This window comes from Adiantum capillus-veneris, chromosome 27 (assembly GCF_014529385.1).
Source record: "Adiantum capillus-veneris isolate H3 chromosome 27, ASM1452938v2, whole genome shotgun sequence".
In the NCBI taxonomy this organism is placed as follows: domain Eukaryota; kingdom Viridiplantae; phylum Streptophyta; class Polypodiopsida; order Polypodiales; family Pteridaceae; genus Adiantum; species Adiantum capillus-veneris.
Genome location: NC_140957.1, coordinates 62,836,361 through 62,980,539, shown reverse-complemented (window position 1 = coordinate 62,980,539; position 144,179 = coordinate 62,836,361). Strand labels below are relative to the sequence as shown.

At 43.0% G+C, this 144,179-nt stretch overlaps 1 protein-coding gene and 2 pseudogenes across 2 annotated transcripts; 2 read left to right on the top strand and 1 right to left on the bottom strand.

Annotated features, from left to right (window-relative positions):
- Nucleotides 1-20,677: 20,677 nt before the first annotated feature.
- LOC147422086 (serine/threonine-protein kinase AtPK1/AtPK6-like) lies at nt 20,678-22,720 on the bottom strand (annotated as a pseudogene).
- A 3,087-nt stretch (nt 22,721-25,807) lies between these two features.
- Nucleotides 25,808-26,422, top strand: LOC147422085 (uncharacterized; annotated as a pseudogene).
- A 57,649-nt stretch (nt 26,423-84,071) lies between these two features.
- On the top strand, nt 84,072-136,653 carry LOC147422084 (uncharacterized). Of its 2 annotated transcripts, XM_086503585.1 has the most exons (6): nt 84,072-84,295; nt 84,701-84,733; nt 135,312-135,470; nt 135,591-135,810; nt 135,907-136,140; nt 136,219-136,653. In XM_086503585.1, the coding sequence occupies exons 1-5, from the start codon at nt 84,168-84,170 to the stop codon at nt 136,138-136,140; spliced, it is 774 nt and encodes a 257-aa protein (XP_086359711.1). In that variant the 5' UTR covers nt 84,072-84,167; the 3' UTR covers nt 136,219-136,653. The 2 variants fall into 2 exon arrangements, with proteins under 2 accessions (XP_086359711.1, XP_086359712.1); XM_086503586.1 differs by lacking the exon at nt 84,701-84,733 and having other exon boundaries at nt 84,088-84,295; nt 135,907-136,653.
- The last annotated feature ends 7,526 nt before the right edge of the window (nt 136,654-144,179 follow it).

Below are 144,179 nucleotides of genomic sequence, written 5' to 3'. Positions count from 1 at the left end.
TACAAAAGAAGACCTCCCTGATGACCAATGGATGACTATTTTCAAGCAACGCTACCTAAAGAATGCAAAGAATTACTTGAATCATGTGCAGCCAAGACTGGTTGAAGATTGAAGGTTCCTATTCTATAAGGTGTACCAAGCCCCTCCATCTTGTGGGGAGATCACTTCAAAGTTTGCACGCTGTTTTGCTTTTAAGAATTTCCATGCGGCAAAAGGGACCATGCAAGCCATAAGGTTGCATGGGCAAGGTTTGGAGAGACTGTATTCAGTATGTGTGTCAGCCGCCCGGGAGGGTTGAAATGGAAGGTTGAAACTTGGCGAAGGGCAAACGGTGCCTCCCACGGAGGCCACCCATCATCTATTAAGAAGCCTCATCTTATATAAAGTGGTAGTAATCTCTGTATAGAGGTAGACACCCCACAGCGTTCCATAGAGACACTTGACTATGTTATAGACCTAGAAAGTATTGTTGAGAGAGTGCCTCAGACATATGCAACTCTGATACGAAATCATCTCTACAACAGAACAAGGAAACTTTGTTGAGAGCAAAGGGTTCCAATGTTGTGGCAAAGAGGATAAAAGATGACATAGAGTACTATGAACTACAGCTTGCAAAACTAAAGGAGGAAAACCCTTGCAATGATGAGGACATCAAAGAGGTGGAGGCTGATTTGGGAGCCAATCGACACATGCTTCACCAAATTGAAAACAATGAGGACATGAAGAAGCTTGAGAAGGAATTTGATTTGCAACAAGTAATTCTTGACATCCAATAACTTATATTTGTTGCTCCCTTGGTAGTTCTAATACATCTCGTGGTTTATGGCAGTTTTTGGTACTTCAGCTAATTTTTTCAATAATGGTAGATTCTGGCAAGTCTAGCAGTTTTGAAATCCTTTGGTAGTTTGTTGTATTCGTGAAAGCTCTTGGTATTTTTTGGTATCTATAAATCCTGCTTTGGTAGTTTTGTCAGTGTTTGGTCCTTTTGCTTCTGTATGGTGGTTGCATATTTTAGGCACATTGGTAGCTTCAGGTAGATTTTTTGAATTTTTTCTGTGCTATTTTGATAGTTTCTGTTCATACTGGTATCTTTTGGGTCTTTTTGGCTTTACTTTCTTGTTTTGGTGTCTTCTATTATATCGTTATTAGACATTTGGTAGTCTGGTAATTTTGTTGTTTTGGTAGTTTTAAATGTGCTGCTAGTACCACTAGACCCTTACTGTCTGTTTTTTGTAGTTTTTGGTTACGCCTTGGTAGTTTATGGTGTGGATCTAACAAGGTTGTTTTGGTAGTTTTTGGTTACGCTTTGGTAGTTTATGGTGTGGATCTAACAAGGTTGTTTTGGTTATGTTTGTAAGGTGTGAGCTTTGTCCTAGAGTACTAGAGTATGAGTCAAGGAGAGGAAAGGTGAATTTATCCCACATGCAACGGTGCAAGGTTGTAGAGATACTTAAAGCTCATTTCATGAATGAATAAACACAAGTCTATTTTGCATTACATCTCTCTTGTTTATGGTGAGCTTGTGATGGCTTAGCAACAACTCAAGATCATGTTTATGAGTCCAAGTTAATTGATCTTGGAACCTAATTCGCTTCAGTGATAATCTAACCAGCACACACTCACTTGTGTTCATGATGTTTCTCTTTCATCCACCCTAGCTAGCATGGCCCCATTCCCATCAAGTGGTATCAGAGCTTTAGGCTATGCTAGCTAGGTTTATCGTCATGCATTAGTGTGTTAGTGATTAGCAATCTCTATTTGCATTAGCTTAATAATTTCAATCCCTAATCGTCATTTGAGCATGAGCATGCTCCGCTCCACTACCCTTCGGTGATTAGAAGAAGAGGATTTATCATTTAGCTTGTTTATTTCTTGCATCATTTCTCTTCAATTAACCTTTGTATTTAGTGTGGTTTTTGCCTAGTTCTCGTTTCCAATTAATCGCTTTGATTTCATAATTTCCTTTGCATTAGAGGAGTGTGTGCAAAGTCATTGCAGAGAGCTATCTATGGATTGTCTACTGGTTTTAAATGGGCATCATATGTGCAAGTAATTGATCAATTAATTTTGACGAATGGTGCTTCTTCACTCTGTGAAATTTGTGTGTGACATGTGTGCCGAACTAAAAGAATAGGTGTGTGTGTGTGTGTGTGTGTGTGTGTGTGTGTGTGTGTGTGTGTGTTGTTTGGATTTGCCTTTCGAGCACGTGGAAGGGTCCCATCTCAAGGGTTTTTGAACTTTTTTGGAGGGCCATGCTCGCATGTGGCAAGACTCCAAGAATCCAAAACAGCACTCTGCGACATCCTAATTCCCCTTGCTAATGGCTCTCAACAACACCTGCATTTTCCATCAGCTACCTAAGTTGCTCAACCAGTTCAGTGCGCACATGCATTAGCATGCACAAGCCTCGCAAGTTGCAAAAGATCTTGGCTCAATTCAACACTCCCTGAACCCACCTCATCATCACCTCGTTGCCACATCATCCCTGCTCAAGCCAGTACACTGATCTTCTACCACTATTGAAATGTTGGCTTTGCCACCCAGTGGTCACGTGGTTGTCCTCGTCACTTGCCGCTTGTAAATATTCCCTTTTTTGTTTTATTTCAAAGTGTAATATCCTTTCATTTGGAGCCCACTATTGAAGCCCTTGTACCCACAGCTTGCAAGGATGAACACCCGCTAACTTCCTTTGGCCCTACATAGAGGACTTTCCCACGATCCTGCAAAGGGAGTCTTCCCATCAAAGGTTTAACTTGGAGTTCAGTCCCATGCCACCAGAAGAGAATATATTTATCATGAAGCCCTTGAAAGGGGCAGTTCTCATGAGCTCCAACCCGTTGCTCCATTGTTTCAATATATCAACCGCATAAGGACTCTCAAGCTCTCCATAAGGGGAGTGTCCCACCGGCACTATTGTTGAGTTATCCAAACTTCAAAGCCTCGACATCAAAGCTACCAAGGCTTTCAAAAGGGCATAATCAAGCAAGGATTCCCCACCATCAAGTTCTTTATTCCTATTGTGAAGAGTGACTTCACCTCGAGTGAAGAGGTACTTCACATTGAAGAAACAATTTAAAGTGCATATTAAAATTGAAATTCTTGCAACCAAGCACAATAACTTGTATATAGATTTCCTTTAATTTCCTAAGGAGAATTTGTGATGGTGTAAAGAGATAGACACTAGCTAGGAGAGTCTCCTAAGCTAAGACCCCTCTATTAGTGCAATGGAAGAGAAGGGGATTGGGAAATTTAACAGGGAGGGCTTTCATACTTGGCAAACCAAGTTGAAAGGCTACTTAATGAAAAAGCAGTTGTAGGAAGTAGTTAAGCCAACACTCACTCATCAAACATCTATTGGTGGTGCACAAGTATTGACACAAGCTATGAATGCACAAAATCAAGCCAAGGACGAAGTAGTCATTAGGAATCATAATCACTTAGTCTACACTACATGACAATTATGTACACTTTATTGATGACTGTGATACCTCATTAGTTGCATGGGAAGCACCAGAAAAAAACTTTGGATCTAGGAAAAAGAAGAGCAAAGTGAGCTTAAAAAAAGATCTATACAAATTGCAAATGGAACATAACAAAAATATTGCAAGCTTGGTCAGTTGCCTCAAAAGCATGACCACACAACTAGCTTATGTAAACAGGGGTAGTACCAGAGGAGGACAAAATCGCAGTTCTTCTAGCAACCTTGCACCTAGCTTTGACCAGATACTGACCATCATTGAGGAGAAGGATCCAATGCCAGATTTCTAAGATATAATCAACTCTTTAATGTCCAAGGAGAAGAAGCAAGGGAGGAATGTTGATTCAGGAGTGGGAGCTTTTGTAGTTAGCTCAAGTAACAAAACCTATTTCAAGTGTGGCAAAGAAGGGTACATAGCAAAGGATTGTCTAACATCAAAGAATTGTAGCATTTGCGGAAATAAGCACCACCTTCCTTCCAACTGTTTCAAAAAGGAAAGAGGCAGCACCACCATAAATCCAAGGCCCAAAGTATATTTGGCAGAAGAAGACAAAGATGAAGATGAAGATGAAGAAGAAGGTGGAAATAGCCTTCTAGTCTACGACGACATTCTCTAGCTTCTTTGTTTTGCCTTTCCCCTTCAATTGTATTTTTTGGAGATAGCTTGGACTAGCTTGGTCTCAATTTTATACATCTGTTTGAGGGGAGGTGTTTGAGTGTCTCTTGGATTAGAGATATTTTTTCTCTTGGATTGGGGATGGTCTCCTAGATTGGAATGTACCAAAGATGTTAGTTTCGTTAGTTTATTCCTAGTCCAAACCTCAAGGGGAGGATTGTAAGGTGAGAGCTTTGCCCTAGAGTACTAGAGTATGACTCAAGGAGAGGAAAGGTGGCTTTATCCCACATGCAGTGGTGGAAGGTTGTAGAGCTACTTAAAGCATCCATGAATAAACACAATTCTATTTTGCATTACATCTCTCTTGTTTATGGTAAGCTTGTGATGGCTTAACATTCCCATCAATGTTTGAATAGTTTATTTTTGTCTTGGGTGTATTTATAATGCTTTTGGTACTAACTAGAATCTTTTTGGTACTAATTGGTAGCTCATGGTTGTGAATTGGCTCAATTTTTAGTAGTTCATGGTTGTCTTCTATCCCTGATGACGTGGTAGTTTTTGGTACTATTTGGTAGATACCTTGAGGACTGCCTGCTAGCTTTTGGTACTAACTGGCTAGTACCAAACTGGTTGGTACTAACTGGAAGCTTTTGGTAGTATTCTATTTCCCCCTTTGTTAGTTTATGGCTGCTTTCCATCAATGGTGTTTTGGTGGTATTGGTAGTTTTAAGTAGTTATGGTAGCTTTTGACAATGTTATTTAGGTAACTATTAGGGTTTTCTTTTCCTTGCTTATGTTTCAACTACTAATTGGTAGCTCATGGTTCTATTTTTGGTAGTTCATGGTTGTCTTCTGTCATTGATAACTTGGTAGTTTTGGACCTTTGGTAGTTTTTGGTACTACTTGATAGTATGATTCCTTGAGGACTGCCTGCTAGCTTTTGGTACTAAAACTGATAGCTTTTGGTACTAATCCGGTTCCCACTTTGGTGTTGTTTGGCAATAGGTTGAGTATGATATGCCGGAGGCAACATGGAAGGAAGCACAAGGCCACACCCTCTTTGTGAAGCAGAGGATTGTTGATGTTAAGCTTAGGAAGAGATTCATGTTATAACCTAGTCCCTAGGTTGTTCATTTGGTGGGTATGATCCACGTGTTTGGCATGTGTGTTGCATGTGGTGAGCTAGTCCGCAAGGGTTGTTGGAACCTTTATGCTTGAATGCCAACATCAGTATCACCCCCTTTGCTTTAGTGCTTTGCTACAAAAGCAGGGATCATTGTCCCAAACCTGATTGTACTTTGGTGATCCCCGAGGTGGAAAAGTCCTAGGTCACTGAGCATCATGTTGTGAAGAGTATATGCGTGTTCTGCAAATCATATGCTTACCTGCACTGAATGTGAGGTTGTTTATAAGTACATGCTATCTTTTTTTGTTTTTGCATAGGAGGAGGATGTTGCAGCGGCTGGACCCACTGGAAGAAATGGAGAGGCGGTCAAGGATGGACAAGGTGCCACAAAGTCTGCTGTTGCAAGTCGTATATGGGAGGAGGATGAGGTGACTAAAGATATAGGGGATGTTCTCCATGATTTAAATTATGGTAGTATGGAAGCAAAAGAGACTGAGAAGGGACAACATTGTGATACCATGGGGGACAATGAAGGAAACAGTGACTACAAGGACAAGGATGTTGAGAATAAAGACGATGTGGGAGGTAAAGTCCCTCAAGAAGTGGAGCTGGATGTTGTCGGACCAGATACTAATGACACAAAGTTTGAAGATCATATCACTAGCAAGGATGAGAATAGGCAAGGGGAAGGTCCAGCAGACAAGAAGGGAGTGAAAGAACCTAAAGGGGCAAGGGAAGAGACCAAGCAGGGGGTGGAAGAACCTAAAGGGGCAGTGGAAGAGACCAAGCATGGGGTGGAAGCCAAGGAGGATGAGGGGGAGGCGAAGAAGGGGTTGGAAGCCAAGAAGGCGAATTAGGGGGAGGACAAGATGGGGTGGATGCCAAGGAGGGGAAAGGGGTGGATGATGCCAAGAAAGGGAAAGGGGAACACGCCAAGAAAGGGAAAAGGTAGGCAAAGCAAAGAACAAGGATGGGGTCGAGAATGCCAAGGAGGAAGTGGCAGCACAGGATGTTGTAGAGAATTCAACAAGTGATTTTACTGATTTGGCGACCCTGTCAGAGCTTTTTTGTGTGCAAACAAAGAAGCACAATCGTGCCCATGACTAGTTGACTCGTGGATGCAAACTGTAGCCCTTCTAACATGCAAATGTATTTCGCACAATATGCTTTTCATTTCACCGAATCAATTCAAATTTTGGCCTCTATAATATTGTGGTGTGTTCATCTTGTAAGTGTGTTCCAATGTTACTATTCATTTCCAAACTAAGTATTGCACAATACAGTACCAAACTGGTACTATTCAGTACCATTTCCGAACTAAGTATTGCACAATAGAGTACCAAATTGGTAATATTGAGTACCAAATTTGGTAGTTTTTGGTGTCATACCAATTTTCTCTTTTTGATATGATAATTGCAATATCTGTTTGCACTATCTATTTGCCTCCACTCATATGGATTGTTGGTATTGTAGTAAATTCTTGGTGGCTAGATGAGCCACTAGCAAACACAACGCTTGCGTCTCATGTGGCTCCTAAATCCGGGTGGCTAATTGTGCTTGAGCTTAATGGGGTGTTATTGACAAGTTGCAGCGAACTTCAAGAAGGACTTTGGGTTTCGGACAAGAAGGTCCAACCACGGATCGTCAGACTCAATAGCTCGCTAATTTGTCTTGTAAGGCCAGATGTTGAGGAGTTCATACTAACTTTTAAAAAGAAAGCCAAGCTAATTTTGTGGTCCTGCTATAAAAGGAAAAAAGTGTTAGACATGTTGAACACTTGCTTCCCCCAACATGTGAGGCAGAAGCACTTTGCAGGTAACTCATGTAAGCCTTGAGTGTTTCAGAGGTTAAGTTACACACTTCTAACCTCCTCTTTGGCATGGCAGATACACTCTCTCACGAAGACTGTGAGTCTTGGCGGCAAAGTACAGGGGAGGTGTTGCACGTGCCCAAAGAGGTGGGCAACAAGCCTATTTTCCTAAAGAACCTATGGACAATGTGGGCAAGGCACCAAAATTTTGATGCTAGCAATACAATTATGGTGGATGACTATAGATACAAGTCACTCAAAAATCACTATGAGAACTGTCTTGCAATCAGATCATACTACCCTATTGTGGTAGAAAAAGAACACCCTTTTTACTTGGCAGACCTATTTTGCCGTGGTTGCTTGGATGGATACGCAATCGGTACCCAACAGCGTACACTCGCAAGAATCCTATCTTTGACATAGAAGATGATATTTTTGGGTATGCTGTTAATTAATTCATACAGATGGAGGGTTAATCTTACAGATTTGATCCCCCTTACCTAGGAGATTCTTGAATTGTTGTATTTGGTGAAATTTTGTATCATGTTGCATATTATATAATGGAAAACCACTTTTTTGGTACACTGCCTTGGGATCTTGATCTCTAGTGTCTTTTTTGTGTTGTCTAGTAAATTGTAGTCTAAAAGCATATTTTTTGAAATCCCTGACACTGCTGTTAATACAATGGTGAAAATGTACAAAATTTGGTGCTAGAACAGTACCAAATTTTGTGTTATCCACAGTACTAAACTTGGTGCTATCCAATACCAAATTTCCTTAAGAATTTGGCACTGTTCAATTCATCCTGGTAGTGAGCCATGTTGTCTATCAGGTTTTGGAGACCCTACTGTGTATCACTTGTATTTGAAACCCTAAAATTGCAAATATATAGTTGCAGCTTGGATCCATTGTCTTGCACCAAATGCTTACAATATTGTACATGAACTTATGCAAAAAATTCTACAGTATCAAATTTTGGTACTGGCTGTCATCACTTTGGTACTGATTAGCTCCCTTTTGGTACATGATCTTATGTAAGGGATTCTACAATAAAATTTTTGGTACTGCTTGTCATCACTTTGGTGCTTGTTATCTCCCTTTTGATGCTGGTTAGTATTATTTTTGGTATTGGTTAGGGGCAAGTTGGTACAGAGCTTGATAAAGTTAATGTACAACAATCTCAAATATTGAACAGAGGAAGCGAAGAATAGCAACAAAAACAATACATCATGAGGAGAAAAATATGTATTATGTCTAGGAGAAAAAGCATTCACTTTCCCACTTAGGGTTCTTGAATTGTGTTTCAAGTAACATGGATGCACCATCGCTCACATCATCATCATATGGCATGCTATTGTATATGTTCTCATATACTTCAGTAGATAACTTGAATTGACAAAGGACTCCTGCAATAGGCTCCATCAAGAAACGTATGGCCCTTACAAGATGTGAGTAGATCATGACTGAAGATGTTTGATCCAATAGGCTATATGTATCAACTTTTCCTTCATTTGGCCATAGTAGAAGCCTTCAACAACCTTCCCACCTCTAACAATCTTGTTCTGCCACTTATCCTTTTGTGCTCTTATTGTATGGTACAACACTTTCGTGCATTTGATAAGGTAGAAGTCCTTTATAGCCTTGGCTACTTTCATTGCAAAGTTATCCCCAATGGATAGCATTCCACATAACATTTCAGGGCATCCTTCATACAGTGGCAAGATAGAAACTTGGCTCATCGGCATAGAATTTGAATATCCATCATCCTCCTCACCAAGCTCTTTGTTGTCCCTTCGTGTATTTAGAGACTATGGTAGTGGTTTGATGGAATCATATTTCCATTCTTTTATATGCATTCTATTTTTGCATCTTCTCCATAGCCCACTCATACATGGATCACAAAAGCATAAAAGTGTTTGAAATTGTATGGTGCATTGGTTGTCCTTTGAATACCCATCATCACAATGAAATGAGTGGGAGCCCACGATGTGCTCATAGTCCCACTGGAGATCACGTTGCACATCATCCGTGCCAATAAGCTAGAAGACTCTCTGTGTATTAGACTTGTGAGATTGTTCTCTTGGCTGAAAAGTTGCATTCAAAAAGTTGACCACATCAGTCGCACACTTCATAGGCCAGCCATCTGGTTTCAATTCCTCATGCGCCAAGGTTCTCTTGATGACTACCCCTACCCCATCATGCTCTCCTTTTCCATGGCCGGATGCTAAGAAGTTATGCATCATGTGCAAGCCTGTCATCTAATAGTACCTAGCCACAAAATAGTAAGGTCTACGAGCTTTGAATTGTGGTCAAAATGTTGACCACATCAATCAGACACTTCATAGTCCAGCCATCTCGTTTCAATTCCTCATGCGCCAAGGTTCTCTTGATGACTGCCCCTACCCCATCATTCTCTTCTTTTCCATGGCCGGATGCTAAGAAGCTATGCATCATGTGCAAGCCTGTCATCTAATAGTACCTGGCCACAAAATAGTAAGGTCTACGGGCTTTGAATTGTGAAGCAGCACCATCTGACCACACTCAATGGTGCTTCAAACAATGTCCATGTTGTTTTAGCCACTTTTCATGAAGCATGAAACAATGTTGTACAAACAATGTATCATGATTCCCATCATCTGATAAGTAGAAGGGTAGCGTTTTTTGAACACCACCTTCTACATTTCTTACATAAGTGATTTACACAAGTATTGTGACTTGAGTAGATCACCAATGCATTGACTGAATCTCATTCTAACTTTTAAAATACTAATTCTCTACAAAGTCAATAACTGATACAATGACATTACTAGGAAACTTGAGCAAACAATCCTTGAATTGTTGGGCTTGTCAGTGGAAGACAAAGTTGTGCTTGATAAAGCTTGTGAGGTGGGCTGAACATAGGCTTAGAAAATCTGGACTTTTCATTCGTTGCATAATCAAGCCCTTTCTCTTCTTCTGACTCCCACCTGCATCAGCATGTCCCATTCCAACATCCATGAAAACCTTCATAGACACCTCCCTGCTAACCTCTGTTATCTCATTGGGACAAGAACTATCAATTCAGGTTTGTTATTTTCAACTAAAGAATCCCTTGATCATTAGGAAAAATATGAATCCTCTAGGGGCCCTTGGGATTAAGGTTAATTAGAGGCCAGCCAATAGGAAGAGAGTGGTGGACACACTCTATACTCTCAAAAAAGTAGGGGATCAATGTAGCCTTATACCTCTTAATGGCCTCTTACCTAGTGAGAAGGTAAGGGAGGTGGCCAAGGGAAAGAAATGGGGGGGGAGGGACCACTTTGACCTCTTTTCCTCCACTTTTTGGCTCGGATTTAAAAATACACTAAAAAATTCAAATTTTAAAAAAATTTCAAAATTCAAGTTTTCCCTCCTTAAAAGACCCCAAACCTATATCATGGTCAAAAAAGTATTTTTGACCTCCAAAATAAAAAATGTGCACTAAAAAATCCAAAATTTTGAATTTTTTCAAAAGAATTCAAAACATCATTTCCACCCTCCAAAGTCTTTCCAAACCTTTTCTATAGCTAAAAAGTGATTTTCTCTCTCTACAAACCCGTTTCCAAGCTCTACATTGCTGCAACAACCACATGCACCCCCTATAGTCCAGCATTATCTCTCTGCTAGCTTTCTCCCACCTCCATTGTAGCACCAAGCAAGCTCCTCCCCCATTTCTTCCCGTTGCCCACCACATAGTTTCACACCAAGCTAGCTCCTCTCCCTTGTCTAACCTCCATTATAGCATGAAACAAGATTCTACTCCTTCTCCTTTCATTCACTCACACTACATGGAAACCTCTACTCCTGAAGGTGGCAAAAGTATGAGCTCACATGACTTGCATACCACAACAATAGGAGGTGTGAATAGTGTGTGGGCATTGCAATGGTTCATCTCCAACATAAAGATAGAATGGTAAGAAAATTACCCTTGTAGCTTACATTTATAGCTTAACATCATCTCCATCTTTAAGTTTATCATGATGGAGAGAACAAACCTCTTAATGGATTTCAATGTTTAAGCTTCACATCTCATAACACTGGGTGGTGCTATTTTGTTGATGGCTTTGGTGGGCCATCTATAGTTGTGTTATCTATGGAGAGTCGTGAAAGATTTTTCTTATAATTTATTCTTTGTATAGTTGTCATTAGATTATTAGAATGATATCATTTTATACTTTATAACTTTGTGCTCACATAATCTATTGTTTACTTACAGAGTCAACTTTTTTTCAGATGACATGAGGAAGCAACCATGTGCAGAGATGGAAACCACTATATTTTTGTTCCGTGAGGAACCTTTCACTACCATGTTAAAGAATTTTGATAAGTATAGTAGAATATTTTGAACCAATAGGTACTCTCTAGTACTATTATCTTCCCTAGTGTCATAGACACACAAATACTCAAGTGTATATGAATCTCTAGATAAGGAAGACAAATACTTGTAGGAGAAGCCAAACAACAACAACATTGTCTCCGTTTGTGAGGCTGGATTCCTCTATAAATGCAATATAAATATGTTCTTTTGTTAAATGGTGTCGCATTGAGTGAGAGTATTTAATTTAGATTACTAGAGTTTCGTACAGATTTGAGAAATATTGTTGACCTTTATGGATATTTTGATTTGCATGTAAGATGTACCTTTGTCAAGATGTTCTCATTTGGAGATGTTGAATATATATCATTAGCAACGTTTCACAAGTTGAGAAAGCTAAATTCTTTCTTTACAGCATGTTATTGTTTCCATACTATGCCTATGCCAAGCTTGACTTAGAGAAATGAAAACTTGAGATGTAGGTGTCGATGGATAGGGGTGACTTATTATTGATTCGTGTTTCATCATACATATATTGTAAAGCCTTTGAGTTTCCACCTTTTTGAGTAGTGTTGACAAGTTTTTGGTATCAAATATTCTTAAATATCCTTGAGCTATTGGTAGTAATTCTTTGGTATTGCTAAAGATGATACCAATACCTATTACCTTGTGAACTTAACTATTAGCGGATTTGATTTTTACTATGTAGCTCATTTGGATAGAGAAAGTGTAAACATAAATTATAGATACATGCATTATTAACATAGAAGATGTGTACCACTCAAGCCTATGTAAACTACTAATCAAGAAACCTTTGGTTGATACTATAATAATAGGGGTCACATGTGGTTTCAAATTCCAAAGAAATGGCTTAACCAAAACATTCCCAAGAACATGAGGTGGACACAAGGAAGTAAAAATTGGCTCCTTGTTTGGTTGATTGAGAGGGAGGAACATGAAAGAAGAGAAGGGGGGAGAGGGAGAGAGAGGGGAGGAGGAGGAGAGAAGGGAGGGGGAGGGAGAGAGAGGGGAGGAGGAGGAGAGAAGGGAGGGAGGAGGAGAGGGGAGGGCGAGAGGAGAGAGGAGGAGGGAGAGAGAGAAGAGAGAGGAGGAGGAGAGAACATGGAAGGAGAGAAGGGGGGGGAGAGGGAGAGAGAGGGGAGGAGGGGGAGAGAAGGGAGCATGGAGGGGGAGGGAGAGAGAGGGGAGGGCGAGAGGAGAGAGGAGGAGGGAGGGAGAGAAGAGGGAGAGAGGAGAGAGGAGGAGGAGAGAACAAAGGTTTTTTTGGGGTTTTTTTTTTTAAAAGTGGACTTTCAGTGTTTGTAGTTTTTAAAAAAAGGTCAAAAAATGATTTTTTCATATGTATATATGTTGGGGGGGAAATAAAGTAAAAATAACTTTTTTGAAAAAAAGTCAAATTTTGGCTCTTAGTGACCCATGTTTTTATTGATGTGGCCACACTCCTTTATTCCCTTCACTTTCAAAAAGCTAGAAAGAGAAAGTGACCTCCTAGGTCCACATCTTACATGTGTCTAAAAAAAAGGCTAGAAAAGCCTACTCAAAACTAGCTTCTTGAATGCCCTTGTCCCCTTAACCCTACACAACATTAGCCTTAATCCCTAAACATTAGGATTCCTTACAAGGCCCATGCAAACTCCATATTTCTCTTGTCTCTAGTTTCCACAGATTTTGGTTTTGTTTTGGTTTTTGTTGGGTTTCCAATGATTTCCAACTTTGATTTTTGTGCTTCCATCATTGATTGCATAATTTTTACTAAGGTTTTGTAAGCTTCCATCTTCGCAGCTTCCAACTTTGTAGCTTCTATGTCAGGTGTTGGGTAGTTTTCCATTTTCTTTCCAATGTTTGAGACCCGCCTTCAATCCTGCTTAGAAGGATTCCAAGGCTGCATTGATGGGTTTGTATATTTTGTCTACCAACATTGATCCTCCCCATCTTGGCTTTGATTCTTTGAACTTTGATGACATTGACTAAGCTATTTTCTCAACCATTCTCTAGCCTTCTCTTCAACCTCGGGGGTTTCACCTCTTATACATTTAAGTACCACGTGAGTTCAAATGAATGGGTTTTTTAATTGCCAAAATTCTACTATGATTATATGAACAAAATGCAATGACTTGCACTACGTTCATGACCATTTTTCCTTTGTTTGCAAGATTATTAGGACAATATTCAAGAAAATTCCCACCTTCTCTACTACATTGCATGCAGTAAGCCTCAAGTGGTCTAGCATTCTTGTTTCAATCATTTTTCCAATGGTCATCTGAACCACAATTGTGGTAATTCTCCGCTCTTGGTTTTGGCATTTGTTTCACTATGGGTGGTCTAGCTCCCTAGTCTGCAATAAAGTAAATGGGTGCTACCTCTTGAGATGCCTCATAAACTGATTCTAGCATGGTAGGAGTTTGTTGAGTATACCACTTGTCTTTTACTACCGCGGTTGACGAACTAGCTTCATTGTATGGTGTAACTGGCACTAGTGTCTGCTCTTCCACTTGTCTTTTAGGAAGCATGTACTTGCCTAGCATTGGTTGTGGTCTCTCCTTGGCCATAGGGGGGCCATAGGTGGTCTATTTATTTGCAGCATGTTAGGTGGATACCTATACATAGGCTGCCCTTGTTGTCTCATTGGGACATATTGGACATTTCCATCGTATTTAGGTTTGTAATAGCACTCATTCATCTCATGGTTTGTCCATTTATCCTCGATAGCACACCATTTAAATGGTTTGACTTGCCCCATATGTTGCTCATGTGGTGACATTGTCTGGCCCTCGCATTGCATCCTTTGCATGTTTCTCATCATATCATTCATGTGCTTGATCATGTCTTTGATAGCATTCATAGGAGCTGCCACAGTAGGTCCTACCTGTCCTACCACAATAGATGTGGTATGCTCACTGTGTGTGTCCTTAACAGTGCTTTCTTCATTGAAGATCTCACAGTTATCCCCCAAGTCTATAGCGTCTAGGCTGCATGCTTCCCAGGTTGTATGATTCTTGCTATATAGAATGGCATGCAACTCTTTATTGAGTAAGCCTTCTAGAAATAATGAGACAATTCTCTCCTCGATTGGAATTTCCAACTCCAAGAAGTTGTCAATGTATGCCTCATTCAATTAACATAGTCTCTCCTTGTTTTTGTTTAAAGATGTAGATTTGTGCTACCATACTATGTTTGATTCCCCTTTTCAAACAAGATGCCACAAATCTCATAGCCCAAGTCGGTAGATCCGTAATGGATCCAGGAGGTATGGTTTGAAACTAAGTTAATCCCTTACCTTCCAGAGTCATTCCGAAGCCTGCGAATTGAGTATGGAAGTTCGTCATTCTCTCTGCTCTTAATATTGCTTGAAGCTTGCTAGATGGTCATATAGATCCCCGTATCCACTATATCTCTTGACCCATTTTTGGAAATTAGCTCGTTTGACTCTATGTTTATGTTTAGCGCCCGCCCTTTTGGTCGGTGTTTCTCCAACTAAGCCTTCAAACCAGCTGCTTGGTAAAAGTGACTTGTATGGACCTCTTCTTGTCCTAGTGTCAGCTATTCTTTCCTAGTTTGTGGTGGTTGCTATATCTCTCGCCTGATTCCCATCATGGAGGTGGCTGCCTCGGGCTGCACTACCCCGTTGGTTGGCCATACTACCAAATGATTTGTTGGTTGGTCCCATGTTTTGTTCTGTTCTAGGTCTTATACCCATGATCATAATTTCTTGTATTGAGTAACCCTTTTGTCTAACCTCCTTTGGAGTCATCATCACAAAGTTGTTGGCATAACAATCCCTAAAGAGGTGTAAAGGAATGTCAGCTAGGTCTTTCTCCCTAATCTTACAAATGTACATGACTTTTAAGGGTGTTAGCTATCCTTGCTTAGTGTGAACTATCCATATCAAATCTGTGACATTATTGTCCTCCCAATAGAAAACTCTGAGTTGTGGGCTAACGGTAGATATGCCTTTGAGAGGTTTTACATCTATTGGGTCATACCCTTCTAAATCTAACACTGGTGGTCCCTCCTTAGTGGTCATGTTTGGAATCAATGTATTGACTTCCAAACCACATCGATCCACAGTGTTGGAACTCCCAATTTTCAGATATTGCACTTTGTTTTGATCCATAGAGAAGGTATCTTGTTTGTTATCTTTAACCTACTCTTTGAATTCAATTATATGGTCATTGACCCTCACCACGTACTCTTCATTAGGATCTAGATAAATATGAGCTCCGTGCTTGTTAGTCTTGTAAAAGGTCAAAATGTGTTTGAACCTAAGAGAGGTTCCAGTCCCTGATTGATTAAAAAAGGAAGACATCTCAAAACATGAATCAGAGTAAGTGTTAGGCACTTCCTCAGTTGTCATCTCTAAGGGGGCCCCAGTTTATGCTCTTCTTAGTAGATACTCTACTCTTAGTTTCTCTATTATATTTTGATTTTCTATGACCTAGGGTACATAAAGATTTGTAATACTCAATGAACATGAATACTTGGCCTTTATCAACCAATTGTAGTTGTCATAAATCCAATCTTGCTATTGCTTAAGCTAGACCTTAATCACTCCTATACAATCAATGCTAATGAATTTAGTCTGTTTATCAACAAGTATATACAAGGAATCTTGGTCAAAATTTGCAACTTCTATCTACCAAAGTAGCCAAAGGATCAATCTACAACTTTCAATTCTAGAAAACTCAATTTCAAGTAGCAAATAGTGTCAAACTTTCTAGGCTATCTGTATGAGGTGTCTACCAATATTGTGAACGTCCAAAAAATATAAAAAATGATCTCTTTGGCTATCAGCAGATAATAAGCGTGCTTATGATCTATTGAGTTGATAAAATCATCATTTTCCACTTTTGTTAATCCCCACACTGGTTAAGTATGTGTTCAATAAGCCTTGAATGGGATTTTACAATTTTTTGGGCGAATTTGATTCAATCTCCTAGCATTTTTGTGTTTGGAAATTTCAGATGCAATTTAAGTGATCACGTAGGTCAAGTGTTGTCCAAATTGCTTGTCAAGCCAATGGTAGGACCGGGCAGCAGGCCAAGGGCCAGGGACTGAATGGCTCAGTACGGCTAGGAGCTGAGGGCTAGGCATGAGTTAAGGGGACCTACTTGCAAGGGCCAAGGGATATAAGTAGGGAGGTTGGGAGGAGAACCACATGCCAGTTTTACCCTTTGGTCTTTCACTGGTATCAGAGCAAGGTAGAGAGAAGGAAGCAGGGAGCTATGGAAGAGGGGAGAAGGAGGTCTCGCATGGTCATGCATGAAGGCCTCTCTCTCCCTCTCTCTCTCTCTCTCTCTCTCTCTCTCTCTCTCTCTCTCTCGTGCGTAAATATTCGTATGGTGAAGCATGACTCGGTTTTAGAGGAAGGCCATGAGGAGGCGAGTCAAAAGGTTGTGGGCATGGCATGCAAATTCAGGGTGCATGGTTGTGGTAAGTGGTCCCTACAGAGCCAAGGAAGTCAAAGTCGTCATGACTCGCAACATGGGCACGAGGTTTTGTGAAGGAAATTGAAGCCGACACGACCTGCTCCAAATTTCGCATGGCCAGACTCTATGGATTTGCGCTGGCCTGAGGTTTCTTTTTCATGAGGGACGCAAGGGCCATGGAGCCTTGTGGCGGTCTGCAAGTCAAGTATCCTCCCTCACGCTCTATTCTCGGCCGCCTTCGCTACACAGAGTTGCATTCACATTTTTTTATTGTTGAATCAATACTTCACATCATGGATCAAATTCCTATAAATGCTTTTGAGTCCTTTGTTCTCTAAAGCTTTTTTAGCATGCGAGAAAAATGAATGCAAGGCTTTGAGAAATAACATTTGAAAAGACATGATTTTTGTCCTGTAGAAGGCCATAGTGGGGTGGGTGGATTTTTGGTGCAAATTATGGACCATGGATGCAAGTAGATCAGATGGAGGACATGTGTACATTCTGCTTGTTTTTTAATATTTTTTCTAGGCTTTTGTGAAAGGTGTTGACATTTGTGTACCTCTTTCTTTAAAGAGGACCATGGGAAAATTGGTCACACACAATATTTTTCATCCTCTTCCACCTTTTTTTGTTATTTAAGTTTGTGAAAAAATCCTTTCACTTAAGAGCATGGGCTCCATTTCATAAAAGAATTTAATATGCCAATCGGTTGAATTGATTTTTATAATTTTCTTGAAAGTGGGGGGGGGTTCCTTAATGTTAGGTCTTTTCTTGATGTAGCCTGAAGTCGAGCGGGTCTCTGTAGGTCGACTATGGACTCTCGAGTTAGTGCATGCCATGTGGTGCATCGAAGGCCCGTCTACAGGACGTCATGGGATTAGCACACAAGAGGTTGTGGCTTCTCTTGACAGCATGTTCATGGTCTTTTTGTACTACCGCCTAAAGGCGAGCGGCTCTCTGTTGTCCAATGTTCGGGAAAAATGTGTCTCAGCTTAATATCGGGTAGTTTTCAAATACAAAAATGCCAATTGAAGGCAAGGGGAAAAGGAGAAATCCCACCCCAACATAGAGAAAAATAGTGTTAGAACCCAAAATAATAAACCTAATTTTCTCCCGACAAATTCAAGAAAAGGAGTTTTGTATGATTGGAAATTTTTCCCAAACACTGTTGTAGCCAGACTCTGCGCATGCGATGCATTGAAGCTCTACGTGTGTGATGTGATGGGTTTATTATATGCGAAATGTCATTTTCCTTGGTCTAGTTGAAGACGTGCTCTAGCTCTCTTGTGAGGCTGGCTGATGTAACCTCTCTCTCTCTCTCTCTCTCTCTCTCTCTCTCTCTCTCTCTCTCATGTGGCTATGGTTTAGGGCATGTGGTCCGTCAATCTAAAAGCCATACCTACGTTTTCTTATCGTGTATGACCATGAGTTGAGATACTTAACAAAGATGTTTGTGGCACATATATGAGGATGTGTATATTTAGAGGGGAGGTACAAAGAGTGAAATAAAAACATCTACCTCACTTTCTATCAATTTTGATGCATAGGAATAAGTGCCACAAGGTACATATTATGTTATATGCGAACGTTGCTATTGTGATTGTTGTCGTATATACATACCTATGTGGGGAGTAGTGTGTCTGTATTTGATGTATATATGCCGACATTTTCATGTGGCACACTTATCTCGCCTACAAAGTTAAAAACAAACAAAAACTGTCAAAAAATAATAACTAGCCAATGAGGAAATTATAATGTACCGAGAGTTTATGAAAAACAAAAATTTGATATTCGACATGCAATTTGAGCTTAGGGAAAGTCTTGCACAAAGCTAGGCATTTTTCGTAACTCGGTTGGATTTTCTATGCTCCTAAAGGGTTGTTTACGGGTCAAAAATGGTCGAACATGTTAGCCATTTTGGAGTAAAAATGCGAAAAATTGAAACATCAAAACATCAGTAATTTTTTGTCATGTAAGAAAGTAAAGGGGCTACTTGTTTATGGCTTAGAATGTGAAACTTTTTGCCTTCATGGTTGTTCTATGAGTGTGTAGTGTAGTCTCATTTCACTCCTTCTTGTGTCTAACCTTGTGTGAGAGAGAATTTAGGTTTTCCTTCTTCAAGATGGTGTGTGGATTTCAATATGGGAGTTGTAAAATCTCTAGAATGAGGGGCATATTGAAGGAGGAAGCTTAAGTTCTCCTTTCAATACTTTGATGTTATAATTTTGCAATTAGAGGTGAGGCTGCAAGAATCCACGAAGAAGGTTGATGTTTTGAACATGTATTGTTCTTTTATGTGAGTTAAGCTTTCATGCTATACTTTAAGTGTTTTCCACTCACTCTTTTTTAGCAAATTTGGTGGAGAGTTTATGATTTTTTCATCACAAACTCACTAGCAAAAACAAATAGATTCCAAGAACAATTAGGAAGAGATTTTGTTATTTCCCTTTTATGAACGCTCTAAGGATTTGAACCATGTTTACGAAGAGAATTGGTGAATAGCATAAACAACTATTTAGGAAGTATTAGTCACTCTCATCAAGAACTCTCATAGGTACAGGCTTTGCCTCTTCCCAACTAGAACACAATTTTTGTGATAGTCAGTGTACGAAAACATGAGAGAGAGAAGGAAAGGGAGAATGAGAGAGAGAAGGAGAGAAATAAGAAATCGAAAGTGTGAGCGTAAAAAAGACAAACAAAGGGGGAGAGAGAGAGAGAGAGAGAGAGAGAGAGAGAGAGAGAGAGAAAAGTGAAGAAGAGAGTAAAGAGAAGGAGAGAACAAGACTGAGAAAGAAAGAAGAGAGTGGAAGTGTGTGCGCAAGAAAACAGGGGGGGGAGAGAGAGAGAGAGAGAGAGAGAGAGAGATAGATCACACGGGAGTGTCTTGCTAAGATGGCTTTTTCCTCTCAATATCTTGCCATTATCCTCCTTCACCCATGCACTCGATTATGACTTGTTGGTGCTTTGTTTTCCATTTGTGAGGGTCTCGCTAGGCAAACCTCCCTTGTCCTTAGGAAGGTTTCATTCGTAAAAACATCAATGTTATCAAAACGAGCCTTTCCACTTTTATTGAAGGCAGAAACTCTTATAAAACGGAGGAGTATTATCATGATAGGGGTCTAGCATTAAAGAAGGGTAGCATTGTTTCTCACTTTTTCATATACTGAAGGGTATCATAAAATGAAATTGGAATAAAAATTACAGATTAAATAAGAAAAGGGTGCATTGTATTTGTAAAAATTCCACAAATAAAGAGTTTTATGAATAGTCCTTGACCTCGCCCCTGTCGCCCCCCCCCCCCAAAAACCCGCTCCCTCAAGGAGAGTGTTTTATATATAAGGACCGATCAACAGCTAATATAAGTATCTCAGTCACCCAAATGATTTCATGTGTGAGAAGGTGTAACTAAATTTCTCCCCACTGCCACGTACTATATCCTCTCTCGTTCCTAGCCTCATAATGTGGTAGGTGCCATGTATAATATTACCACTACTTATTTTATTTTTAAATTACAAGCTACGTGGAAATTGATGGATAGCACCATCTTGTGACAAATCTTGCACAATAGCACTACCCTATGAACAAGTTACTTGTATAATTGTAACCCACTAGCTCATTCACCAGCTTAAGTTTTGCTCTATCCTCATATATTGATGTATCAACTGCAATGTCAAAACTTAGATCTACACATGATGCAATATCTCAGTCTGTGCAATTAGATCGTCTTTGGAAGGATATTCCCAGGTTCAAGTGCAAGCAAGGTTAAAGCCACAGGCTTGCGATAGTTAAAGCAAAGCATGCTAGTAATTCTCAAGACCTGTTCTACTACACACACGAGAGAGAGAGAGAGAGAGAGAGAGAGAGAGTAGCTCTTGCATTAGAGTTAAAACCAATACAGGCTGCTTTAATATTGTGGAATTTGTTGAATTTACAGCTTGAACAGTTATCAATTTACATTCAACGGCAGCTGGTGCTGTAGATCATGCCAGTACTGGGCTAAATAAAGAGCAGCAAGTCTCAATAATATATAATGGTTCTACAGGCTGGCTGCATGTAGGCAAACATTATGATAATTAGCTGCAGCGCCACCGTGGCATTCGTGTTGATTATATTATCCCTTAGTTAACCCCCACTTCATGCAAATGTTGAGGGTTTTTGGGAAACCCTGACATATATAGTGTCCTGGCATCTCCACAGTATGATATAGGGGACTCAGGAGTAGGTACGGCCTCACCTTACGTATAGAATTAGCTGCAGGAGGTCGACTATTATGGGAATACTCCAACTTGGACAGCAATATTGGCCGTGTTCATGTGTACAGCCTGTAGAGCAGCATATTGTGTTGGAACAAGATAAGGTCCCAAACCCCCAGTGGTGGTGGCCGTCGAATCAGGGCCTGATCATGCACAAATGCATGCTAAGCCGGAGCTGGGCCGGCAGCAGTAGCTAAAAATTGATCACATAAGTAGTTTCTCGGTGCAAAACCTGGAGGCAGACCTATAATATAATTCAGAGCATGTGGAAGTAATATGGCTGAATGATGAGGCGTGGGTTGCTGATCAGTACAAGGTACTCTGCACTCCAGATTACCATTCTGCATGTTGACATATCCAGTCATAAGTTTGCTGCCAATATTATTGGGGGAGTATTTTGGGATGGCTCCGAAACCTGGCGGTGGCGTCAACTTATGAAGATGTACTGCGTGAGGGCTTGCCCTGGCATCTCCACAATTATACATGAATCCTTGTCTGCCTGTAGCAGTTGAAGACGGTGATGGTGGCAGCCCATGAACTATATCTTTCTCTGCACTAGCTATTCGATGATTCATGCGATGCAAATATTCGAATTTCTTCCCCTGCTTATCCACACAGATTCTGTCACATTTGTTGTTGATGACATACTCCAACTTTGTCCAGTCAATGTTCTTGAACCATGGATGTTCCTTGATGTCTTGGGCTGTCCTGAGGCGCTTGTTGGGGTCCTTGTGCAGCAAGCCTTTAAGCAGAGAATGGGCATCCCTGGACAAGTATGTGGGCAACCTTGGCATACTTTGTCCTCATCAATATCGCAACCGCGCTTGCCAAAGGGCAGGCAACCAGCCACCATCTCAAAGAAGAGCACCCCAATGCTCCACCAATCCAAAGCAAAGCCATACTCCTTGCCTTGCAACATCTCGGGCGCCATGAAAAAGTATGTTCCACAAGGAGACAAGCGCATCTTTCCAGATTCTTCTGAAGACTGGCAACCAATTATGTCCACAGCTAAGCCGAAGTCAGCAAGCTTGACATGGCCGTCATAGTCGAGGAGGATGTTCTCCGGCTTGATGTCACAATGGAGGATGCCATGTGAGTGCAGGTGAGCAACGGGGGACACGATCTCCGCCAAGCAACTGCGAGCATGAGCTTCCGCAAAGGGGCGCCCATCCTCCTCAAGTTGGGAGAGGAGGTAGTCGAGGAGGAGGTGGGCCTGTTTGCTGGAGAGGAAAGAATCCCAGAGACAAAGGATGTGAGGATGGGGGACAGACAGGATATGGCGCTCATCCCTGACGGAGCGGAACTTGGCAATGTTGACGCTCTTGAGGGCGGAAATGCGATGGGTGAGCTTGTGCTGCACCTGCTAAACCTTGCCGAAGCCGCCCTCTCCAACCTGCCGCAAGATGGTGAAGTCGTTAATGCTGCTGTTCATTCGATGATCTCGTAATACCCTAAAAGAAATATTCTGAAGGGGTCACCTGCTGCTAAGCTGTCGACGAAGACGTATGCAGCGAAAGCCTCACGAGGCCCGCTGCAGAGAGTAGCCCCAAGGTCAAGAATCCGCAGAAGCTGCTCCAGGCTGACTCCTCCGAGCTGCGTATTTTGTTTTGTAACAAGCAAATCGTTGCTTTTCACGTTCAGCGCGGGATTTAGAAACCAATGGAAACCAAGCATTAAGATGGTCTGCCCAAAAATAAATAAAGCTATTATTTTAGAACATTTGAAGGTTTGCTTGCCTTCAAATTTAAATTTCAGAGGTAAATCTGAAAATTTGTAGGTGGGACTACACTAAACCTAAGGCCTCGTTCTGGATTGCCGGCTCTCAAAGCCCATATAGATATAGCTGAGGTGTGTGTGTGGCTCGAGAGATTCTAGGATAAGCTAAAATCATTCATTACTTCAGTTAAAAAATAAGATCTCGCTAATATGGAAGACTTTTGCCACTTCCCTTTGTGAATGGAGACCCATCACCATGATCGGCATACTGTATAAATTGCTAGCAAAAGCAATTAGAATATCCCCCTTTCTTAGAAAACACATACATGAATCAAAATTAGGGTTCGTTGGGGAAGCTATATCTTACTATGCTTGGGATGGAGGCAGCTCAGAAATGTAACTAGAAAATTGTCCTAGTGCAGCTAGATTTTGCCAAAGCATTTGACTTAGCTATATGGGATTTTGTGGTGAAAGTGATGCATAAATTAGGGTTTGGATAGAGAATTTCCAACTGCATTCAGTTATTGGGTTTGGGTGCTATATCCAGGGTGCTAGTCAATGGCAGATTATCTCCAGCTATTAATGTGGGAAGGTCAATTAGGCAGGGATGCCCCCTCAGCCCATTGTTGTTTGATGTGCCTACTTATCCTCTCTTCTGCTTTTCGGCATGCACATGCCGTTAATGGTAATTTGAAAGGTTTGCTGCAGATAGACACTGAACATGTACTTGCACTGGGGTTTCCAGATTACACTATTAGTACTTTTGTGCATGTTGATAATGTCAGCATTGGTAAATGTATGTCATATTTTTATTTGTACTCACTTTCAGGTGGTTTAGATTTGAATTTGGGAAACTTGTCTTAGTTGATAGATGTATCTGACAATCTGCAAAAAAAAATCATAATTTGATTTGGTAGGTAAAGAGGATTCCTAGGGAATTTATGTTTAGACACCTTGGCTATCCACTGGGAGTAGATGTCTCAACAAAACAGTTAAGTGACTGGGTGGGAAAAAAATGCAAGGCAAACTGGCTTCTTGGCAGTGTAGTGAATGGCCTATTGATGTTAGGCTGACGATTGTTGTTCAATTCCCCGCCTTCTATAGTTTGTGCCTTTGCATGAGTGGTCTGACCATAGCCTGGTGAGATTCAATTCTAAATTGTTAAGATTTTTTTGGGGTTCCTCTGATGTTGCTTGGCTGGCCTAAGATCATTTGGTAATGTGTGTTCACTTGGGAGGACTAGGTATCTTAAATTTGAAACTACACATGCGGTTTAGGAGGGCCACCTTGCTGAAACGCCTGCTAGAATTTGATACTTGCTGGCCCATAATAATGTGGGCACTGATGGATAAGGTTGTTGTATACTGGGACAAAGTGTTTTCTGTTTCTCTTGTTAAATTGTTTGGAAATACGGCTAGAATGTTGGTTCAATCTTGGAAAAATGTGTGTGCCTTGCTAATTTGGGATGATAGAGCCAGATACACTGGCAAGAGGAGCTGAGTCTTGCTTTTGGAGCATTGCTCTTCGTGCTTTTTCTTTTGCCAAAAAGCATGAACCCTCTCTAAAAGAGGGCTAAGCTCAATCAATCAAATTGCTAACTCTAATAGCCACCTTGTTGCATTTATGGTGAGCGTGAGAAGATTCAGATTGAATGGGCTCAAAATTGCATAAGGGCATTTGTGTGCACATGTCAATAATCTTAAAGTGCCATGCAATCAGGATGTTGACCAGAGGTTAAGAGATTAGGCTTTTCTAGCTACTTCAGCAAACTGGTGGACCTCCCCAACCAAAAGCTTGTCCCTACACTTGATCCCCCAATTTCAGATAGGGGTGGAAGCACGTTAATAGGTAATGCTTTTTGTGCTAGTTAGCATGTGCCAACAAGCATATCTTGTAAGCATAACGAGAGTGATGTTCTTCAAGTGTGTGGGCCTCCATCATGAACTGTAAAAATACGTTTAAAAAATTGAACCGAATTTCAAATGAGCTTGAAAATTTACACTAAGACGCTACTTCGAAGTAGTGGTCGAGTCATGATGCATGGAGGGAAGCAGGGTGCAAGGGCCATTTACAAGAGAGAGGGGGGGAAGCGATTGGGAGCTGCAAGCCATCCCTCGGTCGCAACTCACCAGGCTATCTAGGTGGAGAAAAGCTCGGCATATCAGCTAGCCACCTCCGACGATGACTCTCTTGACACTCAATGAAGAAGGCAGTCGAGGATAAAAGCTTCTACTGCTTCTCCTGCCGCTCGCAAAGGGTGAAGCTGTCTGAATCGACCCAAGGATCCCCAATGCCAATGAACATGCATGTAGGGAAGGGGAAGAACGACTCAGGTGCTCTCTCTCTCTCTCTCTCTCTCTCTCTCTCTCTCTCTCTCTCTCTCTCTCTCTCTCTCTCTCTCTCTCTCTCTCCCCCCGCTCGCTCGCTCGCTCTCGGGGAGTCCACTATGTAAAAATTGCATATAACACGTGCAAACAAGAGGTATTTAATTAATCCCTTACCTGTATATTTTCAAATATTATATGTACCCCTTTTGTCTTCATTTTTCTTAAGAAACTAGCCCTTATGTATGAAAATTTTCATTTTCTCAATTTAAAAGCCTTTATGTAAGTACATTTTTTTGTAAATGTACCTAATTATAAATCCCTTATTTTATGCGCACGTGCTATCTTACATATTTTCTAGTGGATGCCCCGGGCTCTGTGTGTGTGTGTGTGTGTGTGTGTGTGTGTGTGTGTGTGTGCCACCTCATGACACCGACTATATGTCGCATTACATCCAGTCTGTGTGTGTGTGTGTGTGTGTGTGTGTGTGTGTGTGTGTGTGTGTGTGTGTGTGTTAGTGAAATAAGCAGTTATGGTCCAAGCTTGTGCACAAATTACTCAAGTATCCTGCATGTGATGACAGATTGCATGAGGTTGTTTCTGCTAGCTATGGAATACATTGGAGCTTTGGCAATTTATTCTCTTCAGGTTATGTGAGCCCTTTGAGCCAGGGACAATCAAGCAGTGAATAAAATAATTCTCCTTTCAAGAATACGATAGTATCTGTATTTTGGGACCTTGACAACAAGCCCCCAACATAATCTCCATGCGATGGAGGTCTTTACCTTTGACTTGCTGCTTCGCTATTTGGCTCTGTTGTTGAGATGGTGGCATATGCGAACCTCCATGCTTTCATGCATGTCCCAAATCGGGTGCGTGAATAGAGACGCAACAGAAAAGAGGTAGAGATTTTTGAAAAGAAAGTCCTTGTGCAATCAGGGAGACCCTATGTGTGCAACCTTTGTGGTCAAAAATTCAAAGCTAACATTCTTCTCAAGAAGCATTTCAAGCAGCTTTACGAGATAGAGCATAACAAGAGGATGACAGGGCTGAATTCTCTTAAGGGAAAAAAGAAAGATAAATACATAGCGGCAATGCTTCTAAAGATGCAGACGTATAAGAAGTGGCAAGCCCAATACTGGTTCCAAAGGTTGGCTAGATTTGGCCCGAGCGGGTATCTTTGTAAAGACAATGCAGTATAAGCCTCAAGCTGCATACACTGAGTTAAAGAAAGAGATGGTAGACTCCATGCACAAGGGCATAAATGTATTGTATGTGACGACATGGATTTTGCATGGATGCTTGTGCAGATGCCATAGCTTTGGATCTCCAGACAAAGCTCTCTAGACTGTTGTTTTTCGAGAGTATAGGTCATTGAAAAGATACACTACGTACAAGAGGTTGTGTGCACTTGTGACGTTGTTAGCGACGGAAATACATTGGGTTTTAATACTCCCCGGAGTCGCTAAGAGTGTGCTAACAGCGTCAATACAAGAACGTCGCTACAACCGTCGCTATATGTGTCGCTAGCCGTCGCTCAATAGCGATGCCTATAGCAACGATCATAGCGACGTTTACACGCCACTTATAGCGACGTTTATAGCGACGCTGCAGAACCTTATATAGCGACGCCCGAGAGAGAAAAAATTGATGGCAGGGCATTCGCCCATCAACCATATTGAATGTTTCAATAATTGAGTAAACCTAAATGAATCCAAGATAAGCCCAGATTCACCTTTGAAAGAAAGTGCAAGCTTAGATATAGACCCAAAGTAGTCACCCACAAGACAATATAACCATTAACTCCATCATCCATAGTATTGTTTGCAGAAGAATAAAGATACGAAACTGAAAAAATTAAATTGATGAAAGTAAATCAATGACAATTGTACACATCATAGGCAAAATCACTTGATTGTTAAACTTTGCAAATGTAATAGTTACAACACCATTGTCATTATTGAAAAAATATACGCGGTTTTCCAATAGTTACAAAAAGACTTATAAACGTCATCTCATGATACATGTGCTATGACAAAAGGAAACTAATGCTATCTAGCTACGGCTAGATTGACGTCGTCTAATCAGACATCTCATCACGTCCAAATGGCGTATTTGTCGGATTCTACAAAAAGAAACAATAAGACAGCTTTCTGTAAGTATAAACATACAATTTATAAAACAATACAACAAATAGAAAAGAGTAAACCCTAATACTAACCATGCCGCCGCGAGAACTCAGAATGTCCATCAAGGCGTTTAAGCCCTTCCTGCCTGCGTACTCGCGCTCGTACGATGTGGGGTCATGTCGGGGGTCACGTCCCGACCACTGTCAAAACATACAAAGAATCCATTATGTTAGAATTTAAAAACCCCTAAACCCTAAACTATCAAACCTAAAGAGAAATGTGAAAACACTTACAAAATCGGCCTCAAATGATGCCCACCCATCGCTCCCCAAGTGGTGCGAGCTCTCTGCCTCTACTCGTGCTTTGACTGCCTCCTTTTTTGCTTCCACTTGTCGAGATTCTCACGCATTGCTTTCTTCGCATTCTTCCAATCTTCTTTGGCCAGCCAATCTAGTCTGTTCCACCCATGCTTAATTGCTTTTTGCACTTCGGAATGCTTGTGCTTGTAGTATTTGCGCATTCGAACCTTCATCGGGTCTTCATTGAAGCGGCCATCCCGTGTTGAAACGGGAAACTCGTCATGCAGCATGCTGATGACTCTATCTTTTCAATCACTTGGTACTTCACTTCAGGTGTTTAGTATGTAGTGTCTAAACACCTGAGAGCAAAGAGCGCACATGTGCGAGATCACCTTCTTCTTCATCATCCAAGATGATGCCGCCACTGAAGTCGACGGAGTAAGGCAAGCCCTCTCGCCGGTGATGCGTGAACCTGGGTGTCCCGACAGGGGTCTCTAGCGGTGTGTCGATGGGGGTACGGACGTCAGGTGTCTCCACTGGAGTCTGGGCCCCGGAGTGAAGAGTGTCGACTGGAGTGACTCCTTGAGGAGTAGCTAGTGGTGTGTGGCTGCTAGGAATGGCCGTCAGCCGCGCAAAACCTGGTGTAGATGGCGATGCCGTGGCTGGTGTGGGATCAGGCAAAGAAGGGGAGGGTAAAGAGCCTCATCGAACACGAGGCATTGGTGGCGGCATCCTCACAACAACCGTCGACGCCACCACTAGAGCGCCGGTGCCTACACGAGTGTGAAGATCGTCTCGTAGACACCGAAGCTTCAGAGCACGCTGAATGCTCCGAAACAGAGGGAGACGCTAAAGGAGTAGTAACGCGTGATGGTGCTCTAGAGCGATGACGCTCCACGTACCACTGTCTCTGCTGGGGTGACAAAGAAGAAAGAAACTCATCATCATCCATACCTGCATTAAACACACGAACATTTAATCTTAATATTGAATGAATGGAAAAGAAAACATGGACAAGTAGAGAGAGAGAGAGAGAGAGAGAGAGAGAAAGAGAGAGAGAGGACTCATAAAGGGGGAGGGATTCCTGTGTAAAGAGATTTCGTTGAATTTTTGTGAATTTGTTAAAGCACTGTGCTCCGGGTGCAATGGAGACTGAAGCTACATCGCGAAGGTCCGCTCATAGAAGTTGCTTGCCCCACCACTAAATCTGATTGATTGGGTGAAAGAGACGTTGAGAAGCAGTAGTAGTGAATCTTAGTGTCTCTTTCACCCGATCAACTAGATCTAGCGGTGGGACGAGCAGCATCTATATTGAGCAGACCTTCGCGATTGCAGCTTCAGTCTCCATCGCACTCGAAGCACAATGCTCGTCATCCCTGCTTGTGAGAACATACCTAGAGCATACGTACCTAGAGTGGATGCAAAGACCATTAAATACAATGACGCATATAAACAAAAATGGACAAAAAGCCATGTAAATACAATATATATTATAAAACGGAGCAAAATTGTTCAAATACAATATTTATGGCTTTAAGAGGTCTCTCTCTCATCCTCACAAAGCTCAGCATAACTTCTTATATCTATATAGATCTCTCCGTTTAAGCAGATGTCCTCCGTTTCATTTTGTAGATTCTCTGCATGCACCCCATAGAGAGTAGCAGCTTGATGCTCGTCTGGCACCACCTCAGCGGCTTCTGACTGAGCATCTTCTCCGATATCCTCTATTGATGCCACTGTGATTGGCACATGGTAGCCTTCATACGTCCGTGCACTACGAGGTGATACCTCTATGATGTACCACTAGTTTGATGCAGACTTTGTAGGATGAAATATCACGTGCCAGAGCCATATAACTTACATGAGAGCTTCCAAGCACATAACTTCTAAAATTGGATGTTAACTATTTACATACTTACTTGTTCACAATGCTCGGGTAGTACGAAAGTGTCTCTTAGGTCAGTCCATTTCTTAGTTGAATCCACCTCAAGAAAACCAAACTCTCCTCTACGCATAGTAGCGTTGCGACCCTCCATGATTATCTTGAACCATTGCACGTCGAACAAGTCGACAAAAAATCCTCTATAATCGATTCTCAAAATCTCTTGTAGCATGCCGAAGTAAGTGAGTTCCGCCACTACAGGATCTGCATCAGAGGACCATCGTCGACCAGACTATTCAAATTATGCCATGATTCCACAATCTTGAGTAAAACGCTTTTTGTCGATCCGTTCCACCCTAAAATGTCAACCTTTACACCATGCTACTGTGTATGACTTATACTACAACCAACAAAGATTATGAGTGGCCGTTCAAACATCTAGAAAGTCACTAGTCGTACATGCAAACCTACCTTGGTCGCGCAACCCCAAGAGTACTCCCACTCCTCCTCAATCAATTCTTCACTGCATTGTTGTGCGCTTTTCAATTGGTTGTGCAACCATCTTAAGCTCATGAATGTTGGTAAGCTCTCCAGACCCGTCGGATAGTGCATCGGTGGTTGTCTTTCCCGTCTCCACTTGATTCGTGCCCTTTGTCGCTCTTGCTTTGCATCCTCATATTGTGAAATCCACTTTTGCATCACTGGATATTGAAGCATGCAAAATCGGTTGATTTTAGCCTCTAGATCTTCCATCATCTTCTTCTCAACACCGAGATTGCACCTAACAATCCCAGATATGCGCTCATCATCTATGGTTCGCCATAGCGTGTTCCGGGCTTTATCAAATCCATCTAGCCACTCTTCAATGTACACTAGGGACTTTGCTACCAGCCAACCTTCTGCCATGCTACCCTCCGGACGTGCCTTCTGACGCACATATCCCTTGAGCGTTTTCATGAAACGTTCTAAAAAGAACATTCATCTGGAATGTATTGTGCCAGCTATTTCCACCTCATCAACTATGTGAACAAGAAGATGCACCTAAATGGTTAGCATGGTAGTAGGAAAGTGTTCTCAAACATGCACACAACCTCCGCAGCGTTAAGTTTGGCAAAAGGTATGGAGTCTAGGGAGATCCATTGCACCAACTTCGCAAGTTTGTAGATTGTGTTACGGACGTCAAGAGACAAACATCCCTCAATGGCCACCGGTAAAATAAACTGCAAAACACGTGCAGCAATGATATTAATGTCCACACACGAATTTGTTACACAATTCCCACTATGATATTATTCCACTATGAACATACTTGACACATTTTATGCCAGTCGTGTGACTTCAAACCGGTAAGCTTTCCTTCTTTAGTAAAACACGTTTGGAGTGAGTACATTATGCCAGTGGGGGTCTGCAAAGATCGAATGGTCTCTTTTATTTTGCGTTCTTGGGCACCTGTGAAAATCCATGGCGCTTTACTGAGTTTTATCGATCCATCGGATGCTGTCTACGATCAATATTGCTCCATACGATCCACATTTCTAAGGTCAACCCTGGCTCCCAAAGTATCTTTCTTGCCGGTCAGATGGTCCCATAGTAGATTACCCACATCCTTGAATATGTGCATTGGATCAAGCAAGTGATTGATCATGAGTCGGGGCCAATATGGTAACTTATACCATAGAGAGAGTCTCTTCATCCCTTGGGGCAAACTATCATCACACATCTCCTTCTGCTCTAACCATGCTTGGGTAGACATCCCTGATGGCTCTCTTCCCAAAAAGCCGTCGCGTAACACATGATTCTCTGGAAGATACGCTTGATGACCTTCGTAGATTTGCTTCTTCAAAGAGGACGCCCGACGTGCATTCAGTCTAGGTCCACATGTGACACATGCTTTGTATCCGCTTGTTTGAAGCCCTGCATGTATACACATGATAATAGATAAGCTTGAGAAAAACCAAGATTTACAGTGTTTGAGTTTAAGTGTAAGTCACCTGAGCATTCTGTTAGTCTGGGATAGTCATGCATGGTTTACATTAGAATGCCTTTGATCAAAGCATTCCGTTGACCTATGTGTCGACTCATATCCACCACTTGTATGCCAATCCACAATTGTTGTATCTCTTCCAATAGTGGACGAAGATACACATCCATATTCTTCACTTTATACCGCCTCGGTACAATCAAGCTTAGCCATAGGTGCCCCTTCTTCATAGTCAACCACGGGGGAATGTTGTAGTTGACGATGACAACGGGCCATACACTGTAAGATGTTGATCTTTGACCAAATGGAGTTACGTCATCCATAGCCAGGCCTAGGCGCAAATTTTTAGCTTCCCTGGCAAAATCCAACCATGTTTTATATATATGTTTCCAGGCTACGCAATCTGCAGGAATCCGTAGCACACCATCCAAAGATTTATTCTCCTCATGCCATGATACTAGGGTGGCCATGGACTTACATTCGAAGAAATGCTTGATGCGAGGAAGTAGAGAAAAATGTCGCAAAACCTTTTGTGCAATTTTTGTTCCGTGGAGATCTACTCGATATCTCTCGGAATCACATTTTGGACACTTCTCCATGTCTATGTATTCCCCTCTAAAAAGAATGCAATCGTTAGGACAAGTGTGGATCGAATTGTAATCCCGGGGGATTCACTAGTAGTACTAGGAAGACGTCATGTGCGTGCACAAAAACTGCCATTTTACCCCCTATATATGGTACCCTCCTTTGTAAAATCTACCTTTTTGGTCTCATAAACCCCCCTATTGTACACTCACGTGACACCATACAGTAATCCTTAGTGAAGACCCCTGGATTGTAATCCATCCCCAAGTTTCACAAGATCTTTCTTGCTTCCACTCTGGAATCTGGCATCACATTATCAGCTGGTTGGCAACACATGATTACAGCTTGATGTTTTGGGTGTTGACTGTCTTCTTCATGCAAAGTAACTTAAAGTTCATGCGGGATCTTAACTATCTTCTTCATGTGGAGTAAAAGTTCCATGAAGTATGGGGTTGAAAGCAAGTTGTTTGTTAGGTGTGTCCTTTTCAATGTGCCAATGTTGGACCGGCTTCTGTGCACTTTGTATCAAGGGGTTCAAGCTTTGGTGTAGTTTAATAGGTGGTTTCACTGCATTCAAGTAAAATTTTGAAGCAAACAGATGGCTTTGCAATGGAAGAGGATAGCACGAGTTGCCTCTACCTAGGAAAAATCCTTTGGTTACACTTGTTGTATGATTATATCTTCACACTGAGCATCTTTTTAATGTATTGCATGGCTAACGGTCTTTAATCTTCAAATGTATGAGCTAGGTGTAACTACCAAGCATAGAAATTGATGTTGTATTGGTACTCTATCTGAGTCATCAAACGCAATTCTATTACATCTGTTCTTCTCTCCAATTTCTTATTTCCATCCATATGTTGAATGTTTCTTTGACCATGTTATTTACATGTGCATTTGTAAAGTGTACCTATCACATGCTAGCGTACCTATCAAATCCCATTCACATGCAAGCACTGGAAAGACCATGTGAAATATTTGTGAAAAGTAGCGAGGGTACCTCTCACCCAAGGCAGGAGTGGATGACTCTAGCGTACTAGTCATATCTGTACACGCAAATAGATGATGGTTAGAGTGCAAATATTACAAGGGTTGTGTTCTTGTGCATAATTTGTTTTTATGATTTGTGTTATGGCTCTTGCTCTTTTACTTTTTTATCTTGTTTTTGTGAGTATAAGGCTTTATATATACATTCCCTAAGATTGGAGATTAAGAGGTCAGGGAGAAAGGTTGAGAGGGAAGCAAGTGAATAATGGATGTCCACAAACACTCCCCCCTTCCTTGGGTAGATCATATCGTTTGAAATGATGTCGTCACCCTTTGAAACCAGTTGTTCCAGTTGGTAATAGGTGAGGATTTTTGCCATTAGTTTTCTATTACCCTAGGTGCCCCGTCAAGTTGCAAGGGTGGTAAGGTACTCTCCCAGGATCGAACTTGAAGTGGTTCATCAGGTGATTCTTGAACACTGGGAGGTGTGGATTCTTTTGTAGCTTCATGGAGGTCCACTACTATAGATGGAGGCTGTGTAGAAGCTTTTACCTCTATGGATGAATTACATGAGGAGCTAGAAGCTTCAAGGAACTCCCCCCTTCCTGAGCTAGGTGGAATAAATTGGATTTGCCTTGGAGCCCAAACTAGCTCTGGACTAGGTGTGTAGCATTCTGTGACCTTTCCCTTCCCACGGTCTGCCATTGGCTTTAGCGTTACACTGTTTGACTCATATGGGTTTGTTGTCGATAGGGAAGGACACATTTTCCATTTAGGTACCCAAATTTGCTCATTTCCATCATAGTAGCCTTGGGCTTCTAATAGTCGTTTTGGAATCCATCGTGATTTGGTCTTGACCCTCCTAGAGCGCGCTCTTGGTTTTCCAAGGAGCGCGCAGGTCGTGCAGGTTGAGTACTTGCAATATTACTGCTTGCTACAACTACAAGTGTTGAAGTGCTAGGTTCCTGGGTAGCCGGCAAAGACGAGTTAACCACCTTGGCTTGTGAATGTTGGCTATCCTTCAACTTTGCTAAAGTTTGCAACGTAGGTGACTTTGCTTGAATGATAGGGGTAAGAGTCGGTGGTCGCGTCGTGACACTACATGTATCCCAATCAATAGTGCATTTGGTTGCCAACATCCATGTGCGTCCCAGGTTTACGTTGCCTTCCATAGCTCCCACGGGCATGACTAGAAACCTCTGCACTATGCTTCCATTGTCATAGACAACAGGGGTCTGAAGGACTCCAAGAATAGCAGTTTTCTTTTTATTAATGCCCTTGACTTGCATCGTACTCGGGGATAGGGTCGGTTTCCCTAATTGACACCAAACTCCATAGGATAACAAATTGTGTTTAGCTCCCGTATCTAATAAGGCATTGTATAGTACTTTCCAATAGGGGCTATTTAGCTCAATTGGGTATCGTAGGGGTGGCTCAGATTCTAATGAGTCGTCATCTGTGTCCTTGAAAAATGCTTGCGTGATTCCCAGATTAGCCTCTCGTTGGCGTCTAAGACGTTGTTGTCGTTCTCGAGCCTCAACTCTTGCTTGGATTTTTTTAAGGTCTGCTTGTTCCTTGGCAGCCTTCTTTTGATGGATGGCTTGCAACTCTTCCTGGATTAAAGGATCATAATATCTTTTGAATTTACTCCCATTAAGGAATCCAATGGTTTCAACTCCATCTAGAGTCTCCACACGAATGGTACCTTGCGGGGTAATTTCACACACTCGATATGGTCCCTTACCAGCGTATTTCGATTTCTTCTTTTCATTACGTACCCCGTACATAAGAACTTTATCACCAACCTTGATGTCTTTATCCTTTAAATGGCTATCAAACCACTTCTTTCTCCTATCCTTCTCCACTAGAGCATTTCGCACAGCTAATTGCCTTTCTTCATCTAGCCTTTCCAGGATATATAATCGCTCCACTAAGGGGTTACCATCCCAACCTTCTTGAGAAGCTACTCGAAGACTAGGAATGACAAACTCGCATGGCATAACTGCTTCTTGGCCATACACCATCTTAAACGGTGTGCAATTAATAGCAACTTTATACGCAGTACGATAAGCCCATAGAGCTGATGTAAGCTTTAGGTCCCAATCAGTGCAATGAGCCTCAACTATCTTTGTCAAAATGGAGATGAGAGTTTTGTTGGTACTCTCAGCTTGGCCATTTGCTTGGGGATAATAGGGTGTAGACTTGTGGTGAGATATCATGAAGTTTGATGTGAGTTCTTTTATTACTTCATTTATAAAATGAGTTCCATTGTCACTCACAAGTTCAAAGGGGCATCCAAAACGTGTGATAATGTTCTCAAAGAGGAACTTAGCTGTTGTTTTTGCATCCGCCTTTCGTGTTGCTTTTGCTTCAGCCCATTTGGTTACATAGTCGGTAGCCACAATGATATATCGTGATTGCGTGTTACGTGCAGCCGGACTAATCGGTCCTACAAAGTCTAAGCCCCACTTTTCAAATGGTTGGGTTACCTTGATGGGCTGTAGAGGCATCCTATCACTTCTTTGTGGCTTCTTGAAGCGTTGGCATTCATCACATCCCTTTGCAAAAAGTGATGCATCCTTACACAGAGTGGGCCACCAATAGCCTGATTGTAAGATCTTTTCGGCAGTCAACTTTCCTGAAAAGTGATCACCAGGTACGCCCATGTGTACCTCTAGTAGAATATATAAATACTCATCCTCGCGGGCACAGCGTCTAAGAACATCATCTTTTCCTCTCTTATAGAGAGTTCCAGCCAGTAAGCAATAGGCTTCGCATTCCTTGATTAATTTTCAAGCTATATCTTTTCGCAGCTCTTTGGGTGGAAAACCATTAACTAAGACGTTAACAATCTTTTCACTCCATTCAGGCATTGTCTCAACAATGAACAAAGGAGTATCAGGCAACTCATCATCAACCCCCGTAGGAGCTTTGCCATTAGGGATACGAGATAAATGATCCACCATGACATGTTTCCTCCCAGGCCTCACAACAACGGTGAAGTCAAACTCAAGAAGAATTAACAACCATCGTGTAATTCGACCTATGGAACATGGCTTGTTTACCAAATATAGCAATGCTTGATGATCAACATAAAACACAAACTTGGTAGCAAGAAGGTAATAGCGAAATTTCTTTACTGCGTAAATCATAGCTAGACCTTCGCGCTCTGTAGTAGTGTAGTTCATCTCGGCATCATTTAATTGGCGACTTGCAAATCTAATAGGGTAGTCCAATTTATGTTCTCCTGGTTGAGTTAGAACACACCCAATAGCAAAATTTGATGCATCAATATGCACATGAAAAGGTACATTCCAATTAGGTGTTCGTAGGATTGGAGCACTTGTTAGGGCCTTCTTTAATAACTCATAAGATTGATGACATTCTTCCGTCCAGTGAAACTCGATAAGAAGCTTGTACAATGGACGCGCTATCTCGGCAAAGTTTAAAATAAACCTTCGATAATAACCAACATGGCCCATAAATCTTTGAACCCCTTTATAGTTAGTAGGTGGTGGCAAATCGGCAATGGCTTTAATCTTACTCTCATCTGTGGATATCCCGTTCTTGGACACTATATGCGCTAGAATGACTCCATGCTTAACCCAAAATTGGCATTTGAAAGGGTTCAATGAGATGCGATAAAATGTGCACCTTTCAAATATTTTTCGTAGATATAACAAATGCTTCTCCCAAAAAGAATAAACACAAAGGTCGTCTAGGAAAGCTTCACAAAACTCCCTTAGAAATTCTTTAAACGCAATGTTTATTAATCGTTGGAATGTAGCAGGGGCATTTGTTAAGCCAAAAGCCATAACACGAAATGCAAACACTCCAAACTCTGTGATAAAAGCAGTTTTAGCTTGGTCCTCTAATGCAATTGTGATTTGATTGTAACCAGAGTACCCATCTAAAAAGCTATAAGCTTCCTTGCCCGCAACTCTTTCAAGCACATGTTCTGAATATGGCAAGGGATAATGATCTCTCATAGTAGCTGCATTAACTTTCTTGAGGTCCACGCACACTCTTAGTTTCCCATTCTTTTTTGGCACAATGACTATTGGAGAAACCCATTCTGAGTGCTCAATAGGATATATGAATCCACATTGGATAAGTTTTTCAATCTCCTCTTGTACAATTTTGGCGTACTTAGGATTCATTGGATAGGGTTGTTGTTGGACGGGTTTAGCAGTGTTGATCATGGGAATTGTATGTTGCACCACAGAAGGTGGAACGCCCTTCATGTCATGATATGTCCAAGCAAAGATATCCTTGTATTCCTTGAGGAGCTCCTTAAGTACAGCCTCTTCAGTTTCGGTAAGGTCTTGAGCAATAAAGACTGGTTTAGACTCCTCACCTAGTTCTGCTAATTCTATCTCTTTAACTACCGTTGGACCATCATAGACTCCACTGCTTCCATTGGTAGGTATTCATTAGGCTTTGGCATACACAACCTTTCGCTCCCCCGTGGTATAAGATTTAAATTGTTCAGGAGCCGTATGTAAGTCAGCAGGCTCTTATCCTGATAGAGACCTTTCTTTTAGTTCTGCCTCCTTTTGTTGTTGTGCTAACTCTCGGTTTTGATGTCTTCTTATAGTTCGACTCAATTTTGGCTCTGTAACCTCCAATTGAGCGAGGTCAATGGGTCGCGGGCTGCACCACATGACACTCCGGAGATGTTCACCCCAATTGTCTACTAGCTTTCGATGAGCATCACATGCCCCTAGATAGCTAAGCCATTCTGCAGTAGATATTTCCTTGTTTATCCTAGCTCTCACATTTGCTCGATATCTTCGTCTCTTATATGACCTTTGTTTCTTGTTAAGGTTTTGAATTTGGTAAATGTTTGAACTCAACTCGCCTAATAGTTCTTTGCTTGTATCTTCTTCACTCTCATATAAATTACCATAGACGGTCGTACTAGGCCTTGAGTAATTATTTTCTATACTTGGTTCACTCGATGTTTCCTCAGGTTCTGAATCTATTTCTTCCTGAGATTCCGTTTCCAATGTGTATTGGCCTGAAGCCTTTGAGGAATCATCAGTTTCACTCTCAGGTATGTGTGCCTCTTTCTTCTCATCGGATGTTACATGCGCTACACCTAACATGTTTACTGGTGCAATGTGTGGTATCTCTTCCCCATATGGTGTTACCCAAGTTGTTCCTCTAGCTCCCCATGGATCTATAGTTGCCGCTAGGTATACCCAATCGACATTGTCTGACTCAACCAGTCCGGGTAGGATATCCATATAAGGAGAGTTCTCCCCAATATCCGTTTCTTCGTTACACGTGTAACAATACTGTAATGGAGCTGAGTGAATTGTTGTGTTTGATCAATTATCAATGATGAATTAATTCTAATGGGGCACTCAGCTACTCGATGTGGTCCACCACATTCGTAGCACTGAAGAGGTGGTCTCCTGGCAAAACTATTAATGTTTTGGCCTCTTGCTGCTAGCGCAGTAGCTTGATATACCGGTTTGATTTGTCCCCAATGGTCTTCCATATAGTACATGGGACACTCCTCAAGCATGTCGACTCCATAGGTGATACTAGAGTCTATGTCCTCTTCGCAATCTACATAAGTACTAGATGACTCGCAACCTATTTGGTTCATAGGTGTAACTCTTGGATGAGGGGGTTGCGGTCCTAGCACCGGAGGTGGCAACGGTGTGGTTTGTACCACATTTTGGGTTCTAGGGACCATGTGTTGTAATGGCAACTGTTGCTCCATGGGTGGGGTAGGCATCAATGCAGGAACTCGAGGTGAGTCTGCCCAAGCTATAGGCGGTCTATTTTCCATGATGCGTTTAAGCATTAGGCAATCCTTCGCTTGATGGCCATACCTACCACACGCGTTACAAGTCCCGTTAAACTTTACTCTGAAAGTAGGGCATTCACTCGTAGTATGTGGGCCCAAGCAAATTGAGCACCATTGTTGCTCCCTTCTTGGATACATATGAGTGTTTTGTGGAGCACGATTACCCCTAAGGCTTTCTTGGATGGCCTTGGTGAGATCTGCCAAAGTCATCTCAGATATCGTTTGCTCTTTCACGATTGGCTTTATCTTCATTGGCTCATGCCCTGACGCTTGCGAGCTACTAGACTTCGGCTCGGCGGACACTCTTTCTCCTGCAATCATTAAATTATCCTCCAATTGGATTGCATTCATGGTGACTGCTTCCCAAGTAGTGATATCTCTAATGACTAGGCCATTATAAATACTTTCATGTCGTAGTCCCCTAATGAATCTATCGAGCAATTGGTTGTTGTTGAATCGCTCGTTTGGATTGCATCGAGAATGCAAATTCTTTAGGCGACTAATGAAGTCTCTCACGGATTCACCTTCTTCTCGTTGGGCTTTCTGGAGCTGAGAGGCTACACCCCAAAGTACTCCCTCTCGTATGTATTCTTTTAAGAACAGTCTCCTAAGAGTAGAGTAGATCGTTTTCTCTTCTACTCTTAAGGTTCTATACCAATCTCTAGCCTTTCCGCTTAGGGTCAAACTCAAAGCCTTACACTTATGTAGCTCATTGTGCTCTTCCAAGGAATCGCACACATGTTCAAAGACTTCCATATGCTTTCTAGCATCTCCGTCTCCACTGAATTTCTTTCTGAGCTTAGCTACTTGAACTGCCTTGATCCTAGGCTCTCTATCAGGTGCACTACGCATGTTTTCCGCAATAGAGCGACCTATAGTTTGAGCAAATGCTGCCAAATCTCCTATTTGAGCAGGTATAATGGGTGTATGTGCTCCTGGAACCACATGTGAGATGGGAGTTGGCCTTGGCCTTGGTATACACGCGGCTCTTGGGTCCCATATTTTGTATGGTGGTGTACCAGACGGTGGTCCAAAGTTTACAGGCGTGGCCCTAGGCATAGGGGGTGCCTGATATGGCATGTTATTATTAAATGGCATGGCTCCACTTGTATAAGAGCTTGGATAATGCCATTGTGGATTGTAAGCTCTTGGAATAATCGGAGGTGTAGGAGCTACATGAGGCTGAGGTAAGACAGGTGCACATGATTGATACATACATGTAGGTATAGTTGGGGCCACTGTGCTACTAGGCATCGGCGCAGTATTAACAAATGAACTCCATGGTGTACTTCTTGTCATGCTCACCACTGGGATATGCATGGTAGCCGTAGTGTCATTAAGAGAAAGATGAGCTAGATCTGGGAAGGTAAAGATGCCACTTGTGGGCTCAGATTGTACTGAGGCTCCTGGCAAAACAACATATGGAGGATCAATGGGGCTCACTGAGGGAGTCTCCATTTGTGATAGCGTTGGTTGGTTGGCCTTTCCCATATCCAAGAATCTCATTAGGCCTATTGAAGGCATGTTGATCCCTGTGTTCTGTCTTTCTAACTCGACAATCCTATGGAGAACATCACAGACTTTCTATTGTTGCTCATCTATGCTAGTAGCACCCGATGTGGATTGTAGAACATCTAACCAACCCACATGATAGGTGTGTCATGTGTACCGATCAGTTAAAGCTTCTGCTTGTAGGTCATACTCCCAATTTTCGTTTAGGAATATCCCATCTAGGCCTGGCGTGCTGGAGGTTTCCCTCGAAGTGGAAGCATTATTGCTCCCCATCGCTTGCCCCTCCGTAACTGCTACCTTGGGAGCACTCGGTTGCTCGGCTGGCATGATTGTTGTCATAGGAGCCTTTGCTTTCAGGGCTCGACTTTGTTCTAGCCTTCGTAGGTTCTCAATTTCCCTCTCCCTTGTTGCTTGCATATAGCGTTCGATCTCTTGTACTTCGGCAAGACTCCTACCATCAGGTAATAGAACCTCAGAGGGAGATAGTCCTAAAGGATCAGGAGGTGCAGATGGATGGAACATTCACATGCACACTCTCAAGAAGCATAGGGTCTATTTTAGGCATGAATGACGAATTTACTTCCCCACTCCCTTCATTTATTTCATTAACCACATGTTCGGAGCGAGTAGCTCTACTAAGGGTCTCTTTTAAGCGGCTAAACACGCTGGACTCGGGCCGTGGTCCCATGGCATGCATGTCTTGACTTGAACTATCAGGGTTTGGTGTAGGATACCCCTCCAGGACTTCCTAGTCAGAGGAAGAATCACTAGACGCGATATGAGGATCTTGGGTCGCGCTACCTTGAGGCCCGGCCGAAGGTCCATAACTTAGGGTGGAGGAATAATGGGTGCCCGCGTAAATGGAGGCACTACCAATATGTTCATTCTCTAACACTCGTCCAGAGCGTAGGTTCATATGACTTGGATCCCGTAGAAGTGTCAGTGAGTGCCCGTGAAGGCTGCTCACCTAGTATTTTTGGGTGTTTTGCAACCCAAGTCTTTTCTTATTTATTTATTTTTTGATTTTTTGGTCCTTTTTTCTGACCCAGCTATAGAATAGAACGTATGATGGCTCAAAACGAGCGTCTCGGTCAGAGGGACGTGCCGTGCTTTACAGCCCTCCGTTTGGTCACTTTATGCCCTCAGAATCCCTAAAACCGTCAATTTCTAGTAGGGAACTAGGCCCAAATTAGAAAGTCTAAGGGTGCAAGTGGGAAGAGAAGGGAGGAGAGTGGAGGACTTGCCCCACATGCTCTCATTCCCTCTTGAGGGGGTAGGGTATATATATAAGAGTGAGTCTAGTATATATCATAAGACTGTGGACTGAGGCCTGGGCCTGGGCTTGGGCTTGGGCTTGGGCTTGGGGAAATGATCCTGATCCCGATCAAAATTTTAGTGTAGCCCCCCAGTCACTCACGCTTAAATATTTTCAGTTTTTTTTTTTTTTTTGAGGCGACGACCGCGCGCGGTGTAGGTGACTCTTTCTTGGCCACACACACTGTCAACACCTACCTAACCTCTCTGTCAACAGCTCACAGCTCACAGACAGCTCACTACCTTATCTACTTACTAACAGTGCTGTTAACCACTAACTAATCTGTTAACTGCTTACTGACAGTGAGCTAACTATCCACCTACTTCCTCTCTCACTACCTTACTATGCAAAGACTGTGTGCAGGCAAACCTTGACAGAAAACTGTGTACAGACTGTGTGCAAACAGAAATTGCTAACTACCTTCCTACTTATTCATTCACTGCAAACAAGCTAACGACTACTAATTGTGCAAAGACTGTGTGCAAACAGAAAACACAACATTATGCAGAAATCACAGAACTTGCAAACAATACAAAAATTAACAACTTGCAGAAAAAGAACTCATTCCTCTTCCTCTTCCTCTTCTTTCCTACTACAAACAACTCATAGGAGAAGCACAAAGTGCCTCTTGGGCTTAGTGCAAGGCGATACCCCGGCAACGGCGCCAAAAATGTGCGCTCCTTGCCGCACTGTCGAAGCAAGGGCCTTGCCTAACACTGTGTGCGAGCCACAGACGGCTCCAAGCACACAACTAGCTTAACTAGTAAGGTCCAAAGAGGGCAATGGTGTGTCACTCACCGCTCTATGCTCCTGCCGTGGAGGATTCCTCGCCGCGAATAAGAAGGAGACACCGCTACATCGCGCTCAACCACTTCACCGCCGTCGTGCCGCCGCAATGCTCGATCGCACTCTCTCTCTCTCTCTCTCTCTCTCTCTCTCTCTCTCTCTCTCTCTCTCTCTCTCTCTCTCTCTCTCTCTCTCACACACACACACACACACACACACACACACAAGGAGGTGAAGAAGAAGAAGATGGAGATGGAGATGGAGCAAGAGCACTCTTCTATTGCACAAATGAGAGAATGAGTGAATTTTAGGTTTAGTTGGCTTTTATATGAGCTCACCCCATTCACACTTGGGCGCCCATGCTTAGCCAACTAATCCCTTGAATGTCCCAGTTAGAGTGCGCCTCTCATCGGCGATCACTCTTACCCTTTTCCTATTGGTCCGACAAGCCCGGTACCTGACTCTACCAAATACATAATACACGTCTGTCGTAGGTGATGGGGTGTCCGTGAGCCGTGAGGGTTAACAGTTCCTCACATCCGTTCAGCAAAATCAGCAAAACAGGTTGGGATATTTTGGCTGGTCTTTACGCAAGTCGCAATGAGGCTAAAATCCTTTGCTGCGTAAACAACTGCAGTCGAAGATAATGCATGAGGAAGATGATATGGATACTTTCCTTGCAGTGTCAAGGATATCAATGAGCAGCTTATTTCTGCAGGTGAAGTCATTTCAAACAGTTCCCTTGTGCAGACTGTTCTTGATGCCTTACTAGATTCTTACCAGACTTTTGCTAGTACTTAGAGACTTATGACCCAAGGAAATCCAGAAGTTGTCAAGTTTGATGCATTATGCACATTGCTGTTGCAAGAGTCACTTTCTAAAAAAAACAGGACTAGACAGCGTGCAGTTGAACAGGCTTTTATTGCTTCTCAAAGAAAGGGTGGTAACAGTAATGCAGCCACTTCTTATGGTTCTGTTGCGAGTGGCAAAACTTCTGTTCCTAATGCTTCTGCTGGCAGCACTTTGTCTAGCAATTCTGGTGATAAGGGAAAAAAGAAGATGCGTTGCCATTATTGTAAAGCTAATGATCACTTGATCAAGTCGTGTCCTAAGTTGAAGGCCAAAGAGGCTAAGAAGAAAGACGGTGGTTCCACTGCAAATGTTGGTTTCACTACAAATGCAGCCATTGTTAAGTCTTCTGTGAAAGGAGACTGTGATCCTGATGTTCATGTAGAATGGGCTTTTAGCGCAGAGTGCACTTACAATCCTGTTCTCCATGATGCATGCTTGTCAGTTGCTACAGATTCACATGTGTGGTATTGACAGTGGTGCTACAAAGCACATTACCTCACATCGTGAATTGTTTACCTCTCTCGAGTCTGTCCCTCATGGGAATTCAGTCACTTGTGCCAACAATGCCTCTTATCCAGTTCAAGGAGTTGGAAAGATTGTGCTTACTGCTACTAATGGCAGTTCTTTCACACTTGTTGATGCACTTTATGTACCTGGGATCAAGAAGAATCTGTTGTCTGTATCCGCACTTGCTAGACTTGGACTTGTACTCAAATTTGTGGATGACCGATGTACAATTCATGATCTCAGTTTTGGTGATGAAATTGTTGCATTTGGCCTTTTGTGTCGTGGGCTGTATAAACTCACTTTGTATGACAAGTGTGGACGAAATTTTGCAAATGGTGTTGCAGATTCAAGGGCTATTTCAGATGCAAAACTTTGGCATGCACGTTTTGGTCATCTGAATTTTGCCAGTTTGCTGCGTTTGCAGAAATCTGATATGGTTGCTTCTTTGCCGCCTCTTGAAGCACCTGTCAAACATGTTTGTGAAGGTTGTATTTTGGGTAAAATGCAACGTTCTAAGTTTCCAAAGGATGGTTTAGTTCGGGCCACATGCAGGTTGCAGCTTGTGCATAGTGATGTTTGTGGGCCCATGCAAACTCCGTCCTTGGGCAATTACCTGTACTTCGTGACTTTCATTGATGATTACTCCATGCATGCATGGGTATTTCCCCTTAAAGAAAAGTTCGAAGTTTTTATGTGCTTCAAACAATTTCTGGCTATGGCTGAAAATGTCTCGAAATGTACTATGGGCACCCTCCGTTCCGATCGAGGGGAGGAGTATATGTCTCATGAATTTAATGCATTTTTGGCTAGTCGTGGGATAAAACACCAATGTACAGTGCCGGTGTTGCTGAGAGGAAAAACCGGTCACTTACGGAAATGGCACGATGTATGGTCAAAAGTCAAGCTTTGCCACATTCTTTTTGGCTCGAGGCCATCATGTGTGCCACTTATGTACTTAACAGGTGTCCGACGAAAGATTTGCAATCTATTACTCCATTGAAGCATGGCACGATAGAAAGCCTTCTATTGACCGCATGCGTGTTTTTGGCTGTTTGGCATATGCTTTGGTGCCACAAACAGAGCGCAGAAAATTGGATGATAAGGCTGTCAAATGTTTTTTTTTTTTGTTATAGTGCTGAAAGCAAAGGTTACGGGTTGTATCATCCGCAAAAAAAACGTATTCTAGTTTCACGCGATGTAGTGTTTGTGGAAGATTCTGTTCAGCCCTTGCTGTCATGTACTAGAGACAGTAATGTAAGCTCACAGGACGTTTATGACACTTTGTTGCCTCTTTTCAGTGGAGGAAATACAAATGTAATATCCAATGAGGCAAATGTACAGCCTATGGGGGTTTCTGAAAATGTTACAGATGAGCCTATTACTAATGCAGATGTACATGATGTACTTGATGAGGAAAGGGCTGAAAATTAGCAGGCTAGAGGTATACCAAAATGGCTGGTGCACACTTTGCGTGACAGTAAATTGGATGCACCTTTGTCTAGTTGTACTCATTCAGGCTCTCGCCATGCATCTTATGCATTAGTTTGTTATGCTTTGGTTGTGTCTAGTTTACATGATGTTGAGGAGCCTCTGTCTTTTGATGAAGCACAAAATTCAGAAAATTGGATGGCTGCCATGCAATCAGAATATGATGCACTCAAAGAAAATGACACATGGACTTTATGTGATTTGCCTCTTGGCAGAAACGCCATTGGTACGAAGTGTGTTTACAAGTTGAAACGCAAGCCAGATGGTGAGAGCGATCGCCATAAGGCTCGACTTGTTGCAAAGGGTTATGCATAGCAAAAAGGCATTGATTATGAAGAGACTTTTGCTCCCACTTGTCGTATGACTACTGTGCATTTTCTATGTGCATTGGCAGCTCATTTTGGTTGGGATGTACATCAATCAGACATTGTTACTGCTTTCTTCAATGCTGACATATTTGAGGAAGTTTATGTAACGCAGCCTCTCGGTTTTGTCATAAAAGGACAAGAGGACAAAGTGTGCAAATGTAAGAAGTCTTTGTATGGGTTGAAGCAATCTCCTCGTGCTTGGTATGAGAAAGCTAACACTCATTTGGTCAAACGAGGCTTTCGTAACAGTCCAATAGAAAGCACATTGTATGTAAAGCGTGAGGATGATGTACTTCTCATTGTGGTTCTTTATGTTGATGATTTGTTGATCACTGGACCAAAGGAGAGACATATTGCTGAATTTAAGGCTGATTTGAATGCTACTTTCAAGATGAAAGATTTGGGGCTGTTGCATCATTACTTGGGTATACAGTTTAAGCAGTGTGATGGTGGTATTTCCTTGTGTCAGAAAAGTTACATAAAGACATTGCTATGTAAGTTTGGACTTGAGGATTGCAAAGCTATTGCCACTCCCATGGAAACAGGTTTGAAATTGAGTCTACATGATGCTGGTGATCCTTCTGATGTCACTCTTTATCAAACTACTGTTGGCTGCCTCATTTATGTATGCAACACGAGGCCGGATATTCAGTTTGCAGTCTCACATGTCAGCAGATTTATGCATAGCCCAGGGTCTAAGCATTGGCAGGCTGTCAAAAGGATTTTTCGCTACCTTAGTGGCACTTTACATCTTGGCTTGTTTTATCCCAAGGGGGGATCATTGCCGCCAGACTTACATTCTTTTTCGGACTCAGATTGGGCTGGTTGTTTTGACCCGAGATTGTCCACAAGTGGTTTTTGTTTCATGCTTGGAAGTTCATGTATATCATGGTTGAGCAAGAAGCAACCTACTATGGCCACTTCGAGTTGTGAGGCTGAGTACAGGGCAGTCTTCACAGCTACGGTTGAGTGTGTATGGCTCAAACGCCTTATGGCTGATTTGGGTGTTGGACAAGACACTGCCAACACTATCTACACTGACAATCAAAGCGCATTGGCAGTTGCGAGGAACCCAATTTTTCATGCTCGCACAAAGCACATTGAGGTGCATTACCACTATGTCAGGGAGAGGCTCTCAGCAAGAGGGATCAACTTGGCTTATGTGCCAACACAGGACAACCTTGCAGATCTTTTCACAAAGGCATTGTCTCATGAGAAGCTTGAAGCTTTCCTCAAAGCTTTGGGCTTACTCCCCTTTGTGGACTGATCATGTCCTTAGGGCATGGCACTTCCCTTTACTCATGTCCGAGCTCTCGTTCATCGCATCACTCCAGGGGGGATTTGTTACCATATACATGTGTTAGTGATGTGTGTGAACACACTAGGACCGCCGGGGCATTTTTTTCCCTCTTTAGGAGGTTTTTTCCCCCGTGCATTGTATATACGCCCATCACTCTCGGGCTATCTATCTGTCCATTGCACACTAAGTAACACACTCTCTATTGTGTGCCTTGAGCTTCCTTTGTCTTCTCCAAGCTGTGTGCGTTTCTCTGCAACCCTAATTCCAACAGAAGTGAGAAGCTCTGGTTGAAAGCGGATTGCAATACCTCAATTTTGTAGGTTGCTTGTATGATGGTGTATTGTCTAGCCTACTAGACAATACACCAAGTTATTACTACCATACTTTGATGGTGTAACTGCAAGTGCTTTTTCCTCATCACTCCTACGAAGCATATCACTACCATATTGCTTCATTGATGGAAGTGCTACTAAGGATTTATCCTCATCACTCCTAGAAAGCATATTGTGGTTATCATATATGCTTGAATGGTGTAGCAAGTGCAAGAAATTTATCCTCATCACTCCTAAAAAGAACATTAGTACCATGCTTAAATGGTGTAAGGGCAAGTGCTTTTGCCACCTCCTTACTCTCACAAGTCGATGATCTCTTTGTGTTGCTCATGTAAAGGCCTTTTTCTATGCATTGCGGCTCTAACTTGGCCTCTCTAGTCTTCTTCCCCTTCATGGCCTCTGCAATGGGAATGGCCTATGAACTTTGCAAGTAGCAGAATTAGGAAATTAGGTGAAGCACTTTTGTGAGATTACTTTGTGAGCATAGCGGGTGAACTTAATTGATGGTAGCAACATAAACATGGTACTTAGTTAACTTGGCATGAACAATACTTTTGCAAGAGAGAAAGTTTAGAGAACATGACAATAGTTGAGGACCGGATTCATACAGAGCCGGTCCCCCCTCCAATAGGCATTTGGATTATAGTTTCTCCCATCAAGAGAGACTTGGTACAATACAATCTTTGTGTTCCTTGTGACCTAGGTGATGCAATGAAGATGGAAATCTTCATGCATCACAAGCGTAACATAAAACTTGTAGAAAGCATTAAATATCCCAAGCCTCAATCCCAAGGCTTCAAACACCTTCGAAGGTGGAGAGAGCTAGCACGGAATGAGGATAGGGAAGAGGAAGAAGAAACATTCCATAGGAGAAAGAAATAGTTCCTCGCTTATCATCTGTCTTCTTGCTAGCATACATAATAGAATAGTAATAAACATGGAGAAGATGGCAAGCTTAAGCATTGAAGCATGGCTCTTGGTTGGATTTGGATTCCATAGCCAAGAGTGTTGGTGTAGGCTCTCAATTCTCACAAGCTTGGAGAAGGAGGTGGAGTTCCTCAACTTTCACCAAGTGAGAATGATCCACAAAATGAGTGTGTGTGAGTGTGTGTGGTGTATATCCCCCCAACACCCCCCTTGCTTTCTTGGGGCTAGTTGTAGCTTTTCCAGTTGCTTCAATCTCATTGGACCCCTCTCGCCCCTAGCCAATCACATGCAGCATGCATTCAAGTACATGGGTAGTCTTTGGACAAGTGGCCTCCTTACCCCTTAGAGAGAGAGAGAGCTTGAAAATATCTAGATATTTGTTGGATGGAACTAGAAGTTCATTGGACCCCTCTTTAGCCCACCCAACCAATAGCATTCTAGCACACCATGTGGTTAATCATAGGGAGAGTCTGACATGTGTCCCATGTGCCCTTTGAGAAAAGGGGTGCCCTTTGGGTAAGTGGAAGGTTAAGTCAAAGATTCCCCTAACTTTGGGACTTTCATGCATAGGAAGCTTCTCAAGCACCTTCCTCATTAAGTTTGTAGGGTCTCTTTTTGACTCAAGCACCTTACCTCCATGCAGGGAAAGCTTCTCAAGCACCTTCCTCATGAAGTATGACAAGCACCTCAAGTACCTTAGTCATCAAGCATGACAAGCACCTTAGGTCAGGTTCCCACCTCAAGCTCAACCCTAGCTTGTGTAAGGTCAAAGTCAAGTTTAGGTCGGGTTCCCACCTCAATCTCAGCCCTAGCTTGCCTAAGGTCAAAGGACTTTTAACACTAACCGTTGGAGGTCTTTAGTGAATCTAACCCTAAGGTCTTTTAAGCTCCATTAGTTAACCTTGCTCTTTTACATACCATCTCTCATTTGGACCCCTTTACCATTGGCCCCGTGTTGAGATAGATCCGTAAGCACATGTCTATATTCTAACCCTTGTTCTTGTTTATTATCCCACATTAAATGATCAGCTTAATATGATAAAATCATTTGGGTTGGTTAGATATTAATTTAATGACATTACCTCTCTCTTGAAATCATAGTCGTCCTTGACTATGAGGTAAAAGAGATAAAGTCATAGTCATTAGTCAATCTGTGTTAGTGGGTAGTGGATCCCTTTTTACCCTATGACATCATTCCAAGATGGATGACTAATCCATTTGGTGCTTGGGGGACATAATTGCCACAAGCATGTCTGCTCTTTAGTCCATTTCATCCTTCCAAGTGTTAACCCTCACGGCTCAAGGACACCCCATCACCTACGACGGACGTGTATTATGTATTTGGTAGAGTCAGGTACCGGGCTTGTCGGACCAATAGGAAAAGGGTAAGAGTGATCGCCGATGAGAGGCGCACTCTAACTAGGACATTCAAGGGATTAGTTGGCTAAGCATGGGCGCCCAAGTGTGAATGGGGTGAGCTCATATAAAATCCAGCTAAACCTAAAATTCACTTATTCTCTCATTTGTGCAATAGAAGAGTGCTCTTGCTCCATCTCCATCTCCATCTTCTTCTTCTTCACCTCCTTGTGTGTGTATGTATGTGAGAGAGAGAGAGAGAGAGAGAGCGATCGAGCATTGCGGCGGCACGACGGCGGTGAAGCAGTTGAGCACGGCGAAGCGGCGGCTCCTTCTTCTTCGCGGCGAGGAATCCTCCACGGCAGGAGCATAGAGCGGTCAATGACACACCATTGCCCTCTTTTGAGCTTACTAGCTAAGCTAGTTGTGTGCTTGGAGCCGTCTATGGCTCGCACACAGTGCTAGGCAAGGCCCTTGCTTCGACAGTGCGACAAGGAGCGCACATTTTTGGCGCCGCTGCCGGGGAATCGCCCTGCACTAAGCCCAAGAGGCACTTTGTGCTTCTCCTATGAGTTGTTTGTAGTAGGAAAGAAGAGGAAGAGAAAGAGGAATGAGTTGTTTTTGTGCAAGTTGTTAATTTTTGTATTGTCTGCAAGTTCTGTGATTTCTGCATAATGTTGTGTTTTCTGTTTGCACACAGTCTTTGCACAATTAGTGGTCGTTAGCTTGTTTGCAGTGAATGAATAAGTAGGAAGGCAGTTAGCAATTTCTATTTGCACACAGTCTGTACACAGTTTTCTGTCAAGGTTTGCCTGCACACAGTCTTTGCACAGTAAGGTAGTGAGAGAGGAAGTAGGTGGACAGTTAGCTCACTGTCAGTAAGCAGTTAACAGATTAGTTAGTAGATTAGTTAGTGGTTAGCAGCACTGTTAGTAAGTAGATAAGGTAGTGAGCTGTCTGTGAGCTGTGAGCTGTTGACAGAGAGGTTAGGTAGGTGTTGACAGTGTGTGTGGCCAAGAAAGGGTCACCTAAACCGCGTGCGGTCGTCGCCTCAAAAAAAAAAAACCCGAAAATATTTAAGCGTGAGTGACTAGGGGGCTACACTAAAATTTTGATCGGGATCTGGATCATTTCCCCAAGCCCAGGCCCAGGCCTCAGTCCTCAGTCTTATGATATATACTAGACTCACTCTTATATATATACCCTACCCCCTCAAGAGGGAATGAGAGCATGTGGGGCAAGTCCTCCTCCCTTCTCTTCCCACTTACACCCTTAGACTTTCTAATTTGGGCCTAGTTCCCTACTAGAAATTGACGGTTTTAGGGATTCCGAGGGCATAAAGTGACCAAATGGAGGGCTGTAAAGCACGGCACATCCCTCTGACCGAGACGCTCGTTTTGAGCTATCATACATTCTATTCTATAGTTGGGTCAAAAAAAAAGGACCAAAAAATCAAAAAAACAAAAAAAAATTAAGAAAAGACTTGGGTTACAAAACACCCAAAAATACTAGGTGAGCAGCCTTCACGGGCACTCACTGACACTTCTAGGGGATCAAAATCATATGAACCTACGCTCTAGACGAGTGTTAGAGCACAAGCATATTGGTAGTGCCTCCATTTACGCGGGCACCCATTATTCCTCCACCCTAAGTTATGGACCTTCGGCCGGGACTCAAGGTAGAGCGACCCAAGATCCTCATATCGCGTCTAGTGATTCTTCCTCTGACTACGAAGTCATGGAGGGGTATCCTACACCAAACCCTGATAGTTCAAGTCAAGACATGCATGCCATGGGCCCACGGCCCGAGTCCAGCGTGTTTAGCCGCTTAAAAGAGACCCTTAGTAGAGCTACTCGTTCCGAACATGCGGTTAATGAAATAAATGAAGGGAGTGGGGAAGTAAATTCGTCATTCATGCCTAAAATAGACCCTATGCTTCTTGAGAGTGTGCATGTGAATGTTCCATCCATCTGCACCTCCTGATCCTTTAGGACTATCTCCCTCTGAGGTTCTATTACCCGATGGTAGGAGTCTTGCCGAAGTGCAAGAGATCGAACGCTATATGCAAGCAACAAGGGAGAGGGAAATTGAGAACCTACGAAGGCTAGAACAAAGTCGAGCCCTGAAAGCAAAGGCTCCTATGACAACAATCATGCTAGCCGAGCAACCGAGTGCTCCCAAGGTAGCAGTTACGGAGGGGCAAGCGATGGGGAGCAATAATGCTTCCACTTCGAGGGAAACCTCCAGCACGCCAGGCCTAGATGGGATATTCCTAAACGAAAATTGGGAGTATGACCTACAAGCAGAAGCTTTAACTGATCGGTACACAGGACACACCTATCATGTGGGTTGGTTAGATGTTCTACAATCCACATCGGGTGCTACTAGCATAGATGAGCAACAACAGAAAGTCTGTGATGTCCTCCATAGGATTGTCGAGTTAGAAAGACAGAACATAGGGATCAACATGCCTTCAACAGGCCTAATGAGATTCTTGGATACGGGAAAGGCCAACCAACCAACCCTATCACAAATGGAGACTCCCTCAGTGAGCCCCATTGATCCTCCATATGTTGTTTCGCCAGGAGCCTCAGTACAATCTGAGCCCACAAGTGGCAGCTTTACCTTCCCAGATCTAGCTCATCTTTCTCTTAATGACACTACGGCTACCATGCATATCCCAGTGGTGAGCGTGACAAGAAGTACACCATGGAGTTCATTTGTTAACACTGCGCCGATGCCTAGTAGCACAGTGCCCCCAACTATACCTACATGTATGTATCAATCGTGTGCACCTGTTGTACCTCAGCCTCATGTAGCTCCTACACCTCCGATTATTCCAAGAGCTTACAATCCACAATGGCATTATCCAAGCTCTTATACAAGTGGAGCCATGCCATTTAATAATAACATGCCATATCAGGCACCCCCTATGCCTAGGGCCACGCCTGTAAACTTTGGACCACCGTCTGGTACACCACCATACAAAATATGGGACCGAAGAGCCGCGCGTATGCCAAGGCCAAGGCCAACTCCCATCTCACATGTGGTTCCAGGAGCACATACACCCATTATACCTGCTCAAGTAGGAGATTTGGCAACATTTGCTCAAACTATCGGTCGCTCTATTGCGGAAAACATGCGTAGTGCACCTGATAGAGAGCCTAGGAGCAAGGCAGTTCAAGTAGCTAAGCTCACACAGAAATTCAGTGGAGACGGAGATGCTAGAAAGCATATGGAAGTCTTTGAACATGTGTGTGATTCCTTGGAAGAGCACAATGAGCTACATAAGTGTAAGGCTTTGAGTTTGACCCTAAGCGGAAAGGCTGGAGATTGGTATAGAACCATAAGAGTAGAAGAGAAAACGATCTACTCTACTCTTAGGAGACTGTTCTTAAAAGAATACATACGAGAGGGAGTACTTTGGGGTGTAGCCTCTCAGCTCCAGAAAGCCCAACGAGAAGAAGGTGAATCCGTGAGAGACTTCATTAGTCGCCTAAAGAATTTGAATTCTCGATGCAATCCAAACGAGCGATTCAACAACAACCAATTGCTCGATAGATTCATTAGGGGACTATGACATGAAAGTATTTATAATGGCCTAGTCATTAGAGGTATCACTACTTGGGAAGCAGTCACCATGAATGCAATCCAATTGGAGGATAATTTAATGATTGCAGGAGAAAGAGTGTCTGCCGAGCCGAAGTCTAGTAGCTCGCAAGAATCAGGGCATGAGCCAATGAAGATAAAGCCAATCGTGAAAGAGCAAACGATATCTGAGATGACTTTGGCAGATCTCACCAAGGCCATCCAAGAAAGCCTTAGGGGTAATCGTGCTCCACAAAACACTCATATGTATCCAAGAAGGGAGCAGTAATGGTGCTCAATCTGCTTGGGCCCACATACTACGAGTGAATGCCCTACTTTCAGATTAAAGTTTAACGGGACTTGTAACGTGTGTGGTAGGTATGGCCATCAAGCAAAGGATTGCCTAATGCTTAAACGCATCATGGAAAATAGACCGCCTATAGCTTGGGCAGACTCACCTCGAGTTCCTGCATTGATGCCTACCCCACCCATGGAGCAACACTTGCCATTACAGCACATGGTCCCTAGAACCCAAAATGTGGTCCAAACCACACCGTTGCCACCTCCGGTGCTAGGACCGCAACCCCCTCATCCAAGAGTTACACCTATGAACCAAATAGGTTACGAGTCATCTAGTACTTATGTAGATTGCGAAGAGGACATAGACTCTAGTATCACCTATGGAGTCGACATGCTTGAGGAGTGTCCCATGTACTATATGGAAGACCATTGGGAACAAATCAAACCGGTATATCAAGCTATTGCGCTAGCAGCAACAGGCCAAAACATTAATAGTTTTTCCAGGAGACCACCTCTTCAGTGCTACGAATGTGGTGGACCACATCGAGTAGCTGAGTGCCCCATTAGAATGCAAAAGAATGCCGCACTAATGCAAACAAGTCAAGGGAGTGCATTGGCAATGCCAATACTCAGTTGTAATCGTTGTGGCATAGATCATTTGATCGCACAGTGTCCTAACAATCCAAACGCACCGAAAATCACACCATTGAACATAATAGAGATTGTTGATGGGACACCACCAACTATAAACATAGCACCACTGAATGCACTCACACGGTCAATGCTCCAAAAGCAAAATTACATCCTCGAAGAGAGAGATGCTGCATCCATTGGCCGAGCGAGAAAGAAGAAAACACGAAGAAAGAAATCCCTTAATGCTTCTAGCTCAAAACCTAGTTCAAAGACTAACATAGGGACAGGAGAGGATCCCGTGTATATGAATGACCCTGAGGATGACTCAGATTCGATAGAGACCACGGAGACCAAAACTATTACTACAAAGGAAAAAGCCAGTGAGGAGGATCACGAGAGGGAATTACGACGAACACCAAAAGAGTATTCAAAGTTAAACCACCCAGTTGCAAACCCCCAAGATAAGCCACGAGAGACACAAAATGAGGATTGCAAGAGAAAGATTGGAACCTATCCAAACCCAACAGTGGAAATTGAACGAGTCCAACAATTGAGGGGTTTGGTGGAAGAAACTCAACGAACATTAGAACCTGAACCCAAACATATCCAGATGTCGGACACAGTGTTTCCCACACAAGTTCAACCTCACAAGAACTACAGGCCGTTAGCTATACCCAGTATCATTCGGGAAGAGAGTGAGGGTAGGACATCTGAAAGTGGACACACACCTTTCCTACTAGAGAGAATGTTTGGTGAGGGAATACCCGACCCCCTTGAGGAAGTGGAGATTCCATCTTCACCATTCTCTTGTCAGGGTCCTACGTCCCACAAGATGCCATTAAATGTTGCCAAATTGATGGATTCCATGTCTTCAGAAGTTAGAACCACCATCATGTCCAAACTATATAAAGACCCCGAGCTAGTCTCAGCTCTTCGAGCCTTCCTCAATGGGGAATTACAGGTCGGATTACCACCGTTTGCACATATGAACAAACCTGACTCGGTAATGAATGATGAGGAACATTTAGCACCACCATCTGACCTAGCGGGACATGAATCTGTAATTGAAATACCCGTTAACAAGTTGGGGCAATACTTTGAAGGTGATGAATCTAATGCTACTCTACCAATCACTACTAAAGGATTAACTGTAAAGGGGGTCCTTGACGGTGGTGCGGGAGTCAGCATGGTGACAAAGAGTTGTTGGGAGTCTATGGGGCGACCTCACCTTGAAGCCACAAGCGTAGTGGTAAAAATGGATAATGGATCTATTGTTACGCCTATTGGAATGCTACAGGATCTCAGGATCAAGGTCTTGGGACACAAGGTAAGGCAAACTTTCATTGTTATGGATTTTTCCAAGCATCCTATGTCATTTGAGATAATCTTAGGGCGTCCATTCATGAGGGAAGAAAAAATGGTGCATGACTGGTCCAAAAACCACGTCTACTTACAGTTCCAAGACTTTGTCATTCGAGTTGATCTTTTAAGTGGTCGAACGCATCCTCTAGGAAATAAATTCATCATTGATAATCGATCAGACACAACAATTCACTCAGCTCCATTACAGTATTGTTACACGTGTAACGAAGACACGGATATTGGGGAGAACTCTCCTTATATGGATATCCTACCCGGAATGGCTGAGTTAGACAATGTCGATTGGGTACACCTAGCGGCAACTATAGATACATGGGGAGCTAGAGGAACAACCTGGGTAACACCAGATGGGGAAGAGATACCACACATTGCACCAGTAAACATGTTAGGTGTAGCGCATGTAACATCCGATGATAAGAAAGAGGCACACCTACCTGAGAGTGAAACCGATGATTCCTCAAAGGCTTCAGGCCAATACACATCAGAAACGGAATCTCAGGGAGAAATGGATTCAGAACTTGAGGAAACATCGAGTGAACCAAGTATAGAAACTGAACACTCAAGGCCTAGTACGACCATCTATGGAAATTTATATGAGAGTGAAGAAGATACAAGCGAAGACCTATCAGGCGAGTCGAGTTCAAACATTTACCAAAATCAAAACCTTAACAAGAAACAAAGGTCATATAAGAGACGACGATATCGAGCAAATGTGAGAGCTAGGATAAACAAGGAAAGATCTACTGCAGAATGGCTTAGCTATCTAGGGGCATGTGATGCTCATCGAAAGCTAGTAGACAATTGGGGTGAACATCTCCGGAGTGTCATGTGGTGCAGCCCGCGACCCATTGACCTCGCTCAATTGGAGGTTACAGAGCCGAAATTGAGTCGAACTATAAGAAGACGTCAAAACCGAGAGTTAGCACAACAACAAAAGGAGGTAGAACTAAAAGAAAGGTCTCTGTCAGGACAAGAGCCTGCTGACTTACATACGGCTCCTGAACATTTTAAATCTTATACCACGGGGGAGTGAAAGGTTGTGTATGCCAAAGCCCAACGAATACCTACCAATGGAAGCAGTGGAGTCTATGATGGTCCAGCGGTAGTTAAAGAGATAGAATTAGCAGAACCAAGTGAGGAGTCTAAACCAGTCTTTATTGCTCAAGACCTTACCGAAACTGAAGAGGCTGTACTTAAGCTCCTCAAGGAATACAAGGATATCTTTGCTTGGACATATCATGACATGAAGGGCGTTCCACCTTCTGTGGTGCAACATACAATTCCCATGATCGACACTGCTAAACCCGTCCAGCAACGACCCTATCCAATGAATCCTAAGTACGCCAAAATTGTACAAGAGGAGATTGAAAACCTTATCCAATGTGGATTCATATACCCTATTGAGCACTCAGAATGGGTTTCTCCAATAGTCATTGTGCCAAAAAATAATGGGAAACTAAGAGTGTGCGTGGACCTCAAGAAAGTTAATGCAGCTACTAGGAGAGATCATTATCCCTTGCCATATTCAGAACATGTGCTTGAAAGAGTTGCGGGCAAGGAAGCTTATAGCTTTTTAGGTGGGTACTCTGGTTACAATCAGATCACAATTGCATTAGAGGACCAAGCTAAAACTGCTTTTATCACAGAGTTTGGAGTGTTTTCATTTCGTGTTATGGCTTTTGGCTTAACAAATTCCCCTGCTACATTTCAACGATTAATAAACACTGCGTTTAAAGAATTTCTAAGGGAGTTTTGTGAAGCTTTCCTAGACGACCTTTGTGTTTATTCTTCTTGGGAGAAGCATTTGTTATATCTACGAAAAATATTTGAAAGGTGCAGATTTTATTGCATCTCATTGAACCCTTTCAAATGCCAATTTTGGGTTAAGCATGGAGTCATTCTACGGCATATAGTGTCCAAGAACGGGATATCCACAGATGAGAGTAAGATTAAAGCCATTGCCGATTTGCCACCACCTACTAACTATAAAGGGGTTCAAAGATTTATGGGCCATGTTGGTTATTATCGAAGGTTTATTTTAAACTTTGCCGAGATAGCGCGTCCATTGTACAAGCTTCTTATCGAGTTTCACTGGACGGAAGAATGTCATCAATCTTATGAGTTATTAAAGAAGGCCCTAACAAGTGCTGCAATCCTGCGAACACCTGATTGGAATGTACCTTTTCATGTGCATATTGATGCATCAAATTTTGCTATTGGGTGTGTTCTAACTCAACCAGGAGAACATAAATTGGACTACCCTATTAGCTTTGCAAGTCGCCAATTAAATGATGCCGAGATGAACTACACTACTACAGAGCGCGAAGGTCTAGCTATGATTTACGCAGTAAAGAAATTTCGCTATTACCTTCTTGCTACCAAGTTTGTGTTTTATGTTGATCATCAAGCATTGCTATATTTGGTAAAGAAGCCCTGTTCCACAGGTCGAATTACACGATGGTTGTTAATTCTTCTTGAGTTTGACTTCACCGTTGTTGTGAGGCCTGGGAGGAAACATGTCATGGCGGATCATTTATCTCGTATCCCTAATGGTGAAGCTCCTATGGGGGTTGATGATGAATTGCCTGATACTCCTTTGTTCATTGTTGAGACAATGCCTGAATGGAGTGAAAAGATTGTTAACTTGTTAGTTAATGGTTTTCCACCCAAAGAGCTTCGAAAAGATATAGCTCGAAAATTAATCAAGGAATGCGAACCCTATTGCTTACTGGCTGGAACTCTCTATAAGAGAGGAAAAGATGATGTTCTTAGACGCTGTGCCCGCGAGGATGAGTATTTATATATTCTACTAGAGGCACACATGGGCGTACCTGGTGATCACTTTTCAGGAAAGTTGACTACCCGAAAGATCTTACGTTCAGGCTATTGGTGGCCCACTCTGTTTAAGGATGCATCACTTTTTGCAAAGGGATGTGATGAATGCCAACGCTTCAAGAAGCCACAAAGAAGTGATAGGATGCCTCTACATCCCATCAAGGTAACCCAACCATTTGAAAAGTGGGGCTTAGACTTTGTAGGACCGATTAGTCCGGCTGCACGTAACACGCAATCACGATATATCATGGTGGCTACCGACTATGTAACCAAATGGGCTGAAGCAAAAGCAACACGAAAGGCGGATGCAAAAACAACAGCTAAGTTCCTCTTTGAGAACATTATCGCACGTTTTGGATGCCCCTTTGAACTTGTGAGTGACAATGGAACTCATTTTATAAATGAAGTAATAAAAGAACTCACATCAAACTTCATGATATCTCACCACAAGTCTACACCCTATTATCCCCAAGCAAATGGCCAAGCTGAGAGTACCAACAAAACTCTCATCTCCATTTTGACAAAGATAGTTGAGGCTCATCGCACTGATTGGGACCTAAAGCTTACATCAGCTTTATGGGCTTATCGTACTGCGTATAAAGTTGCTATTAATTGCACACTGTTTAAGATGGTGTATGGCCAAGAAGCAGTTATGCCATGGGAGTTTGTCATTCCTAGTCTTCGAGTAGCTTCTCAAGAAGGTTGGGATGGTAACCCCTTAGTGGAGCGATTATATATCCTGGAAAGGCTAGATGAAGAGAGGCAATTAGCTGTGCGAAATGCTCTAGTGGAGAAGGATAGGAGAAAGAAGTGGTTTGATAGCCATTTAAAGGATAAATACATCAAGGTTGGTGATAAAGTTCTTATGTACGGGGTACGTAATGAAAGGAAGAAATTGAAATACGCTGGTAAGGGACCATATCGAGTGTGTGAAATTACCACGCAAGGTACCTTTCGTGTGGAGACTCTAGATGGAGTTGAAACCATTGGATTCCTTAATGGGAGTAAATTCAAAAGATATTATGATCCTCTAAGCTAGGAAGAGTTGCAAGCCATTCATCAAAAGAAGGCTGCCAAGGAACAAGTAGAGCTTTAAAAAATCCAAGCAAGAGTTGAGGCTCGAGAACGACAACGGCGTCTTAGATGCCAACAAGAGACTAATATGGGAATCACGCAAGCATTTTTCAAGACACAGATGACTACTCATTAGAATCTAAGCCACCCCTACGATACCCAATTGAGCTAAATAGCCCCTATGGGAAAGTACTATACAATGCCTTATTAGATACGGGAGCTAAACACAATTTGTTATCCTATGGATTTTGGTGTCAATTAAGGAAACCGACCCTATCCCCGAGTACGATGCAAGCCAAGGGCATTAATAAAAAGAAAACTGCTATTCTTGGAGTCCTTCATACCCCTGTTGTCTATGACAATGGAAGCATAGTGCAGAGGTTTCTAGTCATGCCCGCGGGAGCTATGGACGGCAACGTAAACCTGGGACGCACGTGGATGTTGGCAACCAAATGTACTATTGATTGGGATACTGGTAGTGTCACGACGCGACCACAGACTCTTACCCCTATCATTCAAGCAAAGTCACCTATGTTGCAAACTCTAGCAAAGTTGAAGGATAGCCAACTTTTGGTCGTCGTGAAAGTGCATTAGCCACTTGATTGTGCTTACTAGCAATGTGAGCAAGGTGGAAATTAAATTGCGAAAGAAAATTTGGCCACCTCATTTGTTTGTCAGAAAGCTTTGTTTGCGTCATGAAGTACTTGAAACTTTGATGGTCTGTTCATAAAATGAATGGAGTCCCCAATAGATAGTGCTTCCATGTGTCTAGGACATGTAGAACAACTAACAGCTCTTTCTCATAAATGCCTAAGACCCATTCATCCGTGTTGAGCCTTCGGCTCTCATATGCTATGGTATGCCCTTCTTGCAGCAAAACTGCTCCAAGGCAATCACCACAAGCATCACATTGGATCTCAAAGGGCTTTGAGAGATCCGGAAGCATAAGGACTGGTTGAGAGGTAAGCTTCTCTTTGAGCATGTCAAAAGCACTCTGCTCCTTAGCAGTCCATGAATACTTACTTAAAGTTTATCTTTGTTAAGTCATGTAATGGTCCTGCTACTTGAGAGAATTTTGCTATGAAGCGTCTATAGTATGCACACATACCAGTAAAGCTTCTTAGCTCATGTAGATTCTTTGGATTAGGCCATGCTTTTATTACCTCCAACTTTGATGGATCCATATGGATACCATCTTGAGAGATAATATGACCTAAGTATTGAATCTCTTGAAGGAAAAATTTGCTTTCTTTTGATTGAGAAAAAGCTTATTCTCCCTTAATGCTTGAAAAATCACTTGGAGATGTTGCTTGTGTTCCTCCAAGGAATTGGAGTAGATGATGATATCATCAAAGAATACTCCAGTGAATTTGCGGTAGGGTCTAAAAATTTTCACGATTAATCGATTGAATGTAGCTGGTGTCAAGCCAAAAGGCATGACTAGATATTCATAAAGGCCAAACATTGTACAAAACGTGGTCTTTAGGATATCTTCATTCACTATCCTTATTTGATGTTAGCCACTTTTAAGGTCAATCCTACTGAAGTAGGTAGAGCCTTGTAGCTTATCAAACAGATCTTCTACCCGAGGTACGAGAAATCTTTTTTTATAGTGATATGGTTTAGTACGCAATAGTCCACACACATGCGGTATGTACCATCGTTCTTTTGCACTAAAAGGACTGGGAACAAAAGAGAGAGGAGCTAGGCCTCACCATTCGTTTTTCTACCAATTCTTGTATTTGCCTCATGATCTCCTCTTGTTGAGCTTGGGAAACTCGATAAGGAGGTTTGTTAAGCGGTGAGCTTCCTGATAGGAACTCAATAATTTGATGGTCATCATCTCCTCGTTTTGGAGGTAAGTCCATAGGGATATCATCAATGAACACATCTTGGAATCCTTTTAGAAAGTTAGACAAGTCTAACTCTTCTTGATTCCTACCATTCACCTTTGATGAAACATTGGGACCTTTTAGGGACTCTTTGACAAAAATTATGTACGCAGAAACTGAGCTCTTCATTGATTTAACAAGGGCAAGAGGATTTACAAGTGGTATAGTACGACCAGACTCATTAGCATCTATATACATATTCTTCCCCCTGTTGGTGAAGTAGATTCTCCTTTCAAGGAACTTCATGTCGGCAGCCATGCGGTTGAACCATGGTACCCCTAGGATAGCATCCTCATGTTGGAGAGGAGAAATAAAGAAGTCTTCTTTGTTGACATAGCTTTGGACATGAAGCCTCAACTTCCCAATCAAGGGAGTGATGGAGGCTTGCTATCCCTTGAAAGCGGCATTGACAGTTACAGCATCTCCCATCTCAAAAGCTTGAATGCCCAACTTGGTGGCCAACTCCATTGATACGAAATTGTGAGAGAACCAAGGTCAAACAAGATGAAGGCATCATGCTCCCTTACCTTTCCCCAAGCATAGGAGAGAGTTGATCCTTTGCAATGAGAATCCTCTTTTGGAGCTTCGACAGTGGAAGCTCTAGGAGTCTCATTGCGAGCATTTCTTTTGGGGCAAGAACGATAACCATGTCCTTGCTCCCCACACTTAAAACATTTGTGATCCTTGCGAAAAGTTTCAAGCTCTTCAGGAGAGAGTTTATTTTTACATTTGTAAACTCCTTTCTCCTTAGACCGATTGTTGTTGTTGTTATTGGAATGGCCTTGGGAAGAATTTTTGGCATTAATTTTTCCCTTTGCATCACTTTTGTCTTTATTTTCCATGGGCTTGACATTCTGTCTAACCCCTTGTTGGAAATTGATATGTGAAGCAACCATGGTATGGTGGATTACTTCGCTGATAGAACCAGACCATTGAGAGTTGACATACTCGGCCATCTCTTCAGGTAATCCCGCACATAATTGTTGCTTTTGCTCCACAAAAGTCTATCTTTTGAAAGACGGTAGCCTTGAGATGTAAATCCCAAAACTTTTCCACATATTTGTGGATAGACTCATGAGAGAGAAGCCTCAAACTCCACCATTCGTTGAGCACTTTGTCCTTTGCATCGCTTTGGAAGGAATTGCTTCATAATGGAAACTCGTAGAGTTTTCCATGTCTTTGGGGCTTCGTCGTTGCCATGAAGGCTAGCCCACCATTGACGAGCCGATTTTTGGAAGTGCATAGCTTGGAGGGCTCCGTGAAGCCCTCGTCTCTAAATGCCGCATCAAATTGTTGGATGAAGGACAATACTTTGTCGGTAGCACCAAAGGTGCCATCATAGGTGAGAAAAGAGATGCTCTTTCCTCCCTCTTTGCACTTCTTTAGCTTTTCTGACCTTCACCATGCAGGGTAAGATTTGCGATGTCCTCCCCTCTTGTATTCTCTAGGAGAATAACCATAGCTATCATCGGTAGAGGAGGAAGGTGAAGAAGAAGGAGAAGAGGGTGACCTCTTTCTTGCCCTTTTCTTCCTTGGTTTCCCCTCTTCCCTTTTGGAGAGGAGGACCATGGGTTAATTGTTTCCTCTTCGGAGGAGTTGGCAATCGTTTAGTCCACCTTCTTCATGGAGCCACATCTTCGGAGGAATTTAGGGATTCATTACTTTCTTGATCTTTGACTTCCTCCTCTCGTATGGGAGAGAGTCTTCTTTTGGGGGTCTCATCAAGAGAACTCCTAAGCTCTCTCTCCTATTGGAGAGGAAAGGAAATCCCATAAGCACGAAGTTGTTGAGTAACTTCAGCTTGCAAAGCGGGGTTGCCCATAGCTTGTTGCAACCTAGTAACAAGATAATTAACAAACATGGGGGCATCATCAGTAGCACCTTCATGTGCAAAATCAAAGTTATCAATGTTCATTCTACTCTCTTGGTTATTTTCAACCATGTTAATTAAACTTATGTGTTTACTTAGTGTATGCTTTGGCAATTCAAAACCTTAGTTGCTACTCCTCTTAGCCTTTGAAAATAGGCAGTTAAGTATCTACACCCATGGCTCGAATTGGTTAATTATAGAGAGTAGTGGAGTGAGTCTAGCATAGCGAAGTTGTCGAGGGATAGCTCCTTTTGGACTTCTTATGGCTCAATAATGGTAAAGCCGTAGGCAAGTCTAAAAAAAATCCATTATTAAGACCAAAGCTGCCACGGTGTGCACCATATCCCACATAGTGGGCTCAACAAAATCGATAATAGATCCTAGTCCCACTTACCCTAATATATTAACAAAATCAACCATTAATAGGCTACTTAAGGACCTCTCTTCTTAAGCAAAAAAAGAGAAACCAAATGGTCTGATACCAATGTAATGGGAATAGCCTATGAACTTTGAGAGTAGCGGAATTAGGAAATTAGGTGAAGCACTTTTGCGAGATTACTTTGTGAGCATAGCGGGTGAACTTAATTGATGGTAGCAAGATAAACATGGTATTTAGTTAACTTGGCATGAACAATACTTTTGCAAGAGAGAGAGTTTAGAGAAGATGACAATAGTTGAGGATCGGATTCATATGGAGGCAGTCCCCCCTCCAATAGGCATTTGGATTATAGTTTCTCCCATCAAGAGAGACTTGGTACGATACAATCTTTGTGTTCCTTGTGACCTAGGTTATGAAATGAAGATGGAAAGATTCATGCATCACAAGCATAACATAAACTTTGTAGAAAGCATTAACTAGCCCAAGCCTCAGCCCCAAGGCCTCAAACACCTTCGAAGGTGGAGAGAGCTAGCAGGGAATGAGGATAGGGAAGAGGAAGAAGAAACATTCCATAGGAGAAAGAAATAGTTCCTCACTTATCATCAGTCTTCTTGCTAGCATACATAATAGCATAGTAATGAACATGGAGAAGATGTCAAGCTTAAGCATTGAAGCATGGCTCTTTGTTGGATTTGCATTCCATAGCCAAGAGTGTTGGTGTAGGCTCTCAATTCTCACAAGCTTGGAGAAGGAGACGGAGTTCCTCAACTTTCACCAAGTGATAATGATCCACAAAATGAGTGAGTGTGTGTGTGTGTGTGTGTGTGTGTGTGGTGTATATCCCCCCAGCACCCCCTTGCTTGCTTGGGGCTAGTTGTAGCTTTTCCACATGCTTCAATCTCATTGGACCCCTCTCCCCCCTAGCCAATCACATGCAGCATGCATTTAAGTACATGGGTAGTCTTTGGACAAGTGTCCTCCTTACCCCTTAGAGAGAGAGAGCTTGAAAATATCTAGATATTTCTTGGATGGAACTAGAAGCTCATTGGACCCCTCTTTAGCCCAACCAATAGCATCCAAGCGCACCATGTGGTTAAGCATAGGGAGAGTTTAACAAGTGTCTCATGTGCCCTTTGAGAAAGGGGGTGCCCTTTGGGTGAGTGGAAGGTTAAGTCAAAGATTCCCCTAACTTTGGGACTTTCATGCATAGGAAGCTTCTCAAGCACCTTCCTCATTAAGTTTGTAGGGTCTCTTTTTGACTCAAGCACCTTACCCCTATGCATGGGAAGCTGCTCAAGCACCTTCCTCATTAAGTATGACAAGTACCTCAAGTACCTTAGTCATCAAGTATGACAAGCACCTCAAGCACCTAGGTCGGGTTCCCACCTCAAGCTCACCTAAGGTCAAAGGACTTTTAACACTAACCATTGGAGGTCTTTAATGAAGCTAACCCTAAGGTCTTTTAAGCTCCATTAGTTAATCTTGCTCTTTGGCATACCATTTCTCATTTGGACCCCTTTACCATTGGCTTCGTTTTGAGATAGATCCGTAAGCACATGTCTATATTCTAACCCTTGTTCCTGTTTATTATCCCACATTAAATGATCAGTTTAATATGAGAAAATCATTTGGGTTGGTTAGATATTAGATTTAATGACACCTCCATATTAGTACTATAATTGTGCTTGGAGTCTCTATCAAGGGCACCCCTAGCTTCTCCTCCCAAGAGAAAGGCTCCATAGCTCCTCCACTCATATACAACCTCTAATACCATAGTAGTGAATTTGAGAATTTCCCAATTCCCACTTTCAAAAAGAGCTTAAGATTAGACTACATGGTAAAATCTTAGCCAAAGTTTTGAGAGCATGGCTCGGAAGATCTTTTCAAGTAGTACCTTGTGGAAGGCTTTGGTCTTTAAATACAACTTGAGATTTTTCCATATGGCCAAATCTTCAAGATATTGGTGATTCTCAAATGGCTCTAAAGTCTCAACCTCTTTAATATGGTGTTCTCTCCTCCATATAATTATATATGCATGCATCCTCTCCATCATCCTCTAAACATTGATAAATTTGTTGAGCACCTCTTATCAAAGTAAAGGTGCTAGGCTTACCACCACTCCATTCTTGCTTCACATAGTGATACCTTTACACAAACCAAGCAAGAGTTGTCCTTCCAATTTTGCTATAGCACTACCTTGTACTTTATAGAAAAGGAAAAGAAAGCCACTAAATGGATCTGAGTGCCAAATATGCATTTGTAAAGGGGAATATAAGTTCTCTCTCTCTCTCTCTCTCTCTCTCTCTCTCTCTCTCTCTCTCTCTCTCTCTCTCTCTCTCTCTCTCTCTCTCGTTCAACTCTCCTAGTCGATAGTGTTGGAATTAGGGTTGCAGAGAAACACACACAGCTTGGAGAAGACGAAGAAAGCTCAAGGCACACAATAGAGAGTGTGTTACTTAGTATGCAATGGAAAGATAGATAGCCCTAGAGTGATGGGCGTATATACAATGCTCGGGGAAAAAAACCTCCTAAAGAGGGGAAAAATGCCTTGGCGATCCTAGTGTGTTCAAACACATCACTACCACATTTGACATAGTGGTAATGCACCTCAATGTGCTTTGTGCGAGCATTAAAAACTGGGTTCCTCGCAGCTGCCAATGCGCTCTGACTGTCATTGTAGATAGTGTTGGCAGTGTCCTGTCCAACACCCAAATCAGCCATAAGGCGTCTAAGCCATACACACTCAACCGTAGCTATGAAGACTGCCATGTACTCAACCTCACAACTCAAAGTGGCCACAGTAGGTTGCTTCTTGCTCAACCATGATATACATGAACTGTCAAGCATGAAACAAAAACCACTTGTGGACACTCGCGTGTCAAAACAACCAGCCCAATCTGAGTCCAAAAAAGCATGTAAGTATGGCGGCAATGATCCCCGCTTGGGATAAAACAAGCCAAGATGTAAAGTGCCACTAAGGTAGCGGAAAATCCTCTTGACAGCTTGCTAATGCTAAGACCCTGGGCTATGCATAAATCTACTGACCTGTGAGACTGCAAATCATCGACATAAAGAACCACAATGAGAAGTACATCACCCTCACGCTTTACATACAATGTGATTTTTGTTGGACTATTACGAAAGTTTCATTTAACCAAATGAGTGTCAACTTTCTCATACCAAGCACGAGGAGATTGCTTCAACCCATACAAAGCCTTCTTACATATGCACACTTTGTCCTCTTGTCCTTTTATGACAAAACCGTGAGACTGCGTTACATAAACTTCCTCAAATATGTCACCATTGAAGAAAGAAGTAACAATGTCTGATTGATGTACATCCCAACCAAAATGAGCTGCCAATGCACATAGAAAACGCACAGTAGTCATACAACAAGTGGGAGCAAAAGTCTCTTCATAATCTATGCCTTTTTGTTGTGTATAACCCTTTGCAACAAGTCGAGCCTTATGGCGATCGATCTCACCATCCAGCTTGTGTTTCAACTTGTAAACCCACTTCGTACCAATGGCCTTTTTGCCAGGAGGCAAATCACATAAAGTCCATGTTTCATTTTCTATAAGTGCATCATATTCTGATTGCATGGCAGCCATCCAATTTTTTGGATTCTGTGCTTCATTAAAAGACAAAGGCTCCTCAACATCATGTAAGCTAGACACAGCCAAAGCATAACAATCTGAAGCATAAGATGCATGGCAAGAGCCTGAACGAGTACGACTAGACAAAGGTGCATCCAATTTACTATCACGCAAAGTGTGCACTAGCCATTTTGGCATACCTCTAGCCTACTCATTTTCAGCCCTTTCCTCATCAAGTACATCATGTACATCTGCATCAGTAATAGGCTAATCTATAACATTTTTAGAAACCCCCATAGGCTGTACATTTGCCTCATTAGAACTTACATTCATATTTCCACCACTGAAAAGAGGCAACAAAGTGTCATAAATGTCCTCTGAGCTTACATTACTGTCTCTAGTACATGACAGCAAGGGCTGAATAGAATCTTCCACAAACACTACATCCCGTGAAACCAGAATACGCTTTGTTTGCGGATGATATAACCTGTAACCTTTGCTTTCAGCACTATAACCAACAAAATACATTTGACAACCTTATCATCCAATTTTCTATGTTGTGTTTGTGGCACCAAAGCATATGCCAAACAACCAAAAACGCGCATGTACTCAATAGAAGGCTTTCTATCATGCCATGCTTCATATGGAGTAATAGACTGCAAAGCTTTCGTAGGACACCTTTAAGTACATAAGTGGCACACATGATGGCCTCGAGCCAAAAAGAATGCAGCAAAGCTTGACTTTTGACCATACATCGTGCCATTTTCGTCAGTGACCTGTTTTTCCTCTCAGCAACACCATTTTGCTGAGGTGTATAAGGCAATGTACATTGGTGTTTTATCCCATGACTAGCCAGAAATGCATTAAATTCATGAGACATATACTCCCCTCCTCAATCAGAACGGAGGGTACCCATAGTACATTTCGAGACATTTTCAACCATAGCCAGAAATTGTTTGAAGCACATAAAAACTTCGGACTTCGCTTTAAGCGAAAACACCCATGCATGCCTGGAGTAATCATCAATGAAAGCCACGAAGTACTGTTACCATATACATGTGGTAGTGATGTGTCTGAACACACTAGGACCGCTGGGGCATTTTTTTCCTCTTTAGGAGGTTTTTTCCCCCGTGCATTGTATATACGCCCATCACTCTAGGGCTATCTATCTTTCCATTGCACACTAGTAATACATTCTCTATTGTGTGCCTTGAGCATCCTTCGTCTTCTCCAAGCTGTGTGCGTTTCTCTGCAACCCTAATTCCAACAATTGGTATCAGAGCAGGTTGCGTCCTCCCGAGCTTAGTCGTTAGCTGCTCCAACACACGCCTGCTCACTTTCTCCGATTACAGTGAGGTTTGGCGAGCATTCACAGGTCGACAAATACTTCGGGTAAGCTCGTAGAGCTTGGTCTGCTCAGATTTTTTATTTGGGCTCATTTCGGCCTCCATTCCACTACAGGCAGTACTGCACATGCTATTTCGTCATTTTGTGTAGAATTTTTGTCAGTGCCGTTTTCTGTATAACAGGTGCCTTATATTCTTCTACGGCTTGTGCTATATAGCACAGGTTGTTCTCGCTCCATTTCTCCTATTTTCGGGCAGTTTTCACATTAGGTGCAACATTTACCATGGCTGACAACAACAACACAGATGTGTTCAAGATGTTTGCTGTTGAGGACAGGTTGGATGGGGACAACTACCCTATGTGGGCTTCTATGATGCAACATGTTCTTGTGTCAAAGGGCGTCTGGAATATTGTGCAGGGCATTGATGTACGTCCTCGTTCTGAGGATGTAGGTGATGTTGAGGATGTTGCCGGTCTTGCTGCAAGGATTGCTGTTGTTAGAGTTGTTTTGCCTACGGTGGAATAAGCTCATTGGGATGTTAAGGATGCGTAGGCTCATGCATTGATTGCGTTGTCTGTGAAGCACACCATTGTTCCTCACATCCGTTCAGCGAAATCTGCAAAACAGGCTTGGGATATTCTAGCAGGTCTTTATGCAAGCCGCAATGAGGCTAAAATTGCTTTGCTGCGTAAAGAGCTGGATTCGAAGATTATGCATGAGGAAGATGATATGGACACTTTTCTTGCTAGTGTCAAGGATATCAATGAGCAACTCATTTCTGCAGGTGAGGTCATTTCAGACAGTTCCCTAGTGCAGACTGTTCTTGATGCCTTACCAGATTCTTACCAGACTTTTGCTAGTACTTGGAGACTTATGACCCAAGGAAATCCAGAAGTTGTCAATTTGATGCATTATTCACATTGCTGTTGCAAGAGTCACTTTCCAGAAAAAACAGGACTAGGCAACGTGCAGTTGAACAAGCTTCAGCAATGTAGCCACTTCTTACGGTTCTGCTACGAGTGGCAAAACTTTTGTTCCTAATGCTTCTGCTGGCAGCACTTCATCAGGTAATTCTGGTGACGAGGGCAAAAAGAAGATGCTTTGCCATTATTGTAAAGCTAATGGTCACTTGATCAAGTCGTGTCCTAAGTTGAAGGCCAAAGAGGCTAAGAAGAAAGAGGCTGGTTCCACTACAAATGCAGCCATTGTTCAGTCTTCTGTGAAAGGAGACTGTAATGCTGATGTTGATGCAGAATGGGCTTTTAGCGTAGAGTGCACTTACAATCCTGTTGTCCATGATGCATGCTTGTCAGTTGCTGCAGATTCACATGTGTGGTATTTTGACAGTGGTGCTACAAAGCACATTACCTCACATCGTGAATTGTTTACCTCTCTCGAGTCTGTCCCTCATGGGAGTTCAGTCACTTGTGCCAACAATGCCTCTTATCCAGTTCAGGGAGTTGGAAAGATTGTGCTTATTGCTGCTAATGGCAGTTCTTTCACACTTGTTGATGCACTTTATGTACCTAGGATCAAGAAGAATCTCTTGTCTGTATCCGCGCTTGCTAGATTTGGACGTGTAGTCAAATTTGTGGATGACCGATGTACAATTCATGATCTCAGTTTTGGTGATGAAATTGTTGCATTTGGCCTTTTGTGTCGTGGGTTGTATAAACTCACTTTGTATGACAAGTGTGGACAAAATTTTGCAAATGCTGTTGCAGATTCAAGGGCTATTCAGATGCAAAACTTTGGCATGCACGTTTTGGTCTGCCAGTTTGCTGCGTTTGCAGAAATCTGATATGGTTGCTTCTTTGACGCCTCTTGAAGCACCTGTCAAACATGTTTGTGAAGGCTGTATTTTGGGTAAGATGCAGTGTTCTAAGTTTCCAAAGGATGGTTCAGTTCGGGCCACATGCAGGTTGCAGCTTGTGCATAGTGATGTTTGTGGGCCCATGCAAACTCCGTCCCTGGGCAATTACCTGTACTTCGTCACTTTCATTTATGATTACTCCAGGCATGCATGGGTATTTTCTCTTAAAGCGAAGTTCAAAGTTTTTATGTGCTTCAAACAATTTCTGGCTATGGCTGAAAATGTCTCGAAATGTACTATGGGCACCCTCTGTTCCGATCGAGGGGGGGAGTATATGTCTCATGAATTTAATGCATTTCTGGCTAGTCGTGGGATAAAACACCAATGTACAGTGCCTTATACACCTCAGCAAAATGGTGTTGCTGAGAGGAAAAACAGGTCACTGACGGAAATGGCACGATGTATGGTCAAAAGTCAAGCGTTGCAACATTCTTTTTGGCTTGAGGCCATCATGTGTGCCACTTATGTACTTAACAGGTGTCCTACGAAAGCTTTGTAGTCTATTAGTCCATATGAAGCATGGCATGATAGAAAGCCTTCTATTGAGCACATGTGTGTTTTTGGTTGTTTGGCATATGCTTTGGTGCCACAAGTGCAGCGCAGAAAATTGGATGATAAGGCTGTCAAATGCATGTTTGTTGGTTATAGTGCTGAAAGCAAAGGTTACAGGTTATATCATCCGCAAACAAAACGTATTCTGGTTTCACGGGATGTAGTGCTTGTGAAAGCTTCTGTTCAGCCCTTGCTGTCATGTACTAGAAATAGTAATATAAGCTCACATGACATTTATGACACTTTGTTGCCTCTTTTCAGTGGTGGAAATACGAATGTAAGTTCCAATATGTGCAGCCTATGGGGGTTTCTGAAAATGTTGTTGATCAGCCTATTATTGATACAGATGTACATGATGTACTTGATGAGGAAAGCGCTGAAAATGAGCAGGCTAGAGGTATGCCAAAATGGATGGTGCACACTTTGCGTGACAGTAAATTGGATGCACCTTTGTCTAGTTGTACTCGTTTAGGCTCTCTCCATGCATCTTATGCATCAGATTGTTATGCTTTGGCTGTGTCTAAGTTTACATGATGTTGAGGAGCCTCTGTCTTTTGATGAAGCACAAAATTCAGAAAATTGGATGGCTGCCATGCAATCAGAATATGATGCACTCATAGAAAATGGCACATGGACTTTATGTGATTTGCCTCCTGGAAAAAAGGCCATTGGTACAAAGTGGGTTTACAAGTTGAAACGCAAGCCGGATGGTGAGATTGACCGCCATAAGGCTTGACTTGTTGCAAAGGGTTATTCACAGCAGAAAGGCATAGATTATGAAGAGACTTTTGCTCCCACTTGTCGTATGACTACTGTGCGTTTTCTATGTGCATTGGCAGCTCATTTTGGTTGGGATGTACATCAATCAGACATTGTTACTGCTTTCTTCAATGGTGACATATTTGAGGAAGTTTATGTAACGCAGCCTCGGTTTTGTCATAAAAGGACAAGAGGACAAAGTGTGAAGATGTAAGAAGGCTTTGTATGGGTTGAAGCAATCTCCTCGTGCTTGGTATGAGAAAGCTAACACTCATTTGGTCAAACGAGGCTTTCGTAACAGTCCAATAGAAAGCACATTGTATGTAAAGCGTGAGGGTGATGTACTTCTCATTGTGGTTCTTTATGTTGATGATTTGTTGATCACTGGACCAAAGGAGAGACATATTGCTGAATTTAAGGCTGATTTGAATGCTACTTTCAAGATGAAAGATTTGGGGCTGTTGCATCATTACTTGGGTATACAGTTTAAGCAGTGTGATGGTGGTATTTCCTTGTGTCAGAAAAGTTACATAAAGACATTGCTATGTAAGTTTGGACTTGAGGATTGCAAAGCTATTGCCACTCCCATGGAAACAGGTTTGAAATTGAGTCTACATGATGCTGGCGATCCTGCTGATGTCACTCTTTATCAAACTACTGTTGGATGCCTCATTTATGTATGCAACACGAGGCCGGATATTCAGTTTGCAGTCTCACATGTCAGCAGATTTATGCATAGCCCAGGGTCTAAGCATTGGCAGGCTGTCAAAAGGATTTTTCGCTACCTTAGTGGCACTTTACATCTTGGCTTGTTTTATCCCAAGGGGGGATCATTGCCGCCAGACTTACATTCTTTTTCGGACTCAGATTGGGCTGGTTGTTTTGACCCGAGAGTGTCCACAAGTGGTTTTTGTTTCATGCTTGGAAGTTCATGTATATCATGGTTGAGCAAGAAGCAACCTACTATGGCCACTTCGAGTTGTGAGGCTGAGTACAGGGCAGTCTTCACAGCTACGGTTGAGTGTGTATGGCTCAAACGCCTTATGGCTGATTTGGGTGTTGGACAGGACACTGCCAACACTATCTACACTGACAATCAAAGCGCATTGGCAGTTGCGAGGAACCCAATTTTTCATGCTCGCACAAAGCACATTGAGGTGCATTACCATTATGTCAAGCAGAGGCTCTCAGTAGGAGAGATCAGCTTGGCTTATGTGCCAACATAGGACAACCTTGCAGATCTTCTCACAAAGGCATTGTCTCGTGAGAAGCTTGAAGCTTTCCGTAAAGCTTTGGGCTTACTCCCCTTTGTCGACAGATCATGTCCTCAGGGCATGGCACTTCCCTTTACTCATGTGCCAGCTCTCGTTCACCGCATCATTCCAGGGGGGATTTGTTACCATATACATGTGGTAGTGATGTGTGTGAACACACTAGGACCACCGGGCATTTTTTTCCCTCTTTAGGAGGTTTTTTCCCCCGTGCATTGTATATACGCCCATCACTATAGGGCTATCTATCTTTCCATTGCACACTAGTAATACATTCTCTATTGTGTGCCTTGAGCTTCCTTCGTCTTCTCCAAGCTGTGTGCGTTTCTCTGCAACCCTAATTCGAACAAGTACAGGTAATTGCCCAAGGACGGAGTTTGCATGGGCCCACAAACATCACTATGCACAAGCTGCAACCTGCACGGGGCCCGAACTGAACCATCCTTTGGAAACTTAGAACGCTGCATCTTACCCAAAATACAGCCTTCACAAACATGTTTGACAGGCGCTTCAAGAGGTGGCAAAGAAGCAACCATATCAGATTTCTACAAACGCAGCAAACTGGCAAAATTCAGATGACCAAAACGTGCATGCCAAAGTTTTGCATCTGAAATAGCTGATTCAGATTTGCAAAATTTGCAAAATTTTGTCCACACTTGTCATACAAAGTGAACTTATACAGCCCACGGCACAAAAGGCCAAATGCAACAATTTCATCACCAAAATTGAGATCATGAACTGTACATCTAGCATCCACAAATTTGACTACAAGTCCAAGTCTAGCAAGTGCGGATATAGACAAGAGATTCTTCTTGATCCCAGGTACATAAAGTGCATCAACAAGTGTGAAGGAACTGCCATTTGCAGCAGTAAGCACAATCTTTCCAACTCCCTGAACCGGATAAGAGGCATTGTTGGCACAAGTGACTAAATTTCCATGAGGGACAGACTAGAGAGAGGTAAACAATTCACGATGTGAGGTAATGTGCTTTGTAGCACCACTGTCGAAATACCACACATGTGAATCTGCAGCAACTGACAAGCATGCATCATGAACAACAAGATTGTAAGTGCACTCTGCGCTAAAAGCCCATTCTGCATCAACATCAGCAAGACAATCTCCTTTCACAGAAGACTCAACAATGGCTGCACATGTAGTGGAACCAGCATTTGCAGTGGAACCACCCTCTTTCTTCTTAGCCTCTTTGGCCTTCAACTTAGGACACGATTTGATCAAGTGATCATTCGTTTTACAATAATGGCAACGCATCTTCGTTTTGCCCTTATCACCAGAATTTCCAAATGAATTGCTGCCAACAGAAGCATTAGGAACAGAAGTTTTTCCACTCGCAACAGAACCATAAGAAGTGGCCGCATTGCTGTTACCACCCTTTCTTTGAGAAGCAATAAAAGCCTGTTCAACTGCACGCTGCCTAGTTCTGTTTTTTCTGGAAAGTGATTTGCAACAGCAATGTGCATAATGCATCAAACTTGACAACTTCAGGATTTCCTTGGGTCATCCGTCTCCAACTACTAGCAAAAGTCTGGTAGGAATCTGGTAAGGTATCAAGAACAGTCTGCACAAGGGAACTGTCTGAAATGACTTCTCCTGCAGAAATAAGTTGCTCATTGATATCCTTGACACCAGCAAGGAAAGTGTCCATATCATCTTCCTCATGCATAATCTTCGACTCCAGCTCTTTATGCAGCAAAGCAATTTTTGTTAGGAAATAAGACGTAGCTAAATAGATAATTGAGTAGATTACTTAATGGAGAGAGACAGATTTATATACACGAGATTATAGAGTAGAGAAAGAGAGAGAGAGTACACACGATATACGTGGTTCACCCAATGTGGGCTACGTCCACGGGAAAGCAGCCACTCAATGGCTTTAGTACTTCAAAACAAGAAGTAGTTTACAAAGGGATTATACCCTTAATGGAGCTCCCGCCTTGCTTCACTCTCACCACCTCACACTCACCTTGTTGCATCAACTTCACACTATCAAATGTGTGTAGAAATGGCCTCCTTTTATAGGCCAAAAGGGCTGCCCTCTCGCCTCCAACCATGAACACATAGCCAGTAGTGCTCCTTCGAGTATCTTTGTCACCTGCCATATCTGCATCAGCATACCCTTCTAGAAAAATATCAGTTCCTCCAAAATACGAAGCATTTGTTGTTGTCCCTTTTAGATACCTAAGTATCCACTTCACAGCTTGCCAATGTTCTTTACCTGGGTTGTCCATGAACCTACTCACAACTCCCACTGCATGTGCAATGTCTGGCCTTGTCTAGACCATAGCATACATTAGAGAACCTACCGCTGCAGCATATGGAACTTTAGACATATAGGCTATCTCCTCTTGTGTCTTTGGACACATATCCTTCGTTAGTTTAAAATGACCAACCAAAGGTGTAGAAACTGGTTTTGCATTTTGCATTGCAAACCTTTCTAGTACCTTCTTGATGTAATCTTCTTGAGATAGCTTTATTGTCTTCTTCGTCCTGTCCCTTGATATTTTCATACCAAGTATCCTCTTTGCAGCACCTAAATCTTTCATTGAAAAAGATTTGGACAGCTCCTCTTTTAGGTCTATGATGTCCTGCATGTTAGCACTTGCAATCAACATGTCATCAACATACAACATTAGGATGATGAATTTCCCATCTCCCAAATTCTCCGTGTAGATGCAGTGATCCGAGTTGCATCTTGTGAATCCATGATCCAACATCCATCGATCAAACTTCAAGTACCATTGTCTTGATGCTTGCTTTAAACCATACAAGCTCTTCTTTAATCTGCAAACCATTTTCTCCTTACCTTTTACTTCATACCCCTTTGGTTGAAGCATGTAGATTTCCTCCTCTAAGTCACTGTGAGGGAATGCCGTATTTACATCCATTTGCTCGAGATTTAGATCATGAGCAGCCACAAGGCTTAAGACAAGCCTAATTGAGTTCATTTTTACAACAGGAGAAAATATTTCATTGAAGTCAATACCTTTCTTTTGAGAAAAACCTTTTACCACAAGCCTAGACTTGTACCTTTTCTTCCCACCTTCTTCTTCCTTTAGCTTGTACACCCATTTGTTTTGAAGTGCCCGCTTACCTTTAGGCAACTCAACCAACTCCCATGTTTGGTTGCGATGTAGTGAGTCCATCTCCACTTGCATGCTCTTCGTCCATTCTTCTTTGGATTCATGTTGCATAGCTTCTTCATATGATTCCGGCTCTCCAGAATCTGAGATCAAGAGATGGTTGAAGGAAGGAACAAACCTTTCTGGAGGTCTACTTGCTCTTGTAGATCTTCGGGGAATAGGTTGAGGCTCCTCATTTGGTTGACATTGTTGCACATTGTCACCGTTTGCAGTCCTTGAGTCTTCACCGTCCTCAAGCTCCATGTACTCATCACCTGTTTCTTTTGTTTGTTTTCTTTCCAAGTAATATTTGTACATATTTTGTTCGTTAAAAATTACATCCCTACTCCTTAAGATTTTACCATCTTCAGGATTCCATAGGCGATACCCAAAGTCTCCTTCTCCATAGCCAATGAAGAAACACTTTTTGGACTTTGCATCTAACTTTGATCTTAGGCTTCTATCTATGTGCATGAAAGCCTCACACCCAAACACTTTGAGAAATGCATAATTCACCGGTTTACCTGTCCATGCCTCTTCTGGAACTCCCCCATCCAATGCCGTTGAGGGTGACCGATTGATTAAGTACACAGACGTACTTACAACTTCCGCCCAAAGCTCAAGCGGTAGGCCTGCATGTAGCCGCATGCTTCGTGCTCGTTCCATGATTGTCCTGTTCATCCTTTCCGAAATCCCATTTTGTTGAGGTGTCCTTGGGGTTGTCCTTTGCCTCCGAATGCCATTGCTAGCACAAAAGCTTGGCTGTAATATTCGCCTCCATTGTCGGATCTGAGGCATTTAACCTTGGTATTTGTTTCATTCTCCACAAAGGCTTTCCACCTTTGAAATATGGAAAATACATCGGATTTATTCTTCATGACATAAACCCATGTTTTTCTAGTCGCATCGTCTATGAATGTTACATAGTACAATGAGCCACCAAGTGATGGTGTACTTGCAGGACCCCAAACATAAGAATGAACCAACTCAAGTTTTTTATTTTTTCTTTCATTTCCTGATTTTTGAAATTTTACCCTCTTTTGTTTACCATAAACACAATCTTCACAGAACTCTAAGTCCACTTCTTTCAAACCTGGTAGAAGCTTCTTTGTTTGAAGGATTTGCATTCCTTTGGCACTCATATGCCCAAGTCGGTAGTGCCACACCGCACTGTCAACTTCTATAGTTGCTACACAAGCTGAAGGTTGCGTGCTAACAGTACACAAGTAAAGTGTACCGACTTTTTCACCCTTGGCAACCACCAAAAATCCCTTTGAGATCTTCCACCGTTTGTTTCCGAATGCAATGTTGTGACCTTCATCGTCCAATTGTCCTGTAGAGATCAAATTTTTGCGAAGAGAAGGAACATGCCTAACATCTTTAAGCTTCCATTCATTTTCGTTAGCAGTTTTGACAGAAAATGTACCTTTGCCGACAGTCTCACAAGCTTCATCATCTCCCAAGTATACATACCCAAAATTACCTTTGGTGTAGTCTTGGAAATGTTGCTTGTGTGGTGTCGCATGGAATGAAGCCCCGGAATCTACTATCCAGGAATTAGACACATTGTCTAATGAGAGAATTAGAGCATCTTGCTCTACTTTACCTGCCACATTGGCCTCCGATGTTGGCTTGTTGTCTTGAGACTCTGTCTCCTTCTTCTTCTTGGACCAGCAATCCTTCTTGACGTGGCCCTTCTTGCCGCAGTTCCAATATTCAAGAACTGACTTTGTGCGTGACTTGCTCCGCCTTGAGCGATCACGACCCTTTTGGTTTTTGAACCTCTCCTTAAGCCTTCCTCTTGTTTCCACTGATAGTGCAGCACTTGATGATTCTCCTGTGCTTCTCCTTCGCATTTCCTCGCTTAGGAGAACACCCACAACATCATCAAACTTAAGAGTATTTGTGCCAGAGATAGAATTACTTACAGCCATCACAAGGCTGTCCCAAGTATCCGGTAGAGATGATAGTATAAGGAGAGCTCGCACTTCGTCATCGAAATTGATTTTCACTGATCGAAGTTGACTTATGTTTGTGTTAAAGTCATTTAGGTGTTCTGCAACTGAACCATTCTCTGCCATCTTTAGATTGAACAAGCACTTCATAAGAAATACCTTATTGGATGCCGATGGTTTCTCGTAGAAGTCGTCAAGTGACTTCATCAAGTCCTCCGTGGTCTTCATCTCCGAAACATTGAAGGCCACCGTTGACGCCAAGCTTAACCAGATTGTTCCCAGTGCCTTTCGATCAAGGACAATCCATGCTTCATCTGCCATTGTTGCGGGCTTCTTCGCAAGACCGCCTAGTGGCAAATAGAGGTCCTTCTGGTAGAGATAGTCTTCAATCTGCATCTTCCAATGTTGGTAGTTTTTGCCGTTGAACTTCTCAATCTTGAGCTTCCCTTCCTCCGCCATAACTCCCACTCAATTCAAGGAATCCTTTCCTTGAGATAATTTAGCTACGAGCAAACCTTGCTCTGATACCAATTGTTAGGAAATAAGACGTAGCTAAATAGATAATTGAGTAGATTACTTAATGGAGAGAGACAGATTTATATACACGAGATTATAGAGTAGAGAAAGAGAGAGAGAGTACACACGATATACGTGGTTCACCCACTGTGGGCTACGTCCACGGGAAAGCAGCCACTCAATGGCTTTAGTACTTCAAAACAAGAAGTAGTTTACAAAGGGATTATACCCTTAATGGAGCTCCTGCCTTGCTTCACTCTCACCACCTCACACTCACCTTGTTGCATCAACTTCACACTATCAAATGTGTGTAGAAATGGCCTCCTTTTATAGGCCAAAAGGGATGCCCTCTCTTATGAGAGACAGCCATGTGTAGCCGCCCTTGTGCGAATAAGTCCAAATCGGACCCTCCAATCCGCCCATGTGTGGCCGCCCTTGAGAAGACAAGTCCGCTTTTGAATTCGGCCACCGGCCACCGGCCATTGACTTCCGACCACCGACCACCGGCCATTGACTTCCAACCACCGGCCATCGGCCATTGACTACCGGCCACCGGCCAACCGACCAGTTGTTTTCCGACCACTTTCCGGCCGCCGTCCGGCCATAATATCCCGGCGAAAAAAAAGTCTCAGAGGCCTCCGCCCCCGAGGCCTTTAAAGTTGCCCCTGATTCTTGTCCGTGAAAATTTTGGTTTCCGGTGAGTGATTTTCCTTCACGCACGATGGCTTCTCCTCGTAATGGGGGCCTTACAAATGTGCGCTTTTACCACAGAAAATTACAAGGGTAAATCAGGCTCCATACTTAACAATTTTAGCCTCATTGCGGCTTGCATAAAGACCTGCTAGAATATCCCAAGCCTCTTTTGCAGATTTTGTTGAATGTGAGGAACAATGGTGCGCTTCACAGACAACGCAATCAATGCATGAGCCTGCGCATCCTTTACATCCCACCGAGATTGTTCTGCCGCCGTAGGCAAAACAACTCTAATAGCAGCAATCCTTGTAGCAAGACCTGCAACATCCTCAACATCGCCTGCATCCTCGAAACCAGGACGTACATCAATGCCCTACACAATATTCCAGACGCCCTTTGACACAAGAACATATTGCATCATGTAAGCCCACATAGGGTAATTATCCCCATCCAACCTGTCCTCAACAACAAACATCTTGAACATATCTGTGTTGTTGTCAGCCATGTAAATGCTGCACCTGATGTGAAAACTGCCCAAAAATAGGAGAAACGGAGTGGGAACAACACGTGCTATATAGCACAAACCGTAGAAGACTGTAAGGCACCTGTTATGCAGAAATCAACACTGAGAGTAATTTTGCACAAAATGACGGAATTGCTTGTGCAGACCTGCCTATAGTGGAAACGGAGGCCGAAATGAGCCCGAATCAGAAATCTGAGTAGACCAAGCTCTACGAGCTTACCCGAAATATTCGTCGACTTGCGAACACTTGCCAAACCTCACTGTAATTGGAGAAAGTGAGTAGGCGTGTGCTAGAGTAGTTGGCGACTAAGCCTGGGAGGATGCAACCTGCTCTGATACCAATTGTTGGAATTGGGCTTGCAGAGAAATGCACGTAGCTTGGAGAAGACGAAGGAAGCTCAAGGCACACAATAGAGAGTGTGTTACTTAGTATGCAATGGAAAGATAGATAGCCCTAGAGTGATGGGCGTAAATACAATGCTCGGGGGGGAAAACCTCCTAAAGAGGGAAAAAATGCCCCGACGGTCCTAGTGTGTTCACACACATCACTACCATATGTATATGGTAACAGATAGACAGATCTTTAAGGTCTCTTGGGATAGTTCCCTACTATGTTAAAATTCTCTTCTTCTTCTTCTCTCTCTCTCTAACTCTCTCTCTCTCTCTCTCTCTCTCTCTCTTTGGAATCAAGCCTAGAGTTCATGCCTCATCGGAGATCATCAAGGACCAGAGATCGTTAAGGTTTCCAGAATAACCTTTGTATCACCTAAGTTTGGTAGATTGGTTATCCTAGTTACCTTTGCACTATCAAGTCTTGAGTTCAAGATTCATTCGATAGATCTTGGGATTCTTTTTTTTTTTTTTTTGAGAAAAAGATCCTTCTATTAGTTATTGAAACTCCCCATAGGGCTACAACCACCTCTTCAAGAGAGGGCTACAACAACCATGATGGGAGACTCTCCCAATGAAAAAACCAGCATATGTACAATGGGGATAAATCAAGAAATGTGGGGAGGGAAAAGCCACACAGGTGGTTGGTAGTACCGTCGGAGTACACCCTCGACCATGGTGTAAAAATGCCCAGGACTCCAGAGTCAAAGGAAAGCCTCTCTGCGCTCCTGCATGCGGTCGGAGCTGCCGTGTAGTCCCTCAAGCTATCCTCTGCGAGTATGGATCATCACTAGCCAAAAATCGCGAACAGTCTCTGCTGGTGGCACAAGGCGAGCCTCAAAGATGCGGAAGCAACGGGCCCGCCAGATGAACCAGAGTGTCAGGCCACTGATTAACTGCCAACACTCCTCTCTTTCACTGCACCACTCCTGTGGAGTAAGCTCTGTAGTAGTAGGCTGGACTGTAGGTCGCCCCTCTTGCATCACTATCATCATGCTGGTGGAAGATAGCTCAAACTGAAGTGCTGGGCCCGTGGAGGTGGACCAAGCCGCTGCTCCCCAACTGTACTGTCGAACCGTGGAGAGAGCAGGCATCAGCCGAAGAACTCGCAGCTACATCTACTAGGCCGAGGGATAGTCCCAAAGACAGTGACGCTGACTCTCCACAAGATGGTCACAAGCTGCACATGCGGCCGAGAGACCACTATGCACTAGCCAACTCCCAACTGCTGTAGCTCTGTGTGCGACCAGCAACTGAAACAAGGTGACTCGCCTCGGCTGTCTGGAGTCCCACAACCTCTCCCAGAAGGCTGCCAAGAACTCAGCTGTGAGACTCTTGGGATTCTTCCTACCACGTAAAAATAGATCCTACAAACACAACTCTCATCTACTTTTTACATTACATTTCCTTACCAGGCCACAATGATTCTTCACCTTGTTTTCTTTTCAAGACTTTTAAGGCCTTCTTGGGGACACGTCAAGCAACTAGAATTGAATGAACTTCACCCATATGGATACTAAGGCTCTTTACACATTGCCCTTTAGTGCCTAGCCCCTGCCCAATGTTAAGGCACTTTAAATTTTTTTGTCCAGGCAATAAGAAAAGCCAGCGCTACACACCAAGCTTTGGGAAGTGACTTTGGAGCAGCTAGCATTTTTCAACGCATAAGTCAAAAATAGAAAAGACCATCACTGCCATGAAACAAAGCATGATTATAGCAAGAGCAAGAAGCCATGTACAAGGCTCTATCACAAGCGTGTAGCAAGGCATGACCAAGGCACCATCGAAGCGAGCAGTAAGGCTTGAACAAGGCACCGTTGCAAGTGAGCAACAAGGCATGACCAAGGTGCATGAATTCTTCACAGTCTCAAAAAAAATTAACTAAATAGCCAACAGACACAAGTGAGTTTTTAAATTGCTAAAGAACTAGCAAGCATGAAGTTGAATTCTCCAATAAACAATCAACAAGCATAGGCTCCGATGGCACTTGCAAGCCTTAACTCAAACCATGATTTGAATCAGCAATCTTATTATCACTAAAAATATTTGATACAACGATCATATTATCTACACAACAATCATATTATTACTAAGAGACAAGTATCAATATTGCATCTTGAGAAACCATGACCTGCAACATCAATACACCAAACAACCACTCTCCCCCCCCCCCCCCCCCCCCCCCCCCCCCCCTCTCCCTCTTTGAAAATCACTTTTGATAGGTTGTCTCATATGCATCCTCCGCTGGCATTTATATTATTGATAGGTGCACTATCCGTGTCTTGTGCCCTCTCTATTGCTTGAGAGTATTCAAACTCACAGCTAAAGCACCTAACTTCCTCAAGAGCTTCATTTATCCCACTAAGTACAATTGGATCAAAAGACGTGGCCTCAAGTGCAGCATGTGCCCGTTGCAACTGACGTTGTGCTTCACAAACCCAAAGATCATCAAATGCACATCATGTATAATACACATGTTGTGAAGACCAAACATGTGCACACCATCTTTGGGACATTCTGCAAGAGCATATTACACCATTTTAATAGAATTTTGAAGTGATATTTTACTCATCTTTTAGCATCCAAAAGCGCACATGATAGGCACAATCACCAAGTAGAAAATAGCTGCCTAGGGATCTATATTCACATTTTTAACCTAGATGGATGCATTGAAATACATTCCAATTGTGCATCGAACTTGTCCACCCGATGTCATAATCCTAAATAACGCAATTTGCGGCAACTATCATCTATAGAGTGATGGAGTGGAAGCCTTTCCTGTTGAAATTATCCTTGTGGTAGACTCACAGAGCAATGATGGACACATGTCTGTTATCCAAAGCACCAATGACATGGAATATCTTGGATTACCTCAAAACCCATTGCCAAGCTTCGCATTCTTTCTTTAGTTGGACACTTGATAAAAAGATCATGCAATCCGAAAGTAGACACTGCAGCATAGAACTCAATAAAAATCTTTTGCACTTGATATTTGATACAAATCCACAATTACTTGCAAGTTCGCTCCCGAGGCAAGAGGATGTAGAGCTGCACAGACCCGCTTTTCAAATGGTATTGCCTTGCAATACTTGGTGTCAGATCGCTTCAAATGTGGAGCAATTTGTGATGTCAAGAACTCGTAGGTATCCCTACTTAGCCTGAGCCTGCTCTCGAACATATTGTTGTTGCGTAACAAACACTGCTCCATGAATATACCTAGTCTTAAATAGGCCCAACATGCTCTATTTTCATGCTGCCTTCTCCTTGTACAAGCCGCTCTTGGTGGAATGACTCAAGCCATGCATAGACTTAGGAAATGAATCTGATGGTCGTATTCATTGGCACCATCATCGATGTCATTTGCGAGCTCCAAGGACATTATGGCTGCAATAATTATGAAGATAATGCAGACAATAATCACAACTTTATCCTCCATGTCCTACAAGAGGCAAAAATAGTAAACAAAATAAGTGAGGCAGTAAACATCCGCTAGCAAATAGTAAACAACAACCAGCAACCAATAAACATAGGAAAAAACAATCAAATTATTACTAAAAATTATCAGTCAATTCAACAGCCAACAACCAGCCAAATAATAGTGGCCATGTTCTAAAAAAGACATCAGCCAACAAGTTCTTACTTTAAAAAGACCCTCAGTCACCAGCTCAAAAAAACATCAACTAGCAATTTCTTACCCTCATATACCATCGATGAAAAAAGAAACATCCGACACCAAGAACTTAGATTTCAAGACCTGTTATTCAAGACGGAAATGGCATAACCAATCTACCACACTTGGGTGATAGAAAGGTAGGATTTTAACATGGTAGGAAACTATCCCAAGAGACCTTAAATATCTATCCGACACACACACACACACACACACACACACACACACACACACACACACACACACACACACACACACGAGAAGAAGAGGATTTTAACATGGTAGGAAACTGTCCCAAGAGACCTTAAAGATCTATCCGACAGAGTTGAACTCAAGACCTGTTAAACAATCTTGGGAGATAGAGAAAGAGAGAGAGCAGGGAAGGTTCAGTCAGGAGCTGCGATGCCAAGATCACCGTCACGGTCTCCTTCTAATAACGAAAGCAAGGCAGGTAGCCATCGCCACAGCAGAAGCAAACGGGACCGCAGGAGTTATTCTCGCTCTCCTGAAACTCGCCATCGCAGTAGCAGGTATATTAGAGAGAGAGAGAGAGAGAGAGAGAGAGAGAGAGAGAGAGAGAGAGAGAGAGAGAGGGCCAAAATGGCATACACGCCTAGGGAAAGAAACAAAAGCACAAAAAGTGATAGGACTCCTCGATGACGGCTGTGTGTACAAGGTTGCTCCACCTCTGTCTATAGTAGCATGGTCTGTAATTGCTTTTGTTAATATGTTTGCTACATTCTTAGCCTTGGGAACAATATTTCGATGAACGATGTCAGCCATGACTCTCTTCTTTGGATAATTGTGTTTGAGAGTGTTTTGCCTGAGCACATTTTGACCCACTCGAATCATAGAGAAACATTATAATTTGAAAATTTCACATCTTTGTTGCAATTGTTACTTTATTCCAACAGACAATTGATGTACATTTATAGGAGTCACCAGATGGAAGACTATTGTGTCAAAAGGTACCATCAGTTGAGCACCATTCACCGTTTTGTTAATTTGTCAGCTAGATAGTGGAGTGGTTCTTCCTTGTGTAGCAGGCACTACGATATAGTCTTCCAAGTCCCCCTCCATCCACTTGGCATCTAAAGTTAGATAATTCTTAAACTTCATACGGGTACTTACCCTTCACCTTCCTTTCTTTATGTGCTAGTATCTGCGCAGGCTGAAGAGTATTACTTGGAAAAACTTCTCGCTCGAAATCATCTTTGTCTTCAACAATTGATTTAGAGGAGTTAATGAATCCAATAATAATAAGTTTTGCATCTGCAACAGGAATCATATCGGTTTCATAATCCACTGCATCATACCGTTTGACTTGTAACATGAGGCTTAAATCACTCGTTCCACATGATAAAGCTCGTGTAAAATTAGTTCACATCCATCTTTGGATAGATTGTTGGTATGTCCTTGAAAGCGAATAGGTGGAACATCTAGGAACAACCAATGCTGACCAAGAATCATGTCTCAGTAAGATAAAGGTATGACTTCAAAATCTAGTTGGCCTGCATAATTTTGAACACAGAACTGCAATTGTTGAGTTGTCTCATCATAAGTTTAAAAACTATCCATGAGCTAATTCCACCTCATACAGTTAAAAATGATCCATGAGCTAATTTCACTGAGAGATATACGCGGCCATGGGGAAAGTTTGACTCTGGCGGTAAAGAAAAGAGCGCGCATGAAAATCCGCATTTTCAGGTACAAATGCCTTGTGGAGTGCTTGTTCAAATTTATCCCATGCCGGATAAATAATGGGATCACATTGGGCAGTTCACTTGAGATGCCAAAACTCTAACACCCTCTCTGCAGCTCATAGTGGACATCAATAGTGAGACCAAATCGATGAAGAAGCTACTATGGACACCCAGAAGTGGCCACCAACTGGATCTTTAGTGCTTCTAGTATTTTTAATATAGCTTGACAAATGCTAGCCTTTATCATGGCTGAGTATGCCCATCACCTCCGGAGGGTGATAGAAACTCAGCTCGTTGGTTTTGTAGAGTACGTTTAAAGCATGAATGACCTCTATATAAACATGCATCTACTCTTGGGCACCGACGACGTGAGTAGGGATGTCATAGCTGTTGTCCAAGCTATGCATGATAAAGGTGATAATCTTATTCTTCCTATTTGGACAAGCAGCGAAGTTGAGATCATATATTGTCAAGTTTGGTTCTTTGCTCTTCGTAGGTTTGTAGTAGTATTCATTTTTCGATTTCGTTTTTAGCTTACCTAAGGACTTAAGAATGTGTTTCGTTAGAAGAAGTTGTGTGAAGTTTGATTTCTAGGATTAAGTTTTTAAGATGTCTTATCCTTTTTTTGCTTAAAGTTGAGTACTTGTTTTAAGCCAAATACGTTGCGTCAACTTATTTTACACATGCCTTTTTTAAAAACATTTTTAAGTTAATAATATTTTGTTTTATCTAGTTTTGTTTCGTAGCAAACAAAGTGATTTAGTTTGTTTGTTTTTATTTTTCTTTTCTTTTCTTGTGTCCCTTGCTTTTATAGTTTTATGAGTGCTTTATTCCCTCTTATAATTCGTGAGTTCAGACTATTCTGAACTTATGAAGGTATATATATTATCCCATGCCGGAGTGTGTTTTTCATTTGCAATCCGTTGTTGCCACCAAAGGAAAGTTGCATCCTTGAGAAGACTTGAGGCCAAGACAATTTTCTGTGCTTTGGCAAGTCAAGATTAGAGAAATATGTCTGCATCTTGAAGGTGCACTGATCTATGACTTGTTTATTTCTTCTTCCATCATATGGTTTTGAGAGTTTAAAACTTTAATGTCCATTTTCTTTTTGTTATTTTGGGAGTGGTCCCATGTAGTATCATTAGTACCAAACCTAGGAAGTATCTATTAGAGTTTTGGCATCTCAAGTGAAGTGCCCAATGTGATCCCATTATTTAGTTTGGCTTTTAGGTATTTATTTTACTTATTTGTCAAAGTTTGGGTTGGCCAATTTATGTTAGACTTACACCACTTTGCTGCTTCACAGGTCTAGGACATACTTGTACGGCTAGTATGTCTCCGGGTCTAGGACATATTTGTACGGCTAGCATGTCTCCGGGCTGGCCACCCATAGTCTAGGTTGCTCTTGGTCCGGCCGCCCGAGTTTGGGGCCAACCGCCCACTTTGTCCGGGCGCCCTCATATATTTCCATACATCATTTTTCTGTTGGGTCGTGGGGATTTTTATCAGGCATCCCTACCTTCCCTTGGGCACCTATATATGGGGCCAGGGGGGTACCCACTCTCATATCTCATCACGCAGAGATCATCTGTTTGTGTATTGAGTCTTCTGCTCATGGTAGTCATGGGGGGACTGATCGCCCCCTCTTCTCCATCTCTAGCGTTTGTGGTCTCCTCTCTCTCTCTCTCTCTCTCTCTCTCTCTCTCTCTCTCTCTCTCTCTCTCTCTCTCTCACCACACACACACACACGCTTTCTCACACGCGCACTCACATGGTATCGGTCGCTAGAGTTTGGGATGCATCACCTTCAGCAATAGGTTCTCCTTCCAAGGGATCACAACAACCAGCGTTTTCTGCAAGGTCTGCCAGCGTTTTTGCAATGACCAGGCAAGCAAAGAAACAGGAGCTTTTCTGTTGTAGAGGACCTCACCTCAACCTGCGTTTTTGCATTCATACCTGGCGTTTTTGCTTCTGGCTGCAAGCACTAGCCTTCTTAGGCTGTTTCGTCGTTGGAACACCCCTCCATCTACTTGCGTTTTTGCAGCCCATCTGCATTTTTTTGGGAGCATCAAGGTTTTCAGCATGGAGGGGCAGCGCTGAGCTTTCCAACCCCAGATCTTACCGGATTTTACCCTATCTACCCGGTTAGGCATCTGATGCTTGGACCGGCTCAGATTCCTCTACATTTGCTACAGATTTCAGCGATACACCTGCCGTTTTCTCTGTTTTCAGCCCACTTTGGGTTGCTACATCGAGTCCCCACCATCCCCACACCCTCCGGACCCTGCCGGGAGCGTACGAGCACGCTGAAAATCGCTGGACCAGCGTTTTCATCACCTCGCAGTTGTGTTTTTGGGTGGACAGCAGTCACATGGTTTGTGCTTTTTTTATAGAGGATGAATTTACCTCCTGCCACGACACCACCCGATGGTGGTCCGTGCGGTCTCCCAGTTGACTGCTGCAGTACACGGTATCGTTGACATCGGCTTGATTATCTACGGACGTACGATCCTTGGGAGATCCATTCATTCCAGCCATCATTCGGCGGTTGCGCACTCTAGAGGGGGTGGTGACTTGTGGTTTACTATGGACACACCTATGCACTCATTAGAGGAGTTCACACGAGATATGGCCATGCTCATGGCATATGGGATTCCGAAATTCCCAGAGAGAACACCACCATCTTGGGTGGATAGACACTTATCAATTGACCTCGACACACCAGATCGCTTGCTTGCACAGGAGCATCTACATGGACTTAGGTAGAGGATCTTGGATCTCTTCTTGGACAGGTTCATTGCTTGGATCTATAGACTAGAGTGGGACTTCAGTGGACTCTCTTGGAGAATTTACCCACGAGATGCGGGGGGATCAGGTATCCCGCGACAACATCCGGAGTTGCACGTAGCTTGGCTTGGATGGTAGTGCAATTGCTCTTCTACACTCCTGGTCATTTGGATTGCTACCTTCAGAGTTGCTTACACTCACCCTCGGTAACCTTACAGCAGACTTATCCCCTGACCTAGGCAATAGGCCACTCTGAGCTCATTCACATTGAGAGCCACACTAGGTTGCGGTTTGGTGGCCTGGATTATGTTTTGGTTGACACCGGAGGATTGGAGGTAGGAGATACAGGGAAGACGGCGCAGACAAATTGGTATGGCCTTTCCTCTTCTCAGAGGTTCTTCATAGCGTAGATTGCTTAGTCTGGCTTCCCTTCTTCATACATGATGATCACGGTGCGGACAGCTTGGTTTGACCACACCTCTTCTCAGAGGCCCTTCACAGTGCAGACTGTTGATTCTGGCTTTCCCCTCGTCTTGGATTACCCTACCTACTGACAAGACACCATCCGGTGGTGGTCCGTGCGGTCACTCGGTGAGCTTATGGTAGCTTCTACAGTGCAGACTGTTTAGTCTGGCTTTCCTTGTTTCGGAGGATGTTTACGACGCAGATTGCTACATCTCACCTTCCAAGAGTTTAACACAGCTTAGCCACCTGGCCATCATTTGCGCGCGCGAGAGAGAGAGAGAGAGAGAGAGAGAGAGAGAGAGAGAGAGAGAGAGAGAGAGAGAGAGAGAGAGAGAGAGAGAGAGAGAGAGAGAGAGAGAGAGAGAGAGAGAGAGAGAGAGAGAGAGAGAGAGAGAGAGAGAGAGAGAGAGAGAGAGAGAGAGAGAGAGAGAGAGAGAGAGAGAGAGAGAGAGAGAGAGAGAGAGAGAGAGAGAGAGAGAGAGAGAGAACGCTGGTGTGTGGAAGAGGGGGTGTTAGACTTACACCACTCTGTTGCTTCACAGGTCTAGGGCATACTTGTACGGCTAGTATGTCTCCGGGCTGGCCACCCATAGTCTAGGTTACTCTTGGTCCGGTCGCCCGAGTTTGGGGCCGGCCGTGCACTTTGTCCAGGCGCCCTCGTATATTTCCATACATCATTTTTCTGCTGGGTTGTAGGGATTTTTATAAGGCATTGCGCTACCTTCCCCTGGGCACCTGTATATGGGGCTAGGGGGGTACTCACTCCCATATCTCATCACACAAAGATCATTTGTTTGTGTATTGGGTCTTCTGCTCATGGTAGTCATGGGGGGCTGATCGCCCCCTCTTCTCCATCTCTAGCGTTTGTGGTCTCCTTTCTCTCTCCCCCCCCCCCCCCCCTCGTCTCACACTTTCGCACACGTGCACTCTTCACAATTTATTGACTCCTGAGGTTGGTATATAAGCAACCCTCAGTCCCCATTGTACAAGTATCAATTTATTGCCAAGGTTGGTTGGTTCAGTAGTATCTCTCTCTCTCTCTCTCTCTCTCTTCCCATCTTCCCATCTTCTTCCCGAGTCCAAGCTTAAAGAGGACCACCATCTCCTTCCTCAGTTGGATCGAGAAGGAAGCGCAGGAGGCCATCAAAGCCACGCTTATTCACTTACTCTACAGACAGAAACTAAAGGATGCCATCAAATATTCTATCTTGTCAGATTAGAAAGCCCCTTCTGTGGACCCCAACTCAGAAGTCGGTAGCTTCATCTATGTAGCCATCAACCCTGGTAAAATGCCGGACATGCGTGGTGGTAAGCGTGCTAGGTCAGAACCTAATCGACACATTAGAGGACGTGGGCGGCAAACCTACACACCACAACGCCGTGTCACATCCTCCGCCTCTCTATCTAGGCGGACCAATGGGTCGCGGGCCAACTCTTGTAGCAGTTGCTTCACGCCACAAGGAGTCTCTTCGTACCCAGCCTTCTTCTCAGAACCCCCTCTCTCGGCACAACCTTCTGGGCAGAACTCACGCACTCGCCCTGCATTTACTGCTCAATGTGCTAACAGTGCTAAGGCCCTACTCTATGACTAAAAAGGTGTTTTCTTGAAAATTGCAGGTCATCCGTGATGAGCATGGTCGCCTTTTTTTCCAGAAAAAATCTCCCTCCAAAGGCACTTTTGTGCCAATTTTGTTTGTAAACCCTCTCCTAGACATACCTAACCTAAAGGCTTTCCTAAGCTTTTTCTTTTTTGGACTTTGTATTGCCACCACCCCACCTGGGATGAATGTCTCTTCAGTTGGGCCTTTTTTCCCCCGTTAAAAGTTCAGCTATGTAATGGTAGGGAAGTGTTTGCTTTTAAGCATGATTCTTTGTCCACTTGTGCATGTCATGCTTTACCTGACGAACTTAACAAGACTTGGGGACATCTTATCTCTACAAACATAAGGAAATTTGTTAGCCTTGAGCTTGCCACACTAAGCTCTTATGGTTTGGGGCACATACCCTCTAGGCCACCACTACTTGAAGAAGCCATCATTGAATTAATTAAAGTCGTGGACTTCCTCATCTCAAGTTACATTATCAGTCGCCCTCTAGGGCTCTCTCGAAAAAGCATGCACCAAGTGCTCTATGGGTATTGCAATAAATACCTCCCTTTAAAAAGGAAACACAGAGCATACTCGGATCTCCAACCCGAGATCAATAAGCTTAGAAGCCATTTTTTTCATCACGTCTTGTAAAGCAGCCAAAAACCCGGTCCTGATTTGCAAACAACTAATCATCTTGGAAGCCAACAAAAGGCTGCGAGGACTAGACTTCGAGCCATACACCATGGGAGTCGACCACAGGCTATCGTACATAAGCAACACTCTCACCCCCATATTGCAAGTCAAAAACAACTCTCTACCCTTTCTTACAGCAACCTACAAAAGCCACAAGGAGGCATTTCGTTGGATTACATGTGGCTCTAACTGTTGCTTCACAGAAATTTCTCTGCTTATGGTATGCATCCTCAAGACATGCATCCCTTACTGTAACAAACTGTTGACGTGTCAAAGCCTAAAGAATGGAGCCAACTTACAGATGTGGCCGAGGGGCCTAAACCCTAAGAAGAACAAGTAACAGAAGAAGTCCTACCAACTTATGGGGACCTCGTTCGATGGGGCCCCAAGTGACATAAAGGAAGAAAATAAAGCAAGATCCGGACACACCCCAAAAACTGATGACGTGGCAAATTTTTGAAAATTGCACTCGCATGATGACGTGGCAGGCTATACAGATTTCGGCGTTTTGCATTGGTTGATGACGTGGCAAGCTGTACGGATTTTCGTAAATTACGCTGGCAGCTTTTGGCATTGCTTTTTGAACCAGAAGCTTTTGAGTTTTAAAGGCTTTTTACTGTAACTGCTTTTCAGGCCAAGGGCCTTTAAATATGAGGCCAGGGCTCATTCTTTGGCATGCTTCTTTGGAGAAGGTGCAGAGTCTGGGTACCGGCTTGTACTGTGTTGATGCAATATAAAGAAATACCAAAAGGGACGCCAAGGTTTGGGGCCAATACTCTCTGGGGTGGAATTCCGCCACTCCATGTCGCGTGTCGTCTCTCTCTCTCTCTCTCTCTCTTTCAATTTAGTTGTTATTGAAGTGCTAAAAGTCTGTTTAGTCTGTTCTTTTCTATTGGCACGTGGTGCCCGTCTTGTGACAGTGGTATCAGAACATCATGCGTGTGCTTTTCTGAAAGCATACCGGTCCTACAAAAGAGCAGATAGAGCTATTGGAATTTTATTTGAGGTATCTTGGCCCTCCAACCCGGACTTATTAGCCACTCCCACCCTTACTTCATCGCGCATCGGGCACGCTCCCGTCTTTACCGCTCATGTCTTATAGGGCATAAGCCAATTAAGATCACTTGCAAGAGAAGGATCCAGATTTGTTTCAAGTCACTGTTTTTCTTAGAAGCAGTGCCACGCAGATGTTGATGTCTATAGCTACCAAGTAGCATACTCCAAGGACTTGACAAGCTTTCAAGAAAATTATTTTGCCCGAAGTTATATGGTTTCTTGCATCTTCCTTCGGAGTGCAACTTCTGGCAGAGTGGGGTATCCTGAAATGCTTGCCATGGAAACCCTAGCAGATTATAACTTGAATTTTCTCGACATTTCTTAGTAGATGTCTCTTCACGAGCAGATGATTTTGGAGGTTCGGTGTGATTGCTATCTCTTGGGACTACCATCGCAGCCAAAGAAACATTGTCTGTCCAAGAGCTGATGGACCATGCTGTGCTCGGCTACGACCTCATGGAAGGAAAGTTTGATACTGGTTTCAATGATTGGTGGTTTTACTCCCGGGTGGAGAAGTGAGAAATACTTTTTGGTATTGTTTGAACCTCGGACCGACGCAGGCCGATGCTCGAGGAGCGTTTCGTTGTATGTTTGAAAACCTCGGAACGACGCAGGCCGATGCCTGGGGAGCGTTCCGTTGTATGCTTGAACCTCCAAGCGACGCAGACTGCGGTCTGGGGAGCGTTTGGTTGTACAGTCCTCTGAGCTCATGGCTCGGACCTTTTTAGGTTATTTGCGGGGGGAGTGACTGTTGCTAAATTGGCTTTATCTTACATAAAAATAATTCTAAATGAATTATTGTATTTATAAGTGAGAGGGTTTTCTCGCTTGGAACACCAAGGAAAAATAATTCTAAATGAATTATTGGAATTTTAAGTGAGAGGGTTTTTCTCACTGGAGACATCCGAGTGCAGAGTATTCCTAGTGCGTCATTCAAAGTAATGACGGGAGCACTGTGAACGGGAATATTTGTAAGGCCACCAGGAATGGGTACTTCTGATTCGTCACAACGGATGGGTGACAGGGAGCATCGGTAAGAAGTATCCGACCATCCAAGAACGGACATCTCTGATGCGTCATAGGATGGGTGACATAGAGCATCGTGAAGGAGATTGTACCATAAGTTCGGTAGGAAAGGACTAGGTGATGGGTATTCCTGATGCGTCACAAGGTGGGTGACGGGTGCATCGGAAAGGGGATATCCATAGTCGAGAGGAAATCCGAACTGGAAAAGAGGAATACGTGTAAAGACGCAAGCACAAGAATAAAGATGGGTTTTGAGAAGCTTTTCTTAAAAAGCGGAAAATTTGAACGAGTTTTCCGGGAAGAGCAAACGCTTTCCCGCGAGGAATCTATGTCTGCATTGCATTTGTGCATGTGGTTGCATCTAGGGACGCCTGGGAAGTGTTATGAAAAGCATTGTTTTAAACTTATAAGGTTTTATTGAGTTTTTGGGTAGGTTCTGACCATTTTAAAATATGCCGGCCGCCCACTTAATAAGTGGTCAGCCACTTAGAAAATAAAGCAACAAAACCAGCCAGTGAATTCTCTCTCCCTATTTCGGGTAGAACAGTGCAAAAAAAAAAAAGCCTTGGCCGCGATCTTTGCGCGAGCAGCTATTCGTGCCGTGGCCAAGGAGCTATAAAAGCACCACATGCCCTCACTGAAAAAGGGGTTACCAACGTCAGCAAGAGAAGACTCTGCCACCAGATAACGCAAGAGATCGCGCGAGACTACGAAGCACGAAAGTCGCTTTTCCCGCGCAAGAGCGACAGGTATCTATTGTGGATTCGCCATACGAATTGTTGTCGCGTGTTTGCGTGTGTGTTTGCAGGTACTTCATCGCGAAGGAGAAGCGAGAAGGCTTCGGCCTACGCTTGGGAATTCCGGGAACGGATTTCGGAAATTGTCTGCGGAGTCTCGACTCCGAGTACAGACGGAAAAAGGATTGAGAGCTCGTCTCTTGGATCTCCCTTATGGGAAGGAACGACCATCGAGACAGAGATTTAGAACAGAGGGTTTTTCTCCGGTTCTTGTGCTTGTAAAAAGATTCTCCCTAATAAAGGATTCTCTTTAAGGGGGGGGGTCATAGCTGTTGTCCAAGCTATGCATGATAAAGGTGATAATCTTATTCTTCCTTTTTGGACAAGCAGTGAAGTTGAGATCACATATTGTCAAGTTTGGTTCTTTGCTCTTCGTAGGTTTGTAGTAGTATTCATTTTTTGATTTCATATTTATCTTACCTGAGGACTTAAGAACGCGTTCCGTTATAAGTTGTTGTGTGAAGTTTGACTTCTAGGATTAAGTTTTTAAGATGTCTTATCCTTTTTTTTGCTTAAAGCTGAGTACTTGATTTAAGCCAAGTAAGTCGCGCCAACTTATTTTACACATGTCTTTTGTAAAAGTCATTTTTAAGTTAATAATGTTTTGTTTTATCTAGTTTTGTTTCGTAGCAAACAAAGTGATTTAGTTTGTTTGTTTTTTTGTTTTTGTTTTTCTTTTCTTTTCATGTGTCCCTTGCTTTTATAGTTTTATGAGTGCTTTCTTCCCTCTTATAATTCGTGAGTTCAGACTATTCTGAACTTATGAAGGTATATCTCTTTAAGGGGGCGGGGGACCAACCCATCCTTTGGTCCCTAGTACTGTGTCGATTTTCTCACTTCTCTCTCTCTATCTATTTCTCTCTATATCCTTTGGCTTCAATATTAAGCGATAAATTTTATTTATCCGAGTATATTTTATATTGCTATGCGCTCCCGTTTGTGACAGTGGTATCAGAGCATGGTCTCCTCTCTTTCTCTGTAAAGGAGGACGACTCTGGGAAGATACGGGAAGAAGCCATGACAAGTCAAGAGAGAAGTAAGCAGGCGGAAACCTAAGTCCTGCAGGAAAAGCTTGCAGAGTTGGGAAATTTTTTTCTCTCTGCAAGAAGTCGACACAAGACTTGGGATTCTTTGAGAAGGGGACAAGAGCATGATGCTCAAGAATCTAGAGAATCCAAGGAGCGGAATGCTCAAGATCCTTCAGAATCCAGTATCCATAACCATAGCCAAGAAATCCCGTCATTCCGAGAAGGATATAAAGAAGGTCTTTAGACCTCAGAACACTCCGGTTAAGTTTGATACTTTTGACGGAAGGGAAGATGTCCCGAAAGCTACAACTTTCATTCAACAGTTTGAAGTTGCCTTTGCAAATGGCAATTTCTTAGAAGTGTCGAAGGTGAGACATGTGACCAAACACCTCAAGGGGGATTGCAAGTACTTGGTGGTATACCAAAGCTCTGCAAGGAACTTACAACAAGACTTGGATTCAATTCAAGGCTGAATTTTCCGATAAATTTTTTCCTCTACTCTTTGAAGAAGGCATCCAAGAAGATTGGGATCGGTTTGCCCAATAGAAACACGAGTGAGTCAAAGCAAGTAGTGATTCACTCTTGCCAAGGTAACTCCACTCTCGACCCTCTCTGAGGGAGGAAAGATGAAGAAATTCAACAAAGGATTTTTGCCCGAATTTTGTAGACGCATCTGCAAAATACTTTGCAACAGATGGTAGAGTCAACAATAAAAGCTGAAAATGTACACCTTAGTGAACATAGAATCCAATCCCCGTAGTGGGACGGGAACCATTGAACATAGAAAGTTTGGAGTAAGGGAATTCAATCTAACTCTTGAATTCTTGAATAGAAGACCCTCAAACTCTAAGTGAGAGGGCAGGTCTTTGATCAAAAGTTAAAATCTTTGAGGAACTCATCAACTGTGTATTGCTTTTATGCACGAGATATGCACGTGTCTAACCAAGACAATCACTCTCGAGTGTTTATGAGAGTAAGGTTGAGTCAGAACATTGTTTTATACGATGAACTGCTTTGCTTAACCATCTGGAAGGTCCATGATTGATCTGGTATCCGGTAGTTCTCCAACAAATTGCTTGCTTTTGTGGGTAGGAAATTATAAAGGAACCATTGTGAGCTTTCTAGCAAAGAAAAGCTTTCATTAAGCTTGAATACTCTTAAAGCCCACACCCCCTACCCGGTAAGGGAAGATATGGTAGTGCTTTTTGCACAAGTGAATGAACACTCTCTTTACGAGGGAAGGAACAAGCGACGACTACGGCCTGTGCTTGAGGAATCCAAGGATTAAGATCCTAGATTATTTGATGAGCGGGTTTTGCTCTAAGATCGAGCCAAGGGAAACAAGTTGAGCGTCTTCGCTCTAAGGATCTTACAAAGGGAAGGTAATTTTCCAGGTTCACCGAAACTCTAACACAGCTTAAAAATTATGTACACTTTTGAGTACATGGATAACACACGAAGATGCAGACCTTTGCCAAGGAACTGGACGAGAGTTTGTTATACTCTCTTGAGCGCCTTTTTGCGCGCAAGGATATTCCGACACGAGAATCTCTATTTCAGATGTGTTCGGTAGAAGGAATTTGAGTTTCTCTACGGAAAAGAGGTTTTCTGATGGTCGTTGATCATTGAGTACGCTATGTGCCTTTACCATTACAGTAGCAACTTTTAGTTGCGGTATATGTTTCTCCATGAGGAGGTCAAGTAGCATTTACACGCTGCTGGAATAAATTCGAACTAGTATGTTCGTAAGAATATAGTTCGCCTACCGTTTCAAAATGGTAAGAATTACATATGGGCGAACATCCCTGAGAATCAAAGAGGGTTCGCTCTATTGTGAACCGGGTTTGAACATACGTTCAGAAAATGCTATAGCTAGAATTCTATCTGCCTGAGATTTGCAAGATGTCATTGATGCTCGCAAAGTGATCATTTTTTATGATTCTATAAGGAAGAGATTCTAATGGGCATCTGGAAAACACTGTTGGTGGTAATAACTCGTAGGAGAAAAAAAAATTGGAAGGAAGTGCCGCCGTGCTCAAGGAATCTTCGGATTGGAACCGTCCGCCTACGTTGAGCGACGGCCCGGAACAAGAACCTTCTTTAAGGTGATTGCAAACTTTGTTTGTGAAAGAAAGACATCGAGCTTAATGCTCTATGACATGGGCATTCCCTATGTGGGAGGACACAAGAGGTTTAATACCCTCTGGACTAACAGCGCAGGATTATGCGCAAGGACAGATACCTATATTGATTTCTAGGAAGATTATTCTTCTCGAATTTGAGAAGACGGAATCAAGTTATATGAGTCTCAGATAAGGAAACTTTGGATCAGAACAATTGGCCTACCCAAAGCAAAGGCTTCGGAATAAGAACTTACTTTGGTAAGATGGCACACTTTGTCTGCCCCACAGGAAGATTCACATGAGCTTAATGCTCTCGACATGCCCTATGCGGGAGGACAGAAGAGGTTTAATATCCTCAGGACTAATAGCGTAAGGTTATGCGCAAGGACATAGACCTAAATTTATTTTTAGAAGGATGATTCTTCTCGAGATTGAGAAGGTGGAATTGAGTTAACAGATTCTCGGAAAGACGCGAATGACGAGTTCTTACATGGCTCATAAGTTTAATGAATGGTGAAGGATATCCTCGAGGTACTAGAGGAAGGACATGAACCGGTAAGGTAAGTGTTGAATTATTGAATTTTTGTTTAATTTAATTTCTAAGTTCTCTTTTGAGAAAGGACTAGCTCAACTCACCATTGAGCAAGATTTGAAATTTTCCGGTTTCTCCCCGGCAGTTCAGTTGGACCCCTACAGTTGAGGACAACTGTTTATAAGTGAGAGATGTTACTAAATTGGCTTTATCTTACAGAAAAATAATTCTAAACGAATTATTGTATTTATAAGTGAGAGGGTTTTCTCTCTTGGAACACCAAGGAAAATAATTCTAAATGAATTATTGGAATTTTAAGTGAGAGGGTTTTTCTCACTGGAGACATCCGAGTGCAGAGTATTCCTAGTGCGTCATTCAAAGTGATGACGGGAGCACTGTGAACGGGAATATCTGTAAGGCCACCAGGAACGGGTACTTCTGATAAGTCACAACGGATGGGTGATAGGGAGCATCAGTAAGAAGTATCCGACTATCCAAGAACGAACATCTCTGATGCGTCATAGGATGGGTGACATAGAGCATCGTGAAGGGGATTGTATCGTAAGTTTGGTAGGAAAGGACTAGGTGATGGGTATTCCTGATGCGTCACAAGGTGGGTGACGGGTGCATCGGAAAGGGGATATCCATAGTCGAGAGGAAATCCGAACTGGAAAAGAGGAATACGCGTAAAGACGCAAGCACAAGAATAAAGATGGGTTCTGAGAAGCTTTTCTTAAAAAGCGAAAAATTTGAACGAGTTTTCCGGGAAGAGCAAACGCTTTCCCGTGAGGAATCTATGCCTGCATTGCATTTGTGCATGTGGTTGCATCCAGGGACGCCTGGGAAGTGCTGTGAAAAGCATTGTTTTAAACTTATAAGGTTTTATTGAGTTTTTGGGCAGGTATTGACCAATTTTAAAATATGCCGGCCGCCCACTTAAGAAGTGGGCAGCCACTTAGAAAATAAAGCAACAAAACCAGCCAACGAATTCTCTCTCCCTATTTCGGGTAGAACAGCGCAAAAAAAAAAGAAAAGAAAAGAAAAAAAAACGGCCGCGATCCCTGCGTGAGCAGCTATTTGTGCCGTGGCCAAGGAGCTATAAAAGCACCACATGCCCTCACTGAAAAAGGGGTTACCAACGTCAGCAAGAGAAGACTCTGCCGCCAGATAACGCAAGAGATCGCGCGAGACTACGAAGCACGGAAGTCGCTTTTCCCGCGCAAGAGCGACAGGTATCTATTATGGATTCGCCATATGAATGGTTGTCGCGTTTGCGTGTGTATTTGCAGGTACTTCATTGCGAAGGAGAAGCGAGAAGGCTTTGGCCTATGCTTGGGAGTTCCGAGAACGGAATTCGGAAATTGTCTGCGGAGTCTCGACTCCGAGTACAGACGGAAAAAGGATTGAGAGCTCGTCTCTCGGATTTCCCTTACGGGAAGGAACGACCATCGAGTCAGAGATTTAGAACAGAGGGGTTTTCTCCGGTTCTTGTGCTTGTAAAAAGATTCTCCCTAATAAAGGATTCTTTTTAAGGGGGGGGACCAGCCCATCTTCTGGTCCCAGTACTGTGTCGATTTTCTCACTCTCTCTCTATCTATTTCTCTCTATATCCTTTGGCTTCAATATTAAGTGAGAAATTTTATTTATCCGAGTATATTTTATATTGCTATGCGCTCCCGTTTGTGACAGTGACGAGGTAGTGGTTGAGTAGCTTCATACCGTAGACTGTTTGTCTCGGGGGAGTGCTCAGCGGCATTGTTTGTTGTGTCCTGTAACATGCATATGTAAGCATTTGTGTTGCATTGTGATGTGCCAATTACTGAATATTCCTAATTGGATGAGATTGCCAGGGTATGTAATTTTAGTGCATCAAGACACCCGTGGTAGATCAGTACGGTTTGGGTGTGATGGCTAATTTTACTACGCCGGAATATCAAGAGTTCCGATCTGGACGAAAGGAGAAGCTAACTCCTTGATCAAAACTGCCGAAAGGAGGAGCTAACTTCTTGATCAAAAGAGCAAAAAGGAGAAGCTAACTCCTTAGTAAAAAAAGCAAATTGATTGTCCCTCGGAATAACCCTTGGAAATTTTTGAGCTAACTTGAGTTGCTTTGCAGATATTCTGTAATCGCGGATGATTACTGTAACAAACTGCTGACGTGTCAAAGCCTAAAGAATGGAGCCAACTTACAGATGTGGCCGAGGGGCCTAAACCCTAAGAAGAACAAGTAACAGAAGAAGTCCCAACTTATGGCGACCCCGTTTGATGGGGCCCCAAGTGACATAAAGGAAGAAAATAGAGCAGGATTTGGACATACACCAAAAACTGATGATGTGGCAAATTTTCAAAAATTGCGCTGGCATGATGACGTGGCAGGCTATACGGATTTCCGTGTTTTGTGCTGGCTGAGGATGTGGCAAGCTGTACGGATTTCCGTAAATTACGTTGGCAGCTTTTGGCATTGCTTTTTGGACTAGAAGCTTTTGAGTTTTAAAGGCTTTTTACTGTGATTGCTTTTCAGGCCAAGGGCATTTAAATCTGAGGCTAGGGCTCATTCCTAGCATGCTTCCTGGAGAAGGTGCAGAGTCTAGGTACCGGCTTGTACTGTGTTGATGCAATATAAAGAAATACCGAAAGGGACGCCAAGGTTTGGGGACAATACTCTCTGGGGTGGAATTCCGCCACTCCGTATCGAGTGTCGTCTCTCTCTCTCTCTCTCTCTCTCTCTCTCTCTTTCAATTTAGTTGTTATTGAAGTGCTAAAAGTCTGTTCAGTCTGTTCTTTTCTATTGGCACGTGGTGCCCGTCTTGTGACACTTACCTCAAACAACTAGCCAAAAAACTCATCCTCAAGGCTCTCCTATGCCACAACTTGTATATTCAAGCTTGGTGGATAGTGGATTCTATTTATGAGTGTGCCCTTAATCTACCAAAAGAAGCAAAAACATTGTACTCAGGTGATATAAAAGATGTTATGAAAATATCCCCCACCACGGATCTTAAGGTCTGATTCACCACATCACACACCTATTTTCTGTGGCTTTCTCTATTGCACACCAACCATTCATATCATTGAAAAGACTACCTTCTTCATGTATCGAAGGATCATGGTCTGCACACCCCTATAAATCAAGCCTCTCGTTCTCACTTCAACAAGTGATTGAACTTAACACATGGCTGATCAACCTCCAACTTACAATCACTGACAACCAATTAATCAGAAAACTCTCCAAAAAAGAGGATGGCCTATCCTACAAACCTATCAAATATCTACAAAGGTCAAGTTAAGACCTACAGAATGGGCCCACAAAGTGATTCTCTCCCAACTAAAACCCATTCTTTTTTGTAACACATACCCACTAGAAGCTGCAAAAGACATCAAAAATCTCATCCAAGCATTCTGTAACAACGGTTTTGAATGCGCAAAGTTATGGCGATTGGTCAGAGGGCACTTGCAGAACTCACAGCATCCTCATACACATGCTTAATCAGCGATATCTTGGAGCACCTTCAAATTGGGGGGCACTAGGCCCCCTAGGGGATCATACCTCCTAGTGTGAGGGGAGGTGGGCCTCTCCCCGTGATGTCAACAGGCAAACAAACAAGTCTTGGTGGAAAACCTCCCTTAAAAAACACACCCCTCTCAAAATATACCTCAAACCACAAAAATGGCCTTGGAAGGAAACACCTCCTACAAAAAATGTGGGTGAAAAAAAGGAAGAGTAGTAGCCTCATTCAAAGAGGAATCTATAAATGACCACCCCCACTCCCCTCACCTAAAATACAATTAAAAAAGACCTCCCACTCCCTTCCCCCCTTTTTTCTTTGCACGACTGAGTTTATTTGGAGGGAACCAAGAACTTGGAGAAACCTATATAAGGACAAGAATCTCAAAAAGATCTTTGCAAGAGAATTTCATACTATCTTACCAAGTGCTGTACTTCCTGCAACTATCCAAGCGTAAACCATGGACCCTCTCAACCAGGTGCTGTCTCATGCATGATTTATTAGGGTGACATCAATAACACGTAGGAGTTCTTACGACACCTACTTTCCACCTTATGAACTAACTTTTTCTTGTTTCTTCTTTGGGTGATGGTGGCAGGTAACAGGACTCTCCTCTCTCTAATGCATGTGCATGATGGACACCCATCTCCAGTAACATCAAAACTATTGTAAAACTTCTCCAAGTTGCTCTAAAATAGGCTCACTTTGCCTATGGATGTAGATTTTTAAAAATTAAATGTCTGCTTCTTTGAACATACATGTGTAATTCTTTCATCTCTACTCCCCCAAAAATCCCAAGAAATTTTGAATTGTTGCATTTAATACTCTCTCTCTCTCTCTCTCTCTCTCTCTCTCTCTCTCTCTCTCTCTCTCTCTCGCGTATCCTCCCCATTCCTCTATGCTTCCGCATCGTCGACTTTGACATGGTATCAGAGCTTTGTGCTTGGTGATCGCAAGGCGGGAGAGGATCTGCACCTAAAGGAGAAGAGAAATAGGACGAGCGTTGGCAGTGTATTTGAGCCTTAGTCGGGGCGGCATCCAAAGGTGGCAAAGAGTGCTCAATCGGCACCGTGAAATGGAGGAGCAACAATCTTCGGCGTTTTAAAATGCTAGGCGGCAAAGGTTCAAGTTGGCAGTCTTTTCAGAGTTACTCGGAACGCGGAATGCGAACGGCGACGGGCCTCCGCGCGAAACGAGGGAACGGCAAGTGGTCCGAAATAGGAACGGCGCGGAACGAGAGGCATAAAAAACACCCAAATAATGCAATTTTTAGCATTATTGAGTACAAGTAGTACTAGAGTCCTTTGACTCTAATACCCACAAAAAACACGATGCCGTCGTCGCATCGTCGTCACCGACATCGTCATCAACATAGAGTCAGAATTCAGCAGATAAAGATTTTCAGATTTCAGCCATTAGCATTCTCAGATTTCAGCCGTCTCATCGTCGTCGACATCGTCGGCAAGTCCACATATTGTAGAGATTTGTGCAATCATAAGTAGACCACTCTCGCCATAGAGAGTGGGGCCTTCGGAGGAGGGTTTGACAACATTTTGGTGTCGTATTCTTCTCTCTCTATCTCTCAGTCTCATGTACCTTCATTCACATTGTTTGTCCACTTTGTTTGTGTGCATTGAACTCTCTCACTAAAGGAACGGAAGGCTCTCCCTTCCGTAAGTAAAAGGAACCCTTGAGCACAGTTCGGAGCACTTATCTTGAGCAAAGTTCAACATTCACGTTTGCTGCACCTTACATTGGTATCAGAGCTTTGGCAGTGTTCTGTATCACTCAAGGAAAGAACCACATAATTTTTTTTTGCTTGTTGCGGTCGCACTAACCCAAGTCTTTTTGGACGTGTCGATTCCTAATCGTGTTTTTGAAGAGTGACAGGAAACCCAAGAAAGAAGGGCTTGTCCAGCCTCCCCTTGTTTCTCTTTTCACTCATTGAGTGCGGACCGTGCACTTAGCGGCCCGCCAATCGACGTGAGGTGGGAAAAAGCTGATGAGTGCGCAGCAATGTGTGCAAGTGATAGAGCACGAGGAGATGTGCAAGACTTGAGCCTTGGAGAGGAGGCGTTGGTGTGCAGAGATGGGGGCGTGAGAGGTCGAAGTAGGAGAGAGAGAGAGAGGCTGCACGATTCTTGTAAGGGGAATAAGTTTAGAGTGAATTGGGCTCTCATTCCCTTTATTAAAGTATAGGACCATTTTTAAGTTAGTGGCCAAGTTCAATGTGAACTTGGCCGAAGGTTAGTAACCTTTAAAAACTATACACAAAAAGGGTCATTTGGGCCTTTAACCCAACAACCTCCCACTTAAAGGCATAAATGGCGCCTTTAAGCTACGTGACTCCCACCATCTATATGCATAGCTGATGTTGTGCTTTGGGTAAGCACTTAGTGAGAGCATCTGCTGGATTTTGTGATGTATGGACCTTGACCAATGTAATAAGGCCATCCTCAAGCACTTCTCGAATGAAGTGATACCGCACATCAATATGCTTTGTACGTGCATGAAACATGGCATTCTTTGCCAGACATATGGCACTGACTATTACAACCAAGCATAGGTACCTTCCTTGTCAGGAAAACTAAAATCACTGCATAGATGTGCTAACCAAATGGCTTCTTTGGAAGCCTCAGTGGTTGAAATATATTCAGCCTCTATAGTAGACAATGCAACTATCTTTTGCAATCTAGAACACCATGAAACAACACCTCCTGCAAGAGTAAACACATAACCACTTGTGGATTTCCGTGTATTTACATCACCAGCCATGTCAGAGTCACCAAATCCCTTCAACTCCAATGGTCCTTTACCATAGCAGAGGCATTTGTTTTTAGTCCCTTTCAAGTAGCTCATAATGGACTTCACTGCATCCCAATGTAACCTGCCTGGATTAGCCATAAACCGGCTCACAACTCCCAGTGCATGGGCTATGTCAGGCCTAGTAGCAACCATAGCATACATAAGTGAACCACAAGCTGAAGCGTAAGGCACACTTTGCATGTCATTGGCTTCTTCGTTTGACTTGGGGCAATTATCCCTGGAGATTTTGACATATGGCTGTAATGGCACACCAAGAGGCTTTGCTTCAGCCATGTTAAATCTGTCCAACACCTTTTCAATGTACTTTTCTTGCAACAAATACAATATGCGTTGGTCCCTTTGCCTTCTAACCCTCACTCCAAGTATATGTTCAGCTGCCCCAAGGTCTTTCATTGAAAATGCAGATTTCAGCTGCTCTTTAAGAGCATCAACATTGCTTCTTTTCTTTGCAGCCATCAACATATCATCCACATAGAGCACAAGAATGATAGGGCTGCCATCCTCATCACGTTTGGTATACAAACAATGGTCTGCATGGCTTCTTTTGTAACCATGTTTGAGCATGAAGCGGTCAAACTTCTTGTACCATTGTCTACATGATTGTTTCAGCCCATACAAGCTTCTATTGAGCATACATACCAAATGTTCCTTGCCAGGAATAGCAAAACCCTCGGGTTGCTTCATGTAAAGCTCTTCCTCCATATCACCATGCAAGAAAGCGGTATGTACATCCATTTGGTCCAATTCCAAATCAAGGGCAGCCACTATGGCAAACAATACACGCAAAGTGGTCATCTTCACTACAAGAGAGAACACTTCCTGAAAGTCTATGCCCTTGGTTTGAACATATCCCTTTCCAACCAGCCTTGCCTTATACTTGGGTTTTGCATCAATTGTCTTGATTTTATACACCCATTTGTTAGGGAATAGCCTTTCTACCTTTGGGCAATCCCACCAAATCCCAAGTATGATTAGCATGCAAAGCTTTAATCTCTTCCTGCATAGCAAGCTCCCACTTGTCGCTATGCTCACATGTCTTTGCCTCTTTATACGTAAGAGGCTCTCTCTCATCTGTCAACATAATGTAATGCAAAGAGGGATCATATCTACTCACAGTCCGTCTTGGACGAGTAGACCGCTTCACCCAATGATCCACATTATCCAGTAATGGGTCTCCATGAGGTGGCATGATAAAATGATCAACAATGGGTTGCTGTACATCATTTTCAGCACCATTTTCAGCATTGTTTTGTGGCTGCAAATGCCCTTCAAGAGCCTCAATTTACTGCCCAACATCATCTGGCTCAAACACCACTGGATCATCTATATTTTCAGCCATATGTGGTGCATCTCGAGGGTCAAGAATAGGCCTAACAGGTGGCTGGTCATGCTGAAATTTGACCCTTTTATGGTCATGCTTTGAGACACAATTGTTTTGAAGCAGCCTTGCCTCATTAAAAACAACATCCCGGCTGCGTACAACCCTTTTGAGCTGAGGTAACCAAATCTTGTAACCCATTTCGCCTTCTTCACCATATCCCATGAAGAGGCCTTTAATGGACTTGGCATCTAGTTTGCTTCTCAAACTCAGGTCTAATATGCACAAAAGCTTCGCAACCAAAAATGCGTAAGTGATCGTATGAAGCAGGCTTGCTAGACCAAACCTCTTCAGGGATGTCACCTTTCAAAGACATGTGAGTGGATCGATTGCATATATGCACTGCAGTTTTCAAAGCTTCTCCCCAAAATCCATGAGAGAGATTAGCTGTGGACAGCATGCATCTCACCCTTTCACAAAGTGTCCTATTGAATCTTTCAGCCACGCCATTAGAAGAGGGGCTGTATGGCACAGTAAGCTTCCTCTTAATGTCCAAATTTTCACAAAATTTGTTAAATTCAGTACTTGTGAACTCTCCCCCATTGTCCGTACGCAAGAATTTCAGCTTTCTACCTGTTTGGGTGGTCACAAATGCATGAAATTCTTAAACATAGCAAAAGCTTCATCCTTAGATTTAAGCAAATAAACCCAAATTTTCCTAGAATGATCATCAACAAAGGAGACAAAATAGCATGCACCTCCCATAGACTTAGTAGGCATGCTACATACATCAGAATGTACAAGCTCAAGAAACACAAGATTTACGAGAGACACCGGAGTAATAAAAACGCTTTACATGCTTGCCATATTGACATTCATTACAAAAGTCGAGCTTTGTGCCTTTAGCATCAAGCTTGTTCAAAGTACAAAGCTTAGAAAGGCCCTTTTGGCTTATATGGCCAAGCCTCTTGTGCCATAACTCCATGTGAGAGTTAATTTCAGCCAACGCAATAAACTTGCCCAACATGGCCTTGCCATGCATGCAGTAAAGTGTCCCTTTCTTTGTGCCCTTTACAATCAGCCTTGAGCCTTTAGTCATTTTCCATGATCCTCTCTCAAACAAGATGCTGTAACCATGCATAACCATCTGACCAACAGAAAGCAGACTCTTCTTGATTCCCGGCACATATCTAACATCATGCAAGACAAGCTCATTTGTGCCATCTATTGAGAGATGCACAGTGCCAATACCCTCAATGGAACATGCATGATTGTTTCCAAGGTATATATGGCCATGCTTGCCTGCATCAAAAGTAGAGAAACACTCCTTGATAGGAGTCACATGAAATGAAGCACCGGAATCAATTATCCAAGTCTGGGATAATGCATCATTGACAGTCAACAAAGCATCAATAAGATCACTCTTGGTGATCTGCATTGTCCTGCGAATGAACATTAAGAGAGGCATCAAGGTCATAAGCATTATCATCTGACAAAGTGGCACACAAGATGTCCTCCACATCTGACAGCTCCTCAATCACAACACTAGAAGCCACATTGGCCTTTGTCCTTTGAGCTGTCCTGTGCATCTATCTTGACTTCCTTCTTCTCTCTTTTTTTTTGTCTCCTCCATTCTTTTTCCGTTCTAACTTTGCTTTGTAGTACCTGCAATTGGGTTTCTTGTGACCTTTCCTGCCACATTGATAGCAAGTCACATCACCCTTGTCTTTGCTGGCATTTCCCTTTTCCTTACTGTTACTCTTACTCCTTTGTGCATGACATTCTTCTTCTCTGTCCTGCCTCTAACCATGTTGGCAGACTGCCTCCCTCTCCACTTGCTTTTCTCTTGATTTCTTCAGTCAAGAACCCCTAACACCATCAAAGGTCAAATTGGGGTTATTCGACAATGAAACCACCAATGTTTCCCATGAATCAGGTAAGGTCATAACAAGGTGGAAAGGTACGGAGTGTACGGTACGTAATCAGTACGTAAGGTACGTACTTCTGTACGGATCGGCCTTTAAGGTACGTGACCAGTACGTAACATTTGTAACAACAAAAAGAATAGTGACTTTAGTCTTTTTCAGCTTATATATACTAGGAACTACATAGAGTCTAGACATAGATACTACTTTAAACATCCATTAGATACTGCTTCAATGTCCATTAGATACTGCTTCAAATGTTATCCGTACTTAACTCTTAGAAAAAGACAGAAAAATGTTATCCGTCTTTTTGCTTCAAATGTTATCCGCAAAAAGATTTATCTGCTTCAAATGTTATTCGTACTTAACTCTACCATCAAAAAGACAGAAAAATGGGAATACACTATATGATACAATAAACTTTAGTCCATTGCCCAATGGCAAGATGCCCCTAAAACAACAAAAAAATAAAAAATAAAAATTTGTGAAATGAAAAAAAAAAAAAAAGCGTACACTACCTATCCGTACGTACGGAACCGTATCGTACGGCTGTACCGTACTGTACGGATCAGTACGTACGTACGGATGCAACCTTGGGTCATAAGCAAGAAGATAGCTTTCAGCTTATCATCAAAAGGAGGCAAACCTGAATCCTGTAACTGCGACAAAGTACCTGTAAACAATGACAAGTGCTCTGCAGCGCTCTTGGACTCATCTAGCTATATGCCAACAAGTTTTTGCATCAAATGCACTTGGTTGACAGGCGTTGTATTTTCATACATCGCCTTTAACTTCTCCCACACATCAAAAGCATTTGTGAAACCTTTCAAATCAATGACTGTCTCATCGGTCATGGCCATTTTGATGTATGTAACTGCCTTCCTGTTGAGGCTAACCCATGCTTCATCCGATATATCCTGTGGCTTTACGTGTTCAAGTGCCCCTTCACAATCCTTAAGAAATAGGATTCTCTGGATCCTGTCTTTCCAAAGGTCGAAACTTGTTCCATGGAACCTCCTAATCTCGAGAGATTCTTCACATCCGAAGAAGATGAGGCCATAGATGCATGGATAAGAGGGCTAATACGCTGAAATTTTTGGGCAAAATGCACCAAAACCGGAGTATAACCTCACAGAAGTGTGCACTACAGCTCCAAATGGTCACAAGAGCAATTTGGGGCAAAATGGGTCAATTTAGGCACAAAAAACAATTTCTGAAATTTCTGCACAGGAAATTTCAGCAAGTGAATTTGTGCTCAAAAACAACAATTTTAGTTGTTTTTAGCCTCACAGGACATACATAAGACTAATGCACAGCCTTTAGAGGCATGTATGAGCAAAAGCCCCAATTTGTAGCATCAAATTGCAGAAAATTGAGCCACCAATGATCATGCATAGCCAAAACCTGTCAAATGTGCATTAATTGCATCAATTTGTATTTTCCTCAATGTAGATGCATCAAAAATATATTTGCAAAAACCTGTGTAAATCTGAAATTTGCTGCAAATACCTGTTTTGGGACCTGTTTTTCGGCAATTTCTTTGTTTTCGGGTAGCGGAGACCTAGTAAAGATGTTCCCTCACCTTAATACATGATTTGCAAAACCTGTATTTTCTTGTTATAACCTGTAATTTGTTGATTTTGACCTAATTTCAGTCTGTTTTAGGTCAATTTGACTAGCCGGGAGCCCACTAGTGTCAGGGGACGAGTCCTTTGGCGATAAAATTGCAAAACCTCGCGTGAAAGTTGACCTCCTTGGCTGAAAATCAGCGTTTGTAGGTTTGGAATTAAACCCTAAATTTGCTCTGATACTAGTTGATGAGTGCGCAACGAGGAGATGTGCAAGACTTGAGCCTTGGAGAGGAGGCGTTGGTGTGCGAGGAGATGGGGGCGTGAGAGGTCGAAGTAGGAGAGAGAGAGAGAGGTTGCACGATTCTTGTAAGGGGAATAAGTTGAGAGTGAATTGGGCTCTCATTCCCTTTATTAAAGTATAGGACCATTTTTAAGTTAGTGGCCAAGTTCAATGTGAACTTGGCCGAAGGTTAGTAACCTTTAAAAACTATACACAAAAGGGGTCATTTGGGCTGGCCATTTGGGCCTTTAACCAAACAAAAGCAACCTTGGTGTGAGCGCAAGGCCGCCAAGGGGTGCGCCCGCGAGAAAGAGAAGAGATCGGGTAAGAAAAGATTCTTCTCTAACACAGATTACAAGCTAAAGAAGAACCTCAAGAACCTCAAGAACTTCAAGAACCTCAGGAACCTCAAGAACCCAAGAATCACAAGAACCCAAGTTCCTCGTGAACTTAAGAACCCACGACTTCAGTAGATGGTCATCACTCGAAGCGGAATGGATACTTCGCATGGAGGTGGTGAGCATGGGAGTACCGAAGAAGAGTTTTCCCCACCAGGCGGTTTTTACGACCTCCCCCTTCCCCATCTACGCCAAGGATTGCACTAACTCCTATGGAGCTTTTCGACAAGATGATGATGGACAGGAAGTTAGAACGCGAGGCAGAAATTGATCGTAAGTACCAAGAAAGAATGGAAGCCATAGCACGTGAACACGAAGAAAGACAGTTAGCACGCGAAGCAAGAAGAGAAAGAAAAGCAGAAATAGATCGTGAGTACCAAGAAAGAACAGCAGGATTGGCTCACGAGCGCGAAGAAAGACGGTTAGCCTTTGAGTGTGAGCACGAGCACGCGTGCTTGGCGGCCGAAGACAGAAGGGTAGCCTTGGAGCGTGAGCATGAGCAAGCGTGCTTGGCGGCCGAACAGAGAGCCCAACACATGCAAAGAGTTGTTGCGACTCTTTTTTAGTATGCAGGCACAGATTGCGAAGGATCAGGAAAAGGAGACTCTCTCAGTTTCTTCTTTTTCAAAGCATGACACACATGATTTGCATGATGAATTGCTTGGTAATGATAAGCATGATGATTTGCATGATCACGATGTGATTTCTCACGATTTGCAGGAGGATGATGGTTTAGTTGATACTTTGTCTAGTGAAGCTAACCTCATTGCAGATTCGATCAATCACGAAGAACCGATCTTGGCTCTCGAGTCGAGGTCCAAAGAACCCCCTCAAGAAGTTTCGATTCCTCACGAAGTACCGATTTTGGCTCTCGAGCCTAGGTCCAAGGAACCCCCACAGGAAGTATTATGTGTTTGAATGATTAGTCAGCACGCATTATTCGAGTGTTTCATTCGTGATGCTTTCTTGTATTTTAGTCACCGTCCTTATGTGATCCCTTTTCACAGGCATTACATATTGTACGTTGAACACAATTCACTCATGAATGAACACGAATGTATGCGGATTACTCATGAAAAGATGAAAAGTTTGCACCGAAGGAATTCACATTCCATGTCTCTTCCTTGGCATGACATAGTATTTGAAAGAGCACAAGAAAGATTGAGCATCAAGCATCGGCATTTCCATTGTGTTTTGCCGCAGTTGATTGATTTAGATCAACAAGTCAAGATTCGACCGTCACGAAGTGATGACGTGGCGGACAGCAGAAACCCTAATTTTTGGTTGAAACCCTAAAATTCTTGCAAACCCTAAAAACTGCAAGAAACCCTAATTTGCCATAAACCCTAATTTCTGGCTGAAACCCTAAATTCAGCAAACCCTCAAACTGCCGGCGCATGATGACGTGGCAGCAAGTACGGATTTTCGCTTTTTGCGGCACGTTTTACGGCAGCCTGCTTTTTCTTCTCCACGCAATGAGAAAGAGAGAGAAAATGCTTTTTGCTTTGAGTTGGACTCTGAGAGAGAGAGAGCAGTTGCTTTTGATTTTGAAGCTTTTTGGGGCTCTGCTTTTAGGCATCCCTTGTAAACCTTTAAATAAGTGGCTTGGGCCTTCACTTCTCAGAGCCTCTGGACGCAGAGTTTGAGAGCGAACCCCGAGTCACTCTCTTGTACTTTGAACTGATTAATATAAAAAGAAATACCGAAAGGGGTGTCAGTATTTGGGGCCAATATCTCTAGGCACGGAACTCCGCCGGGCTAGTGCAAATCTATTGTGATCTGTGAATTGTTTGAAGTGGTTATTTGGTGCTGTCGCGATTGATTCTCGACTTGGAGTGTCCAAGTCTGTTACAGTGGTATCAGAGCGCGGCCGATTTCTCTTTCTCTTCTATGGGAAATCCGATCCCCATTTTTTTCGGCAGCACCTATGGCTTCACGCAAGGATTAGTTGACTCCCTCTGCATCTAGAGATGCGGGTAGGGATCACAACGAAGATTCAGGCAGAGAGTATGGCCCGCCTTGGCCTACTCAGGCGGAGTGGCGAGAGATGGAGCGTCGCCAGTTGATCGGCGATGCAACGAAGATGATGCTCAATTTTGCGAAGGACCCAAAATTTGCAAAATATATGAGCGAGACTTCTTTTTAGGAAGTTCATGAGCAGTGGCAGAAAACCACTGCACCCACTCTCAAGAAACCTTCTGCTCACAAGAAATATTCAGAGAAGGAATTAGAAGAGGTGGTTGACACGGATCGCCCAGCTTTTTGACGCGCAAAAGAAAGCCAAAAAGCAGAAGAAAAGCACTGGCTTCCCGGGATATTTGGGTCGTCAGTCAACTTTTGATAAGGCAAAGAAATAGAAGAAGCGTGTTGGATTTGAAGGAGTACCCAGTTCTTCTTCTTCTTCTTCTGACAGTTCTTCTAGCTCTTCCGATTCGAGCGAAGAAGACAGAAAAGGTAAAAAGCGAAGCAAGAAACAAAGCTTCGGAAAGGGCAAGAAAAAGGCAAAGAAGGCTAAATCTCGCCCAGAGTCTGACAATTCTACTGAGGAGTCGTCTACAGATAGCTCAGATTTTGATGATGGAAACTTCTATGCGAACAAGAAGAACTTTTATAAAGCCAACCAGTATGACTTTCTCGAAGATAAAAGCAAGAAAGTCCGAGAGTTTAAGGAAGGTGGCCACTCGATCAAGTTTGATACCTTTTCAGGATACTCAGATGCTTCGAAGGCTCTGTCGTTTATACAGTAGTTTGACATTGCTTTCGCGGGAGGACGCTATTCAGAGCACTCCAAGATTCGGAGAGCTACCTCTTACCTAAAGGAGAATGCTCGTACTTGGTGGTCCACGCTTCTTTTAAACAAGACTGCGCCAGTTAAATGGCTGAAATTCAAAAAGCTTTTTTTTTCTTCTTGGTTGACGCAAGAATATGAACGAGATATACGAGCTGCTTGGAACCATCTTCGGATGACCACGAAAGATACAATCAATGCTTATTGTGAAAGATTCTGGAGCTCTTTTCTACCCGCCTCTTCATTCAAGAAGATCACGTTCAGAGAACAGATTGAGCGGTTCACCTTGGGTCTACCTACAGAGATTCGAGATCACTGCTTGGAGCAGAAGTCAGCTTCTATTCAGGAGTTGATAAGTCATGCGAAGCGGGGCTTTGCCATTCACTCTGGCAGTCTGACTTACCCCACAGATGAGAACATGACACAGCGAGCCGAACAGACTTTTGGGAATGAAAGTAGAAAGAAAAAGAGCAACCCAGAGAAAAAGGATGCACGACCCAAGCTTCCTCCTCAGGAACGAGCTCGATTCATCAAAGAGGGGAAGTGCTTTGGATGTGGGGAACCGGGACACATCTCCGTGAAGTGCCCCAAAAAGGCACAAAAAGAACAGAATGATAAGGACGACGACAGGCCTGAGAGTTCGAGAGCAGCCGAGGAACGTGGACGAAAAGGCAAGATGAAAACAGGACTAGTTCCAGATTGTGTGGGTATCGATCCCGACACCATGGATGAGAGTACAGAACTTTGCCGAGCTTGGGGCAAAGTGAAAGATCAAGAGGCCCTGATTTTCTTTGATGAAGGAGCCAAGGCCAACTTCATTTCATCGGAATTGGCGGCGCAACTCGAGATTACTCCCGTTCGGATGGGACTACTTGCAGAGGTAGTTCTAGCGGCACCCAGCAGGGACGTAGCCATTACACCTGTCATTGGCAAACTTCGGTTGCATTGTCAGGGGTATTTGGGGCATAAGGACTTCTTCATAATGCCTTTGGAGGGTTGTGATGTTCTCTTAGGGATTCCCTGGTACCACAAGAATAATGCTGTGGTCGATTATCAGGCGAGAAAAGCGACTTTGACTACAGAAAAAAGCAGAACAATTGTACTCGATATTAAACTGAAGGGCGAGTCTGTCCCTATTGTATCGGTTTCAGCCATTTCAAAATTAATGAAACCCAATCTGTCTAAACTTGATAAAGAACACCAAGATTTTCTCCACTCTCACGCCGATTGCTTCTTAGAGGGCCTACCAGGAGAGTTACCACCTGCTCTCCTGAAGATCATACCATTGATCTGATACCTGGAAGCACACCACCGAACCGGCCACCTTATCGTGTGAGCCGAGCACAGAATGAAGAGATTATGAACCAGGTGAAAGACCTCTTGGAAAAGGGTCTTGTCCAACCTAGTACTCCACCGTATTGCTTTGGTTTTGAAGAAAGACGGATCTTGGAGGATGTGCATCGATTATAGAGCTCTCAACAGAATCACTATCAAGAACAAATTTTCGATTCCTAGGATCGATGATATACTCGACAGGTTACAGGGATCCTCGTGCTTTAGCAGAATTGACTTGAAGAGTGGATATCATCAGATCCAAATTGCGCTGGGAGACGTCTACAAGACAGCCTTCCGGACTACTTTTGGGTTATTTGAGTTTTTGGTGATGCCTTTTGGCTTAACCAATGCTCCTTCGACATTTAACCGGATGATGGACAGGATTTTTCGAGAGTACAGACTATTTGTTGGCACTTTCTTTGACGACATCATTGTTTTCTCCAAGAATGAGGTAGAACACAGAGATCAACTGCTTTAGGTCTTTTAGGCATTATGAGATCACAAGTTAGTGAGTAATGCAAAGAAAAGTGAATTTTTCCTACCAGAGATACACTTTTTGGGACACATTGTCTCAGCAATTGGAGTGCAAATGGACCCGGCCTAGATAGAGACTATCTGTGATTGGCCTGATTTGAAGAATGTCCATGAAGTTAGAAGCTTCTTCGGACTGTGTTCATACTACAGGCGGCTCATACGAAAGTTTGCAGAGGTTGCTTCCCCTTTGCATATCTTGACACAGAAGGGAGTCCCTTTCTCGTGGGGATCCACAGAGGTGACTGCCTTTCGGACCTTGAAAGAGAAATTGACTACGGGACCAATTTTGACTTTGTCGGACTTGCAGAAGTCATTTGAAGTATATTGTGATGCTTGTGGTCGTAGTCTCGGTGCGGTCTTGATGCAAGAAGGCCATGTCATTGCTTACGAGAGCCGATTGTTCTCTAGGCCGGAGATGACAACACAGATATATGAGAAAGAGCTTTTGGCGGTTATCCATGCTCTTACTCAGTGGCGGCACTACCTACTCGGAGCGGATTTTACTGTCTTTACATACCATCAGAGTTTGCGCTACTTCTTGTCACAAAAGCAGCTTTCGGAAAAGCAGATGCGGTGGGCGAACATCTTGTCACAGTTCACTTCCAGATTGTCCATCTTCAGGGACAGAAGAATGTAGTGGCGGATGCTTTGTCTCGGAAGCCGTTGGTTCTGGCTATTTCCACGATACATCATAGGAGCTTCGAGGATATGGTCGATCAGTATGCCACAGATACAGATTTTGCAGATATTTTCACACGGATACGGGATGGGGAGACAGTAGCTGGATACTCCCTTCGGGAAGGCTACTTGATGAAAAAGACAATGTTGTGCGTTACACAGCCGTTGAGGGAAAAGGTTATGACTGAATGCCACTGTCTACCTTTTATGTGTCACCGCGGCATTGCTACCAGCATGAAAGGGATAGAGAGATACTTCTTTTGGCCGAGACTGAAAAGGGATGTGGAAGAGTTTGTGCGCAGTTGCTTAGTATGCCAGAAGGTCAAGTTTGACAAGCATAAGGCACAGGGATGTTACAGCCTTTACCCATACCCACCAGCCCCCTGGGAAAGTATTGTGATGGATTTCATTTTTGATCTCCCGAGGACACAGAGTGGTCACGATGGTATCTGCACTGTTATTGATAGATTTAGCAAACAAGCTCATTTCATTCCAGTGAAGAAAACAGTCAAGCCGGATCACTTAGTGAGACTGTTTGTGGCCAAGATCTTTAGATTACATGGCATGCCTGAGACGATTGTCTCCGACAGAGACCCCAGATTTACGAGTTTGTTTTGGAAGGCAATTTGGGAGAACATTGGCACGCGGTTGCAGTTCTCGCCATCGTTCCACCCGCAGACTGACGGGCAATCCGAGATTGCCAATTCAGTGGTTCTAGATTTATTGAAGTCTTATATTTGAGATCAAAAAACTCAATGGGAAAGATACTTACCTTTGGTGGAATTTGTCTACAATAACACGATACACTCTTCGACGGGGAAGGCGACATTTAAGATTGTTGAAGGTGCTACGAAGGTTCCACCCTTCCTGAGCACGAAAGATAAGATCTTTGAAGCGGATGAATATATGCGAGATTTGGATACGGCTTTTGCCAAGGTTCGCGAGACTTTGCAGAAGTCTCAAGAACGACAGAAAAAGGCAGCGGATCGCCATCGTCGCGACATGAAATCGAAGGAGGATCATTGGGTGCTCTTACGTTTTGAGAAGGCATGCCTACGAAAGAAAAAGGGAAAGGAGAGGCTTTTTCCAAAGCTTAGTATGAGATACTACGGATCTTTCCAGATTACTGAAAAGATAAATATGTCTCCTTCCGATTGAAACTGCCAGATACTTGGAGGATTCACAATGCATTCCATGTGAGTCTCTTGAAACCTTTTAAAGGTGATGTGCTTGATGATGGGGAGCCTGATGAGCAAGCCGAAGTGGAAGAAAACGAGGAGATCCTTGTTCTTGAATAGATTTTGGCACATAAAGATACGAAGACTAAAGGTAAAGTCCGAAGGCGGTTCTTGGTTAAGTTCAAGAATTATCCTGCACTAGATGCGAAGTGGATGGAGGAGAAGGACCTAGCAGATACTCCTCAGATTGTGAAACTTTACCTCGATGCTTTTGGTTTAGCATAGTCTACTCCAAATGGAACCCAGAATTCAGCTTGGCCCGAGATCTGGTGCAGTGGGATGCACAAGAGGGGAGTCACTCCGCTCCTTTGTCAACAGATGCCTTGATTTAGATATTAGAGTCACTGATGTCTCTTTGAGCTTCAGGGATACTGAGAGCTGACAGTATTCTGCTGTATGACTTTATGAAATAGAATTCCTGATAATGATACTGATTTGTTTCTTCACTTCTTTTGAGTGCAGGAACTGATAGATAAAATGACTGCAGCATTTTGGTCTACTTGATCTCGAATAGACATGGTTGCAATAGGGGTTAGTCGATCGGACATCAATGAGGTCCCGATTGGACCTAGATGTGATTGCTAGCTACATTGCCGATAAATCATGCTCTAAGATCCGAATGAATGTTGAATGTCATGTGATGTCGTGTGATGTGACTGTCGATTTGGTACATGTGCTAGATGTGTGTTCCTATGTCACGTGACACATCCCAACCCTATGTGTCCGTGGACAAGCTACACCACAACAGGGTTTAGTCAAGTCAAGTCAAGTTTAGAATAGCAGTGATCTGGCACTTTTGTGAATCTATTCGTAGACCGTGCATGCCCAGTCACTTAGCATAGATGCATATCCTCCGGTTGCACACAACATGATCATCGGAATTCCCATCAGAATCCATTAGCATCAATTAGGGGAATTTTCCAGTGCATTCAGCCTATTTTCCTATTTATTGGGATTTTCACTTATTATTTTTAAGTGACTTTCCAACAAAAGTAGGTAGGGCAATTTTGCTAAGTTAATATATAAGCAAACCCAAGTTAGCACTTTCTGGCAGAAGAGGCAGCAGGAGCTTCCCGCTCAACTGGCAACTTCTCAGCAGTACCCCCCTTATGACCCCGCGCCATCCTCCCACTCCCCTTGGCGTTTTCAATCCACAGCAGAACCTCAGCTTCATTAGCGTTTTCAGCCTTGGAATACCTGCAGATTCCAGCGTTTTCAGAAACCCTAAAAATGCAGAAACCCTAAAAATTCCATCGTTTTTGGATCAGAAATTCAGCAGTCGAAACGCAGATTTTCAGCCTTAGCAAAGGTAGCAAATCAGCCCAAAAAGGTTGCAGATGGTTCCCCATTTTCAGCAATAAGAACACAGCCTAAAACAGTCATTTTCAGCCACCGAAACAGTCCCAGAAATTCAGCATCAAGAAGATCCCAGATTTCAGCCCAAGTCGCCGTCGTCATCGTCGTCGTCGTCATCGGCATAGTCCCATTGCATCAGTTCATTGCATACGCATTGTACACTTTTGTGCAATCAATTAGACCACTCTCGCCGACGAGAGTGGGGCCTTCGGAGGAGGGTTTTACAACCTCTCGGGTGTCGTATCTCTTCTCTCTCCTTCTCTCAGTCTCATTCACTTGCACGCACAATATCCACTCCCTTTGTTCGTGACCACAACACTCCATAAGACGGAAAGCTCTCTCTTTCCATAAGAACTAAAAGGAACCTTTAGCCATAAAGATCACTAATCTTGAGAAAATACAACATTCATTCTGCTGCACCTAACATTGGTATCAGAGCTTTGGAAGTGTTCTGCATTACTCAAGGAAAGAACCACAAGAACCACAAAAGTTTTTTTTGCTTGTTGCGATCGCACGAACCCAAGTTTACTTGGGCGTGGCGATTCCTAATCGTGTTTTGTTGAAGAGTGACAGGAATCCCAGGAAAGAAGGGCTTGTCCAGCCTCCCCTTGTGTCTCTTTTCACTCATTGAGAGCGGATCGTGCACTTAGCGGCCGGCCAATTGACGTGAGGTGGGAAAAAGCAACCTTGGTGTGAGCGCAAGGCCGCCAAGGGGTGCGCCCGCAGAAAAGGGTAGAACTCGGGTGAAGAGAAGATCCTTCTCCAACGCGATTTGCAAGCGAAAGAGAATCTCAAGAACCTCAAGAACCTCAAGAACCCAAGAACCAAGACCCTCACGACCCAAGTTCCTTGTGAACTTAAGAACCCAAGACCCCCAAGAACCCAAGTCCCTTGTGGACTTAAGAACACAAGAACCCACAAGAACCACAGATTCCAGTGCATGGTCGTCACCCGAAGCGGCATGGATACTTCGCATTCAGGTGATGAGCATGAGAGAGGCGACGAAGGATTTTCCCCACCAGGAGATTTTTCCGACCCTCCCCCTTTGCCATCTACGCCACGAGTTGTCCTCACTCCTATGGAGATGATGATCAAGTCAATGTTGGACATGATGACACGACAACAAGAAGAGCAAGCGGCAAAGACCCGTGCACAAGAAGCTAAGGACCGCGAGCGCGAAAAACAAAGCGACAAACTTGCTGCACAACAAGAAGAACATCGACTTGCTCAGGAACGTGAGCGCCTTGCAATTTCCGCAAGACAAGAAGACCAGCGACTTGCCCTCGAACGTGAGCGCATTGAACGCAAAGACCGCAAAGCAGAAAGGGACGCCGAGCGAGAAGCTCAAAGGGAGATTCGTCAACAAGAGTTTATTTCCCAAGTCCTAGCCTCGAAGGCCGAATCACCCAAAGATCGTGGGAGTTCGTCAAGTGGCGCAAGCCACGAGGCGGATTCACACAATCCAGTCACAGAGAAGTTGACTTTCAGTAAGTATGACGGTAAGATGGATGCCACTGTTATTCATTCTTGGTTGCATCAATTTAATGCTTATTTTGCGACAACTAAGAAAACGAGCAATAGCAAAGTTTTGACGGCAGCTATGTACCTTGCCGGTGATGCCATCAATTGGTATCAGGCTTGGCAAGAGGCACAGCTAGCCGCGCACCTAGAGGCAACCGACGATCTCACGCCCCTCTCTTTTAGTTGGGCTAATTTCCAAGACAAGCTCAAGGCGCGGTTTATGCCACCTCAGTACCTTGCACGATTGAAGGACGATTGGCGACCTCTCAAGCAAAACGGTATGCCAGTTATGTCTTTCTCTAATCGTGTTTTGCAGCTTGGCACTCAATTACGCAAATCGGATGCGAAGCTCAAGGAGGCATTTCTTTATGGATTGGACGAGTATATCAAGTATGATGTCGAGGTACTCGATCCAATCGATCTTAACAAAGCGGTAGCAATTGCTCTCGCCCACGAGATGAAGCACAACAAAGGAAAGCCTAAGGAGAACAAGACTTCCACAAGTACCTCGCAGACTTCTCAGAACCCGCCGAACGGTAAGAACGGTAAGAATGATAACTCTTCTAACCAATCTTCCAACAGTCTCTCATCAAAGAATTCTTCCAATGAATCTAAGGGTAAGGCTAACACAATTGCTAAACCTAAGCTTACTTCAGATGAAAAGGTAGCACAAGGAATTGTAGGAGGTTACATCACGTCGGAAGAACAAAGCACTTATTATAAAGAAGGTCGTTGTTTTCATTGTCACATTAAGGGTCACATAAAAAGAGCATGTCCTAAGCTTGAATCGAATGAATCTAAAGAACCCACAGCACCCACTACATCTGTCAATGCAATAAATGATAATACGATTGTGCCCACAGTTTCTCAGGACCCTCCCATTGATGATTCTCTCATTAAATGTTATGGTCGTACGTCGGGGCACCGTTTTGTCATATTGTTTGACCCAGGTAGTATGCATGATGTGATCAGCCCCTCTCTTGTTGAGAGAGCCCGCCTCGAAGTTAGTCCGAGATCTCCTATCGAGGTCTTTGGCTTTCGTCCTGGTATGGACGCTCTCATCACGAAGGAGTGCCTTGATGTGTTGTTTGCAATTCAATAGACTGCCTTCACTAGAAGATTTGTTGTTTCTCCTCTCTCAAGATGTGATATGATTTTAGGCATGAAATGGTTTCGTGAAATCAACCCTCTCGTTGATTGGGAGGCTAGCACTTTAACTCTCAATGCCAAAAGTGATTCTCCTATTGTCTTTCATGGAGAGGACATTGTTCCTTCTCCATCTCTCATTGCCAATATGCAGGACAAGGTTGCACGGATTCGAGATAAGGAGACTCTCTCAGTCTCTTTTTCTCCAAAGCATGACACACAGGAATTGCATGATTATGAGAAGCATGATGAATTGAATGATAAGGATTTGCATGATGATTTGGATGACAAAGACAAGCATGATGACTTGCACGAAGATGATGTGATTGATGATGTGTTAGTGGATGCTTTTCCTAGCGAAGCTAACCTTGTTGTAGATTCGATCAATCACGAACATGATCATCGGAATTCCCATCAGAATCCATTAGCATCAGTTAGGGGAATTTTCCTAGCGAAGCTAACCTTGTTGTAGATTCGACAACCTCTCGGGTGTCGTATCTCTTCTCTCTCCTTCTCTCAGTCTCATTCACTTGCACGCACAATATCCACTCCCTTTGTTCGTGACCACAACACTCCATAAGACGGAAAGCTCTCTCTTTCCATAAGAACTAAAAGGAACCTTGAGCAATAAAGATCACTAATCTTGAGAAAATACAACATTCATTCCGCTGCACCTAACATCCTAGTACGTAGGTACGAACAGTTAGTGTCTGCTAAGACGGTTTATGGCTTTTGTCGGTTTTGCAGGCGTAATCGCGGTCGATTATAGTGCTTTCAAGAGGGGGGTATGTCACAAAGTGATGACGTGGTGGACAACAGAAACCCTAATTTCTGGCTGAAACCCTAAATTCAGCAAACCCTCAAACTGTTGGCGCATGATGACGTGGCAGTAGGTACGGATTTTTGCTTTTTGCGGCGCGTTTTACGGCAGCCTGCTTTTTCTTCTCCACGCAATGAGAAAGAGAGAGAAAATGCTTTTTGCTTTGAGTTGGACTCTCTGAGAGAGAGAGCAATTGCTTTTGATTTTGAAGCTTTTTGGGGCTCTGCTTTTAGGCATCCCTTGTAAACCTTTAAATAAGTGGCTTGGGCCTTCACTTCTCAGAGCATCTAGACGCAGAGTCTGAGAGCGAACCCCGAGTCACTCTCTTGTACTTTGAATTGATTAATAGAAAAAGAAATACCGAAAGGGGCGCCAGTCTTTGGAGCCAATATCTCTAGGCACGGAACTCCGCCGGGCCAGTGCAAATCTATTATGATATGTGAATTGTTTGAAGTGGTTATTTGGTGCTGTCGCGATTGATTCTTGACTTGGAGTGTTTAAGTCTGTTACATCGACCCTATTGTTTGCATGTGTTTGATGAACGGTTTGGCACTCCGTCACTTTGTTCATCTGCATTGCATGCAGAGTTTGTTCGAAAGAATAGTTTTTTTCCAGTCACTTTACATGGAATGGGTATGTTCATGTTGTTGTGTTGGAAGTTGTTTCAGGAATTTTCAGCCTCGGAGATTCTTGAAGAAGGTAGACGCACTACTATAGACGAAGTTGAAGCATTGAAGGAGCCACATATGACTTTGTGTCGCTTTTGGCACGGCCCAAAGAAGCAAGCATTGCAGACCTTTATGAAGTTCAAGTATCGTACGACCCACACATCAGAGTGGGCCGGCGAAGAGTCCTTCCCAGGATTCCAGACATTGTTGGCGATCTCCCTCGACGCCATACAGTTTGGTACCAGTACCTCACTTTGAAAAGGAAGGGATGTCACGTGCACATGTAACCCTATGTGTACGTGGACAAGCTACTTCATGACATGGGTTCAGTTTAGTTAGATTAGGAAGCGATCAGTCACTTTTGTGAGTCTGTTCGCAGACCGTGCATGTGTAGACACTTAGATTAGATGCATATCCTATGGTTGCACACAACATGACCATCAGATTTCCATCAGAACCCATCATGAGCATTTTTACAGTGCATAGACCTATTTTCCCTATTTTTGACATTTTGCACTTATTATTTTTAAGTAACTTTTATTGGGAACTGGGTAGGGCAATTTTGATAAGATAAGAAACCTAGCGCTAGCACTTTCTGGCAGAAGAGGCAGCAGGAACCCTGTGTTCATCAGGCAACTTCTCAGCAAGATCCCCCAAATAGAAGACCTAGCGTTTTGCAACTGCAACACCTAGCGTTTTTCATCCACAGGACCAGCCTTGACGTTTTTGCATGGCAGATCAGCCTCGGCGACAACAAGATACAACAGATCAGCCCTAGCGTTAGCAAATTCCACAGCAACACAGCAGATCAAAGCCTAGTGTTAGCAAATTTCTCCAGTAGGTCAATTTTCAGCCCTAGAGTTTTTGGTTTGCAGATCAGCCTCAGCGTTTTGCAGATTCATCGCGACAGTTTCAGCATATAGACCAGCATTTTTAGTTTTCAACATTTAGACACAGCAGAACAAGTCCCGAACCTCGTAGATCTCACCTTCCCGCAACAGATCCTCGCCGCACTGCCAGATCCCGCGAAATTTGCAGTTTCAGCCCGGAAAACGCAGATTTCAGCATTTGCGTTTTCAGCGTGTCGTCGTTGCATCGTCGCCATCGACATCGTCATCGACATAGACTCAAAATTCAGCAGATAAAAATTTGTAGATTTCAGCCATTAGCATTCTCATCGTCGTCGACATCGTCGGCAAGTCCAAGCATTGTAGAGATTTGTGCAATCATAAGTAGACCACTCTCGCCATAGAGAGTGGGGCCTTCGGAGGAGGTTTGACAACATTTTGGTGTCGTATTCTTCTCTCTCTATCTCTCAGTCTCATGTACCTTCATTCAGATGTACCTTCATTCAGAGTGTTCGTCCACTTTGTTTGTGTCCATTGCACTCTCTCACTAAAGGAACGGAAGGCTCTCCCTTCCGTAAGTAAAAGGAACCCTTAAGCACAGTTCAGAGCACTCATCTTGAGAAAAGTTCAACATTCACTTCCGTTGCACCTTGCACAGCTTGTTGGCTCAAAAAAGTTACGGGCGCTAGTGCAAGCACAGGAATGAGATGGGGTCCTTAGAACAGTGATCCTAAGGCCGGGATTATTTTTAATAAGGCCTCAGTAGTTAGGATAAGCTAATTAAACTAAATTTAATTATTTGTGCCCGGGTCAAATGGTCGGACAACTGTGAATAGGTGATGCATGAGCAGTGCCAGTACGGCATTGTGTTGGGGAGCATCTGATGTTTTTATAAGTAGCATTCATTTGATCAATTGTGAGTTAATTGCACATTTCATTAATGGCCTAGGAACTTACAAAAGTTAAAAGTTGAATTGTTTTTAAGTTATTAAGTGTGCCACTTGGCACACTTACCCTTGCAAGCTCTCTCTCTCACCCTTTCTCATCTCCTAGCATCCCCTCTTGCTCTTGCTCTCACTTGAGGGGTTGACAGTGCACCTACCCCCCCAAATGTGAGCATGCTCTACGCGATGGAGCTCTCCATTAAAGCTTGAGAGCAGCCCTTGTCACAAGGCGGGCACCACGTGCCAATAGAAAAGAACAGACTGAACAGACTTTTAGCACTTCAATAACATTTGAAACTGAAAGAGAGAGAGAGAGACAACACGTGACAAGGAGTGGCGGAATTCCACCCCAGAGAGTATTGGCCCCAAACCTTGGCGCCCCTTTCGGTATTTCTTTATATTACTGTTGATTCGCAAAGTACAACAGCCGGGGAGCACTTGCTCTGCAATCTGTGCGCTAAAAAGTGCGAGAGAGGGCCCCCAAGGCTCATATTTAAAGGCCCAAAGCCTAAAAGCATCAAATATGAAAAGTTGACCCCAAAAAATCACTTTCCCTAAAATTTCGGGATTTCCCTAAAAATCCGCCACGAATTCTGGAACGTCCGTACAGGTGCCACATCATCTTATTTTGATGTGCAAAGTCTTTTGAGCTTGTTCTGCTTTATTTTTAATGCCTTTATGTCACTTGGGCCCCCGTCAGACGGGGTCCCCATAAGTTGGTAGGACTTCTTCTTCTGTTTGTTCTTCTTAGGGTTTCTAGAATTAGGGTTTGCAGGTATTAGGGTTAGAGTTTCTAGAATTACGGTTTGCAGGTTTTAGGGTTAGGGTTTCCAGGATTAGGGCTTCTGGCATAAATTAGGGTTAGGGTTTCTGCTCTCAGGCAGCCACGTCATCTGTAAGTTGGCTCCATTCTTTAGGCTTTGACACGTTAGCAGTTTGTTACATCTCCCCTTCTTGAAAGAGAGTAATCGTCCGCGACGATTACAACATATCTGCATAACAACTCAAGTTAGCTCAAAAATTTCCGAGGGACATTCCGAGGGACAATCAGTTTGCTCTTTTGATCAAGGAGTTAGCTTCTCCTTTCGTCCAGATCGGAACTCTTGATATTCCGGCGTAGTAAAATTAGCCATCACACCCAGACCGTACTGATCTTCCACGGGTATCTTGATGCACTAAAATTACATACCCAGGCAATCTCATCCAATTAGGAATATTCAGCAATTGACATATCACAATGCAACACAAATGCTCACATATGCATGTTACAAGACATAGAAACATAAAGTCGCCGATGAACACTCCCCCCGCAAATAACCATCCAGGTCCGGGCCATGAGCTGTCCAACGACTCCCTCATCACTTCTCCCGCAAATAACCTAAAAAGGTCCGGGCCATGAGATATAGAGGCCTTTTACAACCAAATGCCCCCCAGACCGCAGCCTGCGTCGTTTGGAGGTGCTGAGGGTAACCACTGCTCAGACTTCTTAATACTCCTCCCGCATAACCATCGAGGTCCGGGCCATGAGTAACAACAACAATACTCCCCCCGTAAATAACCACAAGGGTCCGGGCCATGAGTAAAAAAAAAACAGCACTTTTCAATCATTCAATACTCCCCCCGCAAATAACCACAAGGGTCCGGGCCATGAGTAAAAACAACACTTTTTAATCATTCAATACTCCCCCCGCAAATAACCACAAGGGTCCGCGCCACGAGTATGAACAAGCATTCTCAAACATCATTTCTCACTTCTCCACCCGGGAGTAAAATCACCAATCATTGAAACCAGTATCAAACCAGAGTCAAACAATTCAATTCTGTACCAAAACAGGTTCAAAACAGATACCATCCATTTCAAACAAATTCCAAACAGGATCACCAAACAAGATCAAACAGAACTCAAACTTAAAAAGAAATCTCGACATTAGTCGAGCTCGAAAAGTCGACTGCCTTTCCATCTTGAAACCTGCACCAAAAATTTGGGTTAGGTTCCTTCCATGAGGTCGTAGCCGAGCACAGCATGGTTCATCAGCTCTTGGATAGACAGTGTTTCTTTGGCGGTGATGGTAGTCCCAAGAAATAGCAATCACACCGTACCTCCAAGGTCATCTGCTCGTGAAGAGACATCTACTGAGAGATGTCGAGAAATTTCAAGTTATAATCTGCTAGGGTTTCCATGGCAAGCATCTCAGGATACCCCACTCTGCCAGAAGTTGCACTCCGAAGGAAGATGTCAGAAACCATATAACTTCGGACAATTTTTTTTCTTGAAAGCTTGTCAAATCCTTGGAAGTGCGTTGCTTGGTAGTTGTAGACATCAACATCTGCATGGCACTGCTTTTGAGAAAAACAGTGACTCGAAACAAATATCGGATCCTTCTTTGCAAGTGATCTCAATGGCTTATGTCCTGTAAGACATGAGCGGTGAAGACGGGAGCGCGTCCGATGCACGATGAAGTAAGGGTGGGAGTGGCTAATAAGGACGGGGTCGCAGGACGAAGATACCTCAAATAAACTTCCAATAGCTTTGTCTGCTCTTATGTAGGACCGGTATGCTTTCAGAAAAGCACACGCCTGATGCTCTGATACCACTGTCACAAGGCGGGCACCACGTGCCAATAGAAAAGAACAGACTGAATAGACTTTTAGCACTTCAATAACATTTGAAACTGAAAGACAGAGAGACGACATGCGACACGGAGTAGCGGAATTCCACCCCAGAGAGTATTGGCCCCAAACCTTGGTGCCCCTTTCGGTATTTCTTTATATTACTGTTGATTCGCAAAGTACAACAGCCGGGGAGCACGTGCTCTGCAATCTGCGCGCTAAAAAGTGCCAGAGAGGGCCCCAAAGGCTCACATTTAAAGGCCCAAAGCCTAAAAGCATCAAATATGAAAACCTGACCCCAAAAAATCACTTTTCTAAAATTTCGGGGTTTCCCTAAAAATCCGCCGCGAATTTCGGAACGTCCGTACGGGTGCCACATCATCATATTTTGATGTGCAAAGTTTTTTGAGCTTGTTCTGCTAATTAGGGTTTGCAGGTATTAGGGTTAGGGTTTCCAGAATTAGGGTTTACAGGTTTTAGGGTCAGGGTTTCCAGAATTAGGGCTTTTGCTCTCGGGCAGCCACGTCATCTGTAAGCTGGCTCCATTCTTTAGGCTTTGACACGTCAGCAGTTTGTTAAAGCCCCTTGGACATATGTGGTAGCTTTGAGCTCCCATAATCTAGAACAAGGGCTCTCACAACCATAGCCACTTTCTCTAGAAGTTTTGTCGCGAAAAGTTGTAGCATACGCTCTCTTTCTCGAGTGTAGTGGTTGCAAATTCTTTGTTTTCAGCCCCTAATCACCTCTATCAGGGTGATTTTCAGCAGAGCACTCATATAATCTCAATCTTCTCTACCGCTCCTACGCATAGACCAAGTTTGGTGCAATTCCATCGCGAAAAAGGCCTCCATTTCGGCATTGCAACATGCACAGGTAACAATTTCAGGTCATGTGCAGAAAATTACAGCAAGCATATGTGTGCGTTTTGCGTGTTTCTCCCTTGTGTTTATTGCAGGAATGACTAGGTATGAAGGTAACCAATTAGCGGAAGATAGACTCTCTTCTTTGAGAGCTTCCGAGGAGGTTTGTGGAAGATAGACTCTCAGCTTCCAAAATCTCATAGAAGAGGGGAAAAATTCTCTTAGTAGTTAGAGAGTAGTTCTCTCTCTCTCTCTCTCTCTCTCTCTCTCTCTCTCTCTCTCTCTCACACACACACACACACACACACACACACACACACACACATAGAGTTAGAAGCAGCAAAAGAACAAGGAAAGAATAGAGAACATGTGTTTGCCTTGTTTCTGTGCTTGTAAAGATTCTCCCTCAGTAATAAAGATATTCTCTTTATAGGGGGAGACCAACCCATCTTCTAGTCCCCAATGATGTGTCAAGCTCTTCTCTCTCATTTCAGTTCTCGAGTTTATGAATTGCACTTAAGAAGTTAGTTTACGCTTTGTCCTTTTGTGACAGTGGTATGAGAGCAAGGTCATCTCTCTCTTTGTTAAGGGATTGACGACTCTTGGCAGACTGCAGAAATGGAAGGACGTGAGATAGAGTTCACTCGCCTCCGGCAGCAAGTGGCAGAGTTGCAGAAAGCTCTCTCCTATCCAGAAGTCAGAAGATTCTTCATACCGTTAAAAAGGGAAGGAGAAAGTGTCGTTGGAGTCGGGAGAAATCCCGCAGAACCCAAAGAGGCAAGAGCCTAAGAAAGACTCTCTAGTCGGAACGTTCCGCATGCATGAGAGTTGTCTCCCATAGAACGCAAAGAGTCAAGAATCTCAGAAAGATCCTCTAGTTGGAGCCTCCCGCATGCATGAGAGTCAGAATAAGCCTCCAGAACGTCATGTGCGGTTTAATCCAAAGGTTCAAGAATTGAATCCTCCTGATTCTCCTCATCTCTCTTTTATGAAAGATTTGGATGATATAGTCCCTCGAGAAGACATGTTCCTTGACGATCCGCTGCAGCAAGAAGTGCCGTTGAAGGAAAGAGCTCCTGTCAACAAGGAGTCTAAACATAGAAAGAAGGAGCATCATAAGAAGCTGCACTGCAGATAGAAATCATTCAAGTCAGGTGACAAAGAATTTGATCTCTACAATGGACGGCTGGACAACGACAAAGCTCTAGCTTTTATCCGCCAGTTTGACGTTGCATTTGCAGAAGGGAATTTTAAGGAAAGGTCTAAGCTTCGCCATGTCAGTATGTACGTGAAAGGCACAACCAGTAGTTGGTGGCTGACTCTAATCCTCGAAAAACGCAAGCCTCAAGATTGGACCGTCTTCAAGAAGGAATTTTATGCTCAATTTCTGAGGTAGTAGCGGGATATTCTATACGGGATGGCTACTTGATGAAGAAAACGATGTTGTGCATCACACAGCTATTGAGGAAAAAGGTTCCGACTACGTGCCATTGTCCACCTTTTACGGGTCACCGCGGCATCGACACCACCTTGAAAGCTGTGGAGCTTACTTCTTTTGGCCGAGACTCAAGAGAAAGATGTCGACGACTTTGTACGCAATTGTTTAGTATGCGAGAAGGTCAAGTTTGACAAGCATAAGACACAGGGATTGTTATAGTCTTTACCCATTCCCACCCGCCCCTCGGAAAGTATTGCAATGGACTTCATTTTTGATCTCTCGAAGACACAGAGTGGGCATGTTGGGATTTGGACTGTCATCGATAGATTCAGCAAGCAAGCTCACTTCATTTCAGTGAAGAAACAGTCAAGCCGGATCATTTAGCGAGACTGTTCATTGCACAGATTTTTAGACTACATGGCATGCCTGAGACAATAGTCTCTGACAGAGATCCTTGATTCACGAGTTTGTTTTGGAGGGCTATTTGGGAGAACATTGGCACACAGTTGCAGTTTTCGTCATCATTCCATCCGCAGACAGATGGGCAATCTGAGATCGCAAATTCAGTTGTTCTGGATTTATTGAAGTCTTACATTTCTGATCAAAAGACTCAATGGGAAATTTTTTTGCCCTTGGTGGAATTTGCCGACAATAACACGATCCACTCTTCGACGGGGAAGGTGCCATTTGAGATCATTGAAGGTGCTCCGAAGGTTCCACCCTTCCTTAGCACTATAAGTTAAGATTATTGAAGCCGACCAGTACATGAGGGACTTGGACACTGGTTTTGCCGAGGTCCGAGAGGCTTTAGCGAAATCTTAAGAACAACATAAAAAGGCAGCAGATCGACATTGACGAGATTTGAAATTAAAGGAAGACGATTGGGTGCTCTTACGTTTTGAGAAGGCATGCCTAAGAAAGAAAAAGGGAAAAGAGCGGTTTTTTCCAAGCTTAGCATGAGGTATTATGTCCCTTTCCAGATAAAAGAAAAGATAAATGAGGTCTCCTTTAGACTCAAGCTGCCTGATACTTGGAAGATTTACAATGCATTTCATGTGAGTCTATTGAAGCCTTTTAAAGGTGATGTGCCACACGATGGGAAGTCTGATGAGCAACCCGAAGTGGAGAAAGCAAGGAGATACTCGTTATAGAACATATTTTAGCACACAAGGACAGAAAGATAAAAGGTAAAGTGATTAGGCGGTTCTTGGTTAAATTCAAGAACTATCCTGCATTGGATGCGAAGTGGATGGAGCATATACTCCTTAGATTTTGGAACTTTACCTTGAAGCATTCGGTTTAGCATAGTCTACTCCGATAGAACCCCGATTTTAGTGGGGGTGAATCTTGTGGAGCAGGTTTGCACAAGAGGGGAGTCACTCCACTCCTTTGGCAACGGATTACCCCGATTTTGAATAGAGTCACTGATGTCCCCTTTGGGTTTCAGGGATACCAATGGGCTGAGTATTCTGCTATATGACTTTATGACAAGAATTTCCGAAAATGAATATGATTGGTTTATACTTGACGTGTTTGAGTGCAGGAACTGAAAGACGAAATGACTGCAGCACTCATAAATCTCTATAGACATGATTGCAATAAGGATTAGTTAATCGGGCATCCGTGAGGTCCGAAATGGATCTAGATGCGATTACTAAATACGTTGCCGATGGTCATGGTTTGAGATTTGGAATGAATTTGTCCGTGATTTGTCATGTGATGTCAAGTGATGTCCGGTGATGTGACTGTTGTTTTGTAGAAGTGCTAGATGTGTCGTGTCTAGTGCGTTGGTACTAACAGTCAGTGTTTACTAAGACAGTTTATAGCCTTTGTCTGTTTTGCAGGCATAATCGAGGGCGATTGCAATTCTTTTAAGAGGGGGGTATGTCACAAATTGGTAACGTGGCAGGCCCCCGGACATAAATACACATACACACACCTTGCGAGAATCTTGGGAAATGCGCCGACAGACTTACGTGGCAGTGTGTATGGAATCCCGTATAATACGCTGACTGCTGACATGGCAGATGGTACAGACAACCAGTATGGATCTCCGCAAAACGCACCGACAGGCTGACGTGGCAGGCTACAGAATTCAGCGGAGAAAGCGACAGCGTACAGAAATTGCGCTGAATATTTTTGGCAGCTTTTGGAACAGTTTGTTGTTTATTTTAAAAGCTTTTGGGGCCCTGCTTTTGGCATCCCATGTAATCTTTATAAGTGGCCTTAGGGGCTCACGTCTAAGGGCATCTGGACGTAGAGATTGAGAGTGAGCACCCGCGGGCTCTTTGTACTTTGCTCACAGATTAATATATAAATAGACACCAAAAGGGGCGCCAATCTTTGGGGCCAATACCTCGTGGCACGGAACTACGCCGAGCCGTGTCGTCTCTTGTGAACTGTTTTGATGTGAATCTCTGCTGTGTCGCGGTAGAATCTCAACTTGGGGTGTCCAAGTTTGTTATAGCCAATCAATTCCTCGATGACAAGGGCAAAAAGCCCAAAGAATTCAAAGAGGGAGGACATGCAGTACAGTTTGAGCACTTTTCAGGGTTTCGAGATGCTCCCAAGGCTTTAGCCTTTGTCAAACAATTTGCCATAGCATTTTTTGGAGGCCGCTATACAGAGCACTCCAAGATCAGGCAAGTGGCATCCTTTCGGAAAGGCAATGCACGGAGATGGTGGTCCACTCTATTGTTAAGGAAACAAGCGCCGACAAATTGGTTGAAATTTAAGAAACTCTTTATTTCTTCATGGCTCACACAAGAATACGAACGAGATGTGATTACTGACTGGAATCATATTTGGATGATCAAGACATAATCTTTGGATTCTTATTGTGAAAGATTTTGGGGAAGTTTTCTACTTGTTTCATCCTTTAAGAAGATCAGTTTTAAGAAGCAGATTGAGCGGTTTTGTTGCGGACTTCCCAAAGAAATTTGAGACTACTGTCCTGAAGGGAAGTTCAAGTCAATACAACAGTTGATGGGACATGCAAAGTGGGGATTTGCTATGCATTCGGGTAACTTGACTTACCCATTAGATGAACCTTCAACAAATCATAGTAGAAACAATCGACAAAGAGATAGACAATCTTCACTGACAGAAGACCAGAGAGATGAATATTTCAAAGCAGGAAAGTGTTTTGAATGTGGAGAACAAGGACATATCGCTACACGGTGCCCCCAAAAGGCACAAGAATCAGGATGACTAGCAGATTGAAAGGACAACAGGACGAGGCGATACTTGTTTTAGAACAGATTTTCGATAGAAAATTATGGACGAACGAGCATTATTTTTACTTTATGAATTTATGAAATAAGACTTTTTGGGAGATGATTTTAGATTTTGAATAAAACTAAGAATTTGTTAATTCTGGACAAAGAGCAGAATTAAGAATGAGACGATGATTTTGGAGTAGTGACAACTCCCGAATGAACTTGATAACGAATCATGGATCATGACTTATTCAATGGAATGAATGATTGGACCACTCTGTTCAGTAGTGATGGATTGAGATCCCCGGAAAGATTTCTCGCACACGACAGTGCTCGAGGCGAATGATTCTCGCACACGACAATGCTTGAGGCGAAAGATTTCTCGCACAAGTCAGTGCTTGAGGCGAATGATTCCTCGCACACGACAGTGCTTGAGGCGAATGACTACTTGCACACGATAGTGCTTGTGTTGAAAATCTCTATAGACATGATCGCAATATGAGATTAGTTAACCTGGCATCAATGAGGTTCGGAATGGATCTAGATGTGGTTACTAAATACATTGCTGGCAGTCATGGTCTGAGATTTGGAATGAATGTTTTTGTGATTGATTCTCATGTGATGTCCTGTGATGTCATGTGTAGTGATATGACTGTTGTCTTTGTACAAGTACTAGAGGTGTCGTGTCTAGTGCGTCGGTAGTTAGAGTCAGTGTCTACTGAATTGGTTTATGGCCTCTGTCTGTTTTGCAGGCGTAATCGAGGGCAATTACAATTCTTTCAAGAGGGGATATATCACAAATTGATGACGTGGTAGTTCTGCCTAGACACACATGCAGATAGCAGTACGGACTCCGTGATTCATGTTGGCAGATGACGTGGCAATTTTGTACGGACGCTGACGTGGCAGATTGTACAAATTTCGCTTTTCACGTTGGTAGTGCTGACGTGGCAGGACTGTACGGATTTTCGTAATTTGCGTTGGCTGCTTTTTACCAGTTTTTGAGGATTAGTTACTTTTGGGACTGTTTGCTTTTGAGTTTAACTGTTTTTGGGGCTCTGCTTTTGGCAACCCTTTGTAAGAATAAAAGAACCCTAAGGGCCTCACTCTGGAGAGCATCTGGACGCACAGTCTGAGAGCTGAGGACCCTTCGGGAGTTGTACTTTGCTCAAAGATTAATATAAAAGAAATACTGAAAGGGGTGCCAGTCTTTGGGGCCAATCTCTCTTGGCACGGAACTATGCTGGGCTGTGTCGATTAAATTGTACTGTAATTTTCAAGTTGTGAAGTATTTTAAGTGATTCTCTCTCGTGTCTCAACAGAATCTAGACTTGGGGTGTCCAAGTTTGTTACACTTATCTTGCCCAAAGAGCTTGCAAAGTATGCTTATATCTCTAAAGAGACCAAGGATATTGTCACCAAGTTCGCAGTGCTTGAGCTGCGCGAAGAGTAGCAAGCTCAAAATGGTGTTTTTGAACACCACCTGCTTATGAGATTCGTATTTTCTCTCCTGGCGATTATGTTTTATGTTGTGTGAATTTTGTTGTTGTGCTTGTGTATGGCTTATTTGAGCCTTAATTTGATGATTCTTGTGCTATCCATCTACTGGCAGGGTTTTTACCTGGCGATCATGTATTGATACTTAAGTGTTGTGGTGCTTATTGTGATGTGGATTCGAAATCAAAGCATCGAATCCTTAAGAATTTTGAGGGCCCATGAAAGTGCTTCCGATCCTTAGAGTTTTGAGGGCCCATGAACACTTCCAGCCACCTTTGCTCTGCCCTGGCAGGACAGGCTCAGTGCCTTCTTGCACCTCTCTTTCTATTCTACTCTTCAAGGGAGGGACCTTTTCCAGCTTGCTACATGGCATAGGCGGAGGCTTTGAGTAAAAAAGTGCCATCTTGCAAGAGAGGGGAGACGCCGTTGTTGATTCGTGACCAGCACTCCGGGAGGCCGGCCTGCAAGAAGGGGGAAGTTGAAGAGTCGAGGGGGAAGCTAAAGAGCCCACGATCGTGCCATGCTTGGGTCGGACCTCGATGGCATGGTGGGGAGCCCTGGCTGCCATGCGTGCCTCATCTGCAATTGATGGCACAACAAGGCTGGCTGTCAATTTGTTGAGGCAGGAAGGTGGTTGGCTTCACTGCCTATCTTGATCTTTAAGGCATCATTAGCATAGTGCCTTGGGCCTTCAATCGGCAGGAGCATGCTCACATAGAGTCTTGAGTTGCGGGCGGCATGATGGATGCCACGGCCAATTATCATCATAGTCACATAAAAGGGTAGGCCAGGCCTCTCTGGCAACTCATCACGTTGACTCACTGTATTGTACGAGAGACCAGCCTTCTTCAGGCACGCTGTGTGGCACGAGCCGTGTGAGGGACCTGAGGGGGGATCCGACAAGGGAGAGTGGGAGGACTTGAATAGACAGGAGCTGAATTGCTGCAAGATGAACATCCAACCCAAGAGAGAGACACCAGCTTGCCATATAGAAGTATTGATGCTTGCAATAATTGGTCGTATGACGACCAGTAGAGGTGATTGTAGTGGATGATCCCATTGTTATCGGCTTGCAGAAAGATTGTTGGGTCTAGGCGGTGGTAGGGAGAAGTGACTTGACAAACATTAACGAGATTGCTCTTCCGGCCTCACAAGCAAACCTAGCGACACCTCCATAAGATGCATCGTGTGCAGTTGCAGAAAGATTGCTGGGTCTAGGCGGTGGTAGGGAGAAGTGACTTGATAAACATTAACGAGCTTGCTCTTCCGGCCCGCCAGCAAGCAAACCTAACGACACCTCCACAAGATGCATCGTGTGCAAGTGTAGCATACACATGTGGCAAATGATGGAATGCTAAACGATGCAGGCCATGACTAGCGTGTGATTTTTGGCATGTTGCAGTGCCCTCTAGCTACAAGAGGGAGTGGCAGAGGCAACTTTGTGTTCAGTGATGGAAGCGCAATTGTCATGAAACTGTGTGAAGTAAGTGATCAAGGGTGGACAAGGGGCACCAGGGCCGGTGTTGATGAGTAGTTGTTGCCAGCCAACCACCATCGATGTCTACGATGTTGGTCAAGGGCGCATTCTGTATTGGCGACTTATTTGTTAGCAAATTCACCTTAGTTGCTATTAGTTCCACATGGTGTATTGCATGTGCCTGCGACAATAGCATCGATGCAGGCTACAAAACAGAGATCATTTAAGCAATTAAAGTCTTTGTAATTATAGGCACTCATGTCAGAATACTGAATTCACGAGAGGAATTTGTGTACAACAATTGACTTATAAGACCTTGTGTATCAATGTGCCTCTGGAAGACAAGTAAAAACTGGTGGTCTAATAAAAGAAGCAGCCTAGAAGGTTGAAGCCCGCTTATTTGTAACCAGTATCTTTTTTAGCCATCTTACAGGGTTTAAGTGAGTAGGACATTGTTATTCTTATCGTTCTTGGCTAAATAAATATGATTTGTGTATTACTAATTGTACACATGCTACTTTTTAGTATCATAGGTCATCTTGACCTTTTGGACATGTTAGTACTCTTGTTTTTTCTTCTTTTTCTTCCTCTCTCTCTCATTGTATCACCCATTGTACCATTGTATCAGCTCTCATGCCCCCCCCCCCCCCCCCCCCCCCCCCCCCCCCCCAAAAACTTTTTTAGTTGTACTCAGACATTGTACTAGATTCACCACTAGTAACTTTTTTGGTCTCATAGGTCACTTTGGCCTTCTGTAGACGTTAATGTACCATTTCATTCCATCTCTCTCTCTCTCTCTCTCTCTCTCTCTCTCTCTCTCTCTCTCTCTCTCTCACACACACACACACACACACACACACACACACACACAAATATAAAATGAGTCTCCTTGTATATGAGTCACGAATGAAGAGTCTACTAATCGGCATCCATGCTTATTTCATCAGACGCAGAAGTCGATCCCCATCTGATAGAAGATCCAGAAGAAACAGGAGTAGGAGCTTGTCAAGCTCAAGGTCTAGGAGCCCAAGTCCAGTTATCACAGAGAAGAGACGTTCTCATGACCATGACAAGCGTGGAAAGACCGAGGATCTGGAGAAGCAGAAGTAAGTGCAGAGGCCTACATGTTATAACTTATGTTGCAACTGTTACTTCCCTTTCACACACATACACAGACATATGCTGTCGTTGAATGGATTCAACAAATGAACCATCATTAAATGCAGACAGCAGAAAGAGGCAGAGATGAAAGTTTTGGAAGAAGAGACAGCAATGCGTGTGGAAGAAGCTATTAGGAAAAAAGTGGAGGAGGCTCTAAACTCTGAGGAAGTAAAACTGAAAATCATAAAGAAGTTTGAAGATGGAAAGAAGAGGCTGTTTGAGAATGTCATCAAACAACTCGACCTTGAAAAAGCAGCAGCTCTTGATGAAGCGAGGAAAAGGGAGGTATGTCATTTATTCCTCGGGAACAAGAGCAGCGGTATTTGTTTTACTTCAAAGTTGAGAGGATTTAAAAGATTTGTTCTTGTTGTGTGAGAACAGGAACAGGCCCGCAGAGAAAGAGAAGAGCTTGATCGCATGCTTGAAGAGAACAAGAGAAAGATAGAAGAGGCGCAAAGGAAAGCTGCTTTGGAACAGAAAAGGGAGGAAGAGGAGAGGCTCCGAGAACAAGAAGCTTTGCGACAAAAGGAGGAAGCTATGAGAAGAAAGAAGATTGATGATGATCTTTTGGCAATAGGTGCTCGACCAGAGACGTATCCACTTGGCTTTAAATAGGTCAATTCTCTGTTAGCCCTGATTCCTCGAGGCGCCTGTAATATGTCAACTTCCTGAGGGCACTCCATCCTGTTTCAGGGACAGGACATATAACTCGGTAGACGTATTGCAAAATCTTGTTACTTACTGTTCTTGGGATGGCTGCTGAGAAGTTAAGTCAATTGTGCAAAGACTTTGGCTATGGTAGCTCTTTGGAGGAGGGAAGATGTATTGCAGTACAATAGTGGCATTTTCAAAGCGCTTTTCCAGGAAGCCTCCATGACAATACTATGTTATTTACATGGTATATTGGTGCATCAGCAGCTTCTCCTGTTTGAGGAAACACGCGCTGTGTCACTGAGAGGTTAGCCTTTACGCTGATGTCATCTTTACAATGGTTTTCTAGCTTCTCACAACGGGGATTGCAGTCGAAAAACCTGTAGCGCCAGCATTATTGAAATGGAGTTGAAAGTTCTACATGCTGAATTTTTGGGAAGAGGTCAATATGCTTAAAGTTACTATTCTTCAGGTCTATATCTTGTCTGCCTGTTGGATGAGCGTGGTGACTTTTTTTTTTGGTCAAATTCAAAATCCTCTTCTCTTATCATATGCATTTTAATCATCACAAGGATCGAGGTGCACTGAACTTTTCACCTCAAAGCTCGCACATGCACCACTATGCCTACTCCAATGTAAGCTTTTGTGAAAATTTTGGATTTTTGATTCTGTTTAAGTGTTCTTTTCTTAATTTGCTTTGGGTTTGAGAAAAAATGGTGGCAGTAGTGCTGTGCGCCTGAAGAGAACGTTTTATGTATCCACTGTGCGTACCCACCTTGGCGGTAACGACATTAGCTACGAGTCTGATTAGCAAGAGATGCCTTGTTGCACAATTTTTCAAAACTCGTATATTTCTTTTTTTTAATGTCCACTAGTTCATAGCATCGTCTCTCCCCTTTACCTGGTGGTTTTATACTATGTTGTTTATCTAATCCCAGCCAGATAAAAAAGCCTTTTGACAAAAGCCAAAAGTCTATGCATTAAATATATATGCCTCTCAACGATCAAAAGGTGGTGTTTTTTTTTCCAAAGAACCCAAAATTTCTTTTGTAAGGTATTCTTGTGACAAATTTGGAGTCTTTTGTAAGGAGGTGACAAGACACTGTAGGGTTTCATTTACACTAGAATTTTGTTTTTCTTTGGGGGCAGTTTGTCTAGCCCTTCTTTCTCCGGTTCTGAGTGAAGGAGGCCTAGGTGAAAAACTGGCAATACGTTGTCTGCCTCCTCCCCTAAAGCTCTTGGCACCCCCCCCCCCCCCCCCCCTTTTTGAATTGATATTCTTTCCCTCTCAGGGTGATGTTTGAGCTAATATTGCCGTGCATCTTCAGTTGTTAGGCCATCTATTGACTATCCAGGTCCTTAATAGATGGCCTAGCAGATGGAGATGCATGGCAACGATGTTTGAGCTTGGCCTAGCAGTTGGAGATGCATGCGGCGTAAGCTGGGCAAGAATATAGGTATTATAATACCTTCATACATGGGATATACGTATATAGATATAGACAAATAAATACACAGATAGGTAGATAGATATACATGCATACACATACATAGATACATGCAAGTTTTCCTCATTTGGATACTAGAGGACCCTGATAACTGTATATTGATTGGCATCCAAGACCAACTTTGGTTGTCAATAAAGTTATCTTTATGGAAATTTGATGGACTGTTTATAGCCTATATAACAACAAGTGACAACGTTTGTAACTATTGCAGTCTTTTGCTTGTTTGGTTGTCTCATGTTGAAACTTCAAGAGACAAAAATTATGGTTTTGAGCTTCAAAAAATTGAGTGGCACTTTGGTGGGGAGCTTGTGGAAACTCTTAGACAATGTGTATTGGAGGATAACTATCAAAGGTCCATGTTCTCTTGGTGAGAGACATCAAAGGCTTGTCTTGCCTGTAGATGCAGCACTTGCTCCACTTGAAAGGCAGTGTGTACATGTATAGCTCCATTACTCACAATTGCGGCTTCTCAATACTGAAATTACCCACTCCTGTAGAGCACGCTTTGGCCCCTATCATATACAAGAAGTTTTGGACAAATTCTCACAATAATTCCCACATTGTGACTTACCTCAACATCATGAGCTTCTGTGAGGGAGGCACCGCATACCTAGCTAGGTACGATTGGGGGCAGGGGACCACCGGCCCGATGGGGGGCGGTGGTCCCCTGCCCCCAATCATACCTAGCTAGGTATGCGGTGCCTCTCGAGGAGAAGCTCATGATGTTATGGATTGTATGAAAAACACTGAAAAAGACTCCGTTTTCCTGCATAAGAAAATTTCTAAGTCTTCTTGTGATACAAGGAGAGAGCCACTAACAAAGCATGATGGGCTGAAGAGGGAGGAAAATGATGTTTCGGGGCATAATGGAGAGACCATGTTCATGCTGAGGGTGAAACACTTGATGAGGACTTGGATGGGCATACATTTAATCCAAACTGATAGACTATCCCCCTTGGTATTGTTTAGATTGTCCTACACTTGAGCTTAGTCAGTTAGAGTTGAGCCAGGTACACACACTAAAGATGAGTTACAAAGAGGACTTGAATTGGATGTTCTTCCCTCATGGAGAATGGCACATTACTACCTAATCACTTTCTTTAGCTTGTTTCTTTAGCTTTGCACAAATGGCGTGGGGTGGTTCCTCTTAGAATTCTAGAGATGTTAGAAAAACATACTACAAGAGAGGAGACCTCCCCATCCAAACAATCATGGCATACTTCTTCATCACCGGAGACTTGAATACAAATGCGACTACTGGCACCATGCAAGCTTCATCAGCATCAGCCTACACAGAGCATTGATGCTCCATAGAGTACTGGCACTTAGTCACACATGACTCCCGCACTCGAGAGGGGACCCAGACACTTGCATCATAACCAAATTATAGCTATTGTTGTGACACCATAGGAGAAAGAGGCCAAGGCATCTCAATCATGCAGAGATACATCTCCCCATGAGAGAGATACCCAAAGAGAGATTATCAATGATGATTCTTGTATATTTTGGATTATGAATGTACTTACACTCGCAATTATCAACCTTTTTGCTTTAGAATGATTTTATCACTATTTCCCTTAGATGAGAGACGCATTTTTGTTGCATGTATCCCCCCCCCCCCCCCCCCCCCCCCCACACACACACACACACACACACCTCCCTTGGTTTCTCTATTTTGTTCTTCCATTCATTTAAAAAGACACATTTATATTAGAAAGAAATCCCTTGACATGACCAACAATACGTGAAAATGAGTATTTGGATACAAGTTTGTGCTCATTTATGTACGCAAATATTGACCATGCACACCTTTTGAAGTCATGAGCTACCCCTTCTTATACATGCAACTATTTAAGGCAAGCCATTGTAGATCCAAATGGATTACCATGATATTTCACTTAGTATTCCAAAACACATCCATGCTTAGTATTGCCTACTATGATAGCCATGCTCGGCTAGCCAATACTGAAAGGCTGTTGACTTGATTTGGCAATATCGATCTATATCATGCCCCAAAGGACTTGCCATCAATCAACCATTTCAAGAGACGCGAGGGGGGGGGATGTGGCTTGCAAGCACTCAAGCTTTTTTGTGTCTAGGGAAAGTGTGAACATTGCATATGTCTAGCTTTGATCTAATAAGCCTTTATGAATCTTGTGCTTATGGTAGTGTCAATCACAAGTGACACTGAGTTGTGACTAAAGAATGATATTTTATGGAAAACCATTTTATTCAAAACAAAACAATCAACATGGGCAAGATATTTTCCTTAATATAAATTGGACACGTATTTTCACACTAGCTTATAAGGTATCATTTCAAAAACAAATATAAATTCTTATGCCTGTTCCTATTGACAATCACCATCCTAGACAAAAAAATGAGTACCTTCCTACACAATTTTGGTGTTCATGCATATGGATTTCCTTGTCACTTTCTTCGTTCAATCTATGCTAGTTTTTTAACTCTCTTTGTGAATTAAGAGGGGTTGTTGTACATAGATCGTGTTATTGCCGGAGAGGGGCAGGGGGGTTTGAATATTCCTTGGTGAGAAGTAAATTTTGTTATCTATGATGACACTATTAATGATATTCCTTAGTGCTTGTGATGTTTAATATGCATTTTAAGAGTTTGGTATCTTGCTATATTCTTGTCTATGCTGCATTGTATGTTATACGGTGTACATATAATACTCCTCAATCGGGCGTATTATACAACACCTCATATTAAACAAGCATATTATACAGTGCCACATCAACAAAAAGATTGTCTCATATAATTTCCTAGTAGCTAGATTGATCTGCGAACTAATATTGGATTGAAATATGTTTTTCTCTATATGGGGCACATGCAAACCTTTTTGCCATTGTGGGCATCTTTGTAAAAGCTTTGCCTTGATTTCACTACAAAGGTGAACTCTAAAACCAAAAAACCAAAAGAAATATATACTTTTTTGTAGTGATAGTAAAAGAGGTAAGTCTAAAAATAAAATAAGAAATTTTAATTGAAGGCTTTTCAAAGTGATAGCTTAGATAAAGTGTAGTGAATAGAAAATAGGGTTGACAATGCCTTGTGTAGAAATTCACTCACACTTGGATGTGGGTTAGGTAGAGTAAATTGAGTGATTTCTTGCCATGTGTAGAGAAAATTCACACTTGGAAGTGATAAGTTAGCTTAATAGTTACTTGCTTTGTATAGATCCATGCTGACACCTAGAAAAAACTTACGTAAATTTATTTAGTGGTTGTATAGATCAATGTTCACACTAGAAGTGATTAGGTAGGTAGAATAATTATCTCTTGCATTGTGTAGATTTTGACTCACACCACGAAGTGATTTAGGTAGGGTAAATAGGAACTACATGCCATGTGTAGAGATTGACTCGCACTTGGAAGTGATTTAGGTAGGGTAAATAGGGACTATCTGCCATGCGTAGAGTTTGACTCACACTTGAAGTGATTTAGGAAGTGTAAATAGGGGCTACCTACCATGTGTAGAGTTTGACTTACACTTAGAGGTCATTTAAGTAGGTTTATGAGATTTAAGTTTGCTTGTCATGTGTAGAGTTTACTCACATTTTGGAGGCTATATAGATATAGATTAGGTAATTGCTCGGCATGTGCAGAGTGAAAGCTTACACTTGGGAGGAATTTTTAGAATTTAAATAACAATATACTATGAAAGAAACTCAAGAACGTAGATTTAAAATTTAGGAAATGATAGAATTGTTAACGGTTGTGCTTGTAGATATCGTAAATGGTTGTTGATTTTTAAATAGGATAGTAACAATAATGATTTGATTTTTAAATAGGATAGCAATGATTGATATAGTTCAAAACTAAATTTGGCTATAAATTTGATAAATAGTCTTGTTGGTGCTTATAGATCCCTTTACGATATGGTGAAAGAATACAAGTGGACCTATGCAGATGAACTGATGGTAAGAAAGACCTCATCAAGGTTGAGGTGAAAATATTTTGATCATGAAGTCAAGTTCACAAGAGAGCATGCTTTTATTTATGATCTATTTAGAACTAAGTCACTCGACAAGAATTTCAAATCTTTTGTGCAATATGGTGCATTAGGTGAAGCCAGTCCTTTGTGAAGCAGTTGCAGATAGATGATGGGATATTTGGCTTGACAAGTATCCTCGCTATGAGGATGCATCCACCAAGTGCTATCAACTTGTAACGTTCTAATGTTCTGGAGAAATGTAGAGAAAATTGTCACTCTTACAGAGTCTTTCGTGCATGTCTAGTACACTTAGTTGACAAATATGTGTCCACATTTGGGTGGGTCTAATGGAACATGCATAAGGTTGTTTGAAAGCTAAAAGAGAGTACGTTCTTTACAACACAAGATAAAACCATGATGGTGAGGCTTTGCTAAGAAACATTGGGATCAATTACACACCTCTTTACATGGATTAGGCTTTGTGCTGGATCCATAGTTTCCAATGCATAATCAATCTGCTAATAATGAGGTAATCATTAATTTTAAGAAAGTGTGTGCACGGTTATTAGGTGATGCGGATGGCAAAGTAGCTTATACACAAAAGACGGCCTACACCAACAAAGAAGGTTTCGGGATCCATGGCACGAGCATGGCACATAGATGCGATTAGAACATTGAGTGCACCTATTTTGTGGAAAAAATAAGGGGGGAGAGAGAGAGAGAGAGAGAGAGAGAGAGAGAGAGAGAGAGAGAGAGAGAGATTGGAGCTACAATGTAGTGGAAGATGTGAGCGAAATTGTCCATCTTTTTCTTTTGTGCACACAAAGAAAATAAATTGATTGAGTCCAAAAAAATATGCAAACTTAGTGTATGTCTTTTGAAACATACGACTAATATGCAAGCCTACAAGGATAGCCACACGAGCTACAAAGAAAAGCTTCGGATGTTTTCACACCCACAAAGTGATTGCAGGTGAAGCCCACTCAGATGATGAATTTGAGTGGGATTTGGAAGATGTGGTCCAGAGTGTTCAAATGTGGAGCAAGTGGATGATATGGTGCATGTATTTGATGTTCCAAATGATGTATGGGCAATTTTATATTGTGGCAGATAACTATACTTTTCTAACAATTATTATGTGCTTTTAACGACACTTATGTAACACATTTGTATATGATGGTTCAAAGATGCACTCCATGTTTGTAATAACTGTAACACTTTTGTAAATGATAATTCAAGTGAATTAAATGCTCTTCGTATATGATCCTCTCTAGCATGATATAGGTAGAGGACAAGAGCTTCAATGATAACCTTCTGAGATGGACATGTTACATCTTTGTCTCTACCATGATTGGAAATATATGCAATCAAAATTAGAGAAGCAAACATAAACGTTAATGCATGAAAATGTCATAATAACTAACAGTGAATAGCGTAAATTGATGCGACATCAAACATAAAGATAGAAGGATCTAAATTGAGGCAAATAGTTTAAAATGACAATCTTAATGTGATGGCAACCCTCTCTACAATGTGCCGCGGAGGTCTTCATAGCAAGGGACAAAGTGTCTATTAAAAGCACAACCCTCCTTGCAGTGCGACGTAATGGTTTGCATAGTCAGAAAACATACACACACTTATTTAGAATGTGGATTAAAGTAACTCGTCACTTGTCCAAAATGATCGATTACACTCTTAGTGAGAAATAGAAGATGTGTACAATTGGTGCATGTGTCAATTATGCATATCTGTCATATTTGAAAACACACGCACAGATCTACTTGAAGGGATGCACAAGTGGTTATGCAACCCCTCAAGTAGATTTGTGTGTGTATGTGTTCAAATATGAGAGGTGTGCAAATTGTGCACATCTTTTATTCCTCGTTGAGCGGTCAGTTACTTCCCTTCACATAAGTGTAACAAAAAACAGAGCATTTATCTATACCTAAGCCTCATCGCAAAGGAGAAGCGGGAAGGCCTTGACCTATGCTTCAAAAATGGGATTTGGAAATTGTCTGCGAAGCCTTGACTCCAAGTATAGGTGGGAGAAAGAATTGAGAGCTCGTCTCTCGGATCTCCCTTATGGGAAGGAACGACCATAGAGTCTGAGAATAGAATGGAGGGATTTTCTCTGGTTCTTGTGCTTGTAAAAAGATTCTCCCTAATAAAGGATTCTCTCTAAGGGGGGGGGGGGGGGAAGGGGGGAGGGGGACCAGCCCATCTTCTGGTCCACCCTCCCCCCCCTATAACGCGTCTGCAGGCGCTATTCATGACTTCGTACGTGAAAACAAGTAGAAGCTTCAAAGCCGAATCATGGCTTGCAAGCTGGTGTCCCTTCTATCACCTTCCCTGCTTGCTGATATGCCCGTTTAGCTGAAGAAAAGGGTAATAGTGAAGTAATGCCTAACGCTTTGCAAAAGACATTTCTTAGGACCAACACAACAGGTCACACGGAAGGTGTACGATCTACTTTACACGCCCAATACTGTGTCGATCTTCTCACTCTCTATCTCTCGCTCTCTCCCTCTATTTCTCTCTAAT

Excerpts from the sequence above, each read along its gene's own strand:
- LOC147422084 (XM_086503585.1), top strand. The coding sequence starts at position 84,168 with ATGCCAAGATCACCGTCACGGTCTCCTTCTAATAACGAAAGCAAGGCA. Across the intron at positions 84,296-84,700 it reads ACTCGCCATCGCAGTAGCAG|GAGTCACCAGATGGAAGACT; the intron begins GTATATTAGAGA and ends GTACATTTATAG. Across the intron at positions 135,811-135,906 it reads ATGAAGCGAGGAAAAGGGAG|GAACAGGCCCGCAGAGAAAG; the intron begins GTATGTCATTTA and ends GTGTGAGAACAG.